This window comes from Tympanuchus pallidicinctus, unplaced genomic scaffold (assembly GCF_026119805.1).
Source record: "Tympanuchus pallidicinctus isolate F22 unplaced genomic scaffold, pur_lepc_1.0 scaffold2, whole genome shotgun sequence".
In the NCBI taxonomy this organism is placed as follows: Eukaryota; Metazoa; Chordata; class Aves; order Galliformes; family Phasianidae; genus Tympanuchus; species Tympanuchus pallidicinctus.
In genome coordinates this window covers 51,557,336-51,701,514 of record NW_026294721.1, presented here as the reverse complement: position 1 = coordinate 51,701,514, position 144,179 = coordinate 51,557,336, and the positions used below count along the sequence as shown (strand labels likewise).

General features: G+C 38.4%; 1 protein-coding gene and 2 long non-coding RNA genes across 5 annotated transcripts; 1 reads left to right on the top strand and 2 right to left on the bottom strand.

The window, feature by feature from the left end:
• Positions 1-74,243: 74,243 nt before the first annotated feature.
• Positions 74,244-115,443, top strand: DKK2 (dickkopf WNT signaling pathway inhibitor 2). 2 transcript variants are annotated; one of them, XM_052681787.1, is made up of 5 exons: positions 74,244-75,041; positions 110,870-111,020; positions 112,218-112,367; positions 112,889-113,079; positions 113,196-115,443. In XM_052681787.1, exons 1-5 carry the CDS (start codon positions 74,784-74,786, stop codon positions 113,208-113,210), a joined length of 765 nt encoding a protein of 254 aa, XP_052537747.1. In that variant the 5' UTR covers positions 74,244-74,783; the 3' UTR covers positions 113,211-115,443. The 2 variants fall into 2 exon arrangements, with proteins under 2 accessions (XP_052537747.1, XP_052537746.1); XM_052681786.1 differs by having other exon boundaries at positions 112,889-115,443.
• LOC128080021 (uncharacterized) lies at positions 113,415-115,605 on the bottom strand. The gene is made up of 3 exons (XR_008206447.1): positions 115,470-115,605; positions 114,907-115,027; positions 113,415-113,489 (listed from the first exon to the last, which is right to left on the bottom strand). It is a non-coding gene; the product is annotated as an uncharacterized LOC128080021 (long non-coding RNA).
• A 4,250-nt stretch (positions 115,606-119,855) lies between these two features.
• Positions 119,856-138,115, bottom strand: LOC128080019 (uncharacterized). Of its 2 annotated transcripts, none has more exons than XR_008206444.1 (3): positions 138,040-138,115; positions 128,648-128,752; positions 119,856-119,965 (listed from the first exon to the last, which is right to left on the bottom strand). It is a non-coding gene; the product is annotated as an uncharacterized LOC128080019 (long non-coding RNA). The 2 variants fall into 2 exon arrangements; XR_008206443.1 differs by lacking the exon at positions 119,856-119,965 and adding an exon at positions 125,965-126,105.
• Positions 138,116-144,179: the final 6,064 nt, after the last annotated feature.

The window sequence follows — 144,179 nt, the reverse complement described above, 5'->3', positions numbered from 1 at the left end:
TCTTATGTCAGAAGAGCTTTTTGGATGTTTGTCACAAACATCCATAGGAAACTGACTGTGTGGCAGGGAACATGAGTCTGTGAAAAAAGAGTGGTTTCTCCACCGTGCCACAGATGATGTTTCAGTGGTCTAATCTGTGGGTTATTTCTTTGCCAGGAGGAAAGCTTGACCTCATTCAAACATTCTTAGTTTTCTCTCTTTCTTTTTCTATTGCTTTGTATTTCTGCACACTTGCTACCAGGTTTTTTAATCCAGAATCTGCTTGAGTTCCGGACCTGCTGTGAGAAAGACAGGTAGGCAGGGACATTCACTGGGGAGAAATTTTCCAAGGCAAATAAATGGAGAGGTAGGCAGTGTGTAACAGGAAGAAAATGCTTCTGAGAGGAGTAGATGGAGACAAAATGCAATAGGAATAACGACATGTTGTATGTAGCCTTCAGCCCAGGGATATCCCTGGCTATTTGATATAGACTGCTGTAGGCTTTGTAGAAGAAAGTGCAGGTTTGTCTCAGTGGCTGAAGACAAATGAAGAGGTTTCAGAAATAAGGAAAGAAAGACAGCTTATAAGTTGGCTTGAGGTAACTACTACCTACACATGCAGAGAAAACAGAACATTACACCATAGAAGAGATGGCTGAGTAGTAAAACCTCATTACCTGTGAGTCTGCTCATGGTTTCTAATGTATTGGCAGTTACTGGAAATGTTACTGGGACACAGTAGTCAGCATAAAAGAATAAGGAAGGCACAGAGTAGCAAACATTTTTTGAAAAGTATTTGAAAATCCCCCATAAATGTCTTCATAAACGTCAAAATTTACCCTAGTTTTGCAGGTGAAAGAAGTATTCGAAGCGACTCAAATATGATTTGGTTTTGGTCGTAACATCTAAAGAGCAAAGGAAACAGAGGGTTTCTCAGTCTAGCCAGAGGAGGAAGAGTTGTCTTCGTTCTCATTTTGCCAAATAGCTCACAGGGTAAGGAATGCTTTGAAGATATTTTCTCCTACAAGTGTGATGTAACTAGCAAGCTGAAGTAGGACTGACCAGATTACAAACAACCAACAGAGAAAGTGTGGTTTCTAAAGGGTAGGAGTTGCGTGACCTCTCCCAGCAGGTAACAACAGAGATATTGCCTTGCTGTACTGACCTGTTTAACTCTTCTGCTTAAGCTTCTGACACAGTGTGGAATAGCTAACTCCCAGCCTTGCAGGTTTAAATTAGAAAGACAGGGAAAACATCCCAGTCTGAACATTTAAACAGTATCCCAAAACATATGCAGGATAGTAACCAAGACCCTTTGTGGCACCTTTTGGGTAAGAACAGATCATTTTCAGCTGGTGAGGGAAGACCAGGTGTTCCTCATCTTCTTTAATGACTTTCAGCTGCAGCTAGTGTAGTGAGTGTTGCTGCGTGGGGAGTGGAGCTGCCAGGAGAGTCTTCAGATGCATGCCAGGAGAGGTTGGTTGGTTTTTTTTTTTTGTTTTTTTTTTTTAAACTTTTGCTTTTGTTTAATTTTTCTGTTTTTTTTTTTTTTCTTAAGTGATGAGAAAGTGGCTGTTTCTTTTTATGTTATCAAACTGACTTAAGAAGCTCTCTTTAAGACTAATTACAGTAGGATAGCACTAGAAGGTTCTCTGTTAACAGAGGCTTAAAACTGGCTTAATCCTTGGCTTTGCTATATGTTTCTGAAGGCCAAATTCTGTCTTGCATGTGTGTAAATTATTTGAGTCTTTGCAGTGTTTAGATGTAACAGAGAGGGGAAGTTAGCCAGACATTACATTTTATTTCCCTTCTAGCCCCATGTTTTGTCATTTTTTGTGATTGACTGGAAAGAGTTTAAAGAGGCTGCATTAATATTTAACTGTGCTGCAACAAATAATTGATGTTTTTAAAGTTTTCTTTCATTTAGGCTGGTCTGGATTTCCCCATCCTAGTTTATTTTTGATTATAGAAATTCATTTTGGTTAAATCATTCCTTTATCGGCAGGATCTGCCCACATTTTGTTAGACTAAATGGCTCCAGAAACCACAGTGTTTTTTCCAATAGCTTTGAATCAAAGTTGCATTAAGGAGAAAAAGGAAAAAAATAAACACACCAAAAACTTTTGCTGAAATTGGGCTGGATTTTGTTAATAAAGAAACAATTATACTAAGGAGTTTTTAATTTGTAGCTGTGGTGCTGTGCTAGTCACTTAAAGCTTCATCTCAGTTTTGAGAACAGACTATCCTGTTTCTTAGGTTCACCCACTTACAGTTTTGTGTCTGCCCATGATCTGGAAGCTTCCACCTGCTCCATTTGTCCATTTGTGACCCTCTTGATAAACATCAGTCACCATTGGATATATTATATTTTCGTTGTTGTTGTTTACGAACCTTTTAGCTTTTGGCGGGTAGAACTACAAGGGTATAAATGAAAAAACCAAGCTTATTTTGTCAAACAGGAAGTTTTCTTATGTTGCTGATATGTGTGCTTTTGCTGAATTGCTTCAAGTTGATACACGATAAAGGTTATGGAACTGATTATTTTAATAATCCTTCACTGGGCTTGTTTGATCTTACTCATAATTGTATATGCCACCAAACTCTGGATGTTGAGGGAGGAGATTGAAATTTGAAGTTACGTGGTTCTAAAATATGGTGACCTTAAGTTTTTTTTTCCACACTGAAGTCTATTGCAATTTACTCCAACAATAGGAAGGGCAGTGCAAACTCATTTTAAAACCACTTTAATTATAGCAGTTTGTCAAAGAAATGATACGAGACCCTAAGGGTAGTGAGGAGAAGGATGTTGCATTGAGACAAGGAGATTAGAAAGCTTTTCCCCCTTCTTCCCCCCCCCCCCCCCCTTTTTTTTTTTTTCTCCTTTTTTAAAGTATACCTACAATGTTACAGTCCTGTCTACTGTGACAACAAGTGAAAAGCTCATGTAAATATGTATAGGGGTATTTTTCAACTCCAGGCTAGGTTCTAAAATCTTTTGTTTCTGGCAGTAGTTGCATTCAAGTATTATGTGATAGATCTACAGGATTGCATCTCAACTCTTAAGAACAGTCAGATGTCATAAAGTATAGCACCTCTCTCGTTATGTATTTATTACCTTATTTGCTTCTGAAGTGCTTTTCTACTTCTTGGTAATTAAGCATATTGGTTATGTTCTGAAACTTACAAATCTCACGCATTTTACTGCGTTATCGGGTTAGTTCCTCTGGAAGTCTGCATTCCTATTCAACATCCCAGGCATTTCTCATACTAACCATAGAATCATAGAATCACCAAGGTTGGAAAAGACCTAAAAGATCACCCAGTCCAACCGTTCACCTATTCCCAATAGCTCCCACTAAACCACGTCCCTCAACACAACATCCAGCCTTTCCTTGAACACCCCCAGGGTCGGTGATTCCACCACCTCCCTGGGCATCCATTCCAGAATGGTCCTAGTTCTTAGATTACAGAATTGTAGAAACATTTTAACAGTTTCATGGGGCCACAGATAAAATAGTATATCTATTTAAATGATTCTACTCCCTTGTTTTTAACTCTGATTACTGTTTTAGCCAATTAATAAATTAGCTAAATTACTGAACTATGTACTGACTCTTAAAATTTATTCCACACAAAAAAGAAATGACATTAATATGTTTAAGACTGTATCTGTAATGCATTAGTGTAGCAGTAGATTGAATTTGGGATCCCACCTTTCAGAAATATATCTATAAAGGCTTCAAATTCACTTATCTTTATAGATATCTGCTTCTGCATGAAATAATCCTTCATACTGCTTAACCTCTAGGGTTGGCAGTCAGAGAGAGGGAAATGCTAGATGGAAAGTGTTCAAAAGAACTTTCAAAAAATTGATTGTCTTGCATATTGCTTGGTACAGTCCTCTATCTTTGATTACCCCTTTTAATGTAGATTTCAGGTTGGGATAAGGAATAAAGAATCAGCCTGTTGTACAGTTCATGGTGAATCTGTGATTTGCAGGCATTGGCTCTGCCTTGGGGTAGCAGTGTAATCTCATTGAATATCCTGATTGGAAGAAATCCACAAGGATCATCAAGTCCAACTCTTGGCTATTCAGGACCGCTCAAAATTCAAACCATATTTCTAAAAGCGTTGCCCAAATGCTCCTTGAACTCCGGCAGCCTGGGGCTGTGATCTCTGCTCTGGGGAGCCTGTTACACCAGAGGTACTGCCCTCTGGTGAAGCACCTAATACCGCACCCGACCCTCCCCTGACACGGCTCCCTGCCGTTCCCTTGAGTCCTGTTGCTGACTCCAGAGAGCAGAGCTCAGCGCTGCCCCTCTGCTCCCTGGGAGAAGCTGCAGCAAACCCAGAAACATCAGCCTCTCTTGAATGCGTCTTCCCCTTTAAGACTGTTTACCGTCTCTGTAGTCCTTATCTGGAAGCTCTCTAATAGTTCTTCTTACATTCTTATACCTGCACATAGTGCTCAAGGTGTGGCCACACCAGCACGGAGTGAGACAATGACCTTGATGGGCTGGCAGCGCTGGGACTAATACACTCTAGATTGTCAATAATGTGACCCACCACTCAGGAGAGAAATTCTATCCTTTTGCAGAACAGTCTTTTGTTGCATTAGCCACATGTAATGCTATGTGAGAAACATGCAGGCTGTGAATTACTTCCTTTGATAGTCTTAGTGTTTCTAAGAAACAGTCTGTTCAGGTGGAGGAAGCAGAAATCCCTGTGTGCAAATGAAGGAAGTTGGATATAAGAGGGTTTTTTTGTCCCCACAAGCACACAAAGGGTTATGATTTTGCTGGGAGTTGTTTGAAACAGCAGAGTTTCACAGGTGAAAGGTGTCTGAGCCTGAATAGATAGAATGTGTGTGTGGCACCTGTAGAGCATTGCTCTTAACTGTTTTCTAATTTTTTTGAAAGTTCAAACCCAGTATACCTCAATTTTAATGTAGGTGTACCTTTATTTCCTTTGTTTAATTATACAAGTGATGTCTTGGTTCTATATTGCTGCACAATAGAACAACAAATCCTTCCATTTCCTGCACTTACTCCCCTAGATTCAGATAAGGATCTAAAAAACCATGGACCACAGTCACCCTCAAATTTGAACCCTAGGTCAATGTTATGAAATTTGTGTGTATATATGAATTCATACAATTCCATACAGGTGTGTAATTCTCAAACTCTAAGAGGAAGAAAAAGAATCTGCATCTTTAGGCTAGGGTTGGGTATGCCCAGCTGTGATGGGATGAATGCTTACAACTTGTGACATATCTAAGCTATTCAATTAAAATTAGTTTATATGTGCACAGCAAAAAATTTGCAGCTGGGAGTGGACTTCGACTACTGACTATCCTGGGACTCTTGTCAGTCTGATACACAGTTGTGCTTTGCTAAGACAGAGCTGGCTGTTTTGGGTGCATCTAAAAGATAACTGTCATGGCACAATACTTTGTTGAAATTTCTATCTTATAAGCTCTTAATATTGTATTAATCCTTACAACACTGGTCTCATCCTTAAGATTCAGTGCTCCTTAAATATATCTGGATTTCCCTTCTGGATGTTCATTCTTCCTCTCTTTTGTGAGTAGTTCCTACTGCATGATCAGCCTCTAAGTCACTGCTCTCACTCCTGTGGTGCTTATCCTCGTTTTCAGCTCTAAGAGCCACCCATCATGCAGGCTTTTGGTGCGAGACCATATATCATCAGTTTCTTTTGTGTCAGCCATGTGAAAATTATTGGAAATATTTAGAATTAAGTACTCCAAACAAAGGAGATAAATGGCTTTGTTTTGTATTGTTTTGCTACTATTCATAACCAGTTATCTTCCATCTATGGAAATATTCTTCTAGGACAATCTTGAATGAGTTTTAAAAACTGAGTTAGCTGGGAAAGAGCGTTTTTTGATGTTTGCTCTAAATGCGGCCATGAAGAAGACAGATGGAGGAATATATTAAAAAAAAAAAAAAAAAAAAAAAGATAAAAGCAACAATGCGTGGCAAAGTTTGACCAAACGATTTCCAAGATAGCTAACAGTGACTCTGTATGTTTGATATTTGTAGATTGCAGAGACGGCAAAAAACTTGAACTTGTAAAAAGGTGCTGAAACTAGGAACAGTGGATTGAAAAATGATGAAAAATTCTAGAAAAAACATCTGGGGAAAAATATCCAAATTATGAGATGGATGAAACTGTGCAATAGTTTCTCCTGACTAAAGCCTGTCATTTGATGTCTTTCCTTATTTTTAAGTAGGGGTGTCAAAAATATTGTGTATGGAAAAATCTTGCAAAATCAGGGATTTGCTGACTTGATCTGGAGTTTAAAATGTTAATAGAGTCAGCAGTTAAATAAAATTTTGTTGTGATGTATTTTACCACATAAACTGTAGATTTTAGGAGTTCTAGGTTACATTGAACTCCAGGAACAAGCCCAGAGGGATTCTGATTTATACAGAAGTGACTGAATTGTGGGTGAGGTAGGTTTATACCATAAGTGTTATTACTTTATTCACACTACAGTCTGCCTGGATTTAAGCGGCTGCCTCTCAGAGTGCCTTGGTTAACAAGGGTAGTTCTGTGCCCATGTGGTTACACTGGTGGGGAACCCAAGATGTATCAGGAATATGTGTTTCTTTGCATAAATTGGTGGCCTGAAATGACAGTCAGAGTTATGCCTGCTTGTTCTAGTTGAGTATTAACAAGATTTGGTTGGATAAACAGGTCAATGTAATAATTTGTTGAAAGAAATCTTCTTAGGTGTGATACAGAGGAGTCCCACTCTCCCTCCTCCCCCAGTTTCATTTCGTGCATCAAAAAGAACGTAACTATTCCCCAACAGTGAATGTTTCAAAGATAGTAAGATCATTTTCCTTCATTCATGTGGTATCTGATGACCTAGTTGGTCATGGATAGTTGTTCTTAAAGTAATGCCTCCTACTTATTTTCAAGGAAGCTATAACAAATGCAAACAGCACAATAATATTATTTGAAAGAGCAAATTCTCAGCTACAAAAAACCTCTTTTTCAACATAGTCACTGCCATTAGCTATGCTTTTTTTTTTTTTTTTTTTTTTTTTTTTTTTTTACCAGTGACCAACAACAGCCTGCATGCCTTCTACAACTACCTTGAAGGGAGGTTGTAATGAGATGGGTGTCAGCCTCATCTCTCATGGAACTAGTGGTAGGATTAGAGGGAATGGTTCTGTCAGGGAGATTCATTGGACGTTAGGAAATACAACTTCTCTGAAAGAGTGGTCTGTTTCTTCTGTTTTGTGAGTATGTCTCCAGAAAGGACTTTGGTTCTGGTTATCCAACTTGGCTTTTCTGAAGATCTCAGCACGTGGCATATATTGACGTATACTAACCCCCCTACTAATCTGGACGTTAAGAGGTAGTTCCTGCATTTTAGTAATAAAGATTTATTTACATTTTTAAAAAAACAACAACTCATCTGCAGTTAAAATCTGTAGTGTGAAATTTCTGAAGATTTAGTTCAGAAAAACAGAAGAAAAATAATTAGTTGTCACCACAATAAGAAGATTGACTTTTATAGTAAGGAAAAAACAGTCTCTGTGTCCACATTCTTTAGGCTATTTTTTCTTTTTTCTCTCACAGGCATGACTTCCATACTACATACCACAAGCAGTCCAACCCCAGTAACAAACCACAGTTTGGAATTTATCTAGTTGATTCTCCACTGTCATGTACAATAGGAACAATGTAATAAAAGCTCTAATCTCTATCTGAAATTGGCATCTCTTACTCAAGAATCTTTTTATTTTCCTTTGGACTCCCATTAAAATCAAGTTTGGAGAATAATGAGCTTCAGGAAAAATCTGGAGGCCGTTCATTGTTTGAATGATACAAACTCTGTCATAATAGGTTGACATGATTCAGTGTGCAGCACTGGTATAAACTTTTTTAAAAAAAAATATAAATACTTCAGTTGTTTTTTACCACTAGAAGAAGAGATTAATTTACAAATTGTTCATCCTTCCTGTTCATCATTCCAGAACTCCTAGTCCACTTGTCTCTAGCTACTGTGTGCAATTACTGTACAGGCTGCCAGGAAGAGAAACATAATGAAATAGTGTGTTTTTCAATTAATCATGGCAGATCAAATGGAAACTATTAATAAGAAAACATTTCTTAGTTGTTCTTCTCCAGAACACACAAAGTGTTTAGGAATGAAAACAGAGGCACTCTTCTGGTGCCTATTGCAGGGCACAGCTATTTGAAACAACCTGCTTAGGGTAAGAAATAATCCTTACAAAATTTAGCTCATTGTTAGAAAATGCAAATTTGGTTCCCAAACGCTTTATTAATTAACATGCAAGTTTTCTTGTATTTATCCTCCCAAATGCCTGGAGAGACCAAGGTGCTGTTTTTGGTAGCCTCATAAAGAGAAAGAAGAGATACAGAGATCTTTTAAGATACTGTGAGAGCAGGGAATGGGAACAAGGCAATTCCCAGCGTTGTAGCTCAGAGATGTTACCAGTTTCTCTCCTTGTCTGTCTTTATCTTCCTGTAGGAGAAAGCAATAGCACAGGTAAAATGGGTACTTGTGTTCGGACCCTGTGTTTTCCCTTGGTATATCTTGAGCACATGTATTCTCTGGTAGCTCTAACAGTGAAGAAAACAGTTTGGAATGCTTTAAAACATCAACTGAATGTCAATTTTAAGTGACAAATTCCAATGCCTGTAAACTTTTCATGGGCCAAATAGAGCTGTCCTAGAAGCATAAAGGCTCATTTGAAAGGGATGGAAGGTCAAAGGATTGGAGCACAACATTAAAAAGACATTTCAGCTTCTGAGTCAGGAAGAGGCCTTTTTATGTTCTCTGCTGGACATTGGTTCCTCTTGCATAAAATACAGCAGTGTTAGTTTGTGCAATCATTTAAAACATGGGCTTATGACAGAAAGTAAAGACTGTCTGAGAGAGAAAAGCTAAGAGCGTATACTGTTGTGTTCATTGACTCAGGAGTTGCTAATCTCCTCTCTGCCTTTCCAATTTCACATGCCTATCATCTTTCATCTCATTCCAGCTTTCAGGATTGTGGTCTATCCTCCTTCTGATTCTCTCCTCTTTACTGGAACTCTGGCTATACCAGGAAGAACTCACTGGGAAATCTATCTTGAATTTGTAGAAAAAGACAACTTTGTTGCCTTTTTCGTTCTTTTTCTAGCGGTCTACTTTAGAATATACTAACATGAGTGCTAACAATTTGGAATGACATTTCTGTTCTGTGGTTACATGTACGAAACTTGGTGTATTTGGTATTAAGCTGTATAGTGCCCAGAGTCTGCTCTGTGGGATGTTTTGGAAGCTAAGTGAATATTGTTACGTTTCACATCTCTAAAAGCTAGATCTAAGTACATCCTTCCTACTGTCATATTTAGCTATTGTTTCTCTTTGAGTTTTATCTAATTAGTGAGTGATTTGCTTGATTTGGATTTTTAAACTGAATAAAATGATCTTTTTCTGGTTGGATAATATAGAGCAATTATATACAAGTGACTACCTACATATAAATCCTATAGATAGAAAGGGTAACAAACAATATTTTTGCAGATGAAAATTTGTATTTCTGATTACTCACCTGCAACATAAAATTGCAGGTGAGCCATGGGAAATGAAATTAAGAGTGTCCACATGAGGCTTTTCTAATAAACCAGAAACTTTTCTTCTGTAGTTTGAGTAACTCACCTTTTCTTTGAGGGTTAGTTTTCTCTTCGTTTTTTGTTTGTTTGTTTGTTTGTTTTTTTAATAATTAATATTTCATCACACCATTGGATAAGTAGAATCTGCATGCAATCTGCATGCATTTTTAATAATCTCTTTTTTTTTTTTTTTTTTTAAAGAATCTATTTTAATCTGCAGTATAGTAGGTAACCTGGTTTACCATCCTTGTAGCTGAAAATGTCATCTGTTTATAATTTTTGCATTGTAATGCTTCCTTAGTCAAATGACCTAGATTACTCAAGTGATTTGTAACAAACTCTAGTTATGTGTTTGTTTCTGTAGTTAATTCATGGCATTATGACGGATTGTGTGGTGTTCCGGTTTGACTGAATAACACTTCATAACTGTGGAAACTGCAGTATTTCAATTCATCACAAACACATTCTTACTACTCTGATGCTTGCCTACCTTTATTCCTTAATGTTTTTATTAACCTCTAGCAAATGACTGACGTACAAAATACAACTTAGGTCTATTTTAAAACATTTCATCCTTGATGAAAAACTGTAGATTAACTTTGCTGTTTAAGCGGCATCACTTTAATTGGTGCAACTGGCAGTTAAAATGAGTAATGATTCATCAAAAGATTTTCAGCAAAATAAAGACATTTACAGTGGCTGAACTCTGAAAGTGTTATTGTCCTTGCAGCTGTTGTTTTGCTCCGTTTCATTTTTTTTTCCAAGAGCCATATTATGTGCAGATATACTTGAAGATTCAGGAAGAATTGACACTTCACTTATTAGGAATGTCTCTGCTTTTCCATTACTAAATGTTATACTATGTTCAGAGCTGTAGGAAAAAAAAAAATTACACTTGGATAAACGTACATCAGGGCATATGATTAATGAAAAGCCAAGAACAAATGTTAATGCTTCCCTGAGTGGGAAATGAGTCTGACAAGCTTATCTGACGTTTGCCTTCTCTTTATCTGCTGGGATTTGGACATTATTGTTTACAAATCTTTTCTTTTGCTTGGTTTTTGCAACAGTAATTGTTCAGTGATTGAACTGGGGATTGTTTATCTTGTGTATGACTAGGTTGTTTGTAATTGCTCCAGGGAAACTGCTGGAAATGTGGAGGGTGGAGGGATTCTGGGAACACTCCTGTGAATAGGCTCCAGATGCCCAGGAAAGACTCCATACTAGAGTTCTACTATGAGAGAGAATTGTTCCTGGGTTCCGTGCTCTGTGCAGGATGGGCTACTCAGTAGGATGAACTCAAACTGCAATAACAGAACCACAATTTCTAGTAGTCTTGAATATGTTGAAGTACGATTTATGTAAAACACATGGTGGTGACAGATTAATGCCAAGTTCAGGCAAGATCCTAACCTAGATGTGCCATGAGGGTCTCAGGAGTAGAAAAAATGGCTGTGCTACCGATGGACAAGCAAAGGACTCAGTTTGTATTGTTGATCTTTCTACTTCAGTCAATATCAGTACCAATAAAACAGATATTACTTGTGTTAATGCTGCTAGGAGAATTGGCATGCTTCAGATTCTACTAATTATTTGGGCCGTTCTACCCGTGCTAAAATCAATGCTCAGAATACAGATGTTGAAGTGTTTTTCTCTGCTATTATAGAAATTAGGGCTAAAAAAACACATCAAAATATAATCCATTTATTCCTGTATTCCAAAACAAGGTTGGTGATACCTAAAATATTAATTACAGATTCAACCAGTTCTATTTCCAGGAATGGAAATGGTACCATTTCCTGCAGTCTTTTTCAGTTGTACATGGTATCCTCCTGGCACACATCCATGAAACTTCATAGGCTGGGTAATATTCACAATTATAAAAGTCAGTGAGTTTCCTTATTGTGGTATCCACTCACAAAAATTGAATTAAAATTAAATTAAAATGTCAGTTGCTGAGAAATCGTCTTGTAGAGGAGGATTTCTCTCTTTAGATGTGAGCTTATTCTATTGAGAAGTTTCCCATATTTTGAAAATAAACTGCTGAAAATGTAAATGCATATAGTGCTGAGCTAAATCTAATTCTTGATGTAGTTGTTACTGATACTTGTATTCCTCCCTCCAACTCATCTTTCAGTCACATTTGTGATCAAAAATTTCAATTCCATCCGCTCTGTGAGCCTAGATCTCCAGTTATATGGCCCAGTACATGTTTTCCTCAAAATAATCTGTTGAGATACCTGTGAAAAATAGGATAACTAAGGATCACAGTAACTGGAATAAATAACAATGAAGAAAAAAATAAAGAAAATATGAAAAAGCATATGGAATTGGCAATCAGATGGGTGGTGCTGATCTGCACAGGAAGTTGAGCAGCTAACATTTTGCCAAGACTAGAAGAATTATTCTTGCAGAGTACAATTTCTACAGTACATTTTTATTGCACACAAAATATATCTCAGGATAAAAGAAATCTTTATATCATTTCATGATTGGTGTTCCATGTGGCTTTGTTTTGTTTTGGTTTTTATTTTATTTTTATTTAGAGATTTTAGGCAGCTGGAAGTAGATCATAAAATTTGCATTTAAACCAAAATTAGGCTCGTAATGTAAAGTTGCATGCAAGAACACTTGTGTAACTTGTTTTCCTTTCTGAAACATTTCTGGGGCGCTTCCCCCCTCTTCCCCCTTTTCTCCTTTTTCTTTTTTTCTTTTTTTCTTTTTCCCCTCTACTTATTATCAGAAGCAGATTTGATTGTTACATGTAACAAAATAATGACAGTTCATCTCCATCAGCAGTAGTAGCTTCAATTCCGCAATTAGAATTTTTTACTAAACGTGATAGTGATTTTGTATATCAGTACACATATACAAACCATATACTGCTCAGTAAACTATGGCTTATTTGAAATTCAGCTTTTTACTGTTATTTCCCAATTTTACCTATCAAAACTCTATTGCAGCTAGCCTTTTTACTTCATTGTATTTTGATTATGCGAACATATCTGTTAGAAAATGAATGTATGTAAAAATGTGGTCATAGATTGGTCAGTGAAGAAGAGTCCCACAGAATTCAAGAGGCCTGGAATTTTTCAACTGTCTTATTACTTCTGGCTTCTTGGTCTTCTGTGTTACATAATATAGCAGAAAAGGAACAAAATAGGTCACAACCTATCTCCTGTCTTGCTGCACAAAATTCGTTCGCTGAAAATGCGGATTATTATAGACTTTTGTTAAACACTTCATTCTGTTGACAGTGTAATACTAAGAAACAGCTGTTCTGCAAGAAGGACTCAGAGATGCTTCATCTGAAGTCTGAATAAAGGAGCTGGAACTGGAAATGTTCATTTGAGAATACTGGGTGGTCAAACCTTTGGCTGTTTTAGCTTAGTCCAGCTTAGCAGCACTGGACCATGGATAACATAGTTCTCCAGCTGTTTTAGAATTATCTGGAAGGAAGTAGTACACTAAATTGGAGACAGATGGATAGCAAGATGTTTAATAACTGAATATTTTGTGCAGCAGATTCAGGTCAGGTGTCTGATGTGATGTTTTTGTTTCCACAGGAAAAGAAAACAGCACCTAGAAACCCAGTGGCTAATGGTGGTGAGTTATCATTTTTATCTTATTTCCTGCAATTATTTTCTTTTTGTCTTTTTTCTTCTTTGATGAGAGTTTTGCTTTGCAAATGGATTTTTAAGCAATTTCATCCAGGTCTTCGGTATGGAAAGGAGTCTCTTCCGTCTGATCATGTCCATTATGTCTAAAAAGCATGAGCAGGTTGTATGATCTCTGTTGTTTTCTAGCAATGTACTGTGCTCTATTTTATTGAGTTAGACAAGTGAGCAGTCCAGGCTGTGTTAAGTAAACAGTATGTGACCAGCTGAAAGGTCCATAACTCAGTAGAATGGTAAGATTAAAATGGAAGAGATAAGAATGTGACTTGGAAGTATGGACTGCCAAGGCCTGTTATCTGCAATACACAGCAAATATTCCAAAGCAGCAATAGATGTTGTTCCAAATGTCAGTTGTTATCACCTCTTTTCCCACTAAAAGTGCTTGAGTGTTGCTCTTCAGCAGTGTTTGGCAAAGATTCTGACGTTTGAGGTGTTACTCTGCTTTTGGAGATCTTTGCTTGCTGAGCCTGGTTTCAGGGAAGGCTGTAGATGCTTGAATTTTTTTTTTCTTACTTATTTCTCACGCACACATGAAGTACATTAGAGTAAAAACTTTCACTAACTTGTCATCTTTGAAAGTTAAGACTTTTAATCCATGACAAAGTATGATCTTTTCTGTGTAAAGAAAGCAATATAGGGGCGTTTGTATTAGCATACGCTAGATTCCAAAGAAATTGCTCAAAAAGCCTTGTACTCTAGTGTCTTTCTGAGAGAGGGTTATCCTTCTTATTTGTGGGGGAAATGAGCCCGGAAGTCAGTGGGAAATTTGCCCCAGGCAGAAAATACAGGGTTACAAGCTTATTTGCCTAGCACTTGAATATTTTTTCAAGCCTGAACTTTTCCCTAATAGTTCATGTTGACACACTCTTGGTATTATGTTAAGTAATGCATTTGTTAGGGAGGCAGTTTTCCTACTCTGATAAAGTACTGTGACTTTTGTTGGTACTTTTAGCCTGTGAAAGTACTTGTACGTTTCATAACAAGGAAAGTAGTGACAGTACAGTGCACTTTACTATATGGATTTCTAAAGTTCATTAAAATATAATATTTTGGGTAAGTTGCCTAAATGTACCAGAACTTGAGATTTTTCACAAAAGAAACCCTAATAAATGTTTAATTTCAAGATATGTCTGAATGCGCTGTGACAAATACTTGTGCAGAAATGAATCTAGAAATCAAGGTCTGATTGCTGACTAGGTCCACATGTCGTCAAATATGTTGAAGAAGTTATGGTCTCAAGGTAGACCTTATGGTTTATTCATGCTGACGTTCTGAAACAAATGGCCTGATTTTGGACAGTACTATGCTTGTACTAGTAACATCTATTTGAAATTGAGCTGAATAGTTAAGGACTGTTAGTGTGAAGGAACAGTTAGGGAAGAACAGAAACAGGGCATAGCACTAGAAGCAGCAGTTGCAGCGCATCACAAACCTAGCTGGATATGGTCTAAGGGTAAAGAAAAAAAGTCTATTAGTAGACTTATTTCTGCTTGGAGAGGATATAAAAAGAGCATTCATGGTTATAAGGGCGATCCCTAAAGGTCATTCAAAACTTCTCGCTCCAGACAGCTGCTGGAGCTTTGTGAGAGCTAGTTTTAGCAGCTGAAGTGAGACTTACAGCTCCTTTCTCACTTTCTTCACAGCTCTTTCTCAAATGTTTCTAAGTCTCACAGTTGCAATAATACAGAGATTTCACAGTTATCAGATCCAGCCCAGAGCTCTCACTGATCACTGCTTAAGAACACTGCAGGGAGTGCGACATACGACTTGTTTTCTTCCTTGCACAAAGCATTTCTTGCATGGTGGTCCATGACTCTGGAGACTAGACTCAGCACTAATTCCTTCTGTTTCTCTCTCTCTTTGTTTTTTTTTTTTTTTATTTTTCTCTGAACTCTAGAAAGATATTTTCATTTTACACCTCCTAAACGTCAAGTCAGAACCTCTTTTCCAAGTAGCATTTCCAGGTTGCAGCAGCTGAGGAACAAGCTGGTCTTCCCTGTTTGTACTAGGTTTTGATTTGTTCATCATTTTCCTTTGAATGTGCAAATGTCTGTATTTCTTTTATATTTTAACATTATTTCATGGACATATTTTACATAAGCTATTGGCCTGATGCTTTGTTTGGTTGCCTTGTCGCAGAGAATCTGCAAACACAATGGCAAAGACTCCTGAGGAATTTCTTTGACAAAGGAAAAAATCCTGAGTGGCACAAACCATTCTCTTTCATTCCTTGAGTGCTCCTATTCTGAATATTTCCAGTGCAAAGGGAACGCAAACCTATTAGTTCAGCTGTTCTGACTTCTGGAGCGGCTTTATTTCATAACACATTTCTACTTTTACTTAGGAATTTGCAGCTTAGAAGTATAATTAAATGGCTGTCCTTCCCTTTCCAGGTACACCCCCTTAATGGATTTTTATTCAGTGTAGTAGTTTGACACCATATTTTTTTCAGTTGAAGCTCATGACAGATCATCAGGTAGAGTGTAGTGGTACCGTACGTAATGATTAAAAGGAGTTTCTGAAGGAATAAAGAAGGAAAATCAGACATAAGTGGATTCATAAATGAATCTGCAAGGATACTGAGCATTTTATGTTGTCTGAACATTCAGGGTAAAGTGTAGTTGCATTCATTTTGTATACTTGCGTTGACTGATCTAGATTGATCAATATGTTACCATAGACAGTCTAGTGTGTAGTCGTGTTTGCAACTGTAAGCTATACACTAGAACATAAAGGGTGAAAGATCATACAGAAAACATTAAATGTCTGTATGGGAACCTAGTAAGCTGTATCATTTAGACTAATGTGCTAGTTACCCTGTAGAAAATTATTTGTGCCAATATAAAATCAAACTGAAGAGGCTAGGATTGTTTCCTATAGACAAGATGCTAAAAAAGAACTGCAACAATGAAATTATAAAAGGTTCAGAGAGGGTAGTGCAGCACGGAAACATTCATGAAATTTCAAGAAAGCAGATTCAAAACTGATAGAAAGAAATATCAACATAATATGTGGTTGGGAACTCCAGCATTTAAGTAATGGAAGACAGAAATACAGCGAGAGTGGAAAAGGAATTGGATGTTTTAGATAACAAAATAATGCAGAATTATTTCATTTAAGTGAAAGTCTTGGATGTTTATGTATGTATGATTTTGTTCCTTGTTTTGAAACTGCTGAGAGAGCATTTCAAGCAATACCTCCAACTATTCATTATTTATGATTTTGTGTTAATTCATGACCTCACAGATGAAGCTTCCGTAAGCTTTGGGAGGGGGAAAGCAGAGGCATTTCCTGTGGGTGCGCAGACATTTCTAGGCTGAACTTTTCTGAGTATTTATGATTCTGATAACTTTGCAGAATCTATGTGTAGCTAATGTATTCTAGTTGGCTTAACTGTGTATAAGACTTCTTAATTTTTTATTTTTATTTTTTAAATCTTTCGAACTTGTTTCTGCTGCTTATGGCTGGGGTTGCACTACATTCCTTGCAGGGATACCTTTTGGAAATTGAGCTGGAATTAGTGACAGCAGACTGAGAGACCCTGGTTTTATTCTTCCTGTCCTTAGGCAGGAGGTTTGAAGTAGTGGAAAACTAATAAAGGCAGAACAAAGAAGCCATATGTTGTAAGGCGGATTAGAGGAGATTCAAAAATACTTTCAACAGGAGGAGAGAAGATAGAGGATTGCTTATATGATGGGAGGTGGTTTTGGTGACGAAGGTCAAAGACAGCGAGTTAAGCTGAGCTGAAACAATTCCGTCAGAGTACAAATCCTGTAGCAGTCTAGGTGGTTTCACATCCTCTGGGGACTTGCTCAAAAATCCTGTAGTGTAGCAAGTAAAGGTGAATGGGTTTTGAATCTTACATGAAGCCTTATTGATATATCTGGCTGGTTACACATGCAAGGCCATTCAAAGGAGTAAAACAGCCCAGAGGAAAATATTCCAGTTTCTTCCACAGGAACAGGCTTCTGGAAGACAGTTAGCTGCAAGTTCAAAGATCTTTGTAGGATGACGTTTCAGAGAAGAATCCATGCCATGGAAACAAAAAGGTGAATACCACAGAGTAGCCTACCCTACACCTTGGGAGTCTTAAAGTGTTTACTACTCATAATCTGAGAAATTCAACTATGTTACAGAGACAGTCCTTCAGGTTTTCATGAGTGCCAATGTAAATGTTCACTTTACTGGCATTTTGTTTAGAGAAATATTAATAAAAAGGATTACAAACAGGCACTACTAGTGTATAGCTTTTATTAAACTGCTTGTGAATAATCTTTAGAAGCGTGTTTTACGCTACAGTGCCTTAGCGAAAATCTGTATTTTAGAGACTTTTGCTTTCTGTTTAATATGTACTGGAACTTTGCCTACAGCTTAGCTTTGCCATCCTTAATATCACTACTGACTCCCTTATCTTTCCTAATTTGAATCTCTTGCAATGGAGAGAAGTATTTTGAATGTGTACTCTGACTGTGGGAGTTATAGAAAGGCTGCAATATAGGAGCCTGTCAAAGCCTAGGTAGCCTTGCAGACTTATCTCTTACTATTTTTAAAGGATTCACCTATCAGCTTCCGTTGTAAGTGTGCAGCGTTCATGTGTGCAATGTGTTCATATTGAGCTACTGATGTTACAACTAAGATGTCATAATTCCGTAAGCCTACAAGCTCCACAGTCATTGAGATAGGAGAGATTCAGGTTGTGATTTTCCCAGAGGTACTGACCTTTCTCTGGGGCTGTCTGTGCCTTTCTTCAGCAGCTGTTAATATCTAATTGAATGATTTATTCAGTTACTCTGTAGGCAACTTCTGGTCAACTTCCCTTATTGCATGCATCTTTTATGAGGCCTGTTGTAGGCCAAGAAATTGTAGTCGTGAACTATTTTTGACGTGTACTCATTACTGGGAATTCTATGCATCCTGGTGATCTATTCAACATCTTAAATGATGTAGCATTGTTAATTCCATGTTGCTTTCTATAGAAAAATACTTGTTGTCTCATGAATACAAGAGATCAGCATGGCATGACTAAGATCTTTCACCTGACAGCAGGACCAATACCATGGAAGAGACTGGTTTTCAAGGCACAATCTCTGCTTCAGCAAATTTAAATTTTTTCATCACCAAACAAAGTATTGATTTTAGATAATTCTTCAGGGATGATACTGTAGTCTTGAAATTACAAGCAGATAACTTCTATTCTCAGTCCTACAGATCCTGCAGGATATTTTGACATATTTGACATATTAAGCTAATCCTACCAGAGTAATTCATCTCTTCAGTCAAATAAATCTTTTTCATAAGGTGGACAAAATTTGCTTGTATAATTACCTTGCAATTGATTTTTCTAGACATTTTCAAAATATGGTTTCAGGATCTTCTGGGGGTAACCCAGTAAAAATATTCAAATGAACAACATCTGTAAGAATACTTAATGAAGACTAAGAGACCAACATAATGGCCTGTCTTAAACATCTCTCAGATATAATCGTTACTGTATTTAGCAAGTGAGTGGATCTGGGCTAAATTACTGTCTGTTAAAGCTGTAATTTCAGTGGGATTTCTGCAGATTTATACAGATTGTGATGTGAAAACAGTTTTAGCCAGCTGATACTAATAGAGATATATTGAACTGTGGGAATGTTCTGCATTCATTTACATGTGAGAGAATGATTTTTTTTTTTTAATCTATGTATTTTCTCATTCGCCTTGCAAAACATGGAATTAGTTTTTCAAGCATGTGTTTGGACTAAAACATGAAAAAGAAAGATGCGTTGTCAGATCATTTGCTACATTATACTTTTCTTTCTAATAACCCGTTTTGACAGTAATCCTATACGTTGGATTATTTTATAATCTAATCAACTTAAAAAGGTTTTCTGTTACTTAACAGGAAAGCTGGAAAAAGAACTGAGTTTGGCTGTAATATTTTAATATATCTTTTCTCTTACAGAGATTAATATTTAGATGTAGATAAGGATTTCCATGCCTTATTATTTTCTTTAAGTTAATGCTTTTCCATTTGAGATGTGCAAACAGTATTGAAGTAAAGCAAGATACCCTAAGGGTTGTATAGTTACTTCCAGTGAAGAGTGAGCTGTAGAAACTGACGATTCAATTTAAACAGATGAGAAGGGCAGATTTCTAGGAGAGATCTGTTTTTTTCTCTGGTGAGCTTGTAAGAAAACGTTGAGGAATTTTTAGAAAAAGAAAAAAGTGTTTAGAAAAAGAAAAAAAAAAAAAAAAAGAAGGAACTATGCACTTTTGAAATCAATGTTGTTTATGTAATTGTACGATTCCTGATGGTGTATTCATCGGCCTACAAGTGATCAGCCTCTCTCCTGTTCCTCTTTTTGGTCTCATGTCCCTGCCATGCCCCTGGTAACGTGCAGTCTGCTGTGGATTCTACTATGGGGCCAAACGCAGGGTGCTTCTGCAGCATAACATACAAGAATGGTTTAAAACACTGACTGCTAATATACTGTGGGAAAAGGGATGAGGAGAAAACACAAGATTTAGTATTTTTGCAGTTTTCCCAAAATGATTATGAACAAGGCCATAGTTCAAAAAGGGTTTAGTAGCCATCGAGCATCAGCTTGAGAGGTTTTGGTGTAAAAAGTATTGCTTATTCATAAACTCACAATGAAGGTATTCAGCAAATAGGTTTTGAAAACATACAATTATTGTCTTGTTTCTCTGGTGAGCTAGCAAGAGAATTATGAAAATATAGAATTGAGTCTATGATGCACAAAGATTTTCTGTGTTGCCAGGGAGAGTCATAGAAGCCTTTTTTGTTGTCATCACCATATAACAAGCACCACTTCTTCCAAGCTGCGTAATCTACAAAACCATTTCATTATTCCATTTTTTAAAATGTTGTTGTTGTTGTTACAATTAATTGTTTGTGGAATACAGAAAATATTCTTGTCTAAGAATTAATATTACAAGAAAATCTGCTGCTTGGGACTCTGAATAACTAAATTTGGTTTTCTATCTTTCCCAACAGTTCTTGTAAGAAAAAATCGATAGGGAAATGGTGTGCTTCAGTAATTAAGAGCTGATAATTTGGGCAAAAGGGTCTCTGACATATGTGCACCTGATTTTTAAAATACTTTTGTGTGAAATATTGGTCTTTTGGATCTGTGACCGACAGTTTCTGTATCAATTGGTGGTTTGAACCCAACCTTACCTATAAATTTACAGATAGAAACTGACTTAATTGTAGTTAGTGCCCTCATCTAGCATCAAGTGTAATTTTTTTTTTTTCTTAATGTATACTCACCTTTAAATCATGTTTGAATGTTAGAAGAGAAAATGGAAATAAACCATCACTTCTCTAATTCTCACATGAATCTTAGGTAAAAGAGCAAAGGAAAAGGATTCACAATAGAGAATCTGATTAAAAGGTCTGGTTTAGATTGCTGCTTAAGCAGGAAATGATCAATCTTGGCAGTCTCTCTACTGTGGAGCAAAACAGTGAAGTTGATGCTTCAGGTAGACATGAGGGGGAAAAAAAAAAAGGACCTAGAAAATAGGATATTGCAGACATATTTCATTTTGGCAGAGCCTGAGAAATTGGTTATCTTTACCACTATTGTATGAACAATTACTTATCATATATTCTGAAGAAAAACAGAGGGTAATTCTCTAACCAATAGGCTTAAAATGAAGCCAGTGATTTGGGAATTGAGTGCTAGAATAAAATATATCTAGACTGCTCATTCTGTACCCAAAAAACCATCATTTTTAGGGGAAAAATCATGTACTTGTTATTAGAAGTCAGAAGTTTGGAAAGCCCTCTGGGGTTGCAGTCATTCAGTTGTGTCTAATCTGAGTTAGTCCTTACTGTTGAAGGGACTCTCAGAATGAAATGACACAATTAAGAATTTATTGAAGATTAATATATCTTGCTCTCTGTGCTTTTAAGAAAAAAATATGGTGGTGTGCAGGCTACTCTTGATTATTATGCAGTGTTCTGTTGCTGTAGACTATGGAAACTCTAGGCAATAAGGGATAGTCAGTGACTTCCCATCACTCCGGACCAACTCTGCTACTTGCTGGTTCTCTGCAAACAGTGGGAGATGTCAAAGTTTTGGTACTTTAGGACTATACATTTTTTCTGTTTTCATCACATATGAAGGTTGAAGCTGTTTATATCCAAAACTAGCTGATGAGCAGTGTTGTGAACTTGTTGCTAGAAGGGCAAGCTTCTTAATGATCTGACACCAAGAAAGACGTACCTGAAGTGCACCTGGAAATGTAACTGTAAAAAATATATATTTTTTTGTCTTGATGATACTAACTACTGATAAGAACCCCACTTTGATATGCTGTGCTTATTTCATAATTTGATTCTGAATGCAATCTTGTCAGAAATGCTTCTTTTAATCTATACTGGATAAAAGCGTTGATTTATATTGGTCATTTCACATACCCTATGTGAAAATGTGGCAATTTTAGTGCTACCTCGACACTTTTGATCTCAAATATCCTTGTTTCATGTAAGAGAGTATTTTCAAGGAGCTATGGTTGTCATAGTATTTTGCAGAGACAACAGTTGTTGACATTCACGTTTTTCAGGAACCACCATTTTTCATCCTTATATGAAACACTAGAATGAATGTCTCTATTGCATTGTGCAGGGGTGCAGGTTTGAGGTAAATCTCAGAAATGTGCACAGCCTCCTTTTACATGTAAAATGAGTGCTGAATGAACCTTGGGAAAGTCCCATCTTCATCAGCAGCCTGTCAAACTTTAAATACTCATCTGTCTCTTAATCTAGATGGAAGTGCTTTGTAGCTCTGCAGAGCAGATCTAAATTATCTTGCAACAGACTTTTTGCTTTCCTATGAGATAACAGGGGGAAAAAACCAAAATGTGTGCTGAGGAGAAAGTGAAAGAAATGCTCTGAATTTCTGAGGTGAGCGGTGACATCCAAAGTAACTTTCTTGGACTTCCCTGGTTTGAGTATAAAATATGCTTGCATCTTGTCAGCTAATGCCTTGGTGCCCACTCCTAAGGCCAGACTAACCCCTGTTACTCTACTGCAGCCTGTAAGTCTGAATTTTGTTCACAAAATTGTTATAGTTAAATATTTGTTTTGCTGGAAAACATTATCTTCCAAAAAATTCAGAGGACAAACTTTCCACTTAAAGACCGTCAGTCTGTGGCTTATCCCTCAAAGCCTTGGCTTTGATAGGAATCTGATGTACTTATTGTACTTCCTGAAACAGTCTTTGGTTGTGTCAGCATCACAAACAATGAAATTATTTTCAACAATGAAGTTACCAGTTTTACATTCCTTATTGTTTCTGTTTTCATGTTAAAAACCTCCATTTTTGCAGGTGTAGAAGTTTTTTCTCTTAATCCTCCACTTGTCAGTATTGCCTCCCTCGTACAGGGTAAAAGCTATTAATACTCATCAAAGTGCCCATATAATGTTACTTCTGCCTAGCCCAATGTGTGTTTGAAATGTGTTCGCATATAACAAGAGCATGACTTTTATTCACAGCATGAGCCTGGCAGGCTTTGATTAGCGTTTAATTTTTTTGCTTCCGATTTGTTTCTGCTTGTTTCATTAAGGTAATTGTGATTTACTAAAACTAAGGGAGACTATTCTTGGCAAAGGTTATCCTCCTCTTATTATTTGAAATCTTTGGATTGATTGATGTGATTTGGTAGGAATTTTAGAGGGCCTAGATGTGGATGTGTCAATGCTTTGGAGCCATTGGTTACTGTATTCCCACTGTTGTCTTAATGGTGTTGCCTTGAGCTCTGTTACAACGGGACCAACTGCCTCTTTAAATAAAAAAGAAAAGTTCTTAAATTCAAATGAAACCATGCCAGCCTTTACAAGTTTCTCCGGAATTTTATGGCTTTATGTAGAACTCTTAAAACTGTGTCTTTGAGAAGCAGCTGCATTTGCCACGCTTAGAAATCCTTCCTATAATTTCACTACTCTTGCCAAGCTAAAATAAAACACCTCTGGTGCTTCTTCTGAAAGTTTCCACTCCGGATAAGGCCAGTAAGTATTTTTGGAAGTGTTTCTTAGAAAGGTTGGTATAATTAGGCTTGCTTTCTTTTTTCCTCTCTCTGTTTATTTGTTTGGCAGAAGATCATTTTTTGACATTGATCTGAAAGGGCAGTATTCCATCTGGCCTATGTCAGCATTCACCACCCCTATCATCAATCTGGTCTTGAGAAACTGTCTTGTACTGAAAGTGAAAAATGAGCCTAATTCATCTCTATGTTTATAAATAGCTACTTTCCAAGCACTGAGTTGCATGTACAAGTACAACAGGTTCTTGCTTGAGGAACAGATTTATTTATCAGCTTTCTTTTCTTTTGCGAGCTCTTGTTGCTCTTGTTTGTTTGCTATTAAGGCAGTTGTGTCCTTCACCAGGTGATGTGAGCCTGGCTGCTGGTGCAAGTGAAGCTGATGTGAAATGAATCCTTTTTCAGTTCTTCTTCTGCTCTGGCTGAAGTGAAAGGGAGGAGTAAGCCTCCTTCAGGCAATACAAGAGAGCATATGTTACATGAAAGTTTGCCAGCAAGGGTCTTTCAAAGATAAAGGCTTCTAGTAGCATATGCTCTGGGTAACAGCAAAAAATGCTTGTGCTGCTTGTTAGTAACAAGAAAACACTGTGAATCAAAACCCTCAAATTTGTATTTGCTATTTGTTGTCCGGGGCTGGCTTTTATGCAAGCCACACCATGACTCACAAGGTGCTGCCTGTTATGAATTGGGTAACGTACCATATCATAGTTCTGGCTGGGTTTCCCTTAAGTGATGCTGTGGAGAGTATATTATAATATAAATGTATAAAAGAAGATACTTCTTTCACCCCCAAAATGGGTGAAAATGTGTACAAATTGATAACTATTTTTGCTGCTGATGCCCCAGATAATTCACTAGCCTTCTGCCTGCCTAGGAGATTTCTGTATTCTACAAATTTACTTTGAAGCATTTGTACTTTGCTCTGTATAGCTTTCTTCCATAGCCCTCTTAAAATAACTCTCCTGAAAAAAAAGACTAAATTATTAGGATAGAAGGGGAAGGAGGTAGCACTACAGGAATATGGCTTTGATTTCTCTACTCTGAAGTAGAAATGTGATTGGCTAGCTATTTCTTTCTTCCCCATCTAGACAAAGAGAGAAAAACAAAGACAGGAAAATCTAATGAAAAAAGGAGAGTCTAGGTAATAGAGAAAATACTACTGAAATAGTAATGGACTTTGTACTGAACTTGAAAGTTGCCTGAACACAGATTTCCCAGCAAAAAGTTTCTCTGAAATGGTGTTTGGATAGTAAAAGAGAATTATTTGCCTTATATCAATTTTCTTGGAGAAAAGATATGGAAGGAGATAAATAGGTAATAATTTGGGACCAAGTAACTGCACCTCCATTTATGTTTCATTTCAGCAATTTGAAACAATTTCTCTTAGTCATAGCTGTAAGGAAAATTCAGACCTTTGATATGATGCCTGCTTGCAGATAGATAGAGGTACAGAATGTTAGTTGCCCAACCCTCAGTATTTTGGATCAGGGATTTTATCTGTGAAATCTGAGATTAGATTCAATTTTTTCAACAGACATTAGAAAATTCTGAACAGGAGAAAAATCCAAGTTTTGTTTTTGTTTTGTTTTTTAACTTAACCAAGCAATACAGAGTTTCTTAACCTACCACCACAGTGAACTCTGAATTTTGTCTTTGCAAATTCAGAAATGTCCCATTATGTCATTTTTCCTCATCTTGTCCTCTATCCTAAGTTATCTTCTCTCTCTTGCCTTTCCTTAATTTCTCTTTCACAGAGTCAGCTCATGCTCACCAGAACATATTGCAATGTGGCAGTGAGCAGGAAATGTGGTAGGCTAGGACAATTGCGCTGCACTGGAGAGAAGAATCAGCTGGGAATTTATTGAGCAATAAGTTCTCACAACACTGAATTCCAACTCCTTTTCTAGGGCTGTCTATGCTTACTGTATATTGTAACATCTCCTTTTTACATGTTAGTCTTACTAGTTTATACTACGAGAATTAATAATGACACAACTTATATGTGTTCTTCAAAGTGGCGTAATTTAAAAACACAAAAACAAAAGCGAAAAAACAACGGCTCTGATTTTTGTTAGCATTTGGACGGTTGAAGTCATGCCCAAGATTTGGTAACTCCTATAAATCTTGTTAAGTCTCTTTGACTTATTTATCTTGTAGCTGTGGCTTTGTTCTTTTCTTTGGTGAGCTATTTTCTATATCATGCACTCTCCGGTCTTGGCAGATTAATCCATTCAAAGAAGATATCCTATATTATGATTACAGCAGCTGCTCTGCAGATACCTGTTTGTCCTGGCCAAAGTGAAATCACCAGTCATGAGCGAGTAGCATCAAGTCTGGTTGTTTTATAGACAACATTAAGCTCTTTCATATTCAGTGGTTACGTGAATGATTGATAGACCTCATTATTTTGAGGAACTATTGCACTGTAATGTTTCCAGATGTTCTCCAGTGGAAACTTGTGTTATTACTATAGGGAAGTATCAATCAGTAAATAACCTATGTCACTTGTTGCCCTTCCATACAATCACAGTATTCTGATCTTGTGATTTAGCTTTATTTACAAAGGAATAATCAATTCAAGTAGATTATCTTTGTATATGTTATTGCACAGATCGGCAGAAGGACAGTTTGTGTGTGTAATATTATCAATCACTCTGAACCAAGTGGTGTCAACTGTGACCAATACTCAGGTGAAGAGTCACGAAAGAAAACTCAGATGTTGCAAAAAATATTTCTAATGAGTCAGTAGAGGATGCTAGTTCATCTGATGGAAAACTTTTGCTTCACGTTTTCCTAAGAGGCATTCAACTGTAAAGGGCTCTTCTTTCATGAAACAATTTTAGTTCTGTAACCAGAGGATGCAAGTCTGATTTCAGCAGCTTTTCTTATTTACTGGAGCTGGCTTCAGTACTGTGAGGGATTGTAATTTGATAGCTGGACTGTTCCAATGCAAACCAGGAAAAACTGATAGAGCGGTTACTCTCAGAAAAAGAATCAGAGAGTTGGAGATTTTTATTGTTTGTGGGCTGTCCCAAATTAGTAGGCGCTTCTAGGCTATAATTGATTACATAAAAATCAGTTAAAACTACTACTTTGCAAATTTTTCTTTAAATACATGTATAACATGTAACGCCAAACCTTAACAGTGATGTCTTCAAATTCATTTAAAATAAGGATAGGTAGCCCTTGCAATCTTTATGATAATCCGAGTAGTTTTTATGCCTATCCCATTTGTTACAATCCTCTGCAAGGCACTAAGAGGTATGTGTAAATATTGCTGGATACAGTATCTCTCTTGGGAGCTGCTTTGCAGTCTTCATTTGCCACTTGATACTCTCTGAAATTTGCTGGTGTTTCGGTTATTCTCCCTCAGCAGAACCAAGGGTAAATAGGTATTTCTGTTCAGCATCTCTGGACTTGTATAATATGTGTTGATGATTTGTTTTGAGAGTGAGACAAAGATCTTTCCAAGGAACACTGGATTTGTCCTAGATCTGGATTTTGGGTTGGATGTCTTTTCCACCAGTGCATTACTGCTGGAGATGGACTTTTGGGCATCCTAAAATAAATAGTATTTGGTAGCTATTGAGATCTGTTGTGAGAGTCTCTAACCCAAGGAATCAATTAGTTGCAATTGCTAATCTGGATGATCTGATTGGTAGTTTTATCGAGAACAGGGTGAAGCTTTTTTAAAGCAACATGTTTTTTGTTAATTTCTTTTTCCACTTGCAGGTTTTTTATTATGATACTTAAAAGCCCATATTTGTTGGTCTTGCTTGTATTTCTTCAACTTTATTAGCATAATTTTACTTGATAGTGCAATTTCTGACTAGAAGCAATCTTTTTGATCAGTTTTTTTAACAGTCTTGTCGAATTTCCAAGTGTCTGAAATTAGTACGGTGACTGTATTTATACGTAGGCTTTTGGAAAGTCAATTTTCAATACTGATGTCTTAATCTCAAATGTATCTATACTTTGAAGGATGCTGACAAGCAAAAGAATGACATAATGTAGTATCCAGGTGTAGCGGATATGGAGTGCACCTGCTATGAATGAACCTCGATGTATTTGAGTTCAGGGGCAAAAGGATATACCTGTGACTGGAGAGCAACACACTTTAAATTCATCTAAAGACTGTTACTGGTGGGATGGTGAAAAAGGAAGAATATTTGGTCTTCAAAAATTAGTTTCCATTCTATTTTTTTCATCACACTTGATGGTTTTCATTAAAAAAAGATGAAGGTTGCTGTTGACATTGATGCTTTCACTTGAAATTTCTGGCTTGTGTTAAGATGTCATCTTGATTCATTTGGTGGAAAAATGACTGTCCTGCCATGTCTGCTCTTTTCTAACCTTCATCAGTTTGTCATTGGACTTGTCCATCAAACGTAGCATCTGTTATGTGAAAATTTCACAGACATAAGAATTGCTGCTAGAGGGAATTTACGTATGCACATGCTGGGAACTGAGACTAAATGTAAGCCTTGTATATTTGGACTCTGTTAAGTATGAATGTATGAAATCCTTGGTTTTTTTCTGTTATTTTTTAATGTTTATTTCAACACACAGAAAGTTGAGCTCCTTTGAGATACCATTGTGATGAGAACAATGTGGTTCAGAACATCCGCAATTGAAACAGTCGAGGTGACCTTACCTATGGGACATCAGTCTGCATCATAAAAACATGGCAGCATCTGGAGTATTTGTTTTGCTGGATGTGTCTAGCTTTAGGAAAATTGAAAGATGTTACAGAGATTGAACTCAATGAGAAGTATTTTCATTAGCAATAATCCCTGAACAAATATTTGTATATGGGCACAAACTACTTGAAACTCTATATAAATGTTCCTTCTCATGAGACCTTTTCCTTTCCATATTGCCTTTGAAGTTTCTTCATAAGTTTAGAACCGTGTTCACTCTGAACCAACTGGGGACAAATACTCATTTCATTTTTGCTGATATACTAATATTGCTTTGAACGAAACTGATACATCATGGCTTTTTTGCAATAAACATTTTCTTAAGGTATTTCATTAGTTTCAAATGGGCTAAAAGCCAAAAATTGAATATGTGCACAAACAGCCCAATCAACTATTCAAATATGTCAGAACCTCACAGTGTTTTAGCTTGGAAAAAAAACAAAAACAGCAACAGTGTGGGCTGTTTCTCGGCAATAATATAGATTTATAAAGTGCTTTGGTTTTCCCTGAGTTGATTTACATTTCTATGATGAATCTTTCTGTTGTAGCCCTGCACTAGGTTATCAGCCTTTAATTGCCTCTTGGGAAATTCTTTTCTGTTTGTTGCATTTGCTTTGATTATTTTAGAGAAAGCAAAGGGTTTTAACTTTCCTACCACTAGAACGTCCTTGTTTCTGACCTTGGTTTTCTTAGCTATCTTTTCTTTCTTATATTAACTTCCATATTCTCATCTTGTCACAATCTCTTTTGTCCTTGGCAGTGGCAATATCTTTTCTTTCAGGCATGCTGACCTCTCCCATTCCCTTTGAAGCACTTATGATCATATCCAAGAGCTGCATTCCAGCTGTGGCGCCTTCTGAGGTACTGAATATATTAAGATAAAAAGAAATAAGCTGAGCCGTATTAATAAGAAGCTTAAATGTTTATACAGGCATAAGCTTTGAGAAATTAGATACAAAAAATAAGGCTTTACCAGGAATGATCAAGTAGCTAAAGTGGAAACCCAAAGAATGATGTTCTTTTTTTCTAGTGCATTCTGTCAGTCCAGTCAGTGGTCATTTAACATTAAAGAAGTATTAAATACTTCTTGTGTGTAAGGACATTTGAAGGACAGTTTGCTTATGGAACAAAGCATGTAGGGGCAACTTTTTGTACAATCTTTAAAACAGTGGAAGTTTTCTTTTTTTTTCTTTTCTTTTTCTCTGTTACATTTGGGTGGTATTACAGAAGGCTGTACTCTGTTCAGAATCATACCTGACTGTGAAATTGGTATAAATAGGGGATGGGAGACCCAGGAAGAGTGAAAATGAAAGCATAGTTTAATAAGTTGGCAAATCCAGCTTCAGCGTATTTAGTACAGGCTTAAATATGTCTTTGGTAAATGCTATCAAGGATTAAACTGATAGACAATCATTTTGCACATTGAAATGTGTTTGGAGAGGAGGACGTTTTCTCTGATGTGTTTCATAGCGGAATAGGTGTTGTCAGTCCTTCAGTACCCATCTCAAAATGTGTATGATGAAGACTTTGGCTAACTTTTGTGAAAAGCTTTTTGCCCACTTTGGTGGTAGACCAAGTTTTTGCTTTTCTACAAACTGTTATTTTGTGGATCTGGTATAGAATGTAAGGGACTTGCAAACATTAGGATGCTCCTTGGGGAAGCACGGAGATTGCAGGTTCTTTGGGGCTATTATTGCTGACTTTTTGAGTCCTATTTATCATCATTTAATTAACAATAACACAGAGCTAGAGAGCTCAAAAATGCACCCCTTCTCCCCCTGCTCCCTTCCCTCAACATTTTTTTATGTGTGCAGTATCCCGAATGGCTAACAGGAGGCTCATGAAGGCTCCATGGGCAATAATACTCAAGACTACTTTTTGCAAAGCTAAGTGCAAAACAGACCTCTTTCTACAGTGTGGATAAAGGGCTTGTACAACAAGAACTGCTTCTGTGCCATAGCTGACTTTGCCTTCCTTGGCCACCTTGGCAAGGTATCATCATTAAGCATATGTGCATTTGTACCTGATTAAATCAGTCAAATGAGGTGTTTTTCTAACTCACTCAGTGGAATGAAAGTTACTTATATTCAAAGCTCTGCTTTGGGATTAATCTCACATGAAATTAATAGAACCAACTCATATCCTTAAAGTTGCATCTGTTTAAGTGTCTCAGTAAACTGAAAACTTTCAATATTTCTGAAAGAGTTGGAATGGTTTTCAAATTGAAGTTTCTATGATTACAATTGGTTCTGTTGTATTTTAACCCTACCAGGAGTGAACAAAAACAGAAATAGAGACTCCTCTGGAATTGATTTAGAGATGATAGGCGTATCAATGGACATGCGAAAGTTGTATTGCAGCTGTTTGACTTGAGAGAAGATAATTTTCATTCTTGTTTTTCTGGGCATCGTATCTGCTGCTCAGAGGTACCCAACAAGATTTTATTCTTCCCAGAACATTTTTTTTTTCTGGTAGGTCAAGTAGGTGGTTATTAGGAATACTTCCTTCTATAAGAAGGGTCATAAAATATACAAGCAAGGGCTGAAATTCATGTAGTGTATAGGCCAGTGTGTATGAACGTGTATTTTAACTTCAGGTAGACCTCATCTCAGGGATATGAACAATGCAAATGCACTGAACATTACATGAATTTTCACATAAATGGAGCATGAGAAAACAGATGATGGAAATAAGTAGAGAACATGAAACTTAATAAGAAATAGGTTTGCATATTGCAAAACAAGTTTATATGCTTTTTGTCTAAGAGATATGACTTCTTTTTCAATTCTGTTTTGGCTGCAAAGGATTTTGTGCTATGTAAGAATGAAGACCTTAGACTTCAAATGTTGCCTTCTTTATTTCATTAATGTTAATACAGGAAATCAAAAAAGATCACAAAAACACTATGTCTCGTTATCAGGATGTTTCTTTTGATTCTGAACATGCCAGCAAAGAATGCTTGATCCAGCAACATCAAAAGATGAAGCCATTTGTGCTTAGTTGCTTTGCCTTAGATTTTTTTTTCTTTTAGACAGAAGGTTTGCCTTTTTCTCCTTAACTCCAAAGCATGAGACTGCAAGTGTACATCTCTTTTTGCATCTGTATTTTATGGGAATATCTTACTCAGAGCACAGCAGATGGACTCATTTTAGGCAAGATTCAGCATCTTTAGATGTTATGCTATTAATATATAGATACGTAGGGCTATACTTTTATTAATGAAAGGGAAAGGCTTTTAGGATGTTGATGCTTCCATTCTAGGAAAAATAGCTATCAGCAGAAAGTGAGAGCTATCTTTTTTTATTTATATGAAAAATAACCATGAGGAATAGTTGCAGAATCAATTATTGACTGTTTTTGTTTAGCTACTGTATTACAAACTTCATCCAACTCACCATACAGATCATTTAAAATTGTTTTGATGATTCTAGCTGTGTAGAAGTTGTGAAAAAATCCCTGTTGGGTTTCAGTCGATACACACTCCACTGCATTAAAACATAGAAGAAAATATTGTAACCAACACATTCAAATCATAGCAATGCCTATGTTTTACTTCAGACCAGAAACTGGTGACTGTCTTTCAAGTTTCAGTAAAAGCAACCTTGATTTTACTGTAGGTACAATATATTAGGCTTTTGTATATATGTCATAACAGACCTGGGAAGTTTCATCGTGCAGATATTGTTAATAGATTGCAGTGAATTTGTGTCCTAGAAATGAATTGATAGAGTTCGGTAGCTTTAACTGCTGTATTAAAAGGTGTGATACAGAGTACGTGGCATATAAGCAAGCAGTAGTCTTACTGAAAAAGTATTTATTGTACAACACTATATAAATACTGAAAAGAGAATTTTTGTTTGCTTGATTTTGGACTTTGCTAAGCTTAAAACACTTCTGACAGGCTTACTGTATCTAGCCTTAAGTCAGTGACTGTGAACAGTACAGGGAGATACCTGAGAGCCAGTTAAACATGATGAAGTGTTGTTTTGCATATTTTGCCAGTTTGGAAGATATGTTTCACCTCTTGAAAGTTTTTCCATAATATTCCACATTTGATGACAAATCCAAGGTGACAGTTGGAAGGCTCTTTCTATTGTTTCATGCTTTCCTGTGTGTTTGGAGTGGATCAAGGTTGTAATGAATTCCAGAAAACCAAGAGAATTTCCATCATGCATAATATCCAAATATGGATCTGTGCTCAACCAGAAATGCAATAATGGAATAGTCTGTGGAACTGAAGAGCATGGGGGATTCATAATAAGATATGGGCCCTCTTGTTCATCTTTTCAGATTTAGAGCAGGTGAGCAGCTAGTAGATTTTCCTCTTCATTCCTGGGTGGCCTTTGTGAAAAGTAGTTGCAATGAGCAAACACCCAAGAGGAGGGATAGAGGATCCATGTAATTGCAGACACGTGCTGCATGTTCTTCTGTAGGTGGACCTTGGAGTGACAGGTGGCTTTATAGGCTTGGTACTACTGTCCTGCACCATTTCTGCCAGAAATGGATGTTTAAGGAAGCTGCCAACTTTCTGTCACCCATATGGTTCATGCAGGGCCGGCTCCAGGTGCAGTCAAGGTGAACAGTGAAATGATTGCCAGCAGCTCCAGCACATCTTACCAGCCCATGCCTTGTCCCTGGAAACTCTAAGGGTGATGCCAGGGCATGTGGGAGGCAGGTATGGATGGGTACAGTGAGAGCAGTGTTTCCTTGGTGTTACAGTTGGGTACAGCTTCCACCTCTCGCCATCTCAGCTCTACAGCATTCTTTGTCCCAAATTCCCCTTTTTATCCTTTTCCTTTCCCCTTTTTCTTTTCTTGCGGGTGCTTCCTGTGCTGATCGTTTGCTTTGCCTTTGTGTTTTTTAAATGACATTAAGAAATGAGATGCCCCATGGGCTCTAAAATAATGTTTATCCTGTTTCATGCAAATTTAATCATCTCCTGAGAAGAGAGTAGACCAGTGCTTTTATATAAAAATTCTAAAGAGCAAAATGCAGAATATTCATTGATTCAGTTAATTGATAATGTTAAAATGGTGGGCCACCATTTTTGTGCATCTCACATCTGTTGTTTTCTCATCTTCTAAGAAATAAGTGAAGATTTTCACCCCAGGCTGTGTTCATTTTTCCCTCAAGCAGTGCATTTGTGGTCTTCCTATTCTTCTATTGCTGCATGAATATTTTTCAGATAATTTGTTCTTCCTCTTGTGCAAAATATTTACAGGAACTGTGTGAATTAGTGTGAGATAGTGATGCTTTTACACATACTTCAGGCTGAAAACCTAAGTGAATTTGTCTGTGCTATGAATTTACAGCATGGTGTTCATTCCAGGAGGACCAGTATAGACAGAAGCTACCAAATAAGCACCTCCCTAGGGACTTGGGAGCTTAAAACAAAATGTGGTCGTGTTATGATACTGTGCTAATAAATTTCACTTGTCACTAGAAGATTTTTTCAGGTATTCTGGGCTGACTTAGCTCTACTTTCCTGAAACCAGCTCTTTTGCAGGGAGTTTGGGAAGATAAAATGTCACAGGGTAAAGCTAAAGGACGAACCCCAATATTTTAATTCATGCTTTCTTGAATAATCTTAGATTACTTTGTGCTTCTATGTGAAATAGGATTAAGTTCACGTGTCTAAGTGGCTTGGATATCAAACTAGATAGGATCTGGTGCCTTGGCATTTTTAATTTACTAGGAATAAACAGTAAATTAAAAATTTTTGAGAGACATGTATGGGAGATGATAAAGGCAGTTCTGCAAAGAAAATATTTGCCTGAGTCTCTATGCTGTCTTGTACAGTTGTGATTATTAGAAGTTGAACAGATTTCAACAAAATTTTAAGATATAAGCAGTTACCAATTGTATTTTTTTTTTTGTTATATATTTTATATATATATATATATTTTTCTTTCTGAGTTGTCTTGATAAGAAGCAGTAAATGTAAGTCAGGGTCATAAACTTCTTCTATTCTGGCGCAGTGCAGCAGTGTGAGAGCAAATTTGAAAGAAAGTGTTAAGCTTTAAAGGTCTGGAGTTTGATGGGCTGTTATCTTTTATCCTTCCAGCACAAATCTTTATGCTGACTTCTCCTGTATCCCTCCATTCCCTAGGGGAACTTGGGTTCACTCACATGTTGCTGGACAACAGACAAAGAAGGTCTGTTCGACACGTGTAGAACAGATGCTCAGGGGAGAATGGGGGAATTTTCCAGCACAGTTACTGTAATATCACTTGCTGCTGTCTTGCTCCTGCATAAGCACTGCTGGGCTCTGTGGAGCTAGTCTTGGGGATTTTCCCATCTTGGAGACGGGCCACCCAGAGAGCAACCCTTGCAGACTTTTGAGTATCAAAAAATAGTGTGGAGGATGTCACCTTCTTCCACACCAAGAGAGCACTTTGGGAGAAGAATAAAATAGATTGAAATGCTAAATGGCTGACTTCTCAGAGATACAGCTTAGATTATATGGGAGCGTGGGGTCGGGAGAAAACACTTGCCACTCATGTCCATTATAGCAAGAGAAACACGACCAGGCATCCCTCTTTGAACTCTGTGTTTGAGCAAGTTGTGGACAGCAGGAGGTGAGGAAGCACATATGAATCACACTTTCTTTTGAGGTAAGTAGGTATAGAACGTCTTGTAAAATAGACAGATGGAGCTAAAAGATTGTCAAGAAACAGTACCCTCTTTTGGAAGCAGTTGATCCTGTGGAATAGGGGCATCGATAGGCACTATGGTTTATGGCATGATTCTCTTTAATGGACTTTCTTGCCAGGGTGGTCAAACATAGTTTTAATTGGGACAGCAGCAGAAAAGACATGAGGAGAAATTATTCTGAGGCATAAGACATCAGCCAACTGCATTGAATACATATTCTGTTGTTTTCAACAGCATGTGGGAGCTCAGCAAATAAGAACATGAGAGAGAATATGCCATTTCTAGTCAATGTGTAATGCTGGATTTCAGTCCAGCCTAGCTAAAGCAGCAAATGCTTGTTATGCTACAACTCGTCAGAGGATCAGAAATGAATCAAAATAAAAATACAGTCTACTGCTATGTATCATTGTTCCCTAGGCTCTGCAATGGCATCTGACCAATGGAGCAAACAATCACACTTAAAACCAGCCATGTGCTGGGCTGCTGCAGAACTGTGTGATTATTGAATGGCTTCATCACAGCACAACAGGGTTCGGTTACTGCTTACATAAATCAAACTTTGGGACCCCTGGTTAGAATGAGGATTTGGGGACTCACTGAGCGCCTTTTCAGTTAGGGCAAATATTTCAAGTGGGGAAATGCTGGCTGCACGAAGTTCCCAGAACAGGGTGTTTTTTTTTTTTTTTTTTTCCCCAAATGCTGAAAGTAGCAAAAACTTGTGCCTGGCCTTGACAGAAAACAGAAATATCATTGTGACATGTAGCAGCGTGCCTGAAACTTTGCCATCCAGCCTCGATAGTGGTCCAGGCTGCTTTTCCTTTCTCTGAGGAAAGCTGTGCACAGCTGTATTTTTGTATGCATACAAATATATATGATAGGTTGATGAGTCTATTTTGTTCTCAGGAAATGATGGAATGGTCTGCTCTATAGAGTGTTTCAACTCCCCTAGGTCATCTTGGTTTGTGAATGTCTGGGGACTACCAAGATGTAGGCTAAGACAGATGAAGCATTTCCTTGAGCATATTAGTTGCAGTGTGTGATTTTGGTTAGTTGTTTAAAACTGGAAGAAAAGCATTCAGAGCACTTTTCAGGTAGGCAGTATATTCCTAGGTGAAGAGTATGTCAACTGGCTGGAAAACATTACTTGCATTTTTCTTTGTCAGTTGTCCTACCCTTTTATTTTAGGTTGCTATGTAATATTGATTAAGGGGAGTAACTGTGATATTCTCAGTAGTTATATCAATTCCTCTCTGAGTTATCCCAGAAGATGATGTTGGATGCTTGTTCTGCTACCTCTGTTCTTATCTGCTGCCTTGTTATGTGTAGAGTTACAACAGTTGGCAGCTTCTGAAAGTAGGTACGATCTGGCCATTTTTTTCCAACAGGCTGGAAGGGATATTTGGTGGGATATCATCCCCCTTGTGTTCGATTATTATGCAGTATTGTATATGTATTCGATTATTATTATAATATTATTATTATCCTTACTAATGTGCCTTCAGTTCAGAATGAAGATTGGGATCAGCTGTGCAGACAGAGATATCAGATTAAAATTTTAGCTGTACAAGTAACACAAACTAACCAGCTAGGTCAAAGTCATTATGTATCATAAACGGTGGAAGTTTCAAAAAATATGATGTTCTGTTTTTTCCTTCTTTTATCTGAGGATATTGAACCTACAGTGCTGAATGGGACCAATATTTAAGTAATTAGTTTGAAATGCTTTAACAGCTAGGCTCAAAGCAGCAGAGTTGCACTCTGTTTGAATGGTGTGATGGATGTTCAAAATGTAAGTTCCCTTTATGCAAATCTAGTGTCTGAGCAACAAACCTGCTTCGAACACTGTGTTTTTAATGATCTTTATGATTTTTGTCAACATTAGGTCAAATTGTTTGTTTCAGAAATAAAGAAGTTAGTAATTATTTTTAAAATCTTTCCTTAAAAAATTGCAAAAATGGTCTTCTAATGGAGCTGATAACAAGTAAGAGAGCATGACTGTAATGTGTGTGGCAAAGAAAGCCAAGAGGCTACTGGAAAGAGAAGTTCTAACATGACAATCTCCACTAAGATCAGTAATGGTGGGATGATGGGAAACTTAAATTTTGTAGAACATAAGTGTTCTTTATGGTGTGCAAATGTGTACATGTTTGAGTTGGAGAGGCTCTGGAACATATTTTCATAAAATCAATAATATGGTCAAGTGGCTTTATTTTTATGGTTTCCTGGGGCTATTGCTATTTTACAAAGATTAGTCCCAAGCTTCCTGTTTTTATTATTCACACCTTATACTGTGGTTTAGATTAAAGTACTCCTTCCTGGTTTTAGAAGACATTCACTTTGCTGTGGGGCTGCCTCCTTATATTGTTGCTCTATTAGATACCATGGTGAGTTTAATTTTGCGGAACAATAGCCTGCAAATACAGGACTTTCTTTTTGTTAGTCTGACCTCTTGTTTAAACATGCATTCTGCTGCTGCTTTTTGTTTTTTAACATAATAGAATTATGGTGCTTGTTATTTGTCTCGTTTGCTTTCAAAATAAAAGCTAATTTGGATTAGTTTTTTTTTAAAAAAATTATTATTATTATTATTATTTTTTTATAACCTGTTTTTGAGTCCTTGAATTGGCAAATAAAATGCTTGCCCAGTTGTTACCAGACTAGCTGAATTTCAGCTGGTTTGCTCAGTGCTCTGAGCAAAGTTCCTCTGTGTAAGCAGCTTGGTTGCAATTCTGGTATCAACTTAATGCTGTCCAGAATGGTGGTGCATTTAGATACCATGTAGTTTTGGTTAGAACGGATCACTTGGACCTTCTGACATATCAGCTGCCTTTTTGGGTATGATGCTCCCATTTCATACAATACAGTAAAAATATGCAAGTCACACAGCTGGGGTTCATATAGAGGATTCTGCATTGCCTTTGCTTTTATGGGATGTTTTTGAACTTCTCGTAAGTGTAAGCCTCTCTCCCTTTTCCTGCACCCTGTGGTTGGACATTAATATATATTAAAATCTAGGAATTACTTCTAAAGTTATTTTTGAGTGTGTTGTGAATACATATCCCTTAGAGGAGATTTGGTATCCTCATGCTTTTGGTATTACTGCTTTGTTTCTCTTACTGAGACAGGAAAAAAAAAAATTTAAAAAGGGAGGGAAAAAAGTTCATTTGACCCTGAAATTCCAGATGCCTAAGATTAAAAGAAAGGGCTGGGTTATCCCATAATCTATGCTGGCACTATGGCTGCTAAGTAATTTAATGTGAACGCTGTGGAAATGATGATGTATTCCATCAATTGCTGTGAACACAGCTGTGTTTCATCAATCTCTGTTTTCCATAATGAGACAGAGAACTATCAATGACTCTTACACATTTGATGTCAGCATTTGGGTAGGTCTGAGGTTTAATTACTGTATGGGTTTTTGTTGCAGTCATCTTAGGTCCTTCAGTTTTCTTATTGTTTTTTGTTCAGTAGCAAGTGAGGCCTCATTTTAACAGCTAACAAAGAGAAATCTGAAATGAAAAAAATCTGCTTTGTTCATGGGAACTGAGATAGAAAGCGACAATATCCCACTTTTAGACTGACTTTGCTGTTCTGTCACAGTTAAATCCATTCCCTTTCTGGCTGACAATATAACCCAAATCTGGGTTGCTCAAGCCATTGCACCCTTCCAAAATAATATTTGCTGTTATCCACATTAACTGTGGATTGCTACTGCAATCCCCTCTGTTTGTCTCTGGCTTCTTCTCTTGTCCTAAGGAATTTTTATTTATGTCCATCTCTTTTTGTTTTGAAATCGTATTCAGTTAAGTTCCAGCATTACCTTTTTCTTCCTTTTCTCCTAATCCTCACCTTGGGCTGTGGAGGAATGTTCACATGAGCGTTAGCTCAGTGGTAATGGTGGCAAGGCTCAAATGGAAGTGTTTTGAGCTAAAGGAAAATCTCAGATGACGTGGTTCTGTAGTCAGTGTATTGCATATTTCAAAGTCACAGAGCCAAGGTCAGTTTCGACTTATTGTAACTTATGTCATGGCCAGCACTACTGACATGGGGCAAAAACTTAGTCTGAAAGACTGTGAGAGTGGATTCTGTAATACTCGCGCTACTGGTTTTCTGTAGGAGTTTCTGCAAGGCTGTTGTGTGGATACAATATACCACAAAGTATGCTAAACAGAACTGAGCTGTAATCTAGATCAGGAAACAATCTTTACTGCATAATTTAAGGTATTTTATGTACTTGTTATATAAATATTATAAATACATAAATATTAAAAATTATAAATATTATAAATACTATAAACTTAGCTTATTATAGGCTAGCTCTGTTTATCATCTTTTCACACATTTGGGAGTAAAGCTGCCATACACTTCCCATAGCACCTTTGCATTGTTCATTGTGAATGTAACAGAACTTCAAATCAAACTTACTTGAGGGAAAAGTGGGTGTCTTCATTTGCGCTTTGTCACTGTGGCTTCATATTAAGCTGCATAAGCCGTGTGGAATCTCCACATACAAGAGAAAAGGTGCAAACTATGTGCATGAATTTGTTCTCAGTTCAATATTAAGGATCCCTATCAAGACCTGCCTTTTTAGAAATTGGAAAGGTAATCCTCAGTTCATATTTAGACATTTTTAATGGAATACAAGTACATTTCTGCTATTCTAATCATTCTTAATATCAATTCTGCTGTAGAAGTGACAATTTCTGCCTCTGTTTTTTGACCCCTTCTTTAATCCTTTATCCTCTCAGTCCTGAAGTACCTAGTTTTGTTTACTACTTAAGGAACAAGTTCTTGTCATTTATAAATACGTTAGACTGGATGTTAGTCTCTATTGTTTGTTATATTCTGGTGCAAACCTAGTGAGTTGTACTGGTAGGGTGATACCATGTTTATAAATACAATCCAGGAATTATCAAAGTAAGCATTGTAATGTGGGCGACTTGGAAAGCATGTCAAGTCATGGCAGCACATTGCTGAAAGAGCAGAGATGGGTATTTTCAATAATATCACATTTTGTAGCATGAATTATAGATTTGAAAAAAAGGAAATATTTATTTACTCTGTTTTTTATTTTAGTACCTTTTACTATTTTTAGTATGATGGGGCTATGGTCCAAACACTAGGTATAATTTTACCAAGCTCTTTAAAAATATGTGCCTCAAGAATAATTACTTCTGTTTCTCTTTTGCTGTGGCATAGATGCGTCTCCCCAAGTAAGCCCAGAAAGAGACACAGAAATCTCTATAATATACTTGGATTTGACTTGCAAGGAAAAGCCAGTTATTAAAAGAAATAGAAGAAAAATGAAAGAAAACCTATGCCTTTATTGAAAAGAATAGTGGAGGGAAGAGAACGTTTATTTAATCTATTGATTTGCTGTGAAATAAAAGAGCAGATGTTTTCTGTTAGGCCCCTAGATAAAATTCAGTAGGCGCCACTAATACTTATGGGCTGGTGACTTCTGATAAGATTTTGAAAATTGATGTCTGTTCTATTGTTACCAAATGGATATGGCAAGTTACGCTGCTGCAAGTGCCTCACTTCATAGTACTTTCTTACAGAAATAATATCTCTTTTTCCTAACTGGTACAAAAGCAATAAATGTTTTCCCAGCGGTTTCCAGCTCCAAAGACATGTCAACCATTAAGAATTTAAGGCATACAGGAGACAGTGGAAAACACAAAGCTTCTTTGTTATAGATCATCATCTTTTTGGAAGCCTAGAAAAAAAGGAAGTCTAATCTTTATTTGCCTTATTTCTATTTATCAGTCAACTCTTTGAATGTCTATCTCAATAATTACCTACAGAGATGTTTAGGGAGATGTTATTGAACTATGGAGGTGTTGGAAGCAAGTCATTTTAACATTGACCTAGTTTATCCAACCAATTCTCCTTCAACAGATCCAAGTGTTAAACAGATTACCATGTAATGGAAGTTCAAAGGCTTCCCCAGAAAGTTCAGAAGGCTCTATGATCGGGGGAAAAAGAAAACAATTTCTTGTTTGCCTTCTTGGAAACCACTTGAAGCAGTTTAATTCTTGAATTCAAACTGTCTCTCACTGCTTTCTGGGAGGCCTGAGCCAAGTTTGCTGTGGTCAATGCAGAGGCTTCTGGGTACCCTGTCAGCTTCCAAGCAAGGAGAGTGGAGAGTCCATGCAGAGTTCCCTGTGAATGCAAGCAAGGTGCACATGACGTTCATGTCTTATGCATACACGTCCACTTGCTTATGTATATGTGTGTGTGTATACATATATTCAACATTTTTGCCACTGAGTTCTTGCTTTAAATGTGAAAATCACCTCAGTTACTGCACTTCTAGGCAGATTCTTGCTGTTAGGTGACTGGAGACTTCAGAATTCTCACACTAGGAAGGCCACCAGACTTTTGGATGATTTTTGGTGTGTTGCTTTTATGTATTTAAGTACATGTGTATGTGCACACGCATAGTGGTCACTACCTTGCCTTCCTGCTGTCCCTGCACTTTCTGGAAAGTACAATCGACTGCATGGGGGGAGTATTTAAATTAATAGAAATATAGGTTTAGAATCTCTATTTTCTTGATGGAGTTGCTTTTAAGTGTGCTCTTTGCCTTTGTTTAGCTTTGCAGTGGCCTTTCTTCTTTCTTATTGTTTATTTCCTTCTCAGCAGCAGAGTTTTGGGTTTTTTTTTATACATTGTACATAAGGATAGATCAGGTTTTGGTATCATACAGAAAGTCCTTATAGTAACCATGGTGCTCATCCTGTAAGAACTGCACTGCAATTCATACAGCTTGGACTCTACCCTTGGCAAGTGCCTTACTTAAGGGAGAAATACCTGGAGAAAACCTGGGCCTGAGGCTCTTGATGGGAGAAGTCCCTGGCTTAAATTGACTTACTTTTTAGAGTTCATTAAAGCAATAAAGAATTGGGGGGAAGACCGTAACATAATTGTGATATGATGCCTTAGGCATGAGCGAGTCAATGTTAATTATAAAGCCATAGTTTATGAAACGTCAAGCTAAAAATTATATGGGCCACCAGAATATTGATTACTTATTAAAACAAGCCTCAAATATAAATCAATAGCAGTAGGCAATACAGATTTGTATTGAAGTGAGATTCATTGAAATACAAGTTAATTTATCAAAATTCTTTTACTTTCAAAGAATTTTAAAAGTCTGATTATAATAATTTCCATGACGAGTAGTTGACTTTCAGCTGTTAGGATCCAAATCTTTAAAGATTTTTTTCTGAGTGCGAAACAGTCAGTTAATGTGGGACAATACGTTCTATTCTGCTTGAGAATGATGTTGGATTTTTAACTAACATGTGATTAACTTTTCTTGGACAGACATCTGTAGATTTCCACAGATTAGCAAATGGTGAACAAATTATTCATGTGCTCCATTTGGTACAAAATAGACATAAATATTTAAGGCTAGAAATTATTAAAATGATCTAGTTGGGCTCCTTGTACAGTTCAGGCATAATTTCCGTGATTTGTCAGGAGCTACCTGAGACACTTCTAAAGAAGTACTTCTAAAGAATTTCCATTCTTGAATTAAAAGCTTCAAGTGATAGAGTCAATTATCAATTACCGATCAGCCTTATGTTGACTGATTGAATGGCTAACCTTCACAAAGGAAAAATAATCTTTCAATTTCTCATCTGAATTTGTTCAAAATCTACTACTGGGCCTTATTTCAATAGCCTTTATCAATTTCCTTCTCAGGATGCAAGGTCACACATCACACATTCCTGTCTAGTCTTGCTTTTGAAGAAAGAAAACAAATTTAGATGAGACCCAGCATCATTTTTGTGCTTTATAATCCCCTTCCAAATTTGCCACGCTTCAAATTTGTTTACTCTCTCTTCTAAATTAGGAGAAATGTGCTTTGTCTGGAGAGACAGCTTCCTGACAAGCCATAATGCGCAAAGCTCAGAAGTATGAGCAGTTTGGCTCAGATAGGGACATAAAATTCCAGACGCATAAACAAACCTCATTCCAAACTCCTCGCACTATTAAAAATATGCAGTATCAGGCTAGACTTTCTGGACAGAAACTCCCTGATGCTGTTTGTTTCAGTATCTCCTATTCCATCTCTGCTGCAGCGAAATATATGGGAATGTCAGTTGCCACACAAGCAAACCCTCGTCTGCTTTTTCCTCACAGAAAGGAGACCTATGGTGCATGGCTTGCATGCTGTTGACATCCGTTTTCACTAATGGTCTTGAGACTGTAATATTGAGCAAGGCTGGGCCTATGATGATAAGAGATTCAAAAAGAAACAAGGGCTTGTTTTAAGTGCTGGCTAGTTTGTGCTGATTTATGAACTCTTGCTTACAGCCTCCATCTTTGTCAATAGAGCAGTTTTGTATTGATGTGAAGTTGGCTGAATGACTTGGCTTTGGCCTGAAGCAAATCAAGGACGTATATAGAACATCATTTAAGTTCCAGTATGCAGCTCTCCTCATGTAGAAACCCCATCCACCTGTATGGCCCTTAGAGCTCCTTCCATAGGTTACGCATCAGCCATTCTTTACAGATTTCTACTAGAAACTAGCTGAACTGACTCAAATTTCCTACTAGGAATATAAATATGCAGTGACAAGAGGTGTTGATCTAACTTCTATGGCAGTCAGCTAGGTCGTCTTACCATTGGATATCAATTAATTCATAAGCAATCATCTTCAAAGATTTTACTCTGTTTATGTTCCCTGGTTTGCCTTTGGAAAGATAGGTCTGTGATTCCTTCAGCTGCCACCAGATGCCAGTGTTTACTGTACACGAGTAGTAGTGCATCCTAGCCAGCAGCGTGGCAGAAGAACATCGGAGCTCTCATAGGACCTTCGTGGTGATAAGTTGGTTCCTCTTGTTTTGGATGAGAATTGGGCTTGCTGTGATGATCAAGCTGAGATAATATCCGAAATAAGAATAGCCTTCTGATGTGTTAGAAGTTAGCATCCTTCTGCACTCTTGCAGAGAGGAAGAATTGGAGAGCCCCATCCTCATCAAATGCAGTCAAGGAGAGCCAGGGATATGTCAGGGTCCTGACTGCTTTCTGAAAGCAGGAAAGCAGGTTTGGGGCATATTGGTTCCTTGTAAGATAGGCCAAAAAAAAAAGTAAGTCGAGTAAGTCAAAGAGCGAGACATGCAAGTGCTCTAAGAGAGCTTTGCAGTCTTAGAAATGCCAGCATTCAAAGCAACCAACTGGCTTGTTTAATGCATACCAGTTCAAAGAACTACAAAAACTAATAATTGCAGATGATAACACTGTTGGGGAACTTAAAGATCCACTTGCCATGAAGTGCTTGTTTTCTCTTCATGAAGTTTTAATGTAGCGTGCAAATAATCATTTATGAACAAAAAAATGTAAGTGTAGTAAATGTCAACTATCTTTAGCCTGTGCATCTGAAAGGTGTTACATTTTATTCCTGAGGAGTGGATGTGTCTGACTTTGCAATGCTGTGTTCCCCAATGCTAGTTTGGGAAAATGTACGTTGAGTTTCAGCCTATGATATGGAACCAGTAGGTGATCTTAAGATTTTTGGAATTTCATATTTCTTTAATTTTATACATGAGAAATTATATTCACTGTGGAAAAAAGTCATGTAATCGTGGTAGCAAAATCCTTACTCTACGACTATTTTTATTAAGAAAATGCTGTCTCTGACAGCCATTGTAATTAAGAAAGAATAGAGAACAGAACTTAACCACAGAAGTAGTGAACTTATTAACTGAACTCTGTTCAACTTCCTTTTTAACTCTTGATCCATTTCTATATTTTGGTGAGCATATTTCTAGCAAGTTCAGATACAAAATCGTGTAACTTTGTGTATTGCCTAGGACTTCTGTTTTTTAAAAAAATCTCTGTTTATTTAGTATTCTTATGAGGAATATTATAGATTAAAAAATCAGAATACAGTTGCGTTGTTGTTGCATAAAACAGGCAAAAGTAGGGATTTTCTTCTTCCTTATTTTCACTGAAGACTAATAATATGCAAACATGCAAAGTCCCAGTGCAAGCTAAACTCCTGTGCAACGAGTTGCTCTCATCAGCAGGGAAAGTCAATGATAGTTGTAAAACATTCATAGAAAGCATGCAGTCTATGTGTGGAAATGCCAGCTTTATTCAGTCCCATTCCCATGTGTAACCCATGATGGTATAAAATGTTACATGATATTTCATGCTGTGACACTTCCAAGTTTTTCTGTGTAGGAATACTAACAGGATGGAAGCCTAAAGGAAGGATCAGTAGCTGTGGCTGGGTGAGAGCATTACTGCATAGGAGTTATACACTGGGAATTTCCCTACATCGGCTGTCTTTCAAAATATAATCCACAGGCCAAGATTTCAAAAACAACATAAAACTGTTAATTGCATTTATAGGTCTGGCTTAAGGGTGAACTGAAGTGCTAAAATTCTACAGTCTTTTTTTTTTTTTTTTTTTTGGAAAGCAAATCAGGTCATTCATTCATTTTATTAATTTCAAAACCAGAAGACACTTTCCAAATACAATATTGAACCAATCTGTGATTAGTCATAATATCTTATGAGGAGAACATCCTTTGATATCCTTTCCATCTTTTAACATGAATCAGCACAATATTTGCTGTAGGATGCTGAATCAGTTTAACGAAAATCATTAAGTACAAGGGAGAGCTAACTATTTTGGTACATTTCTTGTCATTGATTGTGAACCAGGGAAATTACTGGCTATCCTGCACAATTGCCCTCTCAGGAGCCATTTATTTGCCCTGGTCTTTGAGCTCTTAGTAAACAGATGATACATTTCTTTCTAACATATTCTTTAAATTAGTTACAGCTCACACTTGGAAAAAGAATATTTGCAACAGAACTTTTTTCTTTCTAGTTTCTTTCACTGATTTTTATTTATTTTATTATTTTATTTATTTATTTATTTATTTTTAAGCTTTGATTGAAAACTTCCATATTGTGCTTTTTGCATTAGCAATTTTAATTAACATTTGTATGTGATTAATGCAGCGATAAGTCCCAGGAGGATGATAAATAGAATCAGTACATTAATGCATTTTCACAGGCGCAAGGTCACCTGCAAGATTAAGCGCCATTAGAACATGAGCTGGAGCCATTGTTCTAAAATTTCTAAAGGGTACCTTTTCAGGCAGTGAGGCCATGGGAAGGGGCTTTTCATGCATGGTTTTAACATCCTGAGCCGAAGCTGAGGATCCAAGTTACTGTTTTTATGCTCTGCCATTGCTACTGCACTGAGCTTTGAAGTATCACAACTTGAAATACCACAAAGCTTTCCTATGCCAGCCCAGATTACTTATGGGAAAGGGATCAAATAAAAATAACATAGATAGTGCAGTTAGCAGCACTGACATCATCACTGGTCCCTTTTCAATTCTTCTGTCAGCTTTGATTCTCTTCTTTCACTTTATTATTTGGAAATGGTATTAAATGCTGGTAAGACAGCATATATTTCATGTCATCAAAGTGTTATCAGTCTCTCTTAAACAAGTAGGCCTTTTCTGGGGGTACCTGATGTTAAGTGCATGTAATGGCCTGGAAGATGTTTCAAGTACTGCTGCTTTCCTGCTTTGCAGGATTGGGCAAGTGGCAATGTCTTTCATCCCTCTCTCATGAGTGAACTGCAAATTAGATTCTGCGTCTGAATGAAATCTTATTATTGGTGTGTTCGTCGAAGTGAAGGGTGTCATGGCTTTAAATTTCCAAGTTAAAATCTCATGGAAGATGAGAAGTTCAGGGATTTGGTTACTATTCCAGGTTCTCACTTGTTGTTTCTTCTTAATCAAAGTTGTGTTTCTTACATGGTAGAGATATAGCTGATGATCACAAGTTTAAGAGGAAATATTAAGGAAAGAGACAATTATAATTTGTGTCCCTTTAGTAAGGCTGAAGATGTCTGTGCAATTTATGTTGGCTTAATCCTTTTCTATTCGCACAAATTTGCAATTGGATCAATGGACAGCAACTCTGATAGCATTCACCAGCAACTTTTATTACACTGCATCTCACAGATACCTCTGCCTTCATTTTAAACATCCTTTGAACTGGACAAGAAATTTTTTTAAGGCCTGATATGAACACTGATGGGAAGCAATAGTATGAGTTTCAAGCCCTAATGTGAAACTTAGATCTAATAGCAGATACTAAGATAAGAAATTGTACGATTTTAAATGCAAAGCTATGCCTTTGGATTATTATTGACATATTTCTACTATGTTTTTTGAACACTAGTGCTATTTCTTGGAAATGAACAGTGGGAAATAATGGTTATTATATTTCTTAAGTCTTACCACCCTGATAAAAGATCTGCATGTAACATTAGAAGAAAATAGATTAAGTCCAGTCCAACTAGTTTAATATTGTATTTTCTATTCATTTTAAGATACAGAGATTTTTCATTTTTTTCCTGTTCAACCTTATTTTTAATTGTGAAGCACCTTTTCCCTTATATTTATAGAATTATCTTATGTCAGTGTTGGTTTTTTTTTTAATTGAGTGTTAAGCTACCGCCTATGCAAGTCTCTTAGTACAAAGCAGCAACGGCAAATCTCAATAAATATGCTACAAAAATCCATTTTTTATGAAATAAGACACTTTTATTGAGAAATATCTGTCCCAAGACAGATTTTGATCAAGATAACAAAAAGCATGAACAGAAATTTATATGGGGAACAAAGTGTAAATTTTTGCCTGCAACTAGTTTTGAAAAGTTTGGGAATATGATGCCTGAGAAACCACCTCTTTCCTTTAGTGGGGTGACTTGCAGGTCTGAAAAGACCAAAAGCTGTCTTGGACACAGCAATGTAGAGATCATCACACCTCTCAGCACCAGGTTCTTGTTTTATGTTAGAGCTATGTAATGTTTAAATAAAAACAAATTAAGTGTTAAGTAGAAAGTCTTCCTGCCTTAGTGCAAATAGCAACATACTGCTGGCATGACAATATAGCAGTTGTTTGCTCAGTGCTGGGGATGATCTCATAGTTGATTTAATCAAAAAGGGACATTCTCAGTTAGAGGGCCATAGCAATGGAAATTAAATCTTTTATCGTTTCGCCAAAAACTTACTTTGTTGTCCTTTGGGTCACATTGCAAGGTTCATTTTGTTACACTAGGATTTTCTGAGTGAGAAAATGAACAAAGTTTTGATTGTGGAGCCTCTGAAGGCTTTTCTCATACAGGCTGGGATGCATTAAAAAGAATGAGTGGACTGGTGTCACGATAATACATGCCTACTTTCTCCTTTGGCTGCCTGTGCTTTTTTCCCCTCCCTTTTCCCTCTTAAACATCTTAGCATTTGTTTGAATAGTGAAAAAGAATAAGCAGCTGTGCTGTTTTCTACAGTGTATTTTGGAGTATATTCTGAAATACATTTTTATACAGGGTATATTTGGAGTATATTTAGTAAATGAAATTAATATTGTATTTATGTGGCTTGAATACTGTTACTTTTCTTTAAAGAGTTAACAAGTTCTCAGTAGATTATTTTTTTTTTTATGTTAGAAAACCACAGAGGAGTCCACAAAGTCAAAAGCTATCTTATAAATATCTTTAATTCCTTCACTGATGTGCTCGTAACTCACAAATACTGTGTGCTTTTAGAGCAACTGCTGTTAATGGGTAGGCTTTTCTAGTCATTTAAGAATGGAATAGTGAAACATGAAAGATACATGATGCTTGTGTCTTTTTCTTTAGAAGTAACAGAAGCATCTTATGATGCTTCTTGTAATGTACTTTTCAAGTCATATTCTGTTTATCTCTTCTAGGAAACAGATGAAATTCTATTAAGAAGGTTGTCTATAGAATTCTCTTTTAGATAAGATGGGTTAAGAGCCCAAGGTGTGCAGTTACTAGCAAAGAAAACAGTCTTGACACATAACTTGTGCTGCAGGAATTAAAAACAGCAATATTTGTTGTAGAAAATCCCTGCACTGAAGTCAAAGTCCTGTTTGCATTGTGTTCAATAGTAAAACTCCAACAGATTTTTGAAGGTGCTTTATCAGAGCTTTATCTCATAGCCCTTGGGGATGAATCTCCCTTAAAACAGTTTTTTTGTGCTTTTCTGCAAATGACCTTACTTTCTTACACAACTTTCTTACACAACTTTATGGAATAGCAAAATGTGATTTTTATTTTGCAAATGCTAACATAAAGCAGCACACTGTAGAAGTAATCTATATGAAATGTTTTATTTTGCTAGAATGTGCATTTCACCTCAATTTGATCCTTGGTGTCACACAGCAATTCAACAGATTTATGACTTCATTGAAAATTGTGTTGACATACCCTTGCACTTCTCAGCTCTCAGTGCAAGATCTGGGCCTGTGTCCAATACTTGATAACCAAGTTATCCACGGAGCGATGCAAAACTCATTTTGATTTACTGCAAGAGGGCATACATATGTCAATTAGTATAACTTAAAGGCCCATAGGCACTTGATCGAGTCAGACACTGCTTTTATGTCTGATGTGCAGGCCTAGGTGAATCTCATGATTCGTGGCGCTCTTACTGCTGTCCATGGGATTCATCACCAGCACAGATCTCTGGAGCTTGTTTATGCTTTCAGGAGATGTAAAGTAAAAAACCAAAACCAAAATCTATTCAAAGAAACCACGCTAAACTTCAGTTTCATGAGACACACAGCATCTTCACTCCTGTTGCCTGTACCTCCTGATACAAGTAGACCATGTTTCACTTTGAGAGAGTTGGGAGTGTAATTACATCCTGTGGGCATGCTTTTTCCCTTGAGAGCTGTGTTAGGAATGTATTAATATCTCTTTGATATGCAAGAGGAATGTGGAATGCGCATATTGACAGGGTTTTCTTAGCCCAGAAAGGAGGGCAAGTGAGGAGAGAAACTGGGCTGGTAGAGAGCCTCCTCAGGGGAGGCAGGAGTGCCAAGTTGGCACCGTGAGCCCCTGCTCTGTTTTCCTAGTGGCACCCCTACACTGGTGTCCTATGTTTCCAACCTTTAGCCAATGCCACTAACTTTGGTATGAACTAGGGGGGCAGTTCTGGGTAAGTTGGAAGTGGAACTGGAAGATAGTTTCTTCATGAACTTGTAAGACACAGAAAGAGCACAGGTATCTCTTCTATGCCTCTTTATGTAATTTTAGCTGTGATTTATGCTTTCACAATGGCATCTATGAGGGAAAATGCTGAGTAACCTGTGTCTGTTCAGCCTGGGGAAAAGAAGACTGAGAGGAGATCTGATTAATGTTTATAAATATCTAAAGGGAGGTGGGAGGCAAATGGATGAGGCCAGGCTCTTCTCAGTAGTGTACAGTGACAGGACAAGGAGTAATGGCCTAAAACCCGAATGTAGGAAGTTCCATATTACCATATGGAAGAACTTCTTTATGATAACGGGGACAGACCACCGATAGGCTGTGCGGAGAGGCTGTGGAGTCTCCTTCTATGGAGACTGGATACCAACCTGTGCGACCCATTGTAGAGTACCTGTTTCAGCAGAGGATGTTGGACATGGTGATTTCTTGAGGTCCTTTCCAACCCCTGCAATTCTGTGATTCTCTGATTTCTCTAGTCCTGCTTGAAGCCCTGTGTGCTCTCGCTAATTAAAGATGATACATTTCTCTGGCTTTTGCCTTTCCAACTTTTCAGGTTTCTTACATTGTGTGGCCTAACTGAATAAAGTTTATCAGCTCCACGTGCTTTTCTTTCTGCTAAATGAAGAAAAAAAAAAAAAAAAAGGTGTATTAATATGCAGTTTGTGCTCTTCAGTCACAAACCTGATTTGTTTTCTTTTTCCCTGAAACCCAGATTACTTCTTGTTGTTATCAGTATTGTTACAAAAAATAATTACCTTGTCCAGTGTATTTGTTGTCCCTTTCTTCTTGGAACATTTATTGAACTCCATGGATAGCATTATAATTTAAGACATTATTAACAATTCTGGAAATGTCTAATGAAGTGGAGGATCCTTGGGAGCTTCTCTCTCTCTGTCTACATATACATTGGTATGTATGTATTTCCAGTTAGTGAGGCATTAATAAGAACTCCTCAAATCCAGTGTCCCCTCTAGTCTGTCTCTCTCTTGGTGTCTTATGAAAATGTCAAGGGAGGTGGTATTAAAAGCTGTTCTCTGCTGAAACTGTATGATATTTACTGCATCTACCATTTGGCATGTATTTTGTTACAGGAGAGTATTTTGGTTGACTTGTACATATCCTTTAGGCTAGCGTAATTTTACTTATGTAAAATACTAACATTTCCATTTAGTATCATTATACTCCTGAAAAAACCAAAAGCTCATGTTAAGCTTTCTGCTTCAAGCTTCTCAAGACCCTGTATTTGTACTAGTGCTCAATGCTTGCTTAGAAGTCCTTTTCAAGTACTGTGGTAATACGCTTCCTGTCATGTTCTTGGGTTGTAAGTTTGTTTAGTTTTATTAGGGATTGATTTTGTTGCTCATTAGTATATTGAAACCTTTTATTACTTACAGAGTTACACTTAAAAGTGACTCTAAGTTCTGAATAGGAAGACCTCAACACAGTGTATTTTCATTCTAGGTCATAAAAAAGGACAAAATTCTCCAAATTAAAAATTGTATGTGTGACGTTTGATCTTGCAGGAGAGTATCTTGATTCTTTTTAAATGTCTTTATTAGTCATAATTCAAAGCCTGAAATCCTTGCAAACATTCTATCATAAGCAAAATCCCATTGGTGTGCTTGGGAATTTTGCCATCAAAGCAATTATTTCAGGATTAATGTCTTATGACAACAGTTGAATGGCCACTCAAACAGTGCTATTCAGGTTGTCAGCTATGAGTTTCACTCCCTGCCAAAGTTGGAGAGCTGCCTGCAGTTACTGCCACATAAAGAAGCTTGGCCAACTGTGGGCTGCTGAACACTCAAAAAATCCCATTAATTTAAGAGGGAATTGCTGCTCTTGTCCTTTCTCTGGACTAAGCTGTATATGTTTCAAGTTGGATTGCTCCACAGACCTGGTGAAGAATCTGGAGGGCATTTTCCTAGGCTGTTACTCAATGCTCTGCTCACAAATATGCAGAATTTTCCCAAAGGACTAAATGTCTAAATGTCATTGGTAACATGACACACCCTCCCACCCTCCCATAAAGAGTAGTGAGTATTAAACACTTTCTAATTTGTTGTCTTATAGATCCTGAGCAGTGCATATTCACAAAACCATTGTGAAGCCATTATCCTATACCATTTCTCCCTAAGAGACCTTTGATGCTCTTGGTCCTATTCTGTGGCTCAGAAGTGTTATTCAAGTCATTACTTGGGCTTTGCAAAACCCACCCTCAGGCTCTTGACTTCTTTGAACGTGCCTCAGCTTTTCCAGTCTCCAAGCCCTTTCTTCATACTCTGTACCATGGAAGACTATTGTGAAATGCGTTTTCTGCATTCTTGCCCCTTTGAAGGCTTCCATATTGAAATGTTCTCCAGAATGCGTTATTAAGGACAAAGCTCAAAAGTTATGAAAGCTCTGGTTTTATAGACTTGAGGTGAAAACCAAGTAGGACCTTGAAAAGAATTGTCCTCCACAGAGTTTTTGAATTGATGGCTTTTGGGATTGGTTAGTCAAAAGGTTACATGGATATTTTAAGTGAAGTGTATGCCTCTGGTGACACTTTCAGCAAGTCACTTAAGAATAGTGTGTTTCCTATGCCGCCTCATTTTGGACATTCAGACAAATATGTTGTAGATATTCTTCTGAAAAACTGACATTCTGCACAGCTCCCGCTTGTTTGATCAGCCCTACTTTTGGCTTGGCAGGAGTGAGAAAAGGAGGATGATGGATGTGTGTGTGGGGGGGGGGGGCGGGAAGAGGGAGGGAGGGAGAAAAAGGTAACTGTGACATTTTGTAATGAGTAAGGAAGTGAGGCAATGGCTGAGGAAGAGGATCCTGCAACTTCACTACTTCTCTCCAGCTGGAAGGATCAAGGAAAAGACAGAGTTTAGCTTAATTGGAAAAAAAAAAGACTTGAGGACTGAGCTAGTTCTCCCCTCGTAAAGAATATAGGACATTTCCTGTTTAAACCTTATGTTTTGTGTCTTTTTCCCTCTCTTCAAAAAGAAATCTATGCTGAGTGAAAACAAAGTTTACCTTAAAAATCTGATTTGGTAGAAGGTCTTTTGAACAAAAAATGTTGAAGCTGTTGGTGCCTTTCTCACTCTACATATTTAACAGTACAGGAGGCATGGCTATAAATGCTGGGCAGCTGGGAGCTGTTTGTTTTTGGAGAACTGGAAGCACTTTGAAAACTGCAGGAGTAGATATGTTTCTGAAGTTTTATTTCATTGTTTAGCTTTCTGTCATCCAGAAGTGCAGTGTTTACTTAAACGTTATACAAGCTCTGTGTCGTAAATTAACAAGTACTGTTGTAAATTAGGAGTCTTGGCTTTAAACTGTTGGGCTTAATGTTGTAATTGAAAACAGCTCTAGAAATGCTCAGCTGTTGAGTCCTAACTTTATAGAAATACCTTGGTTGCAGAATGTGACGTTGCCAGAGAATTCTCAAAGTATGTTGAGCTAAACCCGAGGTGTATATTTGCACTTTTGTGATCAAAGAAAATCTATCACTTAAGTTTGAGGAATCCATGTACTCATGGGTTTGATACTAAAAGCTCTCTCTTGTTATGCCATAGACCCTGTGTGGCTCCTATGTAAGATTTTGTTATTAAACATATATGCAGTCCAAAGAATTAATTTTTAATTTATCTGGCATAATTAAGTCTGATTTTTCCTTCTGAAGGAAAATTTGTCCTTAGATAGATAAGGAGGGATGTTTGACTGCAGTGTTATGGAAGCTGATCGGGTCATGGTAACAGTATTAACATTCATATTTCAGTCCATACATCACATTACATGAAAACACCATCACAAGAACAGATGGAAGCTCAGGGCAAGATACCGGAAAACCAGGGGAGCTGGGGTACTTACAACACTACCTAAGAGCAAAGGTATCCCAGAGGGATACTTTGTTTTGCAAATGAGATGTGATGCAGTGGAAGAAGCACAGATTGGAGCACCAACACCATTTCAAGGGGTACAACTGCAGGCAGAACTTAAAAGGTGGGAAGAAACAAAGTAGCACATAAAGTGAGGAAGGAAAGAAAAAAGGATCTGAGAAGGTATTAGCAGGTGAAAAAGTTTTGAATGTGCACTCTTCTGTGCATGCTGATCTCCTCTCTCTTTCCTTATAAAAAACAAGGTATGAATTTAATGCATATTTGATGGAGATATACAAGAAGATAGCAGAACATGAGGAATGGGAGTGGAAATTGATGGAGCAGCAGCAGGACAGACATTTACATATGCTAATCTTTACCACAGAGCAGGCTAGGTGTATCCTGTAAAGAAAAACTTCAAGTAAAAGGTGTGATTGTTTTAAATGATGTTGCCTCAATGGTCATTTTCTAGTCTGAACTCGTCGCCAAATAGGTGGATGAAACTAGATTAGTTAAAAAAACTAAATCCTTCTCCTGAAAGGTTTCAAGTGTGAGCAGAAATCTTTTTTTTTCTTCATGGATCTTGCCTGGAAGAGGGCTTCTCTGGACATAAGATTTGAAGAGAGCCAATAGCCAACTGTTAGTAAGATTTAATTAATTGCTTTAGTAAGTAGAATTTGAGTTTTCCCTTGTCAGTTCTCTAGTGTACAGCTGAGAGTAATCCTCTTGTCTTAGGCATTAAGCACGAAGCATCAGTTGATAACCAAGAAACTTCAGAAAGTGAACAAATGTGTTCCTTGTTTCTCTCCACATTATGCTACAGTATTAGTTTCTGAGGTTGCTGAGTATGGGGAAGAATGGCAGGAAAAGAAAAAAATATGTTTCTTTGTTTGGTTGTAGAGATGGCTCATATTTTTTTAACTCTGATTCCTGCAGAAAGGAGTCCCCACCATTGCATGCTTCTTGTCATAAACTGGAGCAGAGATCTGGGAAAAATTGTTGCTGTGGCTAGCATTGCAACGTCACAAATCATAATTACTTTTCAGTTTCTTTTCTGATGTTTGAAATTGCAGAGGCAGTTGTTATTCTTCTGTTTGCATGTTAAAAACCTACCATTATACATATATATGTTGTAGAATATGCCATGTTACTCCTGGTGTTCCTCCTTCCTGTTAGGAAGGACAACATGCTCCCCAGATGTCTCCTGCCTTCCACTCTCTGAGAGCACTGTTCCCACCCCATATCTTGGAGCAGGATGTGGCTGAGGCCAAAACCACCAAGCTTGGAATTTCCCCATGGCTATTGTGTCCATCTTGTAATGATAACAGAAGAAAAGTGTTTATTTTAGCAGTTGCTTTTGTTAAGGACTGTTTTTTTTTTTTTAAAGGTGAGCATTGTAATGTAAACCCTGCCATTCAGCCTTGAAAAGATGAGTCATGATTTGCTCGCTAAGCAACTTCTCACTTTGTTGGCCTTTACCAAGAGTGTCGTGTGTGTCAGGTATTTTTGGGAGAGTCCGTGCAAGCTGCTTTACACTGTTCTTTAATTTTCTGTCGCAAATAAAATGCTTGCTAAACCACACGTCTCTCTGTTAGAACAAAGTTAGACATGGAATTATGAGGTAGTATTTAAACAACTTGTTACTTTGTGAATTTGTTGGTGACTTCATTCCAGTGCCAAATCAATTCAGGACATCTGAAATGCTAGTCTTTGCATGTCAACAGACCTTTTCACATTAACACAGAAGCCTCTGCGGTCTAAATTTTAGCAAGTAAGAAAGAGAAAGCATTTTAAAGAAGATTAGAAGAAACCTACATGACTTTTTCCAGTCTCAATTTAATTAGGTTCCTTACTAGGAGAAATGATATAATTCTTGGCCTTGTTAAAAGCTTCTAAGTTCTAGTCAAGTCAATCTACTTTAATAGCCAAGAATCAAAAAAGGTTAATGCTCAGTATTTAAATACTGCACTTATTGTTGGTGAAATTGTTCCTTCCCTACAACAGGCTTTAAAATTTTTTGTAATTCTCACCTGCTTGCATTTGTGTGAGATTAATCCTTCTCCTGGTTTTCCACATAATCTAGCTCACTTGAGGGATGGCACAGGAAGAAAGCAAGAGGAAATACTGGTTTGAACCTACTCTGCCGCTAATGGGGTGCATACTGAATTGGAGCTTTCATCTGTAGTTCCATAGCATGCTGTCTTGGGCAGCAGAGCAGATTTCCAAGTTCCCATGACTTGCTCCATTTCACTTGCAATCTGAATTTACTTTCAATTGTTAGCAGTGACATTGTTTGTAGACATCAAGGTAGGGTGGCAGAGCACTGGATCAGGCTGCCCAGAGAGCTTGTGGAGTCCCCTTCTTTGGAAATATGCCTACTTTTGCAGCCTGCCGTAGGAAACCTGCATTAGTAGGAGGTTGGGCTCGATGATCTCCAGAGGTTCATTCCAACTCCTGTCATTCTGTGAAAATAGAGCATCTAGAACATATAAAATTAGTCAACTTCTTAGAGAATTCACGAACATAAATTCATGTCCTAAATCAAACTGTCATGAGTATTGAAGTTAAGAGAAAAAGTACTATAGCTTCCTGAATAATACTCATCTAGTAGTCATCTTTCTTTCTCTGCTTCTATAACGTATCAATGATTTTACTTAAGGGCCTAGAAAATAAACATACATTTTGTTTGCGCCAGGGAGAGCGGCAGAACGTACCTGAGCTAGAGGAAGCAGTCTAGCTATTGACGCATGGAGCCCTCCGGGAAGGGATTTACCCCCACAGTGCTGCAAGAATTTTGCACTCTCTTGCCTATACCCTCTGCTTAGCTTGTAATACAGTGCTAAATACCGACCTTATCCATTTCCGCTCTCTGTCAGGCTTTGTTTATGGCTCAGAAGCAACACATGGAGGGTGGAGGAGCTTACATTTCTTCATGCTTGTATTAACTATTGGCTGCTGATCAAGAAATATGTGAGCAACATTTATTAAATATGATCAATTGCAGACATGTATGTCCATGTCACTTCCACTAACATTTTTCCATTTAAACTTCTAATTCTCCCTCTTAGGACCTCAAAATAGTAATTTATCACAATCCGCTAGCATTTGAACGTTTCTGATGTTATAGGCAGAGATTTGTGCGTGTCTGGAGCCTAGATGATCTCAGGCCAGGTCAGCAAATCCCAGTCTCCCACCTCCTTGAATGTGAACTTTAGGGACTGTTTTTACAAAAGGCACCATTCAGTTGTAAACCCCAACTCCATTTCAGGGTTAGAGGCTGGAATTTTTGGTTTTTTTTTTTTGAACTGCGTAGTGTGCAGAGCATGTGGAAACTTGCACTGAGTAAGCCAGAGTGAAGGGCAAGAGAGGCCTCAAATCCAGTATGCAGAGTGCCGATCCAGCAAAGTCAGTTTTCTCTCTGGTGCCTATTTTATATTAACTTGAACCATATTATTCTTGGTGATTTGTTAAATTTGCATTAGAATTTGAGTCCAAAGCTGAAACTGTGGCCAGGCTAAAGTCATCTGGAGTTTTGCTTTTGACTTCAAAGGGTTCCGCTTCTTATCCGTATCTTCAATTGCATGCGTGATCTGAAGGAGGGCTTTTTCAGCTCCTCTGTAGAGACAGGTCTATTTGATGTACCGTGCTCTGCCATGGCAGAAGATTCTTTTCTTTCTGTGGTTTCTATGCTCTTCTTGCTTATTCCTTGAAGTCATAAATCTCTGTTTAGGGCAACAAAATCCTCCACAACAGCTGGTATTGATTTTAAGGATGCTCCAGGTATACAAAAAAAGCTAGTGGAAGGAATATAAGTCCTGCTGGCCGGCATTTTTCCCTAGATATTAAAGAAAAGAGAAATTGATCTTTCTTCCTGTCATGCTTATTCAATAGGAGAAAAAGAATGTGAGACATCTTCCCATTCCCAGAGTAGTGACCAGAGAGCCATCACTGCTGCATCCTGCAGTTCAAAAACCATTCTGAGGAATTAGGAGAGATAGAATAGCAGAAGGATGCTGGACTCCCTTGAAGAATGATAGGGTAGGATCCCTTTCTTTGTGAGTTTAAGAAGTTGCTTATGGCAAATTTATGAACAGCGTCATCCCCCTGTAACCTCTGTAGCTCTAATATCTAACTGCAAATAGGCAGGTTGCTCAAGTACTTTCCTTCTTCCTTCTTTCACTTCCCAAATTGTCCTGGAGGGCCTGGCTGTTCTCTTAGCTCAAATAATGTTTGACAGTTCTGTAATAAGACAAAGGACAACCTTCTTTTTATTTTTTTTGTCTTTTTTAATCCAGATAATTTAATACAATAAAGAAACAGAGACATCAAAGCAAAGAAACTATATACGTTGTACAAGGCATCAGGAATCTGTTCTCTTTTCAGAATTTTGACATGCGCTATGTAGCATGGTTACAGCTATTAAGAAAACACAGATGTCTTTCCATGCAGTCCTCTTGCTATTTAAAACAATCATGTGAAATCTGTTTTGATGATGCACAGGGACACATACAGCTTTATTACTGACTTTCAGTGAGAGTGAGTAGAATAAGCTGACCTTGTACTTTATTAGAGCAAGAGCTGGGCACCTAATGATGAATGAGAGGCATAGATTAGATTTATGACATGGTACAAGTTTTGTGTATGTAGTCTGCTTTCTTGTTAGGTCTTCAGAGCTCTGCTTAACTTCTTCTGAAGCACATTTGAATATCTTTTATTGCCTAGGAGGGTGTTTTTGGAGACAAGTTTTACACCATAAGATTTTGGTAGGACTGTTATTGAGACTTAATAGGAAGATGCACAGGGTCTATTGTTATGGCCTAGAGAGCGGTCTTTGAGCCTGTGCTAGTGTAATCTCTAAGCAGAACAACAATTCCTGAAAGAAGTGCTAGAAGGACAAAGATTATAACAATTGCTGTTCATGTCACAGAAGATGTCTCTCTTACTATCTGTATGGTGGTCCATAAATACCCCCAAGTCCCGCTCTACTACCTTCATGCAGTTAAAATACATTTGAATTGAAATGTAGGAGGCAACATAGCTGAATCACTGCCAGAGAAGGGGATGACGGCTAAGGACTGTCTTCTACTGGGACTCCAGCTGCAACCCTATCTCAGAGTTGCAGTTACGATTTCTCTCTTCAAATGTATTGGTTGTGAGGAACAGAGCAATCTTCCTCAAGGCGTGTGAGCTGCAAGGCTTTGGTACCTCTGAAACCTACCTGTGAAATTCTTTAACTTGTGCATGGACAGCCAAAAAGAATGAACAGAAAAGCCATTCAAAGAAAAGTGCCAAGCTTCTTTTTGGAAGTTGGGTCTGTGTTAACTTAGTTACCAAGGTGATTATGCTTAACAGCTCAGAGGTTCTGACTATTATCAGCCCTGAAAGTATTTTACATCAGTACTGATAACAGGTGGTGATAACAGATAGCTAAATTAATGGTAAAGGAAAGGATTTAGATGGGAGAAGAGATTAACTGTAGTTGCTGTTTTGTTTAGAAATCTATGGATGAAGTATTTTGCCATTCTATGTTGCGTGATTGTAACTTTAGTGGAAACTATCGTTCTGAGTAAAGCAGAACACATTCTTCCCATTCTCTTCCCCTTTAAGGAAATGAGAAGAATATATTTGCACAGAGAGGCTAATAATGAAATGATGAAGTCCAAAGTTTTGCTTCTCACTAAGATGGGAAGGTGAGACAGCAAGCTTGATCTTAGAAATAAATGTACGTTTATGAATTCTATTTGCATGTATCAGGTCAAGGCAACCTTGGCAAGATTTCCAAAAGCAGGTAGTTATCTACAGATTGTTAGCTTTCTAGAGTACCAATGGGAAAGTGGGCAGATGATTCCTCAGAAGTTATGCTCATTCCCCCAAAAATAAATGTAGATATATGTCTCAATGTACAGCTTGAGCTTTACTTCTACGTGAAAGCTGTGAAAACAAATGCTAATCAATTATTGGTTTTCTAATGTGAACAGTAAAAATTTGTTTGTTTTCCTTTGATTATGGTGCATGATGAACTCTCCAAAGAAAGGAGACCATTTTTGGTAAGAATCAGACTTTCTTGGTAAATTATAGGTTTTGTTAATCTAAATAAATGAATAACTATTAGTTATTATTAGTAATAGAGTATTGGCTGAAGATCCAGGCTAGATATTGGGTGAAGAGATAGGCATCCACAAAATACAAAACTGTGATATGTGACTGAAGGGTTATAAGCAAAGTAATAAAGCTGCTTTCATCTTTAATCTGTAGATGGATTCCTGAGATTAGTTCATGTTCTTTAAGCCAGTGAATTTCCCAGTGGAGTTTGATTTGTCTTGATCTGGTCCAGTCCAGGCATTGTTACTTAATTGTTTGCATATTCCAGAATGTCACTTGGATTACTAACCAGACTTTCTTATGCTGTCAGCCATAATTTTTCCCAGAATAACTACCTTGTTGTATCCAGATAAGCATCTTTACATAAAGATAATTTGTCTTTGCCCAGCAGGGAGAATTTCCAAATACTACTCCAGTTGGGATGACAAGGTTTTTGGACAGTAGTATTAACTCCTACATCAACTCCTCTGCAAAGAAAATAGATTTAAGTCAAAAACGTATTTATAATCTAGCTGCTATTCCCAACAGAAAGAGAATCTTACAACAGATGCATCTCTTTAATTAGGTGACTCTATACAATGAGGCTGAATTATATTTAAAGCACCAGCTGAGTGCACAGCCAAACCTATCGTAGCTGAAGAAGAACTTTATAGAAGTGTATAGGTCAAGAATTATTGGCTAGAAAACATTCCAAAGTCTGAAAATTGGAAAATACATTTGCTGTGCTGCTTTTTGCTTTTAAAGCTGATAGTCTCACAAAATAGTGCACAGCAACCACTTGTACCACATAACTTGAATACAACAGTGCCCCGTCTGTTAAAAAAAAAAAAAAAGAAAAAAAAAAAATCAATTAACATTTCCAAAAGACACTTTATACCTTTCGGATGAGACTGACTTTCCAAATGTAATTTTCAATCTTTGTGTCAGCAGCTAAATTTTCTGATGTTATGTCACTTTCTGAGCTTATCTAGAGAAATGGGATTTATGCTAAATGTGTTTATTTTTGTTATGTTGCTTTCAAAATAAATATAGCACATTTTTTGTTAATTTCAGAAAATAATCTTTTTCATAAAACAGGAGTCATATGTTCTGTGCATTTGTGACTTGCATGAAGTGAAGAGGATGCTTTATTGTTACCATTGGCAGTAGCTACTGCAATTGTTATTCATATGAATCAGTCTTTATTAGTACCCAACCAAATATTGTTTTTATGACAGAATCGATCTTATTAAGGATCTGGGTGTAATGATGGACAGAGGGACACAAATGTGCAAAAAGGAATTGTAGCAAGCTCTGATTAAATCCTGTGTTTGAATTCAGTTCTTTAAAATTTTAAGCATATGTTAAAAATTCATCTGTTTGAATGGTGAAGCTGCTGGCTGAGACCTGAATATCTAGCCAGGGGAAGAGCATTGCTTTGAAGCAGGAGCTGCCCATGTTGCGGCCTATGAAATATCTTGATGTCTTTGATGTAAGCTCACTGATGATACAAAATATTCATCAGCCCTGCTTTAACATGGTACAAACCTGCTGTGAATACTGTTTCCTCAACAGGCCTGACATTTGTTCGGCTAGCACGGCTCTATTTCTGCATGGTAACTGTCTACAGGTGGACAAATGATCTAGTATTAAAGGGCACAAGACAGAGTCTTGTCACAGGGGATGTTCAAAGGCATGAAGACGTTCCTCAGAGGGAATGTGCTTCAGTCTGCTTCTCCAGTGTGTCTGTAGAGAGAACATAGCTGGTGGTACTGTGTTTGTTGGTACAGTTCTTACAGCTTCTAAATCGGTAGCATCCTGCACCTTCGTTTCTCAAGTTAGGAGGTTTTTGTCCCTTGGGATATGACAACTCTTTCATAAGAGTTACTGAAACATTGAGTTTTGTTATTTAGCTCCTATGGAGCACTGGGACTTCTGTAGTCCCAACGTTTAGCTTTGTTTTAAATATTGCTCACTAGAGCAGATATTTATGTTGCCCAATTCAAGATACTGAATTATTTAATTTCCTGCCTTCAGTGCAGAGACTCATGGAGAACTACAGGATTCAGGAGACTCGAGCTCAAAATGCTTGTAGTACCTTTGAGAGAAATAGTGCATAGTTGCGTATAGAGGCAACTCGAGTGAAACGGCGGTTCTTCACTTAGCAAGGTGCAATTGCTGTGTAGCTCACTAGAGGGCATGTGACAGTGCTGGATAATCGCAGCAATAAAGAAATTCTGATTTAAGATAATAAACCTGATATAAATCAGGCATAAATGCATTTCACATAGGGAAATCATAGACTTGCTGTCTGCTTATTTCAAGTGCTGATTCGATTTAGAAAGGAAGTTTAGGCCTGTCTTTTAATATATGTATGGTGCCTTTACTGGCCAACGGAGGCAGGGGTATGCTCTGTAATAGACTGACTGAATTAATTGTATCCAGTTCTTTGTTCTTTTTTTTTTTATATATATTTTTAGGGGGAGGGAAATGCAAATACCATACTGATCCCCTTTCTTATGGAAGCTGCCAGAATAAGCAACTCAGATATTCCCTATAAATATTTCAGAATATCTAGCATTTCTAGTTGTAACCACTTAATCTTGTACACATGTTAAAGGAAATCAATTTTTAAAAACAATTTATTTCAGATTTTAGTTTTCTGTAGGCAATAGAAACTAGAGGATCTGGTTGTTTTTAATAAGTAAACTATTTCTTTACCTTGGAGCTTCAAAATATAGAGGCATTTGGGTCAGTTGTTTTCATCTGCTGTATAAACAAGAGCTAAATCTCCTGAATTTCCTAAATATTTCCAGTTGCTTTCAATTTAGGGAGTTAAAAAAAGACATAATCGAAGTAAGTCTAATAGAACTGGTTTCCTCCCTCTCTTGTATCTTGTATCATGCCTGAGTGCAAAGTCATTTGTCCTTTACAGCTGTGACTGTTTCCTGTCTTCTCTAGTGAGAGGATTTAGGTGTTGCACTGGTAGGTTAAAGAGAATAAATGTGACAGAAGACATTGCTTTGAAAGTCTTGTGTCAAGTCTGGACTTCACCTAGATTTTTATTTCAATCTCTTTCCAATGCAAACAGAACTTGGTTGAGCAGTAGTTTGTATTTTTCCAAACCATCACTCTTCATCCACTCTTCCAAACCATCACTCTTTCTCCCTCTGACAGCTACATCTGGAAGATAACAGGGAAAAAAAGGTCCAGCAATTCTTGGGCCTAGCAGTGAGGAGCCCAGCAGAGGGACTGTGTAATGTCATTACTGTAACTTCATTGGAGAGCTGTAGGTTTTACGGGAGAAAAATTGAGTGCATCTGTGCAGATAATTTTGAGAACAAGGGGAGGTGAAAAGCTGGATTTTGGACTTGTAATGACTAAAATCAGAAGAGGTTAAAATCCTTCCTTGAGGTTCTGTTTTACTGCAGTGTCTATAAAAAGCCTCTGAAAGATGAGACGGTTGAGGCAGAGGAGACTAGATAACACTATGGCTTTAATTACTGAGCAAAGATGCAAAACATGAACACATGAAAACTAAACAGAAATTGACAATGTGCTCCTCCCTTGCCCTTCATGCGTGGTTTTAAGCTGTCTCCTGCCTGGGCTACAAACCCAAGTGCTGGCTGTGCCGCAGCCTACAGCCTGTGTTCCAGAGAGGGGCTTTGAAATGGAGCATGAGAACCAGGCTGGTGCCTGTGACAGCCCAGGTGGGGCGACTGTCAGCCCAGAGAAAGCCACAAAGTCATCCAAACAGTGGGCAGCCTAACCTTCAGCCTTCTTCACCCAGGCGACTCTGTAGATGTCCTATCCATGGAGGTGCTCAAGGCTGGGGGCAGAACCAGTCTACAGCAAGGGATTGGAGCTCAGTGACCTTTAAGGTCCCTTTCAACCTAAGCCATTCAATGAACTCACTTAAAGAGCTTCCAATGCTACCACCTGTTGGCTTAGCCATGCCTACAATCCAGGGAAGGGACCTGCTGCAGCCAGGTGAGGTAACAGCAGCATTAAATAAAAATATGCTCTGGAAGAGGGGGAGAGGCTTCACAGAACCTCTATGAAGCTCATTTATACTTTATTAAATGTCCCCGGGTGCCTTCTGCCTCTGTCTGCACACATTTCAATATCACACTGCAAGGAAAACAGTTACATTGATGAGGGGCTGGTGCCAGCTACCCCCCTGAATTAACCTGTGTTCTGATTCAGAAAACACAAGCTGTTCAGCTGTCATTAAAAAAAAAAAAAGGAAAGAAAGAAAGAAGGAAAAAGGAAGGGTGGAGGGGAGGAGACGGTTGGCTCTTTACTGAAGAAAACTAAACAAGATGTATCAAACAATTTTTTCCAATATTGTTTCCCTTATTAAAGAACAACCCCATTCTGCCTCTGCCATGAAGATTTGGATGGTGGGTTGAGATCAGACTGAAAGTCAGGGTGGCCTACATCAGAAAAGTTGCATTTCACAGAACATTTGCTATTGATATGTTGGGAAAGTGTCAGACTTGCGGGAGGACTGGAGAGTATTTGCATGATACATTAATAAGAAACAGTTTAGTATACTAGATTACTAAAGCATGGTTAATTTTGAAGCCAAAACCCACACATTCTTAACTTTGTTTCCCAGCTTAGGAGCCAGTATACTCATGTATTGTACAGGAACTGGAGCGTTATTCTTTGAAAGCACACCCAGCATTCAGAAAATCCAAAACTGAGCTAATAGCACAGTATACAGGCATTGCACAGGATGTTATTTTAAGCTGCGATGCAGTAATGTCACTACACTTGATATCTTTATTTGCAGCACGTGTGTTTTGAGAAAACAGGTTACGTATGTTCTTGTTCCATGTGTACTGTGAAATGGAGATAGTTTTATGTGTCTTGGGAAGCTCGTATCTGACAAGCAGCAGGAGGTATGCAAAGCAAATCCAAGAGGTTTTAAAAGAGGCAGGGATGCACACTACTTGTCTTTGGTTTTGAGGGGAAGCTACTTTTTGAGAAGGCTCTCCTCATCTCAGGAGCACTTTGGCAAGTCAGTTTCTGAACTGCAAAGTTTAACTCAGTTCAGCTGCATTTGCATTGCAACATAGGCGCTACCATGCTTGGCTTCTGAAAGTGTTAACCATTATCCCCTGCCTTGAATTGAACAGTGAACCTATAGGGAAAAAAAATGATGTGTATCTGAGCCAATTTTCAAGTTAGTATTAGCAAAGTATTCCCTGTTCCTAAAATCACATCGAGAATTACAGATAGAAAACATTAAATATAGTGTGAGTTTGATCAGTGTAATTGAAAACGAAGTCAACCTCCATGTCAAAACTAGGTATGGCATTTGTGTTACTGCAGAGAAAAAGATCATCAAATGCTTTGGTGATGGGTTTATCACCTGTAACTTCGATGTTAAGGAACTAAGTAGAAATTTTCAGTATTTTGGTATAATAAGTGTACGTGAGGAAGAGCCTCTAATATCTTGATTAATTTTTTTTTTTCTGGGAGGAATTTTCTGTCTTGGGTGGGTAGCAGCATTCGCCTTGCAGTTGGTTTCATGTGAACTGGGAAGGGTAATTTCCACAAAGATGCTCCCTATTCCTCCTCCGGTGGTGCTGAGTCATCTGTAAACCAGTGCAGGTGGAGATAGCAAAAATGACATGTAGTTAGATAATAAGTCTGTTAGAAACAAACAAACAAAACCACAGATTTTCTAGTAGTAACTCCCTATCACTTTCTTCATGAAGAACTATGTGCCACTCAGTTTTAGGTAAAGTATTACAATACTGTATTGCACATTCTGGTGATGCATGGAGGCATGACTAGGGTTTTTTTTTTCATTAAATTTATGTGGAATTGGAAAATTAACATCAGAAATAATACCTTATTTGAATAAGAAACCATATGTAGAAGCTGGCACTTAATTTTTCTTTCCTCTTTATCTCCTTTCTATTTCAATATTGTAGACTATTTATTGTGATTTTGTGAAAATCCCTTGCTAAAAAAAGATTAAGAACATTCTTGCATAGCATCAGAGAAAACTAATTTTTAATGTAAAATTAGGAGGGTGGTATGGGCCAGACGTTAAGTATGGGGTGAAAGAAGTAATGTATTTCTTGCATACAGGCAGTGAGAACCAAGTTTAAGCAGATACCTAGAAGTAAAAGATGTGAGATTTCTAAATGAAAGTGAAATGTTTAAAGTTGATGAGTCTGATTACTGAAAAAAAAAGAATCAGTATAGTGAGTTGCATGTTCGAAACCTCAAGGTGGTAAAAACTATTAGAAAACATCCACAGAAATCCCTAGATTATGGTTTAATTTACTTCTTCCTGTTTATTCTCCTCACACCTTTGCTCTTCCATATTAGTTTTTGCTCTGTTCCCCATCATGTGAGTTCTGTGTTAATCATTCATCCTCTCTTTGATTCCTGGTACTTCTGCAGGTTTCAAAATTGCTGTTGAACTGGGCAGTCTGAGTCCTTTCAGTACCTACTATGTCAGGACGTATGCTAATGTTGGGGACTATGAACTAATATCTCATGTCTCTAGGGAGCCCAAAGAGAACTTGTCTGGGCTGAAGGAATCAGAAATATGAAATGAGAATCATCCTAAAACCTAACATTTCAAGATTTCCATTAATCAATTATGGTTTGCTTTCAAAAAATGGAAAATCTAATTCCAAGATGCACATAGTTTTCTACATACAAACTAGCATTTCATCTAGGTTATACATGTAAATAAAATTGCAGTTTTTTTCTAAAACATAAAAAGCAAAGGTCAAATGATGGAAATAAGGGGAAAAACATGTAAGTCTGTTTGTTCTACATTTCTTGGCAACCAGTACACTCAGTATTCTGGTACTTGTTACACTGGAAAATAAAGCTGCCTATTATGGATACTAGCAAAAAAGGCAAAAGGACTAGTTCTGTTCTTCCTGTAACAGCATCAGTGTCCACTGACTTAAATGAGAAGCTCATTTAGGAGGATACTTTGCGTCACCACTTAAGGTACAGGTACTAAATGATTCTGATTAGGCTCAGATGATTTATATGCTAAGTAAGGCTGGCAAAAAAAAAAAAAAGAAAAAAAAAAATCCCAGTAACTCTCAGCTGAAAGAATCTGGGACACAGCAGGTCCTGGAACACAAGAGCCAAACTTTGGGATGGAAGCTTAGGTTGTTTACACAAAACAATATGGGTTGAGCTCTTTGGTTCAACATGTGTTTGTGGGCATGGTGGTGAAGGGTTGGAGTAAAGGTTCTCAGTGGTCTTTTCCAACCTTAATGATTCTATGATTTTCTTTTTTTCTGTCCACTTTCACCGACAGACAGCAAAGAGAGGGGTTACCTATGGCACTGACATTAAGTGCTTTTCTCTGCTATAAATGAGGGAAATGCTTATTCATTCTTTCCCCATTTTTGTGGAAATTGCACATAGAATGTTATTTTTCTTCAAGCATCGCATCTCCTGGAAAAAGCATACGTTTATAAGTGATAGGAAGCAGTCCTTATGTTGGCATTTCAATGGAAAAAAACTTCAACAGAAAAAAAAAAATCTGAATAGAAACAATCCCAGCTCATAAGTGGTCGCTATCAGATTCTTTTTTTCTTTTTAATCAAGTAGAGTCATGTCAGGCTGTTAGTAGGACAGAATGTGATTTAATGCTATTTAATGAACTGATAACCCACTGTAAATTCTTGTATTGCAGATGAGGATTTTTTGATTGTGTCATATTATAATTTCCTTCTACAGCAATAAACTAGAAACAAAACAAACAAACAAAAAAAACAAAACGAAACAAAAAACCCCAACCCAATAACTGTGGGAGTTTTCTCTAGAAGAGCATCTCTTACTTCGAGTTGTTTTCTTGAATAAAGGCAGGGGATAACATTGAGCAATCTTACAGAGATGGAACCTTCCTCAGCTCCCTCTTAGGCAAAGCAGAGGCTACTCTTCTTCTGAAAGTTAGATTTTATTTGACAGTCTGTAGATGCAACATTCTAGCTTCAGAAGTGTTTGCTCAAGTCAGGTTTTTAAACCAAAGCAAATGATATTGTTACATTTGCAGTTTTGCATGCTTGTATGCTTGTCAGAGAGGCTGCTTTTATCAGAAAGCACAGAATAGATGTAATAAATAGCAATCAGTTTTTTCATTGCGTATTATAGCTAAGCTTCCACAATTGTTTCCATTCTAACTCCCTTTTCAGCCTTTTCTGCTGTTTTCATTCCTGAGAAGGGAATTCTCCTCACAGTTATTTTTCTTTGGAAAATTTGAGTAACTTGGCTCCAATATTGCAAAGAATATTGCAAAGAAAATGAGTGTACGTGAACTTGATAATTGTTTTTATTGTTTTAACAGCTTCAATAATATGCAGCTGGGAGGATGCTGAAATTTCAGCTGCTGCCATATCAAGTCAACCATCTTCCATTGTTTAGTTCAGTTAGGTAGCAAAGGTTTTTGGCAAAAATAATTAAATAGCTTAGAGTAATTTTAATTAACTGGTTAATATGTTTGACAACATTAGTCAGTGGTTGTTATTTTCACTGGTCTGGGAGTCTTTCCCTTTGCTTTTGTCATTCTCTCCAGGAGTGGGCATTTCCCCTATGAAGGGTAAATGGTCATCAGAGTAGCTGATTGAAATCCCGAGCTGTGAGTGACTGTGCCAGTTGCATACTGTGTCGTTAATTAACTGCAACACCATTCTGGAGTGTTTTAATGAAGAAAAGAAGCTATTTATGAGGGATAACAATAACATTCAGTACTCATCTTTTTGGAAAAAATGATCAGCAGGACAAAAAATCATAAATATTTCAAAACAGTTTTATTGCATCATTTGCCTCCCTCTTGCTCACAAGGAGCATAGCATTAGGATTTAGAACCTCTCAGGGCTGAGGTTGTGCCTTCTGCTCTGGCTGCTGCTAAGGCTGCATTGCAGCTCAGTTGGGCCATGCAGCACTTCCATGAATGGCTGGGCTGTCCGAAAGCTCCCGGGACTCTGGCATCTCAGGGCCATGCCCACTGCCCTAGGGAGCCTGTTCCATGCCAACCACCTTCTGGTGGAGAGCTTTTCCCTAACCCCCACCTGACCCTCCTCTGACACAGCTCCGTGCTGGTCTCTTTGGTCCTGTTGCTGTCCCTTGTGAGGGGCTGCAGCTGTCATGAGTCCTCCCCTTAGCCTCCTCTCCTCTGGACTGCACAAACCATGTGACCTTAGCTGCTCCTCATACGTCCTGCCCTCTAAAATACTGGTGGGAACACAGATTTAGTTCTAAAGAATGGTTCCCCTGCTGCTAATATGGAAATACCACCTGCAGAGAAGGGTTTTGTGGTGGCCATAGACTGCATTACTGTGGATTTCTGAAGCTGGCACCCATCTGTTTTTCTTTCGGGAATTGCACACCCCAACCCATCCTCTGGGCACTTTGCTGGGGCTACAGTCCTAGGACATGAAGCATTTGGTGGGAAAGGGCCCCTCTTGTTATTTGTCCCCATTCGACATCCAATGCCTGCACTCTCCTGACCCTATACCCCAGTGTAAAGCCCTTCCCCATGGGAGGAAAGAGTTGCTTGCTGGAGTTTGATTTGAGCTGAATGGTGGTGAAGAAATAAAGAGGCAAATCCCAAAGGTGTCCCACAGAGAGATGAAGGACAGAGGAGAGGAAGGAACTCCTTAAATGTGCTTTTTAGAATAAAATGTACTGTTGTGCTGCAGTCTTAGAAAAACTGGCTATCACTTGATTGTCTTGATTGCATATTTTTAGTAAGAAATTAAATAAAGCACAGAGTAGGCCCCAGGGGCAGAGCTAAGGGAAATCACAGCCAAGCTGTGAGAGTTGCTGTAAGGGGCAATGGAAATTCAGTGTAGCTGGTGAAACAAAAAAATAATAACAAAAAAACAATACACCTCTATGTTAGAGAATGTCCTTCATACAAGAAGTATCCCAAAATGCTTTAAATAAAATTAAAAACAGATTTAATTTGAAGAACAGGTAATTTTGTTTATTTAAGAGAAAGGAAAATATAGGACGTTAGTCTGAACTAAAGCTGGTATGAATCAAAAACAGTTCAATTGAAGTCAAGGGGCCTAAAATATAGTTGCTGTAAAATATACAGGATTATAATCTGGCCTGTCATAGTTGGTGTTTATAATGGACTATTTTGGCCCCTTGAAGGAGGTCTAGTGAAGGATCTCCCCATTTTATTGTGTTGCATTTTCTTCCTTAAATTGAATATATTAATTTCTTATGTTCCATTATTTCTTGCTTTTATCTTCACTTCTTCTAGACTCTGCATTTTCCAAACAATTCATCTTAAAAATAGTTTCAGAGGCAAAAGGAGAAAAGAAATTTAAGGGGGGTAGGGGGCAGGGTGAGAAAAAAGGAAAAGAAAAAAGATTGCTCTTCTTTTCCATCAAATCCCATCATCTGCCTCCCAAAAATGAAAAAGGAAGAAAAGAAGAAAGACTGCAATGAATCTAATTGAACTCCTTGGCAAAACATATAAAGAGGCAGACACAACTTCATACAGAAAAATAAAGAGTTAGTAGAAAAGTGGTTAAAATAGTAATAATTCTCAATGAAAGTATCAACATATTGAAATACTTCATTGGCCTTTTTTGATTTTGGCAAGAGTTAGTAGTGAGCCTGGAAAAATTCTATGAAAATCTTTGTTTCAGGCCACTCTTTTTTTTCCATTAAATTTGTAAGTGTAATTAAAAGAAACACCGAAGCATATGTAAAATAGAAATGTATGTTTGGAGCACTTAATCCTCCAACTTTTGTTCGGGGTATGAATGCCTGTTTTGGATCTAATTTCAAACTTTACTCTGTCGTCTCTCCTCCTTAAAGATGCAAATAAGACAAAAGAAAAGCCTACTTTTTTATACAATGTATGTTAATTTAGCCTAAGAGAGGTATAAATGCATAATTACATATTGAAATACTTTTAACAATTACCTGTAATTGTTGATTTCATCAGTACTGTGGCTCAGTGAGGCAGTTCTCAATATTTGCAGCTGGATGTTCACTGGTTGTTAATGAATGTTTGTGTTAATGGATTCTAGGCACTGGAGGTGCCACCTCATGAGGACAGCTTATGCCAACCAGCCACCTGCTCTCCTCTGGGGTGGGACCTGGACTCTCCTGTGGGTGCAGTGTGTGTTTGGTGGCCATAAGCACACAAGTTCTCTGAATCACAGGGTCTGGCTGGGAGGTGTTGAGATGGTGGTGTCTTGCTACCTGCAAACCCAAGAAGTCTCATGATTGTATAGGTAATAGAGCAGGCTTGCTCTCTGTAATGCAGTACTAGATGATCTCTCGTGTCACTCTAATGACTGTCTTGTATGTTACATAGCATTTGGCACTGAGTGTCATTTTCAGGGTAATGATTCTTCCATCGTTCTGTACAGCTTGCTGCTAGATATGGATTTGAGCAAAAGATTATATTGCTCACAACCTGATGTCTTTGTTTCAGATGGAACAGAGCTTTTTCTTCAGAGTGTCTGGTATGATGTTGTGTTTTGGTTCTAGGAGAAGAACAGTGTTGATAACACTGATATTTATAGTTGCTGCTAAGCAGTGTTGTACAGAGCCAAGGCCATTCTCACCAAAGGGCCCAAGTTGCTGGGAGGGATCAGAATCAGGATGACTGACTTAAACTGACCAAAGGGATAATTCCATACTGTATGACATCACGAGAAATAAGTTTTGAAGGGGGTGGGAGTTCATCTTGCTGTCTCCCACTGTTTAGGTGGCAAGCTGGGCATTGATCAAGGGATGGTGAGCAATTGCTTGTGCATCGCTTGTTATATACTTTCATGTATATATATACTTGTCATAATTACTATCCTTTTCTCTTAGTAAATATTAAGTCTTAGTAAACAATATTATCTCAAACCAAAAGTTCTACTTCATATATATATATATATTTATTATTATTATTATTTATTTATTTATTTTTATTATTTTTTTAAAATTCTCTCCCCCTTCCTATTGGGAAGAGGAAGAGTGAGAGAAAGCTCACTCTTTGAGTGTGGTGCTGAGTCACCTGCCAGGTTATACCCCAGCAATCAACTACACAGACACAAATACCTGGTCTTTAGCTGCTCCAAATTGGCCACTCAAACTTAGTGGAGGATTTGATGGCAGACTCTCTTTCTGTCTAATTTTCATCAGTAGGTCAGCTTCTGCGTTGTGTGTTTCATTTTGTTAAAAGTATGAGGTTTTGTAGTTGGTTCCTCTGGTAGATCCTGCATGGTACTTGCATGCATTAGAAGCTGTTTGTACCTTTGAAATTCTAGATTGTAGTGCCTCCATACGTCTGAAAATTACAGATGCTTCTTGGTATTTTTGCATCTATACAATTTTTTATTTTTTTTTTTTAGTTGATACTGTGAGGTAGTTCTGTGTCTTTAAAAAGCCTAAGAACTGCTGCAGTGAGGAGCATAGGAAATCCACAGTGAAATTTGGGAGTCTGCATTTGACCAGTTTGAAGCTCGGGCCGAATGCTGATTAAAAGCAAAAATCAAAATATCACATACCCTATTTCTCTACAAGTATTATCTATTCTTTGCACAAATACTGTGGAGACAAACAAGATCTTATAGTAGTCACCTTCAGGCTTTTGTGAAAGAAGGAAAGAGAAAGAGGAAAAGACTTTCCCCAAAACATAGGTTTAGAGTCCTGAGCCTTCTGACTGTGCAGCTTGTTGCTCAGCAGATGCCTTGCAGTGAGGTGGGTTGCTGCTGCCTCTGGATTCAGCTGTTGGGACAGCAAAGCCAAGTCTGTTCCTGTTTCTTTAGAAATGCTGCAAGCTGTCTTCCCATCAGAGTAGCGAGTTACAAGATAGGTCTTGCTCTGTTGGAAGGATACCTGCTAATTTTAAATTAATATCTTTAAAGTCATTTGAATCCAGATGACTTATTAACTTCATCCTTAACTGAATCCAGAGTGATTAAAAAAAGTGAGTTTGGGTATCTGTCTTTAAATGTCTGAAAAACTTTGAGCTGTCTTCCACATTGTCTTCACATTTTTGAAGGATCTGAATTTACGCAGACTTTCTTATTTACTTCAAGGAAGTTTGAATGCAACTTGCTTCTTATATTTATTATGTAATTTTATTATGTTACTAATAGATATTTAATTCAGACACAATCCGCTTACAGCCTGGCCCTTTTACATGCTACGTGCCTCTCTTCAGTACCACACATGTCCATGTATTTCAAGACGAGCTGGATGATACTTGCATGAGGTCATCGTATTGTGTTTCTTATTGTCATGGATTCTCGTTGTGTGTCTCATCCGCTTATTTTACCTTCTTTGTAATCCTCCCTTATTCAAGGCGACTTTGGTGGTCAGTGATCCATTGCTGACTTATAAATTTCTGTTGCTTCCTCTGTAAAACAAGCACTGGCAGATTTCTTTTTTTTTTTTTTTTTTTTTTTTTTTTCTTTTTTTTTTAAGATGTGCTATATCACAGCCAAAGCACAGATACAACATGTGGTCTTACAACACCCAATGAACCAAAACCTGCAGGTGTTATATGAATTTGGTACCATATATGAAGCGGGGCAGATTAGCACTAAGCCTCTGTTGTGACTTGTGTGGAGAACATGATGAAGAGATATGAATTGTAACTTGTGTTATTCCCAGCAAGAACACAAAACGTGACTATGTCAGCCAGTGATAATAGGAAGAGGAAATTCAGGATTGACTTCTTATTAGAAATCAGGGAGCTGTCACTGGTTTATGTTTCCCAATTCAGCTTGGGCCTGTGTGAACAGGTGGGTGAGCAACTTCCTCCCTTGCGTGAGGATGCCCGTGCACACAGGCACATATACTGCTCATACATGTCCAAGTTGCCTGTTTGTGCTTTTACAGATTTGTTTGTGTGTTGATTGCTGTCAGCTTCCAAGAAAATTGCCTGCTGGAGCCTTTCCTGCCATTCTGCTAGCTGCTTGCACTGGCTTTGGGGCTTGAGAGGGGTGAGGGCTTGGTGACAAAAGTCAAGTCTAAAGCAGTCAAAAAGGACTGGCTTTTATTACTGTCTTGTGAGATTGCAAACTGCTTTCTGGTCTTCTTGAAACATTTCCTTGTAAATGTCATCAGGAGTTACTTATTTTACTTAGTTTTTCATTCCTTACCCCTTACATGAAGCTGAGTACAAGAAAAATTGAAATGAATTATTGAAATGAAATTAAAATGAAATTTTTAGTCTGAAATTTTAACGTGCTTGGCACAAGCAGGCTGCCTTGTGGATCCCAGGAAGGGAGAAGCAGCAATAAGAGCCAGTGAGCAGCTGTTGGATTTCCCTATAGGTGCAAGGGGATCGCTGGGCAGCCTGAGTGCCCAAAAGCCTCTGCCCCCAGCCTCATGGCTGTGCCACGCTTGGGGTGGAGGAGCAGAAAGAGGAGGAGGAGGAGGAGACATGGTGCTTTCGCTCCCGCTGACTGCATGGGCTGGGGCAAAAGACAGAAAAAAAGGAGGAGGGGAATAAAAAGTAAAGAGAAGGGGGAGAGAGAGAGAGAGAGAGAGAGAGAGAGTGAAAGAAAACGAAGCCCAGCTTCTGCCGGTGCTGCTTGGATTGGATCTGGTTTGAGTTTCCTCTCTGCTGGCTTATGCAGCAGGAGAGGAGGAGTGGGGGAAGTAACTTGCTCGCCGCCCTTCCTCTGGAGCTGAACAAACGTGCTGGGGACTGTGCCGGCGGCAGCTGCCCGGCTGCGCTGCCTTGCAGCCTGTTGCTCTGAGTTACTAGAAAACTGCTTGGACTTCTCAAGAACCTGGAGGAAAAAGCCACCACTTCACAGACCCGCTTAGTTGCTCAGTGTCTGTAGACGTGACACGTTTTTGTTTTTGTTTTTCATAGGGAATTCTTTTTTTTTTTTATTACTTTTCTCCCGTCTTTCTCAGAACAGCAGCTCCTTGAGTGTGTGGCACTGAAATCTGTTGCCTTATTAACAACACTGGGAGATATTTTTTCCAAACATTTCCCCCCCCCTCTTTTCCTTAAAAAAGAAAAAAAAAATCAAAATCGAAGGAAAAAATATAAGCCTTCTGGGGGGAGGGGAGATGATCGTGCTGATGTGGAATAAGTGCTCCTGCTGCCTCCTCTTACTAGCCGCGGTCCTGATCGTGGAGAGCTCCCAGCTAGACAGCTCCAGCTCCAAGGTGAACTCCATCAAGTCCACCCTGATGGGGGAGGCTCCAACTCAGGCAACCAACAGATCCGCAGGCATCCACCAGGGACTGAAGCTTGCTAGCAGTAAGAAGGGGAAAATGCTAGAGCAGATAAGAAAACCTCCCAAGCACTATCACCGGCAAGGAGAGGTAGGACGTTGCTTCATTGCTCAAGTGTCTGTCCGTCTGCGTGCTATATGCAAAGAACTGCTAGTCTCCCTCTCAAGTTGCTTCCAAAGCTTTACTGTGTTGCATTAACTTTTTCAGGGTTGTCTGGCACGAAATAATATTAAAATAGGTGTTAGGAACTGTGAGAGTAGTCACTGGAAGGTCTTAAACCTTTAATTTTTATCTGTAGGATCAGTAACTGATGAAAGAAACAGTAATCCAATGAAAATCATCCTCAGTATCTCTTTGTCTGCCTACAGCTGGAAGTAAAGGAAGAAACTTCTTGTTAAATCTCAGACAATAAATGAATAGAATTTTAAATAGATGAGGAAAATCTGAATACAAGGTGAAAAGATGTTTCTAGTGGTGAAGCAAATTTGCTTCTAAAAATCTTACCTAGTAAGTTAATCTAAATTAATCTCTGATATCTTTCCCTGTGGTGAGAATGAACAGGCATTCTGTTCCGGTAGTATGGCTTAGGGCATGTTCATTTGCTTATTATGATAGAAAATAAATTCTAGGTTTCTTGTGCAGTATACACTCCATTGGTTGTGGAAGTTTTATTTAGTTACAACGAATTGGGACAGGCGGTGAATTGTGGTCCTGAATATGAAGTTTGAGTGTAAGGAAAAGTAAAAGATTATAGCAACTATATGGAAAAAAGCAAAACCAAAATTGGACTTGGTTGTGAATTATGCTATCTCTTTCCTCCTAAGCCTACCTGAAAATAGGAGAGCCTGATAGAAAACATTCTTTATTTCTGATAAACTAAAAAGCAGTATTTTAAACTGTCAATCCTTATTGATCCTCTAGTTCTCTTCCATCAAGCCTCAGTTTGGATGGTGTGAATGTTACTCATTTGTGGTGTTGAAGGAGTTAGACTTCTCCAGAAAATACAGTTTTTATACTATTGGGTATTATTAGTACCTCAAAATACAGCTGCTTTTCATAAGCAACAAACAGTGTGGCAGCAAGAAAGCTGCCAGCATTCAGGACTAAAAAGGCAAAATACTCAGTGCCCGAAGGGTCTCTGTCTTGCCTACATTTTCCTTAAAACAGCAGAGAAGCTGAAAATTCAAATGACCCACTGAATTTGTTACATTTCATATCAGCTTCCTAATAATTAAACATTAGCATTTGGTTCTGTGTGCAGGCATAATAATAATGATGGTAGTTTTTGTATTCAAACATTGTAAATCTGTTTTTAAACTATTCTGAGCTTTCTTTTCCCTAGCCACTCAATTGTTTTATAATTCACCCAGAATTTGGTTGCATTTCCTTACCTCTGAGCAAAGTTTAGTAACAGATGCTGTGCTCAAGTTTCATATTACTGAAGTACTGCTCTTTTTCCTTGTGCAGATTGTAATAAATATCATGCTAAATCACCTTGAGGAAATACAGGAGCGTGGTATGCTTTCTTTTGCGTTTGCCTTGTTTTTTCTTTAGTGTGTATTCACCAAAAGTCAGTACATAGGGGCATTTTCCAAGTGAGCGTTACCTGTCTCATGTGTTTCAGTGCAGATCCTTGTGGGGCTGTGCTGTGCAGCTCACTCGCAATGGGTAATTTTGCCTTTTGGAGAAGTCTTGCCGTCTTTCTCTGAGTGCACCGTCCTAATTTCTTGCGTGTATATTTATCGCAATGATGAGGATGACTGGGTGTAATTTACCTAGCTTCTGGAAAACAGGGTGCACTGACCACAAGTTACATTTGGAAGGTTTTGCCCATGTAAACATGAATTGTTTGCCATAGATTTCTAGCTACTGGCAACCCAACTCTCAAGGTGCACGTCAAGCAGGAGAAAGCATTTTAAGTGTCTGTAATCCTGGAAGAGGTGGCACATCATTAAGATATCCTGTATGTAGCACTTGCCGTGAGTTTACCTGAGGAAGCCTCTCTGTGCTCTTCCTCAAGCGACTCGCTGAGGATTGGTGGCTGTGGCTCCTCAGGGAGTGAAACCTCAGCTCCTGTCAGGGCTGTTGATCACGATTCCTTTCTCTCTACCTGGGACTGTCCCTGGGAGCTGCGTGCTCTCACACTGCTGTACATCATGAAAATGACTCAGATTTACTAGCAGTAATTGGAGGTATTATTTCTGATCCTCCACCCTGAGGCAAAACAATTAACACAGAATTGCTGCAGAAGGAAAAAAGAAAAAGTTACTCTTGCTACAAGACTTTATTGTTGGTGTTGCTTCTAGTTGCCGGGTTGGTAAGCCGCTGCATTCTTTACGGTGGTTTGACACATGGTTTCAACCAGGACATGACATTGTAATAATTGCTGTAAATTACTCTTTTATTAGATTGGTTATTGATTTGTGTAGGTTATGGGACTTTGCACTGAAATTTTGCGTGCCATTTGCCAAAAGAATAGAGATGTGTATGCCTTTCTTTCTAAAACAATCCTTTGCATTAATGGAATTTATAATACGTTGAAAACGGAAGTATCTTTCATATTTTGGTAATGTGATTTGAGTAATTTGCACAACTAGGAAATAATTTTACTAAGGAGTAGGGTTATGAATCTTGAATAGATTTTGCAAGAGCTGCTGTGACAGCTCTGAGGTGTGCAGTAACCTATCTGCTGATACCTGCAGTGGAAATCAGAGGACTGCCACCAAAACTGCTGGGAGCTCCACCAGCCAGCAACCTATTTGGTAGACCAACACGCTTGCAGAGGGTTTCTTCAATACATTAATTCTCAGGACTAGGAGCAACTTGGGAGTCTTTAATCAGCTATAAATCAACAGATACAATAGTTCATGGCTTATCTGAAGTGTTGATGTATTTCAGCTGGTGGTTACAGTGCATCTACCCAGAAAAGGAAGATCCTGTGCTTTGCTGTCAGGCAAAGTTCCAGTTCAAATTAAAGAAATTACTTTTTGTGAACAAAGTAAGCTGATTTGGCTTGCTGGAGAGACTGTCAGGTCAAGCGTGGATTTTACTATGACTTGTCTTTTTATGTCTTTCTAAGGAATATTATTTATTTTCTGTTCTTATTCCCTTTGCTGCCTTGGATCAGTAGAGAATGAGGAGTACTGACATGCTAAATTGGTGAGACTTCACTGTCATTGCTATTCTTCATTTTCACTCCCGTTTTCCCCTTTCTGCAGACTGTTAATGTTTTCGCATTTTCACGGAGAATCACAAGGTGGCTATAGCATGTCCACAAGAGAAAAGTATGCTCAGAAATCAGAGTGTACAGTGCATGTGAGATTGTTACTTTTCGGAGCACTCAGTTCTGTATGCTGTCTGCCACCAGTTTCCTTTCACAACTTGATTTAGAGGAATGACTTTTGAGAGCAGCCAACATTTTGGTAGTTAGCCACTTCTAGAAAGTTGTCATGGATATATTGGATACATCATTTCTCTCAATAAATAAAATGCAGCGAATAGAGCCATAAATAAAAGAGGCCAGATTGGCAGTGTTACTTTTTCTGCATGTTAGATACAGCTTTCACTGCATTAGTAGGGAAAGCTCTTCTGTGACATCGTTCTGCTACAGTGACACAACCTAAAAGGGAAATGCCCATATATCATAATTAGGATTGCAAGTCATAACTGTTCGTAGATTTCTTTATGGTGGCACTGTAGCAATTTCAGTTCACCACGTTTCAGATTTCTTCCCTCCAGACGGTGTTCCCTCTCTCCTCCTCCCTAGATCAGCACTGGGGTTTCCTCCTCCATCACAGTGATGTGGTAGGCTGAGAGCTACTGAGCTCCATTTCCAGCCATTTCCCTTCTTCAACATGTAGGTTCCATGGCCTTCTACCTTTCCCAAGCCCTGGCTGAAAGCCATTCTTGCATTTCTCTTCCTGACAGGTTGCATCTCCCATTTCCCCCACCACTAGCTTGTTGGGTTTGTGCCTCCTACCAGGAAGGGCCCTCCCACTTCCTCACATGCACAGCGGGAGCAGCAGCAATGAGGGAAGAAGTGGGACAGCCAGGAAAGGAGATGGGTATGTCTGCAGAGTGGGTGAGAGAGAATGAGGTTTGGAACAGAGAAAAAGGAGAGAAAAGCTGGGACGAGTTATAACACTACAGAGGCATGACGGACAGATACCAGCGAAGTCTTTGTGTTTCAGATGTGCTTGGCTTAATTTGATTTATCTTTTTTTTTTTTTTTTTTTACTCTTGTGCTAAGAGACTTAAACCCACAGAGACCAAAGCATAAAGGCATTAATCAAAATGGCTACACTGACACTGACCTCATCTCTATCAATACGCAGACATGCGTGCACTTCTTAAACAGGATGTAGTTACCCACAAGGACTTGCTAGAAAATGCTTGGATGGTGCTTTGTAGCAAGTAAAACAGCATGAAATTTAGTAATTGACTTCAGTGCCCTGAGAATGTTACAGAAGAATGTACCAAAGACACCAAAAATGCAACCACAATATCTTGAATAGCTAGCAACCAAGACAGTATGAATTATTTCTCCATTGAATTAAAAATAAATTGATTACAATACCTAGAAATTTCATCCAGCAACAATCCAAAAATGAAAAAGAAAAAAGAAAAAAGACCAGGAAAAAAACCCAAACCAAAAAAAGCACAGGATTGCTAAATCTGAAGAGGTCACTAGAGAATGTATTCTTTGCTCTTCTTTGTGGAATCTGGGAGACACTGGCTTACTGGCAGCAGACTTGCTAAATAGTTGAGTGGCTTGTCTCTTGATTGCAAAAATGGGATGTGGAGTATTAGCTCCTTCCTGGGTTATGCTTTGGTGCCCACTTTAATTTGTTGTTATTATTTGACTTCTTAATACAGAACAAAAGCGCCTACAAAGCAGCTTTTCTAGAACTACTTTCTACTAATGTTGCAGTAGCGCCGAGAAAATGTCTCGGGTTCTGATGCAGTGCCTGGTGTGCAAATACTTAAGGAAATTTAGTTTCTGTCTGGAAAATCTGTCAAGGTCTGAGGACAACACCAAAGATGAGGAAGCTCGATTACATTTTTCCCTCAGAAAAATGACTCTGATTAGCACACTGTTTGATTAACTGATGCTTTGCAGATGCTAGTATAGCACAAGCTTAATTTTGTCCTTAATTATCTCAACACTGGCTATGTCTTGCAAGCACTTTGTATCTCATGGCTTCTCAGCTGAGTCCTATCCTTCCACAGTTGTACATGTGCATCACTCTAGAAATGCTGTTTTGATGAAATTTAACTCCACAAAGGAGTCTCATGAAGTTCCGGCTTCTGTTTGTTTGCATGGCTCTCTTCAGCTCTGTAGTTCTTGTTAGACTGTATCCAAAAAACCTCTTTTATTATACACGTAGAAATTCTAATTTGCGGAGCACCTTCAAAGCAGAGACCTTTCCTTCCCACCTGGGCTGGAAGTTGCAGTCAGCAGCATGCCCCGCCTTGGCCTGTCAGTGCATGGTGCCAACAGGGTCTGCATGGCAGCCACCAGGTGTTGGTAACAGGTCCAAGAATGTCAAGGTTTGTGTGATGTTTTGGAATGAGGAAGAACAGCAGGGACTGCCTCCATGCTTTAGCTCCACTAGTACAGCTCTGTGTGCGTTTCGATTCTGCTTTGGATAACTGAGGGTTGACACTTCGAAAATCCTTGTCTTTCAACTGTGAGTTACACTGCATTTTTGGTATCTCTAAGTTGAAACCAACTTCTATGAGATTCACGTCCATGGATGTGAATGGCCTATACAAAAGCCAGGAAGAGCAGGTTCATTTTGTATATTTTTTTTAAATGAACTTTGCTTGGAAAAGTATTTTAGAGAACATATACATTCATCTGTTCTCTTTTGATCAAGTGTAAGATGTGCAAACCCAAACCATCACTTTCCTTCAGTACAATTCCCTTTTTGGTTGAATTACAAATTTACTTTCATAAAAAGCATCATGAAAAAGGCAATTTTCAAGTTGTAATGAAGGTAGGTGAATGTGTGGGATTTGCAAACTGCAGAATAACCTGCTTTTGAAAGAACCACAAAAAGTAGAGAGAGAAAGAGCATGAAAGTATACGTGTTGTTGTGCTAAATGATGAAAGCACAGCAGTTTTCAAATGAAATAATCAGTTTTATTCATTAAAGCTAGTTTTCTTGCGATTGACTCTAAATCCATCTATGATATATACACTTGTGTTTGCACAGAAACAGAACTCAATTTATGAAATGGATGGACATGAACACACAGAAGGAGCGTGGAGTTCACTCATTCAGCATCTATTTTATTCTTACTTTAAAAAAAAAACAAAAACAAAAAACTGGGGCAATGCTACCAAAAAAGAAAAAAAGAAAAAAAAATAAGGGTTGTTTTTTTCCCCCCTCAAAGTACATAAGCACATGGTTCAGCCCCTTGGGACTTTCTTAAAGCTAAGCTTTGATATGATTGAATTTTCATATGCGCAGTAATGAATCTTGGAGACATGCATCTTGCACATATGCAGTGCAAATGGCACTGCTTTAGTGATTTGAGCAGTAAGCGAAGGTGGACTGCTCTGCACATGCTCGAGAATGAGGTGTTGCTTCACTATGCAAGCTCTCTCCCTCATTCTCTGTGCATCATGTAAGTGTGAACCAGGCTGTGCATGCCTCTAAAGCGTACTCACCAGGCCAGGGAGTGAGAGGACAGGGCTCAGTTCTGTGCATTTTGGCAGCTCTCAGGGAGGAAAGCAGAGACTTGCTGTCAGTGCGATCTCTTTCTGCAAGTCTAAAATGACGACAATGGGATCTGTTAAAAGGAACTGCTAACAGAACATGTCTGTGTTGCTGTGGCAAATGTTTATTCCTAGAATCTCAACCTTAAGTAGAAAGATAGAAATTATTCTGAAAGTAATGCATCTCATGAGAAAAAAAACAATTCCTTTTTTCCTTTTTTTTTTTTTTTCCCTCCGCAGAACAGAGTTGTTTTTGGATGCTCTTTATTGTGTGTTCCTACACAAAATGGTGAATCTCTTCAGGACAGCCTGTAGAGATGCTGAAGTTTAGTATTTTGGCATAAGAGGGCTCTGGAAGGGGAGGGAGAGCAAGTCATTTGTAAAGCCACTAATAGAAATGAAACTAGTGTAACTAATCTGTTTGGAGTTAATTGAGTTCAATTCATTTTCAGAAGTGTCAGAAAGATTTAATCTGTATCAAAAAAACGTAGTGACAGATGTGCTGCCGTTTTGTACTTAGTCTTTTTGCTTTCATATTCTTTCATCCCCTCCTTTTAATTTGGTGGGGTTTGTTGTTGTTGGTTGGTTTTCTTCTCTCTCAGTAGAGCTCTGTTGTTTCACGGAGGACACCACGGTGCTCCAGGTGGCCAGTGTCAAGTATTCAAGTCAGTTCATAGATATCTAAGTCCTTTTCAATTGGAGCTAGGCTCCCATCTCACATAGCTTAGTGAGGTTGTTTCCTGAAGTTGCAAATAAAAGCAGCTTTTGAGGGCTTTCTAATGCTCCAAGTTCTAAGAAATACTCCATCTGATCCTGTGATGGTTAGATTTTCTGGTGGGCCGCAGTGCCTTCTGTGATTTTCTTACTGTGGGTCTGTTCATGTGAAGCATAACACAGCAGTACTGTTGCTCATACTGTGGAATTGTAGAATAGCTTGGGTTGGAAAGGACCTCAAGGATCATCAAGTCCCAGCTCCCCTACCACAGGTAGGGTATACGATCTCTGTTCATTGCAAGTTTTTACAGAGTATAGATTTGAAGTAGGAAAACCTCTGTCCAACATGATGCAGAGCTGCAAGCAAAAGGTGGTGTTAGGGAACTTTGGGCTTGGCATGCATTTTGTCTCATCAGTGTGTCTTCAGCAGCATCTGGGTTAAAAGTGGCTAAATGTTCTCTTGACCTAAGCTGGCACGGCCAGCACAGACTTGCCTTTCTTGTTTGTTTCTTCTTTTTAGGGTTGAAAAAGCAAAAGAGCAGAGCCTTCCACCCTTCTGGTTCGTAGCAAACTTGCTTAGGACACCCTCTTGTTTTTTGTGATAAAAATAAAAGTTTATCCACTTCTCTACCTTGGGGCATTAGGTTGCACAGGATACAGAGACTGAGCTGTGAGTCACCTATGTCTCTTTGATAGGAGGAGTGTGGGGTGGGAACGTTTCTTCCTTCTCAAGCATTGTCTCCCTGTTGCTCTTCAGGAGGGAGGGAGGGGAAGAGGAGCTGTGAAATGACCATCTCCTCATTAGGGGTGGGGAGAACAATTACATTCCTTACCAAAGAAGGAGTTCCAGATTGTGATTTGATGGTTAACATACAACATTCACATGAGAGAGAGAGAGTACAGTGAGTAACATGAGGGGATAACAATAACAAAAGAAACAGGGAGGGAGAAAAAAGCTGGCTGTCTTCTACCAGGGAACAGGGTGACTGTTGAGCAGACCAGCAAAGGTGGCACAGCTGGTATGTTTACTGATGATAAATTTGGCAGCGTTTCCAGAGATAAATGCTATGGCATCATTATTGTACAATCAAGTACATGTGAAGACATCAGATGTTTCACTCTTTTGGCATAGTCTGCAAATTTTATCAGACTTATAATTCTGAAATACGAGTTTTTCATCCTTTCAGGTAGCAATAATGATGCCATCTGACCTACCAAAGCAACCATATTGTGCGATGTGTGAGCTAAACACTGCAGATTACTCAGTGAGGCTGAAGTTGTTCTTCTAGACCTTCTCAGTTCCTGTTACTCCCCAAAAAAATAAATTTGCAGTGTATATTACTCATAATAAAGTAGTTCAACCAGATATTGCGGCAGAAGCTCTTGGGGGTCAGTATTTGAGAATGGAAATGCTGGAAGCTGTGGGAGGACTGGGGGAAACAGGAGGTTGCCATCTGTTTTCTATACCTTCTCCTGGGTGGAGGCAAGTGCTGGTGCTGCCACGTGACTTTTTAGGAACAATGAGGAAAAACATCCATCCAAAGGCAGGCCAACCAGTCTGTATTTTGGTGGAGAGGCTATACTGCTTAACAGCTTAAAATGTTTTTGCAATTGTTTGAATAAATACAGGGCTTTTTAAATGCTCTTCAGGAATGCTTTTAAACTTCTGTACTTAGTTTTGTCCCCATTGCTATCTTCCAGACACCCCATTCCTCACTGAGGAAATGGTTTTTTAACAACAAGAATCCTCTGGAAATTACTTTCCGAGGGGGTCCTCGCCACAGCAGCTGCAAAACATTGCAATTGAACTTTAGTCTCGGTTGTTTTTAAAGGATAAGTGAAAAAGTGAATACTAGTATTATAGCTCTAATTCTAGCTTAAAGAGAGTATTTATTAAGTATCAAATTGTAGTGTGTGGTGTTGTCTAACCAGAAGATTAAGCTTTTCTCTGTGAAGATAAATTTCTCTTAGACTTTGGACCTGTGCTTAAGTTAAAATAGACTGAGTCCTGTGGTCAGGCCAACTTGGGGATTTCTTCCTTTTGAGACCTCAACTTGGAGCTTGGACAGCAGGAGCAGGGCAGGCAGCTGAGAAGAGATCTCGCGGTTTGGCAGTCTTGCCGATCTACTCCCCACTATGTAAATGAGTTTCCAGGGGGCATTTTCTGAGCGAGCTGGTTTTGAGCAGCAGTGTGGCTCTAGCATCGTTCAGGTTATGTTAATTGGCATTTTTGGCACAGTTTTCCAAGTAGGGAACACGGAGTACAGGGAGCCAAAGGAAGGATGCAGCAAAAGCCTTGGGATGATGCAAGCTGCTGCATCTTTGAGCAGGATTTGCTACCTGGTCTGGAGCTGCAGGTCTGCTCGCCTTCCCCACAGCCTCTCTGTTCCCACACTGGAGCCAGGAGAAGAAATAAGACTCTGTCCCTTTGTTGCTCTAGGGAAGAGACTAGAATATGTGACAAATAGGAAGTTCTAATTTTTTGTATGGTATAAACACGTAAAATAAGCTAAGTGGTGCAAAATTTTATAAAAGTCTCGTGCAGGAATTTTCAGCTTTATTAACCTATTTGTTTATCTGTATGCATCTTGGTGTAAGCATTGACTAAACAGCAGAGGTAGACAGATCATAAGCTGAAAGGCAACACTGTTATGGTTAGTCTGTGTGTAAAATTTTTTTTACCTTTGGATGTTATTCAAAGACTGACTGGCTGGAGTGCTGAAGAAAGGATAGGCTGCTTGAAAGAATGAGTTTGAAAGTCAAAGTTTCATGATTAACTTTTCCTAATTTTCCCTCCTGATTTTGCTAACCTGAGGAGCATATATCTGGCCCAGTGCTTGGATTTAATAAAGCCATCCAGACTTTGGATGGCTTCATGAAAAACTATTTGTAGAATTTTTCAAGACTTTAATGCATGGAGACACTTGATAGGCAGACGTTCATTTGAAATACAAGTGGCGATTTCTATTACCAGTGCACTTCAATGAACTCAGGTTACAGAGAGTTTAAATCCCAGAGTGCAAACTAGAGACACCCCTAGTACCTGAGAGAGCAGATTTTTTAATGAGCTTCACGGGTCAAGTTCTCTCCTAGCTCAGACCTTAATGTCGCTGCTGTAGGTTTGGGTTTACTTCTGTTTATTGCGGTCACAAGGACAGCGCTTTTTCTTAAACACTGTGCTGTTAAGTTTATCAGTGCAGGATAGATAAGAGAGCCTTTATTACAGGCACACATGTGCATCACAGGTGTGAAGGGAACTCTTAAACTGTTTATGAGCACACAAAGCCCCACGAACAAAGAGGGCAGAAAAGAATGTTGTCATTTTAAGGAAAAATATGTTTTAAGGCCCCGTTAAAAATAAAGCCAAAAAGGAATAGCAGATAGACTGCAGATTGTCTGTGGAGCAGGAATTAGCACTCCAAAAATCTTTCATTTTTCATAAACAGGCTTGTATCACAGGCAGGACATACTAGCCAATGTACCATTCTACGCTGGACGGGGTGTCTACTTCCAGGTGCTTATCACAAAGAGTTACTTACAAAATCTTCTGGTAGAACCAGATCAAGAGTAGGATAATACAGTTTTAGCTTTGTTTTAAAGGTTTAGGATAAATAGAAGCCAGTGTATTCATTGTATAAGCAGATATGAGAGTGATGTAGGAGTTCCAGGAGTGCAAATGTCACTGGCCTTGCTGGGATTTACACTGTTTCTCACATGTAATGCTGTGGCCTATTTTACAGCTGAAAGGTGAACAGAAGGGTCAAGGATGGGAAAAGCAAAACCAAACTGTTTATCATTTGTAACAGCTATGTGATGTTACCTTCAGTTATTCAGGAATAGATTTCTGGTCCACGGTGGGGAAGTTCCACAGTGGAGACTGTTCAGTAATCAAGGCAGTGATGTAATTCAGTTCCATCCAGCAGTGCTTCCCAGCGGATGCATTGAAAAAATGTGGCCACAGGAACATGCTCACACTGCCCAGAAATGCCACGCAAATGCTCCAGCCTTTGTAAAATGTGCTGTCATTGCCTGTCTTAGCCAATTGGTGAACCACACTTTTGTGGAAAGCCACCTCAGAGCTTAGCTCTTAGTTTACGGATAGGATGAATTTCAAGGGGATTTGTGTACCGAACTCCACTGACTGTTTTGAGGGAATTAGTTTGTGTATACCTTTAGGGAGTGGGGTCATGGCCTTTCCAGACAGGAGAGAAATTCAGCTCAGAGGAAATGGTTAGGCTGAGACTCCCTCACTGCAAAGTGTACTTGTGGAGAAGCTCTGTCTGTCATCACCTATGTGCGATAATCAGAATTTGGTCACTGGAATGCTTTGTTGTAAATATTACTACATAAAAAGTTAAGTGTATGTTTTCTCCTTAACGATGAAATAATGATATGAAAGACGAGTGGCATATGTCCATCTAATGTACTAGACACTGTTCATCTGACCATTCTGTAGAGATGTCTACAGTGTAGAATAACCCTTTTCTGAAAACAGCATACTTTGGCTTTGGTGTAAAACTGGTTGAGGATGCAAAGATGTTGCAAGCAGAGCTGTAGAGTTTCTCCTTAATGAGCCTCTTCCTGACCCACCCTATGTAAAGCAGTTGACACATCATGTGTTGTGCAGCTGGGATGGCTACCCTGGTGCATGCATCTGACACAGGAACGTATTGACTTCGGCCTTTTGGAGGCACCGGACTCATGCTGTTCTGCAGAGATGTGCCTCACACATTTCCCAGATACCGTGTATGTCGTGGTGGGTAGGAGCAAAAGCTGAAGTGGAATTCACTAACTCAGATTTAGATGATTCTGTGAAAACAGATTGCACAACTGACACTGACACTTCGTTTCTGGATTTGATTTCCTCTCTTTCTCTGGTTCAACCTCCAGTGCTCCTTCTGGTTGTATTTCTGACTGTATTGTATTCTCTACTGGTCAGTACTTGGTCTCAATTTCTGTGTACTGTTTTGCTTCTGAATTTTATTTTTTTTTCCCTGACATACAAGTCTTTTGAGATGCAGCACTTAAATTTGAGGTTTTACCCCTCAACTGAAGGGAAGTCGAGCTTGTAGGAGAGCTGAAGATGGTGGTGGGCAGAATGTCCCTGGGGACAATCCATGCTGCTGAAGTGGCATAAGCATACAGGACGAGCCCTGAGGGCAACTTGCAGTGCTGTTGGTCGTACAACACATGTCTGTGTTACCACAGGACAGGGAGCTCAGATGCTCCTGGGACTGCTGGTTTCACTGGAAGTCTTTGTGCTTGTAGGCTGGGAAAGCTTAGTAAAGTTTTGCATTACTTTTACTTTTGATCCCCTCCTATCCAGAATGACCACATTGGCAGGAAATTAACGTAAATTGTAGCTGCGAGAAGACATTTTGTGAACATTTGCTTCTTCTAAAGTTGATTTTCACAGTATGTTTCACCTGAATATTTTCCGGAAGAAGAAACCTCAAATACTCTACTGTCCTGCTAACATGTGTGAGGCTGAGGCTCTCCTCTTCCTTCCTGACTGCCTCCTAAAATGCTCTCTTAATATTGAGCCTTAATCGTATTTGTAAAGATAACATGAAGGTTAATGTTTCAAAAGAGCTCTCTTACCAGGCTAATGACAGATCAAACTCAAATGATGCTGTTTCTGGCAAGCAGTTTGCCACTGCTCTTCTAATACATGTGTGAACAGAGCTCCAGCTTAAGTATAAAAGCTTTAAAGAAACTGAATTGCCAAGGGATAACCCCTTTCACAGTAGATTAGAATATCTAATAAGAAATAAGGGGACAGAAAAAAAATAAGCAGGTCTAAATGGCCAGTTTTTGTGATGCAGGGAGGATGTAAGTGGAGTTTCATACAAATCATTGGAGTCTGATGCTGTTCAACATATTGGAAATTTATCTGGAAAGCAGAATTAGTGAGGCACATAAGTTTTTAATGAAATGTATCCAGAACGATAAGAACTGAAATGGACCACAAAAGGTGGCAGTAAAATTCAGTATGCTGAGCATCTGGGACATAAAACCACGGGTAAAATTCCCTTTCTGTAGGTATAAAGTAATATGTATGGATAACGTAACAATAGTTAGGCACACATAGTGATAACTTCTTAAGTAGACTCTACTGTAGGTATCACAAAGCAGCAGCAAAGGGAGACAGGAAAAGAAAAAAAAAATCCAGGCGGAATATCAGGAGCTGAGAACAAAAAAGGTCATTTTGTACTACTTTTAAATTAAACATATTGCTCATCGTGAGTAACTGTGCATTTCTGTAAAAAGGATATAAGGAAGATGGGATTGGAAGGGAAAGATGTGGGAGTGTTCAGAGCAGAACTGCTTTGACACAGAAGAAATCAAATGGAATGCATCACACAGTTTGGGAAAGAGATTCCCATGGGAGAAGAGGAATGGTATGGAAAAGGTGAGTGGGGAGCAATCCCTCATTCTTTTCCTAAAAGAACCAAGAGCAGACAGTGTGCAATTATCAGACAGCCTGAACTGCTATTTCACATGATACAGCTCATTGCCCCATGATGCTGTGGGAGCCATATGGAACTGTTCAAACAGAAGTGAGACAAATGCAGGGAAGAGAAATTGCACTGGTAGGTACTAAACACAGTGGCAAATTATCAGGAATTTATTATCAACATCATAAATCACTATCATCAATTCATATCTTATTAGTGTCATAAATAATGCAGCTTGTTACCAGGTTAATCAAGTAGCACAAGCATATGTGGTTTGATGTAGGCATTCATGTTGTCTTGTTTACCTTGGTTGTGATGCATACATAGATATTAGTTGGGGAAATGCTGTGCTGAGCTTGAGGTCCAGGACAGTGCCCATTGAAATCGGTGTGAATAATCCCATGGACTTCAGAGTGGGTTTTTCATTCAGGGAGACTTCTGGACTACACGTTAAATATTCCAGTGAGATCACTGCAGTGAATGGAAAACATGACTTAATGAAAAGGAAATGGGAAAAAAAGAAGAAATAGACAAAGGCTTAGGACAGATTTACAAAGTATGTAGCACACATAAGTGGGGGTAAACTTTTCAAACAATTTTGCTACCATTTGGTCAGCTGAGGGAAGTAAACATTTGCAGAAAGGATTCTCATTTTCGTGCCATTTACCAGTGAGAGTGAAGGTTCTGGATTGGGAATGGCTTTCCTTTGTTACTTACTGAAGTGCTTTTTTGCTTTACTCTTAAATTATTATTATAGGTAGGGAGTATCTTCATAGTTTATAGAAACTTCATAAATACATATTGTAGTTTTGTGGAGATGTTTGAAGACAGGGATGCCCTCCACATCAGGGAAAAGTGGGAATTCACATAGCCTGAAAATACTGTTTCCTCTGCCACTCCCCCCAGATGCAGTCTCCTGTTACCAGCTCCAGTTTAATGAATTGTTAGTATTAAAAACAAAACAAACAGCAACAACAAAAATGCACCGGAAAACTCTTTTGATCTCCTCTTCCAGCTGCAAGCTCCCAACCAGTCAAGAGTCATGGTTAATACATGTGTTTAAAATACTTGCTTCTTCAAACACAGTTCCCACCACCCACACTTAATAAGTAGACTGGCAGAGTCACTGCCTCTCTGCTGTACTTGAGAGCAAGATGTGATCTCCTGTGACTCATGATTGACGTTATGGGTCCTTTAACGTTTGTGGCACAGATGGCATGTGTATTCAGATAGCTGCAACCAAGTCCAGTCAGCTCCCTTCTTTAAAGCAGAGTTAGAAGCAACTTGCTGTCCTGTGTTTGGCTGCTTGTAAAAATCTCAGATTTTAACACCTTTTTTTTTTCTTTTTGGCTTTTGAAAATCTGCCCGCTTACCTAGCTGTCATAGATATCTAGAAAACAATACTTATGAGGAGCACCTGAAGGAACTGGGGCTCAGGAGAGACCCCATCGATCCCTTCAACTACCTGAAAAGAGGTTGCACTGAGGGGGGTGTTGGTCTCTTCTCTCAGGTAACTAGTGAGAGCACACGAGGCAGTGGACTCCAGTTGCTCCTAGGAAGCTTAGATTGGATGCTGGGAATATTTTCTTCATGGTAAGGGTTTGGAACAGGCTGCCGGCAGAGGTGGTGGAGTCTCCCATCCCTGAAGGCGTTTATGAGATATGTGAATGTGGTGTTTAGGGACATGTTTTAGCAGTGGACTTGTAGTGTTTTGTGGATGGTTGGATTTGATGATCGAGTCTTTTCCAACTGAACTGATTCACTGTTCTAGTCCATTGTCTATGGCACTTCTCGAGTCAAGCATTTTCAAAAATAAGTCCAAACCTCTACATTTTTCCTTCAGGACAGGGATATCATGCTATTGTAAGACGATATATTTAAAACAAAGAACTGTTGTTAAAGAGAGTGTGGGCAGATATCACACGAAGAAATTCAAGAAAAAAGTTGTATTGGTACTGGGCATCTGATAGCCATTATCTTCTCTATAAGGAAGGGCTCGCAAATAGAGAAGGTCCCGAGTCCCCTCTACCTGGTGCAATGTCAGCAACCCAAAGCAATACAGATGTGCATAATTTCATAATAAAAATAGTGGTTTGCTACTTGCGTCTTGTCACCACAGCATTGCTATTGCTGTTGGAAATGCACTGGTGAGAGTAACACAGATTTGGAGTTTTGGAGATTGTTTTCTTTTTGCAGTGACATTTCTTTGCTTAAGAAAAAAAGCCACCTGAATTTCCCCAGTGTGTAGAAATGCTCTTTTCTGAGATAAATACATACTTTTAGAAACTCAAAACATTTGGAGAATGATGACTTAGATGACAATTTACATAATTTACAGAGTGTTTTCAGGGAGGAAGGACACAGATGAAATTAATACAGAATGATGTTATTTGTCAAAAAATCCAGTAGGAAGCACAGTGGTTGAAAATGATATTGTCAAATACACAGTAGTTTTCCTAAACTTACCTTGAAAATAATGGTTTTTAGAGGTACATATCTAACACATCTAGTTTCGGAACTCTAATGTTTAAAAAAAAAATATTTCGGTTCCAGTGTTGCTGGAAGCTTCAAAACTTGAGTGAGTGCAGTTAATTGTTAAGTAGAAACAGGAAAAAAAATGTAATGGAAACAGCAAGATTTCATTGAGACTGCTTCACTTCCCCGTAAAAATTCTTGGGATAAAAAGCTCTTTTATTTCTAATCCTACAACAATAATAAAAAAGTGCTGTATTCACAATTTTTTTTTTTTTTACAGATTCTAAGAAACTTTCTCCTTCATTGCGATTTATTGCAGCTAGGAGAAATACTTGCTTTGGGAATCTATATTTGCTCTTTTATTAGCAGGCTGTCGTTGGGTTCATCCTTCTCAGCTTTCGCATTGGAGTGTTTAGTTCTTCCTTATCTATCTCTTGGCAGTGTTGTAGTTTGTTTCTGCAAACTCCTTAGCATACAGGAATCTAAGTTCCCAGGACTCCAAATTAGACTGCAGCTCAATTTATCTGACAGGCTTTTGAAGCTGGGGCTGTGATTCCCGGTTCATTTTGATATGTATCAACCATTTAACCTTCCGTCTATACTTGTACTTGCTGACAAGGTGCTTTTTAGGCAGCAGAAGTCAGTCAGCCATCAGATCAGAAGCATGTGGTGCCCCTCGAGCAAACATTTTCCACCAACGTTTTGAAGAGAAAAAAATCTAAATAAATAACCTCCAAGGTTGAAAAGGGCCTATTCGCCAAATATTGGTAAAGTAATTCCATAGTAAAAATAAATGTTCAGTGAAGTGATCTTTCATTTGAAAATTGGATCCAGATTTTACAAACTGAGAGGGGTGAACGACTGTGTCAAATGTAGGGCAATGCAGTTTGTCTACAAAGTGTGTTGCCATGAAGTACTCGTGTTCTGCTTATGGAGAAATGCAATCTGGCAAAAGTAATGAGTTCATCAGCAAACTGTTGACATCACAGTACCATGAACTCCATCCCTCATGTAATATGTATATTCCTGTGTACGTACCCTTCCCTGGCTAGTTCAGAGTGATACAGTTTATGAGAGATGCATTTGGCAATGTATGGTTTTGAAAATGAAGATTTCTGTTCTTTGAAGAAAGATGGTAAAGACATTATCCATTGGAGGTAACAAAAGCTGAGCACCAAATGAGACTCATGAAAATCAGGCATTTAGTCCCTGCACAAAAAAAAAAGTCAGTATTCATTCTTATTAGTGGTAAAAGCACAGCAACTTTTTCTGTATGCCTGTAGAAGAGTAGTTAGATGTTTGGAGTGATTCTGAGTCAAGTTTCTTGAAAAATGGCATCAATCAACTTCTGCGTGTGTCATTTCTCAAAGTTTAAATTTAGTCATTTCACAAGATGAGTAAGAAGATGATTTCGTCTGCTAGAGATGAACCCTTCCCTAGGATTAAGCTGTGAAATTTTGATGGTTCAGTCATCACTGGTAATAATAATTCTGTGATTGTCTTCTAGTTGAGAACTTTAATGGTGCTGCAAAAAGCCCAAAGGGATTTCCATTACTGTATCTGGATGCAGGTTAGCTGGAGTCATCAGTGTGGGGAAAGGTTACTGTATTAAGAAAATTAAGAACTCTGCTGATTCTGAATAGATCTGATGAGACATTTTAATGTAATCCCTTACACCACTAACCTGATTTCAAGTAGAGAGACTAATTAAGACTGAGACTTCTTTTGCAAACCCATTGTTCCTTAAAAACAAAACAAAAAAGTTGCTACTCATCCTAAAAGCACATTTTAAGGTTAAAAAAATGTTGTTAGTGTGATGCGAAAAAGGGAATAAATGCATTTGCCATCCTCTTCCTAACACTTTCGTCTTTTGCCATCTCTCCTGGGTTTGTGGACTAAGATTGTCCGGCTTCTGTAAGGCAGCTTCCCTGATGTAGTGTCTTCAAAGCAACAGGCACCTTGTCATTTTCTTATGGAATGTCCTCTGAGAGAAAGGGGATTCTCCTTGCATTAAGCCTTTGAGGAAAATCAGGTTCAGTAAAGGAATTTGCTGAGCACTGTTGAAAGGGGATGTGATTTCTGTAGAATTGAAGCTTGTCGTGCTGCCTTCTGTTTTAGAGGAAAGTTAACTCAGGTGAGACCGAAGAGGGATAAATATACATATGCTCCAGCCCCAAATCTGCTGAAATTAGACCAAATTCGACTGACCTCAATGTGTAGAGACAGCTTTGACGTTGATTAAGGCATTCCAAAATAAATAACTGTACTAATCATAATGTAACGTTGCCGTTCTACATCTATGCAAGAAATACAATATGACTACTTGGTGTAACTTGACATCTGCCTGTGGAAATCAGTGGGTGACTGCCAATTTCCAAAAACAGAAAATCTGGCCCTGCAAATAATTTTATCTTCCTTTAATTTCTGTTGTTCCCAAACTACAGTGCCACAGACCAAACCTGCATAAACTATTTCCTCATGCAAGTGTGTATCTTGGCAGATGTGGTACAGAACAGTCAGGGATACCAGACAGCCTTCAGTAAGTGCTTTTTGAAAGCTCTGTGGGCCTGGAATGTGCCATGCCAAATGTATGTTGTCTTCTCAGCTTTGATGCCAAATTTTAAAGAATGGCTTTAAATGCTAGTTTGCTTGTTTAGCTCTTTCTCAGTGATGCTGTTGTGTTATTTCTGACTCAAAAGAATGCATTGGAAAATGTAGTGGTTGGTCAAATGGAATTATTTGAAAGAAATGTCCATTTGTCATGTGGTGTTGAGACCCACTGGGTAAACCTATTTGTGCAGTGTGACATCAGTTGGTTTTCAAACTAAATCAAGGAGATACGTATCGACACAGCTATTTTTGTGACATTGAGGGGGGATAAATATGTGTAAAGGAACAGCTTTTTAATATTCTTTCAGGAGAATCTAAATCCCATATTTTCCATCAACATGAATGCGGTTCCATTTGAATGCTAAACCAGAAAGGTTTATAGTGCATGTGGTACCTATTTGAATTTTTAAAATGTCTAATTTCTGCTGTGGAAATGGAGGCCAGGTTGAGTTATTTATTGTGGGATGCAGAAGGAAATTGTGACCCTTTGCAGGGACACGTTAGGATCCTTGTGCCATTCAGCCAGTTTTCTCCTGTCACACCTACTTAAATTTTCAAAAAGACGCTTTAATGTATTGAGTGTGCTCTGGATCTTACTAGTTCCTGAGTGCTTATGACAGCTCTCAGAGATTGCTGGTGGCTCCCAGTAGATTGTAATTCTAGAAACAGGAGCCTGATGCTAAGCATCACCACCTGTTCCCCATTATTTTCCTTCAGAAGAAAACAATGCAAGGATAAGATTACATACTAATGGAACCCATTTTCACTAAATAGGTACATTTGGTCACATGTAATGTGGTGGCCCATAAAAGAAAAAAGAAAATAGTAAGCTCCTTTCAAAAGAGAGATACAAATAAAATTTAAATGAAGAGTTTCCTAACTATGTTAACCAAACCCAATTCTTACATGGCAAGTATGCCAATATCTGGTATGTAAGTACATACAGATCCTTTGTTGGAATAGCTGTGTTTTCAATTTTGTTTCTTGACATATCCTAAAAGGCTTTGGACTTCATTCTTTGTAAATTCACTACAAAGCTAATTTTGAACCCTTCTGGCATTTACACTGGAGTCCCTATTCCTAGTCTGCTTAGGACAACACAGGTCTAGTCTGAAACTGTTGAAAGAAATTACAAGTACAAATGATGTTGCTATAAAGATACTTGCAAATTATGTGTTCTTTGTGGCATTTTGTTGCTACTCATCATACAGCAGTGTGATCCACCATGTTATCTCTCCACTATATGCTCATATAGATTCAGAGAAGCGAAGACATTTTAAAAAACAAATCATCAGTTAGCTGCATTCATGCTTTAGCATGTGCGCATAGATGGTACGCTTTTTCAAGCACAAAAGCTTGAAATCCTGAATGTGGTAGCATGATAGCCTGGCAGAACCTGTGATATCCTGATATGTGTTAAATAGGATTTTTTAGAAGAAAGTGTTGGTTATGGATGTCAACCACTCTCTGAAGAGCACCCAAATCTCATTCTTAGCACTTTCTATTGTAGTTTTCCCTTTTGCTAATGGGCTATTCTTGAGGCTTTTATAGAAAAGAAGATTCTTTATTTGTTTGTTAAAAGTTGTTTCTTGCTTGTGTTTTTTGGTGATTCTCTTCTCAGAGTTTACATCAACCTCTCAGTGGGTAATGTTTCAATTTAATGTTAAAAAGTGGTGGAGCTTTTGGAAGTAACATTTGTTGCCTGAAGTGTTGTTAGTTTCTGACTTTTGGAAACAAGATTCCCTTCCTCTCTTCAAATTCGGTAGTAAAGGAAGAGCTGAAAGCAGAAGGCAAAGCGAACCAGCACCTTTCTCAGCTGGGCTTGACTTACAGATCTGAAGGTATTTTCTGTCTTCCTACTAGGAGCCAGATATTCAGAGCCATAATTGAGGGAATGTGGGAGTTTTGGGCTAGAGTAAGTTTTGTGGCTGCACAGAGCAATCTAAATCTTAGCTGTAATTACGTATGAAGAAAGGCCTGGGATCAAAAAGTAGTGGGCTTTATTCTCTCAGATGTGTTTGTTCTACAAGTACTGAACTGAGATCTTAACTCTGAAATTGAAAAAGGTTTTGCTCAAAGCATGCAGAAAAGAGAGTAGATTTATGGAGTGCTGTACAGCTGCTATTTCTGAATGCAGTAATGGTTTTAAAAATATTTTTAGAGTTGCAAACGTGTTTAATGACTTAAATATTTATAAGCTTGGTTAGCCTATAAAAGTAGGTTCTTTAAGCTTTGCAAGAGTTTTGTACTGGAAGTACAAAATTGACTTTTTGAAGGCACTGTCAGATTTTGGCTGGGAAAGACCCTTTGTTGGCCAGCCACAAAACTGCCATTCTGCAGGTTTCTGCACCAGTGTGTTGGGTTTTTTTCCATAGAAGATAATAGTAGCACTGGATTGCACATCTAAGACAGCCCTCTCAGAGCGGGAGTCTGCACCCGAGCAACCAGTGCTGTACAAATAGCTTTGCAGTTATTCATGTAGCGTGCTAATGAAAACAATGATCTGGGAGAGTCATGAACAGAGTTCTGCCTAATGGAGCCTCATTAAAACAACAGTTTGCTGCTTTTCTTTTGAACTTTTCAAAAGCCTTTCTTGAGTTACACCCGATAAGAATGATAAGGGTACTACTGCACGTTCCTTGGCAAATCTGTAACATGCAGGCATTTTCCATTCAGCTGAGTGTGTGTGTGTATTTACATGAAAGACAGGCCTAAGACAGACTCTCATTTCAAAACCATATGTACTTTGACTTGGAGACTTTAAGATAATTAACTTGAATCTTTTGGTATATGGTAAACAACTGTGGCTTAGCCCTGAGTAAAAAGAAGCTGGCCCTGAGAAGAAACAAGGAAAGAAGGTTAGCAAAGGTTTGTGCAGGTAGCTCAAAGAGGCATCAGGGGATCTCTTTTCTTTAGTTTGCTCCTAGCACGCAGTCCCTTCTGGCCAGTAGTCTACAAACTGCTGGGTTTTCTTGGTATAATTGATTGTAGCACTGCTGCTAATGCTGACATTTATGAGTGTCTCCAATTGCACTTCATTTTGCAATTTTTTGTTACTAGATCTTGAAAAATTGGAAGAGAAATATTGAGTTCAATGACTTTGAAGGTGTGTGTAGACAGACTTTGTTCTGTTTCTAAGGAAAAGTGGTCTAACTGCATTAGTGTGATTTTCTTCCTTTATTTCTCCAAATCTCATGATCAAGCATGGTTAATCTTGTCAATATTAACTGGGAGAAAATATGAAAATATTTGGTGAGGAATGTTTTGGAGAAGAGCATTTATTTTCTCTAAAAATTTTCTAGAAAAATGTCATAAAAGCAATGTAGTAGTATTTGCATGTTCAGTTAACGTTTTACAGTCCACAGAAGCCTAACTGATGATCAGTACTTGTATTGTAGGATTTACTGAGGGACTTCTCCCTGTGTCTACGCTGATAACAGGGACTGCGATGCTCTTTTACAAATTCAATCTGTAGGCCTCAGCATGTTTGCATTGGTTTACTTGAAAAAGAGATCTTTTCCACTGAATAAACCTAGACAAACTTATTTAAATTATATCAAATCTTAGCAAGTACACTATGTACTATCTACAAGTTAGGTTAAGTTTTAAGTAATTGATAAATACCAATTCGTATGTCTTTATGCCTATTGTTTTTAGCTCAGCTAGAACTTGACACCCTCAAATAACAACTTCGGTACATCATCTGAATTACCAGGAAATGTAATGATAGGACAAGGAATATCTAGTTTAGATTAGATACAAAGAAGAAATTCTTCATCATGAGGCCACAGCCAGAAAGGCTCCGTCAAGAAGCCGTGGATGCACCATCCCTGGAGTCACTCAAGGCCAGGCTGGATGGCAGCAGGATCTGGTAGGGGGCACACAGCCCATGGCAGGAGTTCAGACTAGATGGTCTTTAAGGTCCCTTCCAACCCAAACGATTCTGTGATTCTATGAATTATAACAATGAAGATGTTTTTCCTTTAGGGACAAAGCATGTCTTTTCACAGTATGTATTTTGACTGCCAGCCCTTTAAGGCGGAACACTGTCTTGTCGCTCGGCAGCGTTCTGAAAATGTCATGTTTAAATGAGGTTTTGTTGATTAAAATGAGAAAGGTGCACCAAAGGGACCAAGAGCAGGTTTTCAGGAATAAAACCAGAGCTTGCAATGCATTATGACAGTATGCATGCAAATTTGTAACGGCATAACTTCAGCAAGGCTCCAGATAGCCCAGGTGCTGGAAAGTGATTTACAGGAGAGTTTAGAGCAGCAGCTTCCCACTGCGGGAAATGGGATTCTGCAGCAGGCTTCAGCTCCCCTGGGACGAAGGGAGTTATTCCTGCCTTTGTTAGCTTAAGCATCTGCACTCCAAAGGAGAATTAGCACCTGTAAAGCAGGATGCAGTAGAAGCTGATAAATTTGTTGCCACTGTTACTACGAATAGCAATGAAAATACCATTTCAGTTTTTCTAGGGAGAGAACTTTCTACTCTTTCTCATCTGGACAGGATTCAAAATGCTATGTTGCAGCAGCAACTGATTTAGAAGATGCTGTAACATTTTAACGGTGATGCTTTGTTATGTTAGAACTATGGCCTTGTTTTCCTTCTTGGGAAAATATCTAAAGCCAATAGGAATTGTTCCTGTTTCAGAACTGAGTGGTCTACACGAGAGGTTGCAATGTCTGAGTTTCGGTGGGTTTTTTTTTTGTTCTTGTTTTGTTTTTCACAGGACTTGTAAACGTTGAGATGAATTGAGAATCTTGCAAATATGGAGAGCTGCCTATGGGTTTTGCTCTTTCCTCAGAGGTGTGCAGTCCATCAGTGTAAGTGCAGGCTTAGGGCAAGTGGAGAGAAATCATTGAGCCTGAGGGCTCTTCAGAGCATAATTCCAGAACATGGTTCAAAGGGCACCTTGCCATGGAGATGTGTGGTCCCACCAGTACCATGTGCAATGCATTTTGTACAGCCCTGTCTCCTGGAGAGCTTGAAGAGCAGGAAAATGAAAGGGAATTGCTTTATATAGAAAAATACCTTTCTTGTAAATGAGAAAAGCCATCTAGCATTACTTCATTACTTTTTAGCAATGAAATACCTTTCGTTCACATCGGTCTGGTCTGCTTTTCTGCCTCCTTGCAATGTAACAATAATCCATTGCTTAAGAGGTAAATCATGCTCTGTGTATAGTAAGCTATTGCAAATATTCGTTTTCTTACAGGCAGAAACAAAAAAGAACATTGAGCACTTGAATAGCTTCGTTGCTGCTAGATGAATAACTCTGGACCTAGACATAAATATTTTCACCTATCAATTAAATCTTCTTATTCCCTCTTCCCTCTTCTTCATCTGGGATTGCACGCAAAATACGAGGAAAACAATAAATCATATCTCCTTTAAATCTATTAACAAACACTAACAAAGTAAATGGGGAAATCTTCCTTTGTCATAGTCACATGGTCAACAGTTGCTTTCAGAGTAGAACTTAAGGAAAGCTGTGCTCTAAGAAATGTATGGCAGCTGTTGAATAGGCTGAGTATGTTCAACTGTAAAATATGCTTCAGGTAATCAATTTATTTATATACAGTATACTTCATGAGTGAGACCTGAAAGTAGGAATGTATTTTTTCATATTTGACTGGGTGGTTGTCCTGATCTACATTGTACCCTATGTAAAGAGGATAATTGTCAAAGGCATGGAGTCGCTTATATTTGGTGCATCTGAAAGGAAGGGTACAAGTTCAGAAAAAGGAAAATAATCTTATTGTTAACTGCACAGTGGCTGAAAAACAGTTACCTGTGTAATGTGGACTTCTTATGTGGGCTTGGCATAGCAAAGTCATTTAACTTCCTCTATTCTCTTTCTATCTGTGTAAAAGAAAAAGGGGAAAAAATAGCAAACAAAACCAGCTCTCATCAAGTAGAGTAGCAGTTAAAAAACTGACCACACAATCACAGGGAGGCACAGCATCTACACTCTGCCTCTGGGCAGCGCTGTCATGCAAACAAAACCAACCAGAGGTATTCAGGAATGGACTGACTGTGTTTGCCTTCCGGGGCATCTAAATGTGAGAAATGCTTGCCAACAAAGTGTTCTCCTGGAGAACCCAGATCTTTCAGAATAAAAGCTGTCAAGAAGGTAGTGCAATTTAACCATGATTCCTGTTACTTTGGCTTTCCTAACAATTATCAGTTATATGTGGAACTTTTCATTACAATAGAGTTGCATGAACAAAAACAGTAGTATCAGGTTGCTGTGTCTGGCTTAGCTTCAGAAGTGGAAGTACAGTAATGGGATAAATGAAAGGCCACCCACTGTAAAGTGCGGGTGACCAGTATAAGGAAAAAACAAATCTTGCATGGATATTTATTCCAAAGGCTGTTACAGAGAGACTGTTCTCAGACTGATGTTGTGCCAAGCACAGGGGATTAAGCTTTTTAATGACTTTGTTGAGTAACTTCCAAGACATCTAGGAACAAGGAAGAGATTCCATAGCTCCACATAAAGAATATTATTTTCAGACCAGAAAAGTGTGCTTGAAAAGATGTATTTTCAGAAGGTACGGTAAAATGTAGCAGGGAGGAGGATAAATAGAATTCTTAGCTGCAGAATCAGCTTATTCTGAGGATGGGGACCAGATCTGATCTATATATAGTTAATCTGCGAGCAAGAAGAGGGTGTAGCCAGAGTACGATGTCTGGAATGAAAGATGGCCCCTCAGTGGCTATTGTAGACTGAAACTTTGAGCAGCCCCTACTCGCTCAGGGGCTGCAGACATCAGTGCAGTCTGAGCCACCCTGTTCTTGCCTCCTGGACCGCATGTGCTCAGCTCTGTCTTCTGAGAATTGGGGCCTGGGTTTGTTTGAATTAATAGTGAAGTCATTACACTATGTAAATATGTTAGTGTTCATCTGGTTTTACTCACAAGTTATTCTTGCCTTGCTGTGTTGTTCATGTTTTCTTGTTTGTGCAAAATTAGCTAGGAGCATTTTAAAAAAACAGGAAAAAAAATGGTAAATAGTGTTGAAACCTTGATTGCTAAGCTTTTTACCACAGGCTGAAGTTGGGTCGGCAGCTCTAAGTTAATCATATAATAAGAGCACGATGACTTTTTAATGACACTGTCTGTCAGGGTCCTTTCCTTTTCTTCTGTCTCTGTCCTCCTCTGACTGTGATAATTTGCCTTAATAGTCTCATATTACAATTTTTGCTTTTACTGTAGCTGAGAAGTCAGTCAAACAGGCAACAGTGCATGTCCAACCACAGACAGACGTTGCCTGAGCTGCAGGGTTCTGTGTCCAGGCCCTTCCTCAGGGCAGCTGCTCCATTGCAGGTGGTCCCACTGTGCATGGGCACTGCTGGCCCCCTGTACATGCACAATTGCTGCTGCAGCAGGCCAAGGTGAGGAGCTGTGGCTCTCATAGCGTGTGTTTTCCTGCAGTTGCACTGAGAAGAATGGGATCCGGTGCATAGTCTGTGTTGATATTAAAGCTGGGCTAGCTTGCTTTGATGCCTGATTTCCATTCTTCGTAGTTGCTTTAGAGTTGGAGATGCTTGGCTTGGTCCCTCTCATTTTACCCCTCCCCCTCCAAAAGAGTGGTCACAACTATCACACTGCAGAGGGTTTCATGTAGAGTAGGAAGAGACAGAGCAGAGGTGTTTTGAATCTCAGATGACAGTGGTTTTTGATGTGTAGAGAAAGAACTAGGATAGGAAGAAAGGCATATGAGCCAGGTGTTCCCACATAAACGACCATCAGGGAGAGGATTAATAATGCTGACATTCAGTATCAATGTCAGATTGCAGTCAGCAGTCTGCTGAAGTGGAGACTGCGGTTCATCCCTTTCAGACATTCAGCATCTGGCTGTCTCTCCAGCTGACATGAACTCATGTTTTCTTCAGAGCTGTCCTTATAAATAGGAGGACTAGAGAAACTGCATTTTGAAAACTGGTGTCTTAAATGCTGTGCGTTCTGCAATGTAAAGTGTATTCTGCAAGGAATACCTATGAATAATTTCCAGGATGAGGACTGCAGACATTGCACAAATGCTCCTAACTTGGAAGCATTCTGTCTCCAGACTTCAAAGCAGACAAATGGAATTTTTGCACTGATTTCAATGTGACAGGGTTTCCCTCTTTTTCTAGACTTTGTGAAAGTTTAAAAGCAAAGGAAGTTCATTTCCTCAGTAGCAGTTCTATAGAAGGTAAAATCTCATCTTTCTCGCTGAACATATGCTTGCACAGAGATGATTCCCAGCAAAAGCTCCACCTTGAAAGTGCATCATGACCTGGGGACATCCAGACCCAGGTGTTCAAAAACAGCAACTTGCTGCCAGTTCCAGCAATGTTATTCTACTCCCAACCTCAATATCTGAATATCTACCTGTTGTTTAATGCCTGGTGCTTTCTGTGCTGGAGGATCAGCTTGCTGTTTCCATCTGGTAATATGTCTGGATAAAATAACCCATACTTCTAGAATTAATAGATTCAGAGGGAAAGCTCTTTTTGGCAACCCACTGTTCATCCATAGCAGTAAACATGCTGATCAAAAAGCCTGAACAATCCTACTCTGAAACAGATGATAAATAGCCAATTAGAGACAAAACTAAAAAGCAAAATCATCAGAAAAGGGGTGGGGAAAAGGCAGAGATAAAAGGCCAAGAACAGTCTGCTGAAAAGGCTGGACATAGAACAAAGCGTGTGTTAACAAACCTTTATTCTTCAAGCAATTCTTGGTGATGCATTCAAAAATGACATAAAATCAAGATCTAGAGTTTTCCTGTCACACTGATTTATCACTACATTGTTGGCTTCAAAGATTACCTAACGTTGTTTTGATGCTCTCTGCTGTAACACTACTGCTGGTCGTTTGCTAGGCAGTATGAATCATGCAGTGACAATGCCCGTAAAATGGGGAGTCAAACTGACCCCAAACTTTTGAACCTTCTTTTAATCATGTCTTTTGTAAGGTACCAATCAAGATTCGTGCTTGCACATAGGATGCTCCTGGTCTCTCCAAATGTTGAGATGGAAGCGCTGCTAGGTAATCCCAAGGTCATGAAACATGAGAAGGAGGGAAAACTTGAGCACACGTATGCAGTGTGCGCAGTGCAGGGGAAATGCAATATGTTTTCTTTGAAATGGGATGATTCAGTAAAGTGACACCAATATGATTCTGAGGTCGATAATTTTCTTAAAGGTGTGATAGAACAGGAAGACCTGTAGCTGTGCTGCATTGGGAACTATGATACATAGATATACTATATGCTAACTATATGTTAGTTTTATGTTGTTCTGTATCATAAAAACATACATACGAATACATTTTGGGTATAGTGTGCTTGCCTTTAAGTTACTTGAAAATACAGCTCATTCCATGCTTGCAGAACAGGAGGTTGTTTTCCACAACGTTTTGATGAGATTGAGGAAAGCCTGAGCCAGGACCCACGTGAGTCTCCTGCAGCCTTGCCTGTTCAGAGAGACCTCGCTGAGGTTTGTTTTAGGGTTGTTAAGATCTGAGTTTTCTTTGGCTCTAGCACATCATGAGAGCTGGACTACTGCATGTTCTTCCCCTGGTGGTCTAGAAGTAGATTGAGTATTACTTTCGAACACGAATATTTATTGTCTTAATAATGCAGGCTTCTGGGGCCATTAGCCATACAGTTGGAAGGAATGATCTTTGGAAGCTGCAGCATACACATCCATGATGTAGCACTATGTCAATCTGTGAATCAGACCTCATAACAGCAGTGTTTTAAGTTGAAGAGTTAAAAATAAGTTATTGCTAAAAGAAAGTGCCGGTGCTTAATCTAGCAGCAGAAGATGGTGCTTTTTTCTCTTTAGCTCTGGCAGAGAAATGGGTCAGAGATGTTTATTGTTTTAACAAGAAAGAGGCTTGGTAAGAAAAACTGAATTGTTAAGCTTATCATGGCAGCTCAACGGAGTAAATTTGTTTCATTGCAACTACAGAGAGTTTTACTTTCAGGAACAATCTGTGCCCTAGCAGTCACAGGGAGTTGAGAGTTTCTGGTGAGATCAGTCTGAGTCAGGATCCATGTCTGGAGCTGTCTGAGAGCACAGCGTGATTTCCTCCATGGGATAAATTAACTGCGGCATTCTGCTTGTGCACAGTGAGATCCCTCACTATCATCTATGCTTGTGTAGAGCTAAGAATAGAAAATAGCAACATCAGCAGTGCTGTGGGAAAACTGTACTACTCCAGATGGCTGCTGATAAGCTCTTTTGTCATGTGGGATTAAAAACAAAATAGTACTAAATGACAATCATTTCCCATCCGCATCTTAATTTAAATGCTCACTTCACAGCTAGGAGAAAGAGGAGCGAAATTTGTCAGTTAGACATGGATTTTCTGAATATGTTTGAGAAAGCAGTTCAGTTGTCTTGCAGGAGAAAAAAAAGGCTATAGGAGAAGAGAGTTTTCTTTGTTAGTTATTTTTTTCTTCCATTTTTCTTTATCCAATTTATGTGGTTTTGAGTGAAGTGTTCTTATTTCCATTGTTGCAAAGGTTTGTGTCCTGTGAGATCCCATTAGGTCCTCTCACTGATTTTCACAGGTAGAATCTTCACTCCTCCTCTAAATTGGCTTTTGGGAACAATCTTACGTGTGACATATTTATCTAGCTCTACAGGCCACATGTGTGTGCATCTGTTCCATCAACGTAAATCTGGTAAAAGACAAAATGATGTTGAGATCCCCACTCAGGATCAGGTCTAACCAGTGAGTCATTCAACAAATTGCATTCTTTGTAAATGTTCTTGACTGTGGGCTATTTCGTTAAAGCTTTGGATTAACTAATTCTTCAAAGAGAGAGAAAAGCAAAAGCAGACCCGGCACCCCTGCAGCTATTTCATGTGTTGACTCTTGAGGGACAAAGTCCTTGATCAGAAGGAGAGTTCTTCTCCTTGTCCTGCTTTGGGCAGGGCAGAGGTGATCACTAGGATTGAGCCAGTTGGTTGCTACATCATGCCTGATGGCTGTGGGATATTAAGCAATGAGCTTAGTCCTGAGACTATGACCAACAAGCTCTATTGTTCATCTCGTAGCTGGAGGGAGGAAACGTTGTTCTCTCCTCTATAGCTCAGGCCAGTTGTGATCAACCAGCTAGCATGCTGGCTGTAGAGAGGTTGGCTTCCACTCACTTTACAGTCATTATTTTAAATTTTATAAAAATAATGCAAATAGGGAAAACAACCTTGTCTTCATTAGGAAAAGTGATTAATAGACCAAGTTGCAGTACCAGTTGCTGGTAAACTGTCTCATGGTGTGTGAATCTAGGTGAGCTAAAAACAGATTATTTATTTATTTTTAACAGCACAAAAAGGCATTTATGGATGTGACTGCCTAACCTACTGGTATAGATATTTGCACGGGGTATTAGTAACTAGGGGGTCACAAGGGATGTACAAGCCTGTGAGTAGTTGCCTAAATTTGATTTCTAATATGCTGATACCTAGGAATCAAGGCTATTCCAAGGATAATCTGTGTGTCCCTTTCCTGGTGCCCTCTGTCTCTACTTTGCAATAGCTGCTACCCTTTTGACAACTGTGTATGCAATGAAGGGTTGACCTGGTAGATTCGTAGTGCTCTTACTTTCCAGCTGTACAGGCTTTTCTTCTGTTCTTTAGCACAGCTCTTAGTAACCAGCACATGACAACTGTTAGACAGAGAAGCTGACCAGGTGTTCAGTACAGTAAGCACAGCTGTCTTACCATTCGTATGGTTCATAGAATCATTTAGGTTGGAAACGACCTTCAAGATCAAGTCCAACCTCACACTACCAAGGCTATGCACCATAACCGCATGTCTCTAGAATACCTCCAGGGGTGGTGACTCCACCACTTCCCTTGTAGCCCCTTCCTTTTGTGAGACTTCTCGAGTGCTGCTCATCATCCATAGAAAAAGTGTACTGAGTAACCTCCTTGCTGCTGCTTCTGCTGGAAGCGGTAGTAGCCATGATCATCTGTCAGGACTGACTCTGCATGTGGACTTTATGATATTTAAAACACAAGCAAAAAGTGAGGTGCTTCTGGGCAAGTCTGTAGCGATATCTGTTCTACTGTATCACTTTTTTAGGCACAGCTATTCTCAGCGTTGGAGGTAGATCTGAAGCCAGCGGTGTTTAGGACTACTTGTGCTAGATAAGTGATGACACAGCTTAGGTGAAAATGCCAGTTGCTCTTCCTGTTTTCTTCTGACATATCTTGATAGTACAGTGTGGAGTAGCTTTAGCGTGAAAACAAATGAGATCTCATAATACGAGCAGATGAGAGCCTGGTGACTGAGGCGCTGGCTGGGAATACTGTTTTCAGATATATACTGGAGGCCAAGCTGAAATTCAAACCCTTATCTCCCACAGCTCAGTAAAGTGCTTGCCATCAGACTATTCACTCACCCTTCAGCACGTTACAGCATCTGTCTTCCTCCCTCGTGCTTCTGCATTATGTTTTGTAGTGCCAGACAGAGAGACTGGGGCTGATTGACTCCACAGCACAATGGTTCCAGCACTCGTGCTATTTGAGCTTGTGGTGAAACTCTGTGGTTCAGGGTGACCACATTGCAAGAGAGTAAATGACTCCAGGAAAACTATCAAGAAAGCCTCATTGCCAGTTAGCTGAGAAAAGGTGCTATATTAGATCTCTGGCAAAAGGAGAAGGCAAAGGTAAAAATAAACCTCACTTCTGTACACTCTGCAAAAGAAAGGAATGGCATTAGGTGGATATGAAAGCTAGACAGTCACTCCTTTCCTCAACCTCACTGTGAATTTAATGCAAAAAAAAATAAGTGCCTTAGTCGTAGTCCTGGAAGGATTGGAAAAAACGAAACAAAACAGTTTTTTCCTTCTATTATCTGCATCATTTTCTATTGTTCCATAGTGTGCTTTTGCGCTTTAGAGTGTAAATTCAGGAAGGACAGAAAAGGAAATTCATATTCCCTCTTTGTTAAAGAGAAAAGATTTATGTTTGTGTGCTGCTTAAACCTAGCTGGCAAAGGTTAGCTTTGGTCAATAGATGTAGAGTGGACATCTTGGCTCAGAAAGAGCAGCACCATTTCAGTATCTGTCTTCTATAGAAGAATACAAAACTAATTGGAATGACTGAGGAGAAAGTGTCTTACTTCTTCAATGCTCTTCATCAGAGTAAACAATCTGAAAATGTGAATATCGCTGGCAAACATAGGTTATACCATGCTACAACAACATGACTGCCTGTAATCTGGGCTAAAAAAACAAATAAGATTGCTTAAATGCAGCTTCAGGGAGTGCTGCATATTTTATCTCAGTTTCATCTGGTTTCCCATAATATCAAAGCCATGTTTAGTGAATAGAGATTTACGACCCGAAAATGATATGTATAGCTGAAGAATGTGAAAGGATGAAGTGCCTTGTAGAATTAGTTATCATTGCTGGGGAAGTAGAGCTGGTTTACAGCTTGCTTTTTCCCTCTCCATCTGGGACTGATTTGGGTCTTTGCATTGCGTATAGGAAATGTTCTCTGCTATTCTCTCAATGTAAAGACTGTGTTTTAGGCTCTGAGGTAGGAAACTCTGAAAACCTTGAGTTGTCCATGAACAACTGTTAGTATATGCTTTTCTACAAATATACTTTCTTATGCCTGTATTTGAAAATTTTTTTGTACTTATTTATACAAAGATGCTCAACTACTTCTGACAACGAGACAAATATGAACGTTTTCCCTGCTGTTAGCCAAGACTAGGTACTATATTTTGTTTTTTGTATTTCAGTGAATACTGTGGAGATAGATTAATTGTATTGCAGAAGGCATGAGTTATTTCTAATGAATGTCTACTGATTAGGAGACAAGGCTGTGTAGGCATTTTTATTTAAAGCTCCCCGTGACTGATAACTAGGATATCAAATAGATGGTGGTTTTGGAAGAAAGATCAAGGCAATTGATGGCATCAGGCAATTTGCAAGAAGGTTTTTCATGGAGCTGGCTGGCAGCTGGTTGTTTAGAGTTTTGAATAGACTTGACAGTTTTGCCCAAGCTACGTGTAACACAAGACAATTTGTGGGTATGCTGCAGTCATTTCCCTTGGGTAGGTAAATGTTTTGGATTACTTTTTAATTTCAGAAATGTCATCTTTGCTTAGGCCAGGGCTCGAGAGTTACACTTGAGGAGTTGTGTCTCTTATCTCAGCAATTTTTAAAGCGTCTTATGTAACTTCTACCATTCCTAAAGATTGAGTTGAGATCTAGCAATTAGGTGTATCATTTAAATGTCACTCAGCCTAACAGCCAAAAGTAAAACAGACAGTAGATATGGTGTGCAAGATATTCATTAGCACCATTTAGGATCAGCTTTTTTTAAAAAAGCTATTTGAGGAACCAAAGAAAACTGCAAGTAGGTTTCTTGCTGACAAGTTGCAGGTGTATGCCACATGCCCATATTGGAAAAAAGATGCGGTTATGAAGGTCTTGATGACAGACAAGGATATAAAATGCCTTCATCTCCAGGTTACAGCTTGTTCATCTGTTTTTTATTTGCATTTTCCCCTGCTAGCAGTGTTAATATTTTCCAAACTCAGTAAAGCCATGCACACAGATCCATACAAAATTTTTCTGAATTTTCTGTTGTTTAGTTTAGTAGGGTTCTGATTCAACTATATTGTAATTATTCATTAGGATTAATTATTTCTTGCTGGGAAAAATGAGGAAAAGGACCAATAAGGTTGAAGGGAGAGCACTTTATCTAGGTCTGGTTTCCTAGAACAAGGGAAATCCAGTTATACCTTGAGTACCACAAAGGTGAGCATTTGCATTTGTCTCTTACCACTGCTCCTAGCTAAAAGATTTGACCTTCTTTGATGAATGAGGATGAACTTGAGAGGAAATACTTACTGTTAAGGGAGAAAGCCTTTTACATACGTCAAGTTCTTCAAACAGCTGTGCTCTCTATTCATTCTCCAAAGATGCAGATATTCATAGGGCAGAAGTAATGGAACAGCAGCACTCTGGAAATAACCAGCCAGCTCTTTAGATACTGTAAAATAAATTTTGAAAAAGAAGACAATTAATGAAATCATATGGAAAACGGCATGGTTCTTCCCAGCTAAAGGCACTAGTGTTTTTGTCTGACCTCTTGTTTCTTCTGCAGTTTTCAAGAGAATAGCAGAAAGACAGAGAAACAGGCTGTCCTCCATCTAAAAGAACAATTTTTCATAGCAAATTCTCAACATCGTCCAAGTTTTTCTTTTCTGAGAGCAGTATAATCAAGACTTGATTAAAAAATATTTTAAAAGTAATCATTCTACATTGAAAATTGAGATTTTTGTTTGTGTTGAATACATAATTGCAGTAGTCATTTTGAAAACAGCAAAAGTAACACTTTGATTCCTTTAAAATGCTGGAGAAAATCAGCTGAGGAGGTGTAAACATTTTCCAGAAAATGCCTCATTCTCATCTTTTTATCTAAACAAATTTCCTCAAGGATAATTTTGAGAAATGGAAAAAGATCTATGATTGGGCATTTTAATTAAAGATTTTTAATTAATTAATTAAATTAATTTTAATTAATTTTTAATTTTTAATTAACAAGATCTATAAAATGGGCATTTTAGTTAATTTTAAATAAATAAAATTTAATTTAATTTTAATTAATTAAAATTAATTACAATGCCCATTAAATTAATTTTAAATAAATAAATAAATAAAATTTTATTTTAATTAATTAATTAATTAAAATTAGATGCAGACAGTGAGTGCAGTTGAAGCTGCTTGGGATTCAGCAAAAGGGATCCTGGAAAATGGTGGTGTCGTTATGTCTCTTTCAAGCATCACGTTTTCTTCTTTTGTAGGAATACTTACTGACTTTTCTCTTCTTAATGGGAGAATACAGTGCCTTCATATCTTCTTTTTAGGAATCAGTCAATTTTTCTACAGGATAATGTTGGTTTGTCTGTGTCTGTGCTTTCAGGCAATTATATGTCTAAGAGATTTTGTGTTGTATAACATAGTCTGTGATATATATTAGGGATGTTGTTCAGCAGTTGGTAAGCTTAAGGAGAATAGTAAGAACTTAAATGAAGTAAAGGCTATCAAAGCTAAATGCTGATTAGAGATGGTTGTTCACTTCCAAAGAGTCTGAATGGTACAGGTTGGAGTGGAATGGTCCAATCGTGAAGAAGCTTGCACCGGTCTGGTGAAGATGTGGACTGCCTCAAAATTCATAGGCTGGCACAACTTGGTAATGGCTTTAAGTTGTGCCAAGGGAGGTCCAGGTTAAATATCAAGAAAAATTTCATCTCAAAAGAGTGGCGAGATATTGGCACAGGCTGCCCAGAGAAGTGGAGTCACTGTCCCTGGAAGGTATACAAGGAGATGTGACACTGAGAGACATGGTTTAGTGGCATGGTGGTGATGGGCTGGTGGTTGGTCTTTACCAACCTTTATAATTCTATCTTCACTGTGAGAATGTGAATTTCTTATCCCATCTGGCACTTGTCAAAGAAAAATGCCTCCTTGGAGTTCTGATCTAAATGTAAAAGTTACCTGTTGCAGAGTGTTCTTTCAGTGACTGAGAGGAGTCACTCTCTGGCTGTTTCCCTTCATTGTGGAATTTTATACTCTTGTCTATGAATGAGAGACCCACGTATCCTGAAACACACAAAAATATAAGTTCTGTTGTGACAGCATATATTTAAGACAAGAAAAGATGAAACCACCAAAGGAATGGGTTGTAGTTTTGTCATTCTTGAGGCAGTGATCCAGCTCCACCAGCAGCTTGAGCCCAAGGACAAGGCTGCTGTAAAGACAACTGCATCTCTTAGCTTAGTGAATGGTAACTCACCTGTATGTTTCTATGTTTCTTCAACTTTTTTTTTTAATGTACTGTGTTCATGTCTTATACTGCACACAGTGTATATGCTGTGTCACTGCAAACTCTTCATTTTATCCTCCAGATCTATCCTTGCACCAATGACAAGGAATGTGAAGTTGGGCGGTACTGTCACAGTCCTCATCAAGCATCATCTGCGTGCATGTTGTGCCGGAGGAAGAAGAAAAGGTGCCACAGAGATGGCATGTGCTGCCCGGGGAATCGCTGCAACAACGGTACGTCACTCGTTTCTTGTTTTCCCTCAAAAAAAAAACCAACAGCATTTTGACAGTTCTACTGAAAATAGATTTTCCGAGTGTTCTCAGCAGAGGTATTTTTCCTTGTGACTGCATTTCCTTTTCTAAACCAAGATAAAATCCCTTCAGATATTGAAAATAACATACGCTATAAGCTCCACTTGTCCTCCCCATTTTTCTTTGGCTTAGAAAAGTTGTTGAATGATCTTTTTCTTCTGTTTATAAAAAACACTAGGATCTTATTTTCAAAATTGCATAAGTAACCAGTCTAATCAGTCTGTATAAAAGTTATCTATCCATTGTGTTGTTGGACAAGGGAAATTTGGTGCCGAACTATCCAAGTAGAAATATCAGCTACGTGAGAGTAAAATTAGAGTGACCGGATTCGTGGCTGTCATATTAATGTAGAACTGGATGGTGCTAGGCTTGGAAGGAGAGGGAAGGAGAGGAGAGGAGGGAAAGGAGAATCGGCTCCAACAGACAGTGCGTTGTGAGCCAGAATCCAAGAGCTGTGCCATGCTAGAGGCTGTTCAGTCTCCCCAGCTTCTTTTGCCTTCCTCCTCTCCCTGAAACAGACCCATACCTGAAGTCGTCGTTATCATTTCCTCTACTCCATTAGCAATTAATTGTTTTTTAATGTACCTATCTTTAAAACTTTTCTCCACTTTCTTTAATAGTATTTTTATGATTAAGGCCTCCTTATTACTAGACTTTTTCCTCTTTTGTTGTAGAGAAACCCCCCAAATGACGAAGCCACAGACAAAGAAATCAGAGCATTTTTCCAGCACTACTTTCCTTGTTGCTCAATTCTCTGTAAATCTGCAAAGAGCCCATATCCTTAAGGAAGCAAAATAGACACAGTGAATCCCTGAGTTACTCCCTCTTGGGGTTTCTGTTGTAACTGTACTATTTACATTCCCATACTCTTTTCCTGAGACCTGAGGAGATGTCTCCAAGACAGTCTCCAGGAGGTCAGACTGCAAGACTCTGTGATAGGGAGTGAAGTGCAGCTGTAGTGAAGACAGGCTAGGGATCAGTGACAGAGCGAAAAGTCACCGAAGCTGAGCCCAACATCCCCCTCACTTTAATGGTCTCAATACTGATCCTGGCCCAAGTATGTTCCTCAGCTTCTTCTCCTCTTGCTGAAATCTACAACTGACTGACTTTTCCTCGCAGGCATTTGTGTACCAGTAACTGAAAACATCCTCACACCTCACATCCCTGCACTAGAGGGGCCACGCAACAAGAAGAACAGTCATTATGCTAGCAAGGATTTGGGATGGCAAAACTTAGGGAGGGCGCAGTCCAAGCTGTCACACATTAAAGGTAAGATCACATTTGCACTTCACCATTCTGCTATCAATAACATTACGCTATTTAAATACAGCAGCACACACCAGCAATACATAGTAATTTCAGAGGTTGTGAATCTCCATTAAGAGAATTCAGAGCACAATTCTAAAAGCAAGGTAATACTGACCACCACTTTCCTCTGATTGAAATAGCATCTGCTTTCTTCCCTGTGTTAGAGGGGAATGAAAATTCACTTTTCAGTTGTACAAGATTGTGCACATCCTCCTCTTGTAAGAGTAATGTCATTATGCATTTGTCATTTTGTCTACAAACCTGTAGCTGAATTTCTCTTTACTAAGTCTTGTGGCAGTTCTTAACAGTTACTTTTCTGAACCTCCCAACCTTCCTAATTCATCTCTTTTCTTGTGTTTATGTCCTTCAAAAAAGCCACAGATGGAAATGTCATCTCTCCTTTTTCTGAGCTTCATTTGCAGCTCAGAATTTGTCCTTTTCCATTTTCCCCTGAGGTAAAACAGTTTGATTGTTCTTTTCAGGACATGAAGGCGATCCCTGCCTGCGGTCATCAGACTGTATTGAGGGACACTGCTGTGCTCGCCATTTCTGGACCAAAATTTGCAAGCCTGTATTGCATCAGGGGGAGGTGTGCACCAAGCAGCGCAAGAAAGGCTCCCACGGACTAGAGATTTTCCAGCGATGTGACTGTGCCAAAGGGCTGTCTTGCAAAGTATGGAAAGATGCAACCTCTTCTTCTAAATCAAGACTTCACGTGTGTCAGAAAATCTGAAGGGTAGATAGTACTAAGTATTAAGTGACTGGTTTTCTGTATTTAATGTGTTACAGTATGCTGGGAAATGAGGACTGCATGTGAGAGAGGAATGGCTAAATTAACAAGGTAGGAGTAGAAAAAAGTCACATCAAAAGCATTTCTTTTTAAGCTGGTGGAAAACACCGGAGCAGCCAGAGATTTCCCACTGTGCAGTAAATAACTGTAAATAACTCGTACAGTCTGTGGGAAATGCTAGTATGCAAATAAGTACAGTGGAAATTTAATGCCATTTACCTTGCTGTGTTGTCCCATGATGTTCCAGGGGCCAGTATAAGGGCTGCAGTGATTTTCCACCGTGGCAATGCCTGCTAAATAAATTGTATACATTGTACTCCTATAGGAAGCTGTGCATTCCAGGAAGACTTGTCTGTCAACACATTATCAGTGACTAAAATATTATACATTGCAGGTGCAAGGGATGGAAATACAGTTACTGTGAATCTCCATACACTTGTCATGCAGGGCTGACGCTTCAGCAAAGAAAGCATGCTTGCAGGACTGCTACGAGAGTCCTGAATTTTGTAGGCCCTCACAAAAAGGTGAGAACTTGCCACCTCATCATTTCAAGACAGCAAGCAGTTTCTCTAATCAGAGTCATTTAAACAGGGTTTTCTTTCTATATTTAGGTGAACTGAAATGCTTTATGTAGTTCAATGTCATAGTAGGGCACTTAATCGCTTGTATTTGTCTCGGTTTACTGCTAGTGTACATTGGATTGAACAGATGGAACAAATACATGCATGCTGAATCCAGAATTATATACAGGCAGTTGCTCATTAGACCTAAATATACTTTCTTTTCCTAAACATACCTGCATTATAGACATTTCCAAAGAGATAGTGGAGTGTTGAATATCTAACGAATATCTTAGTGTTAGAAATTCAACACTAAGAGATACAAAATTGTGCCAGAAGATGTAGGTGCTTGTTGGGGAATTTAGATTTTACTGCTATAAACTCAAAGTTTTACTTTTCAATAGTAGCAATGGGCTACAGTTTGCTATTAATGCTAAATCTGATTGCATTCTGCAAATGGATTTCTTTTTTAGCGGTAGCAAAGAAGTTGGCACTTCCTCTCCTGCAGAAAACAATGCAAGAAAATATGGTAGAGCCACAAAAGACTTATTATGCATCATGTGATGATGCAGCATACCAGTTTCTGGCATGTATCTAACATGAACTCCATCTCTTCTAAAGGGATCTTCTCTGGATTTTTCTGTCAGGAATTCTGGAAGTACCTGGACTATGGAAACAACTCTGTGTTGTTTGTGTAGCAGTTAGAAGTTGAAGGATGGAGACTATCCTTTTTTTCCTCACAGTTCTTTTTAAACTTTTGTCCATTTTACTTGTTCACAAGTAATTCTTGTGTATAGATGTTGATAAAGAGTCTGATATTTCTTTTAAGAAGTCTGGTTCTATAACTGACCTACTGCTAATCTGTAATTACCCATTTGTAATTTACTTAGTTTCACATTTTGTAACACACAAGACTTTTCTGTTTCATCAGTTCTCAACATATATACACCAATACGTAGTTTTGAGACCATGTCATCCTGTACCTAAAACACTTTTTCCACTGATACATCTCTACCAGTGGTTGTTTTAAAGTTACACCTTATGCACCCACTGAGGCTTAGATTTCCTAATAAGAATACATTGCCTTTAGACTTAAGAGTCTAAAAAAGAGAAAGGAAAGAAAATTATGAGTAATTCACAAGTCTCTTACCTTACTGGAGTTATTTTTTAATTGCCATAAGGGGTTCTGGGGTTTTTTAACAGTCTCAGTTAGACTTCAGTCTCACAGTCCTATCAGCTCCACTTTGGTTATTTCAAAGGAGTTCTTGTACCTAAAATAGGAATAAGGTTCAGAAATAGCATAATTTCAAGATATTGAAAAAGCGCAGGAACCAAATCTGTGTTATTTACACTGACAGCACATGCTCAGCAGAGGAGCTCTGTTGCCTTCATTGCAACTGTGTGTACAAGAAAGTGTAATCCAAATGGAGCTGTGGGGTCGCAGAAATGGGCTCAGCAATTTTGAGCTTTTATCATTAGCTTGACCCTCTCCCTTTTCCTCTTACAAAACACAGTTATGTGTGATAATTTATTTACAGGAAATGTTTAATGAGATGTATTTTCTTATAGAGATATTTCTTACAAAAAGCTTTGTAGCAAAGTATATTTGCAGCCTGTTGACTTTTAATGTAGAAAAATGTATAATAAGATTAAATATATTAAATGTCCTTTCCCATTTCTCCACAAATCTTTTACCCATATTCTTTTATTTACCTGCTGCTTCAGAAGATGAGTTCTTTCTTTCTGGAAGGATGTGTGTACTTTGGCTGTAGAGGTAAGAGCATCCGCTCACCCTTGTCTCATGGCACCACGTGGGCTGAATTGCGGTCAAACACATAAAGGCCTGGTTACAATGATCACACTTCATTTCCACCTAAACATTTGAATATAAGATTTGAAACTAATGCATCTGGATGCACTCCTTCAACTGGGCTTAAAAAGGACAGAGCTCAGACACATTCCCCAGAGCAATACAAATCTGAGACTCACAGTGGGTACACCCGACATTAAAATTACAACGGCATTTTGCTGTACGTTACAGCATACAAATACATTGCGGCAAGATAAAAGCACTAGCAAATCTGAAATGGTAGATAAGTAGTATTCAGCTCTAATAACATGAAATAATCCATACAACCCAACTGGAAACATCGCTACAAGAAACAGCCAAGTTTTGAGCCCAGGAAAACCCTTCCAGGTCTCAATAACTATTGCCAAATCAAAGCTGTGGTTATTGAGCAATGGTCTCAATATTCTTGTTACTTGTTTCTGGGAATCCTTTGCTCAAACAGATGTACACTTGGAGAATGAAATGGTCCCCAGGTAGCATTAGTGTTTGTAAAAAATAATAAGGTTTTGCTACTGTTGCTTACAGTCTTTGGTGGGTAGTCTTCCTTTGACCATATTAACACTTACAGCAAACAGCACCGTACTAAGAAAGTTGTGAGTGTCTTCAGATCCCAGTGACTTCAATGGAGATTGAGACAGCCAAAGCCTTCAGAGATTTAATCTGGGAACAAAAACAATAGGCACAGGCGGCTCATTGCACACCACAAATACTGAGCAACATAGCTGAACTGAATGGCATGCAAGCAGTTTCGCAAGGCTGAATGTTGAGTGTTTAGAAGCTACTCTGTTAACATTTTGGGGAAACATACATCAGTTTAAGAATAAAAGAACAGCTAAATTTAGAGATAATTGCTCTCACTCCCTGTTGCACTCATCAAAGGAATTAAGAACGGCTTTGGCTTAGTAACATTTTAGAAATCTGCTGTCATGACACAAGTACTGAAGAGATTACTGCTGAACAATTCAAATACTCTTCCTATTAGCCTAGAATAGCCTCAGCAATGCAACATCTATTTGGAAATACTCACTAACTTACCAAAAACAATGGATTTCTACTCCATAGCAGCACATATTTGATATACAATATATATGTGGGTGCATCTCTGTTACTGTACAATTTGCTTTGTCTTATGTTGTTTGCAATCCATAGTATTTATAATTTAAAACTTTTTTTTTAATTAAAGCAGTTATTAAAATAGATTCATGTACTTATTTTCAACAGTGTACACCCAGCATCTGACGCTAAAACACATTTCACTGGAATTCGTCACATCTTCTGTTTTCTGACCTCTCTGCTCTATGTCTTAATTTAAAAAAACAGTAAAGAAAAACAACAAGACACATAAACCTTCTTGAACAGGAGAACAAGAGGATGAGGAAAAGACATTCCGCAACTTTTCCTAGTCAAGAACTTGCCTGCCTGTTCTTCTTAATTTCACAAACCTGCATCCTCACCCCAATCAGAAAGTTAAATTCAATCAAAGAAAAATTTTTGTCATCCCTTCCTGTTCCCTTTTTTCTAGGAAAGTCACTTACTTAAAAAATGGCATCCTGAACTTGAAAGCCAGCAGAAACACAGGTATTCTGAGCGAAGGCTTTCAAAAATCATTCACTCCAAGAGAGTTTTACTGACAGTAAGACTTCATTAAAAACAATTTAAAAAAAAATGGTAAGCCGTTCTGAAAATAACCATCCACACTGGGGAAAGTAAAATAAATGCACAAAGCTAACCTCATATTGAATCCATGACAAAGCGAATGCAAGTTCTTTTAGTTGGTTGGGACTTTTCCTTTTTTTTTTTTTTTTTTTTTTTTTTTTTTTTTGCATTGGGCAGAGTTTCACTCAATTCAGAGCTGTCATTAAGTCTGTTTTAAGATCAAACTAAGAAAGAAAAGGTGTTATGCTTTCTTACCTTGCTCACCAGTCTGATGCACAGCATCTACCTGAAGCTGCAGGAAACAACAGTGACAGAAAGAGTTAATTCAGAAGGTCAGTACTCTCCCGTTTAAATTAATGTTTTGCTATGCATTGAACAGAACCTTTTTGCTCAGACGCCCTATTTTCTAATGCTATTTTTAACATGTTCACGGCTACCAAAGAGTGCCTACAGTTTGATGTTATTCACAAGGCTTTGGATGTGTCGCCAGCCCTCAGAACGTTGTGCAGACACCACTGCCACAGCTAGCAGCCTGCCCGTGGCTAGGGATCTGAATGGAAGAGCAGACAAAAGCAGGAGACGGCTGCGCTGCAGAACTCCAGCTGGTCCCAGAGCTGTTATTGTGACCACCACTGATGGGACTGACCCCGATGGATATCCAGCACTGGATGGATCTCATTGCAAACTTGTTTATCCTGGCAGCTCCCTGTTTTTTTTGGAATTGCTCATTGTTATAGCATGAGTGTCAATTACTTATTTACAAATGTCTGGTACCAATAAACTCTTTGTTTTTCTACAGTACCGGCTTGCAGCTTGATTTAGAAGTGGTTTGCTGCATGCCAGGTTCCTGAAGTGGAGGAAATCTTTTAGAGGAAGTTAACATTTTAAGAAGCATGTACTTTTTTTCTTTCTTCTTTTTCTTTTCAGGAAAATTCTATTTAAAAAAGGAGTAGTAGGGGATTTACACAAGAAGTTTTCCTGACACACATCTTAGTATTTCAGACCTTGGCAAACCTCCTAGTGTAATTCTTTGCTGCTGTTATCAAACTTGGTGGTTGAACAGTGGTCAACAAATCAGAAATGCTGTGTGATTGCTACGGCATATACATGCTTGATTTCTGTTGCTTACCAGCTATTCTTTGTTTCTGAGAATATGCTATTCATCAACATTCACTCTTGAATGTTGATGGGTTGAAAAGCTTTTTTCTTTTAAATCAAGTATTAACGAAACATTCAATAATTCAGTGAAATTATAAGCCTAGATCTCTAAATCTCTTTCCTTCATTATAGTGATTTTTAACAGTCATAAAAATACATATACGTGCGTACAAATAATGAATGACAAGGTTCTGCAAGAAATTTGCAAGGAAGTTTGGAATGTGCCACATTAATGAATCCAATGACTTCCCAAAGCTTTAGAAAAATGCACCTGCAAATAATTTGGAGAGCATCTTCTCTCTCTACCCAAGCAGTTATGGATGTTGTAAGAAATAGCTTTTCAGAGCAACGGATGACGATAAAAGAAAGTCCTTATGAACATTCATTCTCTCAAAGGAACATCAACTCTTCTGTTTCAAAGGATGTTTAACTGTGCTATGCATACAATAAACACACTTTCAAAAACCAGATGAAATCAAAAGAAAATTTCCCTCTAAAGTTTAATGCTGAAAACTAAAATTGACTCATGACAGAGTTCAGCATTTGCTTTGTATTTTCCAGAGTCTATCCTAATGACTCAAAGTAAAAGCGCATGGATGCTTTAGTGTGTAGCATTATCCATCTGAACGCCTGAATGACACCAACACTAAAAATATCACCAAGGTAAGCAGTCCACTGCTGTATTACTTTCAGGGTTTACAGCAACACAAGTTCACCTAGGCTGTGCTGTGATGATCACTTGAAAACAAGCAGTTATTTGGAAAGAAAAAACAAACAGAAAAGGCAGTTCCCATCACATCTTAGCTCGTAGCCATATAATTTATGTTTTGAAGGTCATTACAACCACTGGTGAAAATCCTTCTCAAAGTAAGTAAAAAAAAGAAAAATAAGCTCACATGAAGAAATCTTTTTTTGCATGCAAACATTGTAGCAAAACGTAACATTACTTAAATTGTGTCTTACCTTTAGTAAGGGTCATCTTCTCTATTACTGTCTTCTTGACAAGAGCAAAGAGATTCACTGTATTTAATGGATTCCTCTGCTGGCAAAAGGAAATGCCAAAGTAATTTTTACATGTCCTAAACACAAAACAGGGAGGTAATTTTCCTACAGGAGTTCAATTATAATTCTCTTCTTGGATATCATTTCACATTTTTGCTTATAAAAAAGTCTGCTAGGGTTTTCAGAATCAATTCCACCTCTGTTAAATAGAAGTAATTACAGGAAATACGGAAGAAAAATCAGATCCTTTTTTTCTCATTTCTAGCAAGCACTAACAAATTGATTACACAAATGGCCACAGAAATGTGAGATGAACTTTGGAAGACGTTGAAATAAATGTTAAAATTCCTGTTTCCTTAAGCACAGCCCAAGTATTTCCTACATCTCTGTGAAACATGAATGCTTTCAGTGTATGGAGCCTGACTTACCAGTGATCCAATAGACAGAAAGTCCTATAGAATTCAGTGGGACGGCTGAAGTGTGGCACTTGTGTAATGTTATCATTCAGTGCCCTTGTGTCACCACAAGGCATGAATCATCGCCCCTGAAAAACAAAAGCAAAATCAGAAAATGTTCTGTAGAACTGAAAAGGCTTTGGAGATCAGCAGAGAGAACAGTTGCAGGAAAAGAGCTGCACAAGAAGTTAGGAGGTTTGGGCCTGGGGGTTGAGGGTTTATCGGCTGTTTGAGGAAGAAAATGACTGTGAAGATGAAGTGCTATAATAGAATGATAGCTTGTGAGAGGGTAACCTCATACAAGAATTCAAAATTCTGAGTATCAGCAGGCAATCTTAGGTTATCGTGCTGTTTCTGTGCTTGGAAAGCTACTGTATTTCAGCCACTTAGCTGTTCTAAACACAGTCATGAGCATACACTTACAGCACAGTTTGTGTGTGAGTTCTAACAGTAGTTCCTCATGGTAATCTCAGTCTGAACTCACCAAGACAGGAGGTGTCTTGATCCTTGCTTAAACACATCTGGCTTATCCCCACTTGCTTTTATCTAGACTTTTTTTTTTTTTTTTTGCCAGATTAAGGGGACACCCAGTAACTACTAGTTTCTCTTTGTTAAGGTACTTCAACATGGAAAGCCGCATCTCGATCTCCTTAATGGTCTTTGCATTAAAGTCCTTTTTGCTGGGAGCACATATCAGCATTAAAGGACAGCTGGAGGGTTGATGATCGTGGTAACTGCTAAAATGATCATCAGTTAAATACTTGTGTCAGCGTGGCTGACATTTAGACTGCTGCCTGTGGATACACCCAGATAAAAGCGGCAGCTTAGAGATCATCAGAACTACAGCCAGTAGGAAAATCTGTGCAGAAGACTTAAAATTATTTGCTTTCACTACTTTCCATTTGGTGAGAAGACACTCAGTAGTACTGACAGTGTTGACTAAGTAGTATTGACAGTATTTCATGTTAGGTCAACTCTAGATAAAAATGGATTTTATACGAATAAAACCTGTGTTCATAACCTGTGCTGCTTTTTTTTTTTTTTTTTTTTTGTCCAAAATAATAATACTAAGGCCTTTATACTTAGAAAATTTCCTCAGGACATAGAAAAAAATGTAGAATCTGGTTCTCTTTGCCTAAGTCCCCATCACAGAAATGTTTTTGTTATATGGGTAACACAGACAACGGGAAATGGAGCACAACTTCTGTTCAACCCTGGTCACTTCAGGGTCAAATACATTATCTCTAGAAGCAGTAGTTTTGGCACCTGGAGCACCATGGTGTCCTCTGTGAAACAACAGAGTTCTGCTGAGTGAGAAGAAAACCAACCAACAACAACAAACCCCACCAAATTAAAAGGAGGGGATGAAAGAATATGAAAGCAAAAAGACTAAGTACAAAACGGCAGCACATCTGTCACTACCTTTTTTTGATACAGATTAAATCTTTCTGACACTTCTGAACATGAATTAAACTCAATTAACTCCAAACAGATTAGTTACACTAGTTTCATTTCTATTAGTGGATTGGGAATTTGAATTTGAAGTTTAACTGCATTTTCACAATTATTATTTGTAATGCTTCAAAAACGCATAGATACCTAATAAGGGATTTAGCCAAAGAGGAGACCTGGCACAGGATTCCTTTCAGCTAATTCTAACTGTATGAAAGTTAGATGTCCCAACAAAACTAGCCACAGAGACAAAAGGTGCTAAGAAAATACTTTACCTGCCCCACGGTAAAGCTGCTGCTATAGATGTCTGTTTGTTCCGTGTCTCTGTTTCCCCACTGAGTAGAGGTAGAGCAGTGACACTTATTTTATACCAGATATTGAGCTTTCAAATGGGTAAAGCCAGGGAAGATGTAGGAAATAAGAGAGGGTGAAATACTGCCTAAGTTTTCACTTCTCAACTAATCCTTTCTGGAAGAGACTCCTGTAAACAATCAGGGCATCCACAAGCATCTCTGACAGCAGCACTAGAATGGACTTACTGCCTTGTTTGACCTATTCTCTTCCTTAATCTGCAGTCACTTATCCATACTTGAAGTCTAAATCTTTGGTGCTGGGACTGACTTTTACTTTTGTGTTTGTACAACATTCAGTATAACAGCACTGTGGTCCACTATGAAAACTCTACTATCATTACTATTTTTACTACCATATGTAATTGCAAACAAATATATCAGATGGGATACACTCTGTTCATGATTCCTTAAAGTCAACATAAGGAAAACACTGTCCTGCCTCACACTACAGCAGTTTTCATTTTGTGGTACGTGAAACCCCTGTGACTGGGGAACTTAAGACAGAAAACATGGCTGTTGCCAGCTGAAAATAAAATAACTAGTTTGCAAATCAAAAAGAGGCTAAAAAAAATACTGTTCTAAGCCAAGAGTGAAAAAAACTCATACTCTGTGTAAACGTGAGGCTGTTAAAAGCTCTGGGAAGTAATTTTAACTTTTCAGCAAGAATATCAATCAAGCTATAGCTATCTCAGAAGATACACACCATGCAAATCCATGCAAGATGATGCAAACAAGTCCTGCAGTCTCCTTCCAGAAAGGCACGATGGCTGGTTCTACAGCTGTGTGTTTCCACATACAACAATCTTGTCTTTACACCTGACATCGCTTTTGATGACTGCAAAAATTCCAATTATCTGCTCTTCCCGACCCATGAAGAGCAGAGGACTTGGGTACACAGGGATTATGAACTGCTCCTAAAGCAACATGGTAATTGAAATTCCATTTCTTAGATATGCAAGGCAAACAAGCAGTAGATAGACCTTCCTGTTAGCTTTTTTAAAAAATAAATGAATAAATGAGGCATGACAGTCATATGCTAAACTCATTTTTCAATCTCATTTTTTAATAATTGCCTGGAAAATGCAGCAACCTAACCCCAGCCATTGGAAGGATGACTCTAGGGCTGTGAATTAAAAACAGCCTGCTAGGGGGGACGAAGACAGGTGCAGGCTTTGGCCAGCCAGCTACAGCGGTGGAGCTGATTGTGAGAAGGGTTGAGACAAGGCCATTAATTGGGATTGGGGAAGAACAGGACACTGTGACAAGACAATTTTAAATCCTCTGACCTTTCACCTGAAGAACCCTGGCCCATGTCCAGCCATGACCAAGGGGACTCCAGCTTGTCCTGATGATGTGACGGCAAAATACTCTGTCCTCGAGATGGTTGGTGGTCTTGGACTTCTTCCCAGAGAAGCAGAGTTTCCAGCTTTGCTTAACTTTGGTCCAACTGGCAGCCCTTGTCTTTCTATAATGAGGCCCAAGGCGGAAATGTGCTAGAGAGATGCATTCTTTCTTTCCTTCTGACAGGTGCCTCCAGTGTGGTTCTTTGCACTCCAGTGCAGCAACATAAGCTGGGGCCACAAACATCACCAAGTGAGGTGGCAAGGCACGGCCACAGCATGGCCCCTGAGGAGGGGTCTCCTCAGGAAAGGAAAAGAGCATGTGCTTCCACACTCTTCCTAAATATAGTGTACAAATTTGAGTGCCAGGGAAGTGGTCACAGTCCCAAGCTGACAGAGTTCAGGGGCGTCTAGACACTGCTCTCAGCAATAAGGTTTTAAATTTAGTGGTTTCTCCTACCAGTTCTCCTCTGCAGAGCCAGGAGTTGGACATAATGTTCCTTGTGGATCCCTTCCAACTCAGGATATTCTATGATTCTATGAAAACTCCCAACCAGGCTCTCGGGAGCATGATATGTCCATGCTCAGAAAGATTGTGTGACATAGTTTACAGCCAACACAGTGCAACCCTGAAGGAGATGTGGTGCTTTAAAATCTAAAAATTAGTTTTTAAAAAGTTGCTTTGCCACAGGACAGTCTTCTTCCCAGTGCTTGGCTTTTTTGTTGCAAGGAAAGGGAGGCTCAGACTTTTGAACAGGGAAGACTGCTGACAGGAATCTCCTAGGAAGTCAGATTGTATCTGCCCATCTACTATTTTCTGTTTGCAGGTGTTTACTCACAGAGCATAGTGTTCTGGGATAAATGCTGGATCAAAAATCTGCATGAACAGTAAGTAATAGGAGACTGCGTTTAGACAGGGAAAGACGGCCACTTTACATAATATAAAAACATTTCTTTTCAATGCTCAAGACAACTCATAGCAGGAAGAGAAATATTTCTATTACTTAGCAATTCTCAGACAAGGCAGGTTCTTAGCCATAAGCTAAAGCTACGTATCCAGCAATCAAATATTTGTATTCAGATCTTACTAAAAAGTCTCCAATCTCTAAATTCATGTAACGTTGTGTACCAAACACAACTACTGCAGTTTTCCCTATATATGCAGTAAGTTGAACTAATCTTGTCTCTGAATAAGATCATATTACAGTGATTATGATAATCAAATTGAATTTATAATTGTAGAAAAATAAACAAAATTCCCTGTATTCTTTCCTACACGATGAACATTTGCTAGGAAGAAAGAATCTAAATGTAGGGATATATATTCAGAAGTCCTAAGCTGCCAGCTTTGCAGTGTAGGACATTTTTAATTTGTCATTTGTGTAATAATAGGTAAAAAAAGACAAATCCAGCAAGATCTTTAGAGATGTTGACTTCTTCTCATCTTTCCTGCATTTTCTGATAAACTTTTCAGTAATGTTCATTAAATAAGTTCTTCTTATGACTGCTGGAATACTTGTTTCAGTTCCAACACTTGTATCCTTCGCAACATTAGCAAATGTTTTTTTTTGTTCTTTCATGTTCTTTCAGCAAAAAATCCTAGCAATAAACTTCTAGTGCACTGCATAGAAAAAGAGTCTACTTACTTTTGCAGTGCTTATAAACCCTGCACACCATGCAACTCCATTTACTCAAATGCAACAAACTTTTTTTTCCTTACGCTTAAAAGCTTCCATCTTGCTCTCTCAAGCAGTGAGAACAGCTTCCTGAGGGGTCAGACAGAGCCTGTTCCCCTGCCTTGCAGCATGAATACAGGCACTTGGACATCCCAAAGGCAAAAGTCAGAGGTGATTTCCTCTGATCCAAGCTTGTTTTGCCCTCACTTCCCTGTCCCTTCACCTCTGCTTCACCCCCCAGCTGTCCTTATCTTCCTCTCCTCTCCTTTTCTGTTTTCCATAGATTTCTCCTTTTTCTTCTATTCCCAAAGTAACAATCCTCTGCCAAAAATAGAGAATTAGAGTGTCATCTTTCATCACAACATTGATAATTACGTTCTACCTCTCTCCGTTTCCTTAGCATTTTGTGTATTTATATCACATCTTTTCACGATGGAGATTCTCTCTTACTGTACCAGTATTACAGCGTCCAGCAAATCAGGCCTGGCTTTGGTTGGTGTCTCTTAAATAACACAAAATCACAAGAAGAAAAGCAGCCTTTCCATGGGCTTCTGGGGGTGATGAGATGCTTTTTTCAATCTGAACTTTGATAGAAAGTACCACGGTCTCACAACATAGAAGCTTTATCTCATTAGCCATTTGACTTATATGTGTTAGACATTTATACTCTCGGACGAGCCTGTAATTCTTTGTCATAGCCTAATAAGATGCTTCTATTTCTAACTTTTTTTTTTTCCTTTGAATTTCTCCTTATTGTTCAGATAGTACACCTACAAAATTTAGCTTTTTACAAATCCAGAAAATAGAACACAACCCAGACACCCGTTTGTCTCAAACTCCCACATTTTTATGCTCAACATAATTTTTAAACTGATTACACCAAAATTGAGAGCTTTTGCCTACAAAGTCAGCAGAGTCTAGTGTGTAGTTGGAGAAATTTCTGTTCTGTGTTCAGATGTTTACAAGTTAAAAAAAAAAAAAAAAAGAAAGAAAGAAAGAAAGAAAGATTCACAATGACAAATTAGACAGTATGAGAAGAACACAGCATTGTGGAAATCTGGAAAATCTCCTTCAGCAAAGCTATTAAACAAGCTCCCAACAGTGTTTGTCAGGTTTTGCAACGTTCTTACCCACTGGATTTCTGAACAGGCACTCATGGCTTTCCATGGCTTCCCCTTGCACCAACAGTCATTCCTCCGCACGCTCTTATGCAGCAAAGACCGAGGCAAGTCTTCGTGCGGCTCCATCACTCGGTGGCTGTGCCTTCCCTTGGTCATGACCAAAACATGCAGCAGAACCCTCTCCTGCCAGATTGCAATCTGCCTCCTCAGATCTTCTGGTTTCTTGATTTACCCTTCCCTGGACTCTCTCCTTCGCCCTTCTATAGACACGGTCCCTTTGTTATTACCTGCAATAGCCACAAGCCCTGTGGGTTTTATTCTCTTGGCCTGGTTTCAAGTTTCAGTTCTTCCCTCACTTTTCACCCTCCATGTGCTAATTAGTGGTTCCCTAGCGAGGTCCGGGATCTAGATGCCTGTTTAACTTCTGTCCTCAGCATTTCAAAGATATTAGTCAGGGCCTGGATTGTGGCCATTAGAATACTACTATTGTAAGGCAAACAGTTACTCCCATATAATTCTTCACCCCCTGCATCTGGAAGACAAATAATGAGTCCCCCAGTGTATAGTTTATTCTCATCCCATATCAACTTTGGTTATAATGATAAGCTAATAGTTGCTTCCTGGCAGCATAGTGATGCATGGTAAGGTACCACAAGAGCAGTAAGGATATATCCTGAGATGAGGAGGATGGCAGAGTTGTGCCTTTGCACACATTGCCACATTCTGAACTTTCTCTCCAATTAAGAAGCCTGCTCATTGTCACTCTAATGAGTTACTCATTGTATTAGCTGTAAAAGAAATACTTGATCCGGGCCAAATTATTGTCAATGCAAACTTCTCTGAGTAAAAACCTGTTAAATCCCCAGGTGATTGTGCCTTTAGCTGCCTTGCTGTAAATACATGTCAGTGCTGTTAAGTAGTCCAACTGTTAAACTCATATGCAAGTACTGTGCCTTAAGCTCATCCCTACTAATTCATTCAGGCTCTTCTTCATTTTAAATAATTTCAAGTTTCTTCTCTCTTGGGTGAGGAAATTCTTAGTTTACAAACTATTTGTGCAATTTGTGGGAAGAATAGAAGACAACACAAGCTTGCAGAAGACAGCAATAGTCAAAGAAAACTTGAAAACAATTTGCAGCTCTCCTCTCAGTCTCAGGCATCAGATACCGGCGTCTATCGATTTACTCAAATTATCTTTCAGCAATGTCTCTTTCCTAAAGTATTTTCAATATTCTCTGATCATTAATCACAGCACTTCGCTTTTGTCTGTGCAAATGTTAGTGTTTTCCTTTATTTTAACTTGTCTCTTTGCTTATCTCCATTGAAGTTCATTGAATACTTGCTTTTTGCACTGTATTGTGCTCACCTTTAGAACATATGAACTACTTAAACAGAACTGATGTTTAATAAACTATAGACTATTCTAACCATATAAATTTTGATAAGTACTCAACACAACTTTAGGCTGTTCTCTTCTTATTTGTTTACCTAGCAAGCCTACCCTCATAAGTGCAAGTCAACTTCTTGTTTCATCACTGTAATATCTGAGGTCTGGTATACTTTAATGGTCATCAACATCATCGCAAAAAACAGTGAATATATGAGAAGAAGATAGATGCTTCTTCTAATGACCATAATAAAGAAGACTAATTTACAAACTGGAAATATTTGTTAGCATGATTGACTATGATGTAATAGATGATATATATCCTGCCATATGCCAAAGAAAGCCTCTTGTCTTGCTTTAAAATAAAGGATATAGCACTAGCCCAAATGGATTGAGAAAAGACCAAGGATGGAATGATGCGGGAAAGAGAAAATATTACAGCACAAGAGGACTGTAATTTAATTGAGAAAGAAAGACAAGACAGAAGCAAAGGAAAGTTCTAAGTAAAGAAAATTTTTCTATGGCAACAAGAGGTGTGTCTGCTTAGTCTTCATACACACATACATTATGTAGTCTGGATCAAGAGTAAGCTTTCGAAGCACTTACCATGCTTCAGTTCATATCCAAGAACAACCTCAGAATATGCAAACTGGACTCCTTCTGGATGAAGCCAAAGCAGCAGATGTGCTCCAGCTGCTAATGGGCAGTAAGTCAATAGGAGCAAATTAGAGCTTGCCTAAAGTAACTCCTCACTGTCTAAAACTGGTCCTCAGCACCACTGTTCTACAAGTCAACTCCTACTGGATCACTACTTGGCAGTGCAGAAAGAAACAGGGATGAGAAAAACCATGCAAGGGACTAAGATCAAATTCAGTTCATTTCAAATTGGTTACCCAAGAGGCACTGTTCATTTTCACTACTTCAAGGATGAATACATATCCACAAAGGAAGCACACCTTTTCATGAAGCCAAAGAAAATACCAGCGTGCATTTAAGTATGATGTAGATTTACAGTAATTTTGGTGAATAAAATATGAGTACCAAACTTTTCTGAACTGAACCTTCTAAGCAGCAACTCAATTTTCACATTTTGGTTTTCCATTAAAAAATGGAATATTTCTTGTTTTTAATTTTTAAATCTTTGTCATCCAGTTGAAAAGAAAAACAAATGCTAAATTTTAGAGAGGGAAAAATCATAGGCTTACGTAAGCAAGTGAAAGTTTTGCCACTGACTTTAATGGGGCCAGAACTTCACCCAGAGTGTTTGTACTGACTTTGAAATACATGGGCAAGGTTTCTTTTGTGCTACAAAATGTTTTGTTGAAGCGATTATAGCAATAGTATTGACCACTGAAAAGAATATGCATTGTTCTGCTTGGACAGCTGTGTTATTTCAAGAAGTACCTTCATCATCACTGAATTTTTGTGTAATTTAATCTTACCTCATTATTACAGACTAAATATCTTCTTCCTTCTTCTTGTACTTCATAGGTCTTTCTTCTTGATCTTGTTTTGATTAGCCAATACTTTCATCCTCCATCAAGTGCCTAAAAATGAATAGAAAAAGAGCTGTCAAACATAGGATCAGGTCTTATAATATCAAATGGTATTTTTGACTACATCTATAATTATTATGATAATTACAGATCATACAATCTTTTTATCTTGTTTCATGCCAACATAACACAATAAATATTTCCTTTGATTGCAGCGGGAATTAATTCTGTATTAGAATAATATTTCTTCACAGATAACGTGCTCATTTTTTTTGCTATGATTCAATACTGGGAACTGGTTTTGGTGAAAATTATAAAATAAAAATAAAACAAACAAACAAACAAATGTAACCGCATCTCATATTTCAGCAAGATGCAAGATAAAGATTTATGCCTTGAAATATTCAAATTGAAATTACTGTCATATCTCATTACTAGAAAATATTCAAGAAAAGAAAAGCAGTGGGAGCATCACAGCACAGCCGAAAAGTTTTGCTGGGAAAGTTTTGCAGAAAAGAAAATTGTTTCAAGGAGATTTGAATGACAAAGGCAGATCTTCTGTGTTTGAGAAACTGAAAGTGCTAGGCATGCTGTGCGATAGCACAGTAAAGATGTTAAGCTATAAAAGAGAGAACAAAAAAGACAGAAAAGTTACTGGAGAAGGCCAAGAGGGAAAACAGAATGACAACTCTCTATGGATATGAGAGCTCATGCTCCTTGAAGTCTACAGGAGATTAGCTTAACCTCCATATAAGTGAAGCACAGATTGAAGCCCCATCATTTATATGCCCTGGCATTAGGTCAGCAGAAATAATGCCCATAACTTCTGTGTCCTCAGGATTTCCACTAATGTCTCTGCATGATAAACCCAACAATAAATTTAGCTCTAGGGGTAAACTAGACACAAACACACAAGCAAGCATAATCCAGTACTAAACCTGATGCTTATCTGTGCTGATTTACTACACATTCATAGGTCCACCAGTTGCAGACTCAAGGCCTTCGGCTCAGAAATATTAGAGGACTCCATACTTCCTATAGGCATCTGCAGAAGTGCTTACACATTAGGAAGCTAGGCTCCTGACAGCCCCGGGAGCAAACTCAGCCCTTGCTTCAGGTGGTCTGAATCATTCCCTGGCAGGTCCCCTGTCTCTGCAGGAAGCACCAGCACCAAGGCTCAACAGCCCCTGCACTGCATCCTTGGACAGCCAGAGAGGTAGGAGAGCATCACACGTCTTCTCAGGTTTTGCTGAATGCCTTCACTTTTACTCTGAAGACTACTTTCTCACTCTCACACCATAAAATTAAAATGCATTATTGTAGAAACCCACATAAATTAATTTAATACGGAAGAGAACTGAAGTCAGCGCTCAATTATATGCTTCAAGCGTTATGTACTTTAGGCACTGAGCACAGAACAACTCCGACACAAGCATTTCATTGGATTTCCTCCCCTAAGGAGCAGATTCACTCTCTCTCTACTCCCCCCAAACGGATGTAGCAATGAAATAAACTAACCCCAGCCAGAAAATGCAGATGTGCTGCTCTGCGTGCTATTGACACCCAACGCTGCATCCACCGAGATTGGAGCCAGAAATGTCCACCACACCCAAGCCATCTCTGAAGAATTAGACAACTATGCCCTTTCTCCAGCAAATAAAACATGTAAAAATTCTAGGGCTTATTTACTGCATCCATGCAAAGCTTTCTTTTTTCTTCCCTATCAGCCTCTTTACCTGAATTAAGCCCCTGTTGAACATCATTTCAATTAAAAAACACACTTTCACAGACACATTCTTTTCAAACAGTAAACTTAGGCTATTGCATAGTCTGTCTTCTGTTTTACACACTACTCGTCTTAGAGAATGAAAAAACAAACAAACAAACAAAAAAACCAAAAACCCACACAATAGCTGTGGAGTAAGGAATACTAAAAAAATACAAAGCTACTTCCAGAAAAAAAAAGGAACCATTTCTTGAAGTACAAGTCCAGTCACTCCTCTTTGCTCCTTTGTCCTCCCTGCCTGCCTCTGTCTCACGGCCGTGCACTGCTCTTTGGGTAAATCGCAAGGATTTATACAGAATAAAGAGCAGTTATTCTCACTGACAGTCCTGTATGAAGCCAGAAACTAGGAGTAAATGTGGTCAGGCCCTTTGGGAAAAAGGCCAACAGGATTCCAGGGTATTTTTTCTTTCAGCACTAAGCAATCTATAGGGAATCAAAATTTATCATTACACTGGACTAATGCTTGAACGTATCAACTTTTTCCTTCCAGGAATTTTGGTCCATGTAAAAATACAGACTAAACATATTTTTATATGCTTTGCTTTTGCTACAGGCATTCAAATACGGTCATAAGAGAATGACTACAAGTAAATATGCATGGATATATGAGCAAGAGTATATTAGACACAAACTGCATTCTAAAAAAATTTTTTTTCTAACTATACTTAATAGAGCATGAACTTGAACTTATTGAAAAGATATTTACATATTTGTCATTTGCAAGCAGTATTATAAAATGAATTCAACTGTCTTTATGAAAACTTTAATTATTCAGCTATAGCATTCCGTGAAATCAGACCTTACAGAGGCATGTGGAAAAATCAAGTTTCTGTCTACAGCCACACGCATGGTCAAAAAGCTAGAATTTAAAAATGTGGCTTCATTAATAATAAAATAACATAATGGTGATGGATAGCCTGGAGACAGAAGCTGAACATTTGTTAAAGCACCCAGAAAACAACCACAACAACCCCACAAACACACACATTCCTTCCCATGGTAAAGCACTCAGTTCTCCTTCAGCTGCCTCTCCAACCTTTTTTCCCCAAACAATAAAACTTTCCTTAATGACTGAATTGCTGGAAACATGGAAACCCACAAACAGCCCATAGATTCTCAGTAACAAAATCGATAGCCACAAATTCTCTCAAGTTTTCAAAAGCTTGTCCCAAACCAAAGGCTGGTCATTTACTTGTCGTTCGGCATCGATCCAGCAAAGCACTTACGCATATAGTTAACTCTAAGCACATGAGCAACCCCATCCATTTCAGTGGGACCTCTCACAAGTTTGATGTTAAGCAAGGGCAAAAGTGACTTGCTGGAACACTGCCACTGAACAGAAAGCCCTTACCAGAAAGGCTGAATATTTCCATGCACATAGTGCCTGGCCCCTTTTGTGTGAATGGCTACTTAAAGATAATGATCACAAGAACCTCTGTTATTTCAGGTACAGTAGGGGATGGAAGACTTTTTGATGAACATAAGAGAAAACAATCATCTGTCCATCCAAATGGGTATGACAGCCACTATCAGGTGTTGTTTCTGTGTTTCCTAGGACAACCAAAATAACACTACTGCGTTGCCACGGCAACACAAATATATCACAATGCTAAATACATTCACAGTATGCAACAAGAAAAATGCCTTATTTATAGTAACTTAACAGATGAAATATCCTTATTCAGCTCAAGAACAATCTTTCTTCCTGGCAACCTGCATACTAAATCAATCTAGAATTTATTCTTGTCTGTCCCTGAACAGTGCACCACCACAATTCTACTTCACATCAGTGAAGCAACTCACAACCTGCTGGGTTTTGTATCGCCTGATTAATTCTGGGTATCAGTCAGAAATGGCCTTCTTCCTTTGCTTGCATGTGGCTTGAAAACAATTTTCTGACCTAGTCATTGCTTGTTGTTTGATAAATGTGTCATATTGTATATGGACAAGAAACAAAGCCTGAAATTGGTGGCTCATTGCCTGCATAAGGTCTTTCCATCAAATAGCTGCTGGTCAGATATTCTTTCCAGTCTGGGATAACACATTTCCGATTTTCTCCTGTAGGAGAAAAGCCAGTCCACTGTCTCCTACCACTGTGTTTCAGCTAGATCCTGCCTGATGGCACTGCACCATGGTCCTTCACTGACCTGCAGGTTTGCAGATCAGGTAGCTGAGAAGCAGCCTCCACTACAGACACCTTTTAAGAATACAAGGAACTAATGCAGAATAACAATTTTTTCTCCTGAGCTATGATTTGAACCACTTCTTGTTTCCACAGTCTGTTCTGTGGTTTTGGTATAAGTCTGAAGAACTTTCCGCTTCATTTAAAAACACTGAGAATGAGAACTTAGCTTCTAATAATAATTTACATTGACTAAGATGCAAACAATTCTACAAGTCTAGCTGTGGACAAGTGCATTAAGTATAGCGGCAATAGAGAAACACGACTTAAAGTTCCTGCTGCCAAAAATGATTTTGCCCTTATGTTAGAAGTGCATTTGTTCCAAAAGCTCTTGTACGGATCACCCTGTGCAGTCTAGTACTCCACACAGTCACAGGTAACAATGAGATAGGCAGTAAGCATTTAGAAAACATACTGATCTTCTGATCGCTTCTTAGTAGAACTGATCTGTGGAACAGGGCTACCTTACGCCCGAGCTTCCTGGGATGAAGCCTCTTACCACACAGGGAACTTCAGATATTTGCTTCAGGCTTGCAGATGTCTGGCAAGCTGGTCTGAAGTCCAGGCTGTTGGCTGTCAGACTCGGTCACTAAAAAAAAAAAAAGGAAAAGCCATCACTGCCCACATACAGGCCAACACCATGGCTCAGGCACGGGGAACCAGCAACGTTCAAGGAGTGCGGCATGCATCAGGTGTGCTACGTTTCTTTGCTACACCAAAACCAACCCGCACAGCAGTGTAACAGATTCAGCACAGGCTGGATTTGATGGACTCACCAGGACCACGGATTCACGCTGCAAAGTCTACATCATGCATCTGCAGTAAGTTTGATGTACATCAGATACACAGAGTTGGCTATTCATGGCCCACCACAAACACACACATTTCTGTTCAGAAAGCCTCGGAATGAGATATAAAATCATTATACATCACAGAGTATTACAGCCAAAACTGCCACTCCCTCAGTCCCACACAAAGATGCCAGTACCTGAATGGGCTGGGAGTGGAAGAAATAATTTTCCCTACAAAAACACAGAGCTGTATGATGAGTCCTTGATTCTGTTACTCCATAATCCGTGAAGAGCAGCAGAAGTTGTGTTCAAAACCATCAGTCCACCCACTGGTCAATGTATGCTCCAAAAGGATTTGATCAAGACTGGACCAAAATCATCCTCGCTTTAATGAATTCATAGCCAGCATTTGCCAAAGGGAATCAATTCTACATAGCTGCACTCTTGATTTTACTATTTAAAAAAAAAGTCAGCCTCAAGCTATAGCAAAACCTAAACAGAACTGGTGGGACAATGTGGCAAAGGTTGCCTGGCTGACCTATCTGTGAAATATAATTATTTCAATTTTTGATGAGAAAAGAGAGATCAGGGTCACAGATACAAGTATTTACAAATGCAAGCTATTAACTTAAGAACTCTGGGATTTAGCTGGGGAAAAATACATTTACTGGAATGAACACTGACAAGTAAAATATTTAATCCCCAAAGTTTTATTTCTCCTAAACATAAAATAATATTGCTTTGAATGGTCCATAAATAACATTAATGGGGAGATTTTGAATGGAAAATCTCTAATGATATATGAGAGAGGACTTACATAGGTTTAACTGGGCTCTTTCTCAAACTTGGCAACCGTGTTATAAAAGGTTTTGGTTTTTTTAAAGGAACATTACAATATGTTATCTGCTTTGGATCAAGTCCTAAAGAAGATTTTTGTTCCAAATTTGCAAATGCCTTCAATGCAGAAGCAACAACGGGAAACATATTTGTTACTGCATTTTGCAACATTAGAGAACAGAGGTGTTTTTAGAGCTCTGTGTTGTGATGTGAGCTGTCTATATATGCCACTAGATGATTATGCTAAGCCTCATTTGTGCTTAAACATAATGTGCATAAAGGAAGGCTTCCTAACAAAGTCATGTCTGCATAGCTTCTATGAATATACATTAAAAAGCCAAATAAATTAAATGTTGTCTTTTCATTCTCAATTTTCTAATACAGTGCTATTAAAAAAAAAAAAAAAAAAAAACAAAACAAAACAAAAAAAAAGTTTGAGATAGGTTAAGTGCAATCAATCCCATTTCTGCAAGTTAAAAAACAGAAGCAGAAAGATGAGCAGGCCGTGTAAATAAGCATATGAACGTTTTTTCCCTAGTTGAGGCCCTTCTAGTCCTCAGGTTCACACCTAAAGCAATGCAGCAATAGCAATACTGGGACATAAACCACAGGTCAAAATACAAGCTCATGTAAATCGACGATGTTCCCCAGCATGAGAATTTTAAGCAAAGTAGTAAATCCAGCAATGATGAATCATCAGTGCGGAATCAGTTCAGGATTGGAAACTGAAATGAAATTGTTGGTGAGGTAGTAGAAAAGTGTGAACCACTGTCTTAAATATCACACAAGGGATTTATATGATAAAGAATTTAGTGACTCATTTGCACAACATAAACATGCATTAATCTAGGCTGCATGCTGAACAATTTTGAACTTAATAAAAGAAGTGATTGCTGAACTATGATATATGTATGCCATATCTTCTCATTTCAAAAAATAAAGTCGTATCCAGTGTATTAGACAATCTAGGAAAAGTATGCACAGTATAAGTTACAAATTCAGATCTCTCTACATAAGAAGAGAATTGTTCAAGAGTATAATTATGAGAAATGTTGATTTTGTGTAACCAAAAACAATAAATTACCCAAATTACTTAGATTTGTACTCAGCAAGCATTAGTTAAAATGTCAAAAGCAAGATTTTACAGTAAGCCAACCATTAAGATACCTTACGTAAGCATTAGTAAGACATATTGGTGGAGAAAATTCAGTGAGATTATTGGCCTGTTATAAAAGTTCTCAGTTACCTAGATTTTAGAAAGAATACTTCATAAATATTTCAACATTGTGAATAAAAATTAGGAAATAATCCACAAGCAGCAAATGCCTTGTTTTATCTTCCTACAACATTCAGAGTTCATTCTCTTCAAACTTGTAGATTTTGTACTGGATTTTTTTCCAAAAAGACTTACATGTTCTAAATGGCTCCTACAGCATGACTCTTCAAATTGTGCACTGCTCACTTCATGAGCGCTTGCGAGCAATAGCAGCAGTTCTTACATATAAAAGCAGCAGCACATAAGCAGATCCAATCTACCCATGGTAAAGGCACAGTAACAAAGACATTGATTTAAGAATACAAGCCTATCCACGGTGGCTTAAAAAAGAAAACAGTTTAATTCTGTACAAAACCATAAAGTTTTGAGGTTGTATTCAGTACACTCTGTAGCCTGAGATTAGAGTTTGCCTAAAAACTGCAGTTCTGAAGGTCTTATACATGAATTGATATTGTTCTGAAATAAATACAAAATGGTAACTGTGTGGATTTAAAAATAGAAAATGGCTACATTGAGGACAATGAACATCTTCAAAGAACGGCCTGTCTGTTCTCCATTAAGGTTTCTCGTAACACCAAGAATTTTAGCCTGTAAGTAACAGCCATGATGTAATAAACTTATAGAAAGCACATAGGTAAACCAGTTAAAACCACTTCCCATGGATGATATTTTGGGTGAAATATTGAAATAAAGGATTTTAGAGCAACATCTCTGACAGCTGAAAATAATACTAAACTTGAGCACAGTACTCTACAGCAACCAAGTATGGATATCACATTAAGCACAGAATTGCTCCTTTCAAAATACTAGAAATGAGGTCTATATTTAGAATTTAGCTGACAGTTTTCACATGCAGGAAAACATCGCATTTGTATGCAAATCAAATCACTGTGTACAGAAGCCATTCCGTAACAGGAATCAGCCAACCAGCTCAAATCAGATCAGGCTTTGCTTTTATGATATAGAAAATTTCCATCTACTGATCAGTTAGATATATTCTTTTTCTATTTCAATGTAATTAATCTACAGAATGAAAAGAAAGAATGAAAAGCAATTTGCTAGAACTTTTCTAACAGACACTATAAAACAAAATAACTTCGACGTAGCTGTTATTTCCGTTTCTCCATAGACTGAAAAAAAGTGGAAAAAACAGGCCTTAATGACAACTGTTAGGTATCATTTACCATTTCATATTCACATATAATTTTCCCTACACAAGATTTTATCAGTTTGTGACCTTTGCATAATAGAGACTCAAACAGCCTAAAGAATGTAAAAACAGCTCTCAGAAGCTGAGTTTGAGGTATTGGAAATGTATACTACATATCTTCCATTAAAAAAGAAACAATCTCTACGCAAGTTTTAAATATTCTCATCGCTTATTAATCTCCTTTTCACTTTTTTTTTTTTTTCTTCCATCACAGTTCTTCCATTGACACTGCTGTGTAATGATTGCTTTGCTTTCAGAAAAAGGAAAGAATTAAGCATTCTCAGAAAGTCTACATCTCTACATCGATAAAGCAGGCATACAATTCCTCCCCTCCAAAAACAGAGTCTGCAAAGCCCCTTAAATAAACTAATTTAGAGAGGGAGTTACATATGGTAATGCTGAAGAGAATATTTGAGAGAGAATCAGAGCATGAGATTCACATTTTTAGGACAGAGAATGAAGAATGTGGAGAAAAAAAGAACATGAGCATGGAGAAAGAGAACAAACAGGCACAGAACAGCTAACAAAGAAACCACAGAGCTAAGGAAGAAAGTCACTTGCTGCATTTGCTTTCAATCATCAGTTTTGGGACCTTCAGGTCCTTCCGTGGAAAATACTGACTGGTTAATCAGCTATTCCAGACACAGACCTTTCAGCTAAATACAATGCACTCACTTTTGCTTTTCTTTCAAAGAAAATGGTTAAACGAAAATCACCACCAGAGAGGTGCCAATCACTGACCCTGGACATGTTCAAGAAATGTGTAAATGTTGCATTGAGAGATATGGTTAAGTGGGAAATACTGGTTACAGATGAATGGTTGGACTGGATGATCTTACAGATCTTTTCCCACCTTGGTGACTCTATGATTCTATGAAAAAGGAACTATGAAAACTTACCTGTATGCAAATGATGCATTCAGACCTTCTTGAACCACACTTAGCCTTATGAGTCTGGTGAATTATATTTATGAAACTACCTATTTAAGAAGTGATTCAATTAAAGCAGAATATCATTTTGTGCTCTAAGAATAGAAATGACCAACAGCTCCTGTTTGTATCTAAGGTTTGATAAAATTTATAAGACATTGTTATAAACCTGACATTAATATCAAGTTTTATGGAAAGTCTCGTTCAAATCACTTTTTGTTGAGTAAATAAAATTGTCCTGCCTGAGGAAAGATAGCAAATCACTTGTTTTTCTCTTAGTTTCAGGCTTCTATTGAAGTGCCTGCTGGAGGATCAGTTTTGCAATACCTTGAGACTGCCTCAGTTGGAGCCGAAGTCCACACAAATGCACCCCTTGCTTCAGTTAAGCCTTTGGATCGTGTCCTGTCACAAGATAGATTATTCGTGATGATCAGCACTTGGGAAACAGAGCTTTGTAGATGCCACAAAAAAAAAAAAAAAAAAAAAAAGGCTGTACAAAAGTATTGAAACACTTTCAAGATGTAAAAAGTAAAATAAAAACTGCAGCTTCAAACACCATAAAGATAGCGTCAAACAAATATATTGCAGAGACATAACCTTATTTCTATATGTTTGTTTTGATTAAATCGGAAATACCGATCTGGTATCCCAGAAGATTAAAGTTTCCTTACTTCTAACAATGGCAATAAATCATCCATATCTTTAACACCAAAATGGTTTTAAAAAGTGCTGAGTTCCCTGTGCCTCGGTCACAGAAGTTCAGGATTTTCCTGCCTTCAAATTAAGATCTTTGTCATTTCCAGCTTCCTTCAGGAATCTTTTCTCACAGGGCAGATTAACATGGTTCTAACTGTGTCAGAATCACCATCTTTTTTTTTTTTTAATGAGCATTCCTGTAGGAATTCTGTAAAACGTCAGTATAGAACTTTATTTGTGCCCTTTGGCTTAAGCAGGGCAGCTTGAAAATTCCTAGATTCAACTGCAACAATTCTCTTTCTGCAGGGATTCCTGCTATTCCTCCTTTCCTTGATTTTACTTCATTTTTAAACTGTTACAGATACTGTCTTACAAACGAATACATCTTTATAAATACTTAACATGCATTTTCTGCTTCAGAATATTTTACAGAATCCTCCTTTCCACACAGTCTCAAAAGCTTCTCATGTCTTTTTGCATATTTATTTTAGCTTTCCACATACATTTTATAACATATGTTTTTTATATATCTAATGAATTATAATGAATTATATGTCATTAAAATATTATTACATATCATACATACATATTATCATACATATATATAACATCTATGTACAACTCTACTTGCTGGGTTTTTTGTTTTGTTTTTTAGGATCGACATGTTAGCTGATGGCTCAAATCATGTTTTGCTGCTGATTTGTCTTTCAAGAGAAACATGGCTCATAATCCAGGCTAACAAAGTCTTACTCAATGGCACAGGTCTACTCAACCGGTTCTGGTTTTTGGTACCAACCACAAAGGTACAATATAATCAGTGTACTTATTCCAAACTTGGACTATTTCCTCCTACTCCATTGGAGCAGGTTGCCCTCAGAGCCAAAGACTTCACAGTTAGGTCTGAAATGGTCAGTCTTTTAAGAGATATTCATCATGAAATGAAAAACAAAAATATATTTAAAAAAAAAAAAAAAAGAAAATTAAAAAAATTAAAGAGGAAAGAGAGATGTCATAGCATCCAGGTTTATACACCAATGTGAGATGCCCTGGTTTTGGACTATGAATACTCCAGCGTTGCTTCTCTCTCCACCTCATCACCTGAATGTTCCAAGGGGTGAATCTGCCTCTACCAAGCAATAGGAGTCTTTGCAATGACACTGACAAGCACTGGGTCATATCCTTCATGAGGAAACTCCTAAAATTAGTATGAATGTCCTAGGTTCTGCTTCTAAATGAAAGCACTCTAATTGAAGGTACATTTTCTGCCTCGTAAAGGACTTGCTCAAACTTGTCTAAATCAGCACAGTCCTTGGCTCACACCATTTTAATAAGACCCCTGTGTATTAAAGCAGATTATATGACACATGTTAAGGTTCATGTTTGATATCAAATTAAGTATCTGGATGATTTATGGAAGAGTTCACCTCCCTTTCCAAAACGTGAGGTTTAATACTAATCTTTAACCAGATCTTCCAACACTTTCTGCATTTAGGCCTTCTCCGCTTGAAACCTTCAGTGTCGTTTTTATTATCACAAGAGACCAATACCCAGCCTAGCATCTGTTATTATTCCTTTGCCTTCTCTCCCTAGGAGGATGCATGAACCTAGCATATATCACTGTGATTACTGGATGCTGCTAAATTCCTAGAAGAAAGAAGCATTGCTTTCCTCCGCCTCGTAGGAGGATTTGATTGCACTATTACTCTGTGCACTAATGTGCTGCTTGGCTATAAAGGGAATTGTTGTGTAGTTTCTTTAAAAAAAAAAAAAAAAAAAAAAAAAAGACAACATAGCAATAAAAAGCCCCACAAGTTCCATAAAGTAAACGAACACCTACCATTAGCTCTTACCCACAAGGATCAGCATGACAGCTGTATTGATAATGACAGGCATTTGGCTGGAAGCACTTTGGGAGGCAAAAGTGTGAGTTACACCTCGCTGTATAGAGCAGGATGCTGTGCATTAGCATCTGTCACTGAAAGCAACGGCAGGTGATGCTATAGGTCACTCACCCCCTCCTTGTTGTTTCCACTGACAGAGAAGCTTCACAGGTCATTGGGGACGTTACGGGAACCAATCTGCACAGGCTAGAATAGGAACTCCCTGCTGCACCAGACAAACCTAAGCCTGCCTGTTTTACTCTTTCCATGGAATCAGAGCTGTGCTTTCAAGGGTATTTATCTACTGTGACCCTAAAAGCTCACTTCCATTTGTTTTTCCTTTAGATGCTGTGATAATCTACTTCCTTATGCTTTTATTTAGAGATTTCCACTGTAAATTACACCTTATTCATTCTCCCATTTCCTTACTTTTTTTTTGCAGCAACTGCCCCACTGCTTTTTTCTCTCTCTCTTTTTTTTTTTTCTAGAAAAAAAGAAAAATCTGTACTTAGTCAATATTTGATTGAATCTCTCTTTTTTTTAAAAAAAAAAAAAAAACAAACAAAAACATATGCATCACTTCTGCGTACACATTCGATTTTGAACTCTTTACCATTTTCTTTCAACAAACCTTGGCACATGGTATAAATGGGTACAGAGAGTAGATCTTAAGCTCTCATAGGCAATGACCCTATCCAGAGCAAATAGTTCCATAACAATGAGTACACTTGAATACAAATAAACTTTCAGGCTCATGTGATGAATCTGAATTAACAGTCGATGTGCACAGACCTGACACGAATTAACCACATGTTGGTAGTACAACAGACCTTGTCCTCAGCAGCTGCCAGCAAATCCTAGTTCTACTCATTGTCTGAGTTGTTACAGGACAAAAAAGGTGTTTCAGTAAGATTTATTGTCCAAATAGCTGGGCTGCACTGAAGTCTTGGTATTTACACAGGATTTCAGTGCATGTGTATCACAAGGCTTCTACAGATGGCTCTCTCAAAATAATTTCACAAGGGTTAAGTTGAATACATGCTGAGACCACTTGCTGTCCTACAGACAAATAGTCTTTTATTACTTTTCTCCACCATATGCATGTTTTTTCTTGTCCAGTGCAGAGATGGTAAATTCTTAGGGTCACAGGCTGCCTTTTGCACTGCATTTTGCTGTGTTTTAAGTGACAGAAACATGCTGAGTACCCTAGGGCCTACTGGCCAAACAAATATACAGAAAATTCAAATGACTTGACTAAAAGTACATAGAAAAGAACAGTCAAAAGCTTGTGACAGCAGAGGACTCATCTCTCTTTTGTACATGTCAGTAAAGAGTTTTCAATTCCATCCACTTCAGAGATTTGACCTCTCTAGCCTTCTCTTGGACTCTACTCGTCACAGGCTGATTATGTGGACATAGCCTATCTACTCCAAGAAATATCAGCAGCCTTCCAACCTATGGAACCACTTGAAGCGGAATTCTGCATCTTCAGGTTTCTGTGCTGTAAAACTTCTCTCAATATATTATCTTAGAAGAAGTTAGAAACACAGTCCAACAAAATTTTAGGAACATTCATTTTGTGAGTTTTTCTCGCATATCTCCATTAAAAGCATCTGCTCAGTTAAATACTATCTATTCCTGCCTTTCATTTGACAAAGTCGTTTTAGAATGATGTTCTGTTAGTGATAACAATATTATTCTATATGCTCTACTGATAAGACTTTAAACAGAAGATGACAGTGTATATTACAGGCAGTATATCCAAAGAATTACAGATGACATTTTATCTGTTCACAGAATGCTGTGCACATTTCTTTAAACTATCTTTGAGAATCTAGTCATCATCTAAGTATTTTTCAAATCTTATTTTAATGAAACACATTTGGAATCTCATTTTAATGAAACACATTTTACCTTTGCATACACTGAAATAAAGTATGCTGTACTGCATACTTCCCTTAAAGGAATCAAAGGCAGAAGACAGTTTCATCACCAAAGCAGTAAAACCACCTGCACTTCCAGTTGTCTGTCTCATCCTGCTTTCATTTCCTCTGTTTGGCAGCAGGTCACTTTAAATGTCCTACAAATTTAGGGGGGAAAAAAAAAACAACAAAAAAACCCCCACCTAACCATTCTCATCCTTTGAAATCAGGATTTGATTTTTTATTCACTCTTCAGCACTGGGCTTTCAAAGCATAGCCTGGTCAGCTAACACTCTGACCTTTTGCAAGAATGTCCTTCTAGACAACTGGGTAGCAATTACTCTGTATGCATTAAATATTTTTTACAGCACAGTCACAGCTTTGATGAAGCCACCTATGTCCTTCCAAAGCCAGGGAGTCATAGGAGAGCCACTGCCTTCATCTCCAAAAAGAGGCATGGCAGCAATGAGGATAACTGTCTTTCTCAATGGGGAGCCTTCCAACTGCACACTGAACCAACCCACAAACACAAGATGAGCCCCCACTCTGCAAACGCTTTAGTACACATTTAACTGATGAAAAGCAACTAACTACTAAGGAGCTGCTCAAGCTTTTACAGAAAGTCCTGCGGATTACAACACAAAACAGAATCACAATATAGGTAGGCAGTGTACATGGGACCAAACCTACCACAGTATGAATGCTGTATATTATTTTGTCTCTTAACTCGTTCCTCAAGTGCACATAAAACAGTTTCTCTCCTAATACAAAGCTTGATTAATCCAAAATTAAGGGCAGGAATTCTAATAACACATTTGGAACTTTGTGTTCCATTAGGACTCCTTCCCGCTCCATTTGCAATTTACTGGGACTGCAGACAGAATAGTTCTAATAAAAATTGTAAAAAGGTTTAAAGTAAGAAAGCAATGAATTTTTTTCCAAAACTCATTGTCAGCCACAAACATTGGCTATATATATATATATTGTATATACTCTTACAAAAAGTTTTTTATGAACACTTTGTAAAATCAGAGCATTACTTTCACTTATTTTATTTCTGTATTGAAATGCCTGCAATGAACAGAACCCTGCTCAAAAAGCTGATCATAAATTAAAAAGACAATCAATGACAAAAAAATTAAAAGAGATAACAGGATGAAAAATAGGAACTTTACAGGATGCAATAAACTAGATTCATGCTGTTGCACTGCTCAGGCAGGACTTCCTCAAAACACACACGAAGTTCTTATTGATTTAAATAGCAACAAGTTTAGACCAACAATCAGAATTTTTACAGATCCCACTCTGCAGAAATTTCAAGGAAAATTACTTACTTCCTAGGCAGCAAAGTGATCTCTGGTAAACTGTGCACAGCATGTCTCAATACGGGACAGTTCTCTAGTATAAACTTTGTCTGCAGTCACCAAACATAAAAGATGGATAGATCTTATTTGTGAAGGTCACTACATTCATTACACTCATACTTCATAATAGGAACTCATTAGTTTTTATAGCAAGAATATTATGATTACAACTCCACCCAACCTTCATTATAAACAGTCTTCAGTTTCTTTTATTGTAGGTCCAGAGGACCTAATCAAACTCCCAGAAAGTTATCAAATTCTGTAAAGAATTTAAAAAACAACACAAAACAAAACATCCAAAAGCTCACGGCTGAACACACCAAATGAACTAAATAATGGGAAACACATTTACAACATCCTTTAATGGTAAGCCTATCCAATTTGTGATTTAAGAGGTCAAACTATTGGTTATTTTTGCATTCCTGGTAATTTAAGAAGCAGCAGACTGGGAAATGTGTACTCACAGGCCTTATAAAACTGCCTTCCTTATTTTGAAAAATAGACATCTATTGTAAAAAGCTTACTAGTGGAAAAGCCCCCCTCCATGTTTACACGCCTTGGCTGGAGAACCCGCTGCCCATGAGGCTCACAATGAAGAATGAGTG

Coding starts and splice junctions, on each gene's coding strand:
- DKK2 (XM_052681786.1), top strand. CDS start 74,784: ATGATCGTGCTGATGTGGAATAAGTGCTCCTGCTGCCTCCTCTTACTA. Junction 111,021..112,217: donor GGGGAATCGCTGCAACAACG/GTACGTCACTCG, acceptor TTTTCCTCGCAG/GCATTTGTGTACCAGTAACT. Junction 112,368..112,888: donor CAAGCTGTCACACATTAAAG/GTAAGATCACAT, acceptor TGTTCTTTTCAG/GACATGAAGGCGATCCCTGC.